The sequence below is a fragment of the Pyrus communis genome, chromosome 4 (assembly GCF_963583255.1).
Source record: "Pyrus communis chromosome 4, drPyrComm1.1, whole genome shotgun sequence".
In the NCBI taxonomy this organism is placed as follows: Eukaryota; Viridiplantae; Streptophyta; class Magnoliopsida; order Rosales; family Rosaceae; genus Pyrus; species Pyrus communis.
The window spans coordinates 10,216,815-10,326,277 of NC_084806.1; the positions used below are offsets into that span (position 1 = coordinate 10,216,815).

The 109,463-nt window shown below is 37.7% G+C and overlaps 11 protein-coding genes and 1 pseudogene across 15 annotated transcripts; 7 read left to right on the forward strand and 5 right to left on the reverse strand.

Annotated features, from left to right (window-relative positions):
* The first annotated feature begins 10,090 nt into the window (after positions 1 to 10,090).
* Positions 10,091 to 11,673, forward strand: LOC137732209 (protein MTL1-like). The gene has a single exon (XM_068471508.1). It carries the CDS (start codon positions 10,346 to 10,348, stop codon positions 11,588 to 11,590), a length of 1,245 nt encoding a protein of 414 aa, XP_068327609.1. The 5' UTR covers positions 10,091 to 10,345; the 3' UTR covers positions 11,591 to 11,673.
* Positions 11,674 to 22,170: 10,497 nt separating this feature from the next.
* On the forward strand, positions 22,171 to 23,693 carry LOC137732664 (3-ketoacyl-CoA synthase 7-like). The gene has a single exon (XM_068471963.1). It carries the CDS (start codon positions 22,171 to 22,173, stop codon positions 23,509 to 23,511), a length of 1,341 nt encoding a protein of 446 aa, XP_068328064.1. The 3' UTR covers positions 23,512 to 23,693.
* Positions 23,694 to 23,913: 220 nt separating this feature from the next.
* Positions 23,914 to 31,382, reverse strand: LOC137731485 (eukaryotic translation initiation factor 2 subunit gamma-like). Of its 2 annotated transcripts, none has more exons than XM_068470604.1 (9): positions 31,250 to 31,382; positions 30,491 to 30,670; positions 30,298 to 30,359; positions 29,412 to 29,524; positions 29,233 to 29,335; positions 28,622 to 28,849; positions 28,325 to 28,543; positions 27,793 to 28,053; positions 23,914 to 24,442 (listed from the first exon to the last, which is right to left on the reverse strand). In XM_068470604.1, the coding sequence occupies exons 2-9, from the start codon at positions 30,594 to 30,596 to the stop codon at positions 24,140 to 24,142; spliced, it is 1,395 nt and encodes a 464-aa protein (XP_068326705.1). In that variant the 5' UTR covers positions 30,597 to 30,670; positions 31,250 to 31,382; the 3' UTR covers positions 23,914 to 24,139. The 2 variants fall into 2 exon arrangements, with proteins under 2 accessions (XP_068326705.1, XP_068326706.1); XM_068470605.1 differs by having other exon boundaries at positions 30,491 to 30,749; positions 31,250 to 31,320.
* Positions 31,383 to 32,586: 1,204 nt separating this feature from the next.
* LOC137732030 (UDP-glucuronic acid decarboxylase 2-like) lies at positions 32,587 to 36,218 on the reverse strand. Its single transcript, XM_068471320.1, has 7 exons — positions 35,378 to 36,218; positions 34,532 to 34,679; positions 34,207 to 34,286; positions 33,971 to 34,054; positions 33,806 to 33,880; positions 33,061 to 33,153; positions 32,587 to 32,959 (listed from the first exon to the last, which is right to left on the reverse strand). The coding sequence occupies exons 1-7, from the start codon at positions 36,005 to 36,007 to the stop codon at positions 32,741 to 32,743; spliced, it is 1,329 nt and encodes a 442-aa protein (XP_068327421.1). The 5' UTR covers positions 36,008 to 36,218; the 3' UTR covers positions 32,587 to 32,740.
* A 1,413-nt stretch (positions 36,219 to 37,631) lies between these two features.
* LOC137732044 (protein pleiotropic regulatory locus 1-like) lies at positions 37,632 to 43,546 on the reverse strand. Of its 2 annotated transcripts, XR_011068299.1 has the most exons (18): positions 43,275 to 43,546; positions 43,116 to 43,140; positions 42,880 to 42,997; positions 42,653 to 42,722; positions 42,263 to 42,325; positions 41,592 to 41,673; positions 41,171 to 41,263; positions 40,900 to 40,963; positions 40,714 to 40,799; positions 40,520 to 40,621; positions 40,244 to 40,327; positions 39,954 to 40,014; positions 39,803 to 39,869; positions 39,607 to 39,684; positions 38,724 to 38,788; positions 38,424 to 38,501; positions 37,979 to 38,314; positions 37,632 to 37,857 (listed from the first exon to the last, which is right to left on the reverse strand). XR_011068299.1 is itself a non-coding variant. In XM_068471338.1 (17 exons), exons 1-17 carry the CDS (start codon positions 43,406 to 43,408, stop codon positions 38,142 to 38,144), a joined length of 1,443 nt encoding a protein of 480 aa, XP_068327439.1. In that variant the 5' UTR covers positions 43,409 to 43,546; the 3' UTR covers positions 37,897 to 38,141. The 2 variants fall into 2 exon arrangements, 1 of the variants encoding a protein (XP_068327439.1); XM_068471338.1 differs by lacking the exon at positions 37,632 to 37,857 and having other exon boundaries at positions 37,897 to 38,314.
* A 9,574-nt stretch (positions 43,547 to 53,120) lies between these two features.
* On the forward strand, positions 53,121 to 59,611 carry LOC137731509 (uncharacterized). The gene is made up of 13 exons (XM_068470629.1): positions 53,121 to 53,545; positions 53,873 to 54,056; positions 54,175 to 54,243; positions 54,335 to 54,433; positions 54,840 to 54,919; positions 55,010 to 55,817; positions 56,269 to 56,948; positions 57,332 to 57,416; positions 57,533 to 57,584; positions 57,698 to 57,747; positions 57,943 to 57,990; positions 58,089 to 58,276; positions 58,356 to 59,611. Exons 1-12 carry the CDS (start codon positions 53,337 to 53,339, stop codon positions 58,263 to 58,265), a joined length of 2,541 nt encoding a protein of 846 aa, XP_068326730.1. The 5' UTR covers positions 53,121 to 53,336; the 3' UTR covers positions 58,266 to 58,276; positions 58,356 to 59,611.
* Positions 59,612 to 63,813: 4,202 nt separating this feature from the next.
* On the forward strand, positions 63,814 to 68,533 carry LOC137730515 (ubiquitin-like-specific protease ESD4). Its single transcript, XM_068469506.1, has 9 exons — positions 63,814 to 65,014; positions 65,213 to 65,292; positions 65,374 to 65,467; positions 65,623 to 65,721; positions 66,373 to 66,465; positions 66,551 to 66,670; positions 67,511 to 67,614; positions 67,712 to 67,784; positions 68,063 to 68,533. The coding sequence occupies exons 1-9, from the start codon at positions 64,205 to 64,207 to the stop codon at positions 68,123 to 68,125; spliced, it is 1,536 nt and encodes a 511-aa protein (XP_068325607.1). The 5' UTR covers positions 63,814 to 64,204; the 3' UTR covers positions 68,126 to 68,533.
* Positions 68,534 to 68,898: 365 nt separating this feature from the next.
* Positions 68,899 to 76,098, reverse strand: LOC137730514 (kinesin-like protein KIN-13A). Of its 2 annotated transcripts, XM_068469504.1 has the most exons (14): positions 75,707 to 76,098; positions 75,314 to 75,586; positions 74,993 to 75,211; positions 73,538 to 73,723; positions 73,209 to 73,313; positions 73,007 to 73,084; positions 72,723 to 72,808; positions 72,109 to 72,267; positions 70,997 to 71,326; positions 70,608 to 70,826; positions 69,879 to 70,473; positions 69,720 to 69,785; positions 69,323 to 69,548; positions 68,899 to 69,205 (listed from the first exon to the last, which is right to left on the reverse strand). In XM_068469504.1, exons 2-13 carry the CDS (start codon positions 75,530 to 75,532, stop codon positions 69,366 to 69,368), a joined length of 2,445 nt encoding a protein of 814 aa, XP_068325605.1. In that variant the 5' UTR covers positions 75,533 to 75,586; positions 75,707 to 76,098; the 3' UTR covers positions 68,899 to 69,205; positions 69,323 to 69,365. The 2 variants fall into 2 exon arrangements, with proteins under 2 accessions (XP_068325605.1, XP_068325606.1); XM_068469505.1 differs by lacking the exons at positions 75,314 to 75,586; positions 75,707 to 76,098 and having other exon boundaries at positions 73,538 to 73,806; positions 74,993 to 75,132.
* Positions 76,099 to 80,672: 4,574 nt separating this feature from the next.
* On the forward strand, positions 80,673 to 82,234 carry LOC137731789 (universal stress protein PHOS32-like). The gene is made up of 4 exons (XM_068471008.1): positions 80,673 to 81,115; positions 81,224 to 81,318; positions 81,462 to 81,583; positions 81,779 to 82,234. Exons 1-4 carry the CDS (start codon positions 80,932 to 80,934, stop codon positions 81,861 to 81,863), a joined length of 486 nt encoding a protein of 161 aa, XP_068327109.1. The 5' UTR covers positions 80,673 to 80,931; the 3' UTR covers positions 81,864 to 82,234.
* An 876-nt stretch (positions 82,235 to 83,110) lies between these two features.
* On the reverse strand, positions 83,111 to 85,057 carry LOC137731788 (translationally-controlled tumor protein homolog; annotated as a pseudogene).
* A 5,927-nt stretch (positions 85,058 to 90,984) lies between these two features.
* LOC137732542 (condensin-2 complex subunit CAP-D3) lies at positions 90,985 to 96,832 on the forward strand. The gene is made up of 9 exons (XM_068471863.1): positions 90,985 to 92,604; positions 93,285 to 94,007; positions 94,077 to 94,571; positions 94,894 to 94,985; positions 95,099 to 95,186; positions 95,279 to 95,393; positions 95,494 to 95,620; positions 95,704 to 95,878; positions 96,110 to 96,832. The coding sequence occupies exons 1-9, from the start codon at positions 91,093 to 91,095 to the stop codon at positions 96,806 to 96,808; spliced, it is 4,026 nt and encodes a 1,341-aa protein (XP_068327964.1). The 5' UTR covers positions 90,985 to 91,092; the 3' UTR covers positions 96,809 to 96,832.
* Positions 96,833 to 97,595: 763 nt separating this feature from the next.
* On the forward strand, positions 97,596 to 100,756 carry LOC137731673 (chaperone protein dnaJ 49-like). 2 transcript variants are annotated; one of them, XR_011068281.1, is made up of 4 exons: positions 97,596 to 97,774; positions 97,870 to 99,108; positions 99,652 to 99,954; positions 100,607 to 100,756. XR_011068281.1 is itself a non-coding variant. In XM_068470854.1 (3 exons), the coding sequence occupies exon 2, from the start codon at positions 98,051 to 98,053 to the stop codon at positions 99,104 to 99,106; it is 1,056 nt and encodes a 351-aa protein (XP_068326955.1). In that variant the 5' UTR covers positions 97,596 to 97,774; positions 97,870 to 98,050; the 3' UTR covers positions 99,107 to 99,108; positions 99,652 to 100,048. The 2 variants fall into 2 exon arrangements, 1 of the variants encoding a protein (XP_068326955.1); XM_068470854.1 differs by lacking the exon at positions 100,607 to 100,756 and having other exon boundaries at positions 99,652 to 100,048.
* Positions 100,757 to 109,463: the final 8,707 nt, after the last annotated feature.

Consider the following 109,463-nt stretch of genomic DNA (forward strand, 5'->3'; position numbering starts at 1 on the left):
TTTTGGATTCTATGTCAATGACCTAAGAACTGGGAAGATGCTTTTCCCAGGGCCCCAGTGAAGGAGGCTTATACCCCTTTTACTGGAATGCTTCAAATGGTGTTTCTGGGATTGCAGTCTCACCAACTGCTCTGATGATTGCTAAGGCTCATTTCCAAATTTGGCATCAACATTTTGGATATCCTTCTAGTGGCATTTTAAGTTCTGTGGTGAATAAAAAGCATCTGCATGTAATTGGTTATGTTAATAAATTGTCTGTGTGCACAGCTTGTCAATTAGGCAAAGCTTCTTGACTACCATTTACAGCTTTTCCTTGTACATCCACTAAGCCACTTTAATTACTTCACACTGATGTATGGGGTCCTTCTTCCACATCCTCATGTACTGGATACAAGTTTTACATAATAATAGTGGATGACTTTACTAAATATAGTTGGCTTTATCCTCTATACTTCAAGTCTGATCTCTTCTCAACTCTCAAGACTTTTATCTTAAAGGTTTAAACTTTACTTGAGCTCAAAGTTCAATGTATAAGATCTAATTCAAGGGGTGAATTTCTGAATAAATCATTACAAAGCTTTCTTAATGATCAAGGTATCACCCATCAGTTGAGTTATCCTTACATTCCTGAGCAAAATGGGTGTGCAGAAAGGAAGCATCATCATGTTGTTGAAATGGGCCGAACCCTATTATCTCACAATGGTTTACCTGCAAAGTTTTGGATTGAAACTTTCCAAACTGCTATATAACTTATTAATCGATTACCTTCTCAGTATTCTGTGATCAGTCATTGGGAACTTCTATTTCATGCCTCTCCCAAGTATCATACCTTAAAAAATTTTGGGTGTGCTTGTTATCCATAGTTAAAACTGTATGCAAGTGACAAGTTGGATGCCAAGAGTAAACAGTGTGTACTTCTGGGTTATAGCTTGAATCACAATGGTTATAAATGCTTCGATCTTGTCATTAATAGGCACTCTTATCTAATCCTACTTCTTATTGGTCCATAGTTGGTGCTTTACAGTATCTCACATGGACACTACCTGATTTAGCCTTTGCTGTCAATCAAGTCTATCAACATATGCATTCTCCAAGAACTATTCATCTTCAGGCAGTCAAGCATATTTTGACATATTTCAAGGGCACTATTGATTTTGGTCTTTAGTTCACTAAAGGCACTTATGCAGATTCGGCAGGTTGTCCTGTGGATAGAACATCCACCGGTGGTTGTTGTGTTTTTCTAGGCCCTAATCTCATCTCTTGGAGTGCTAAGAAACAAGCAACAGTAGCTAGATCGTCAACCGAAGCAGAATATAGGTCTCTCGCTCAAACTGCTGTTGAAATAACCTGGGTGTGCAAAATTTTACAGGATATCTCTTTTCCTTTGTTAAAGACTCCTGCCATATACTGTGACAACAAAAGTGCAATTGCGCTTGCATTTAATCCTGTTTTCTATGCTAGGACAAAACATGTTGAAATTGATTATTACTACATCCGGGAGAATGGTTTACTTGGTCATATTGGTGTGTATCATGTTGCTTCAGCTCTTCAAATTGCTGATATTTTTACCAAGTCTTTAGTTGCTGATTGATTTGCAGATCTTACTCACAAGCTCTCAGTTCGGTTTCCTACCTTCAGCTTGAGGGGGTGTGTTAAGAGTACAACCTCTCACAACAACAATGTACCAAATTAGATGTTTACTTAGCTATTAAGCTTAGCATGGTTAGTGATTAGTTGTACATTATGCTTAGCTGGCACATATGGTTAGGATAGGATGTTTATGTATAAATACCTTGTGTAATGATCTGTTGATGTTAATGAAATCAAAATCTTATTTTACGCTCTCTCTACAATTTTCTCTTTATCTCTATAATTGAAATCTCTCTCTAGATTCTCAGTTTCTACATCATCGACATATAAACATATAACAACACCATAATCATTTGTGAATTTAGAGTATATGCATTTATCAGCACTGTTATGTCTAAATCCATATGATAAAATGACAAAATCAAACTTTTCATGCCATTATTTTGGTGCTTGCTTCAATCCATATAACAACTTTACTAATTTACAAACTTTCTTTTCATTCCAAGGGTGAACAAACCCTTCTAGTTGTTCCATGTAGACTTCTTCATCCTAATCACCATTTTAAAATGTTGTTTTCACATCCATTTAATGCACATGCAAATTATATAAAGATGCCAATGCAAACAATATTCTAATTGGTGTGAGCCTAGCTACTGGTGCATATATATCGAAATAGTCTATTCCATTTTTCTGCTTAAAACCTTTGGCAATCAGTCTAGCTTTAAATGTCTGAATAAACCCGTTTGTATTGTATTTTCTTCTAAATACCCACTTACAACCTATTGTTTTTGATCCTTGAGGCAAGTCTACTAAAACCCATGTCTGATTAGATATTAATGATTCAAATTCATCATCTATGAAGTCATTGCTTTGCTTGGACTTTTAGGATCATTCTCAACATTCAACAATATGAGTATTTTTTTAAGAACCTTTTTTCTATTTCCTTCGACTAAAAATACAATAGATTGAGACACAATAAAATCAGAGCCTAGAGTCTTTTCTTTTCTTACTCTTTGGTTTTTCCTTGGTTCATTAACAGTTTCAGACTGTTTTCTTTTCTCACCTTGAGAATGACTACTAGCCGGATTAGAGAAAAGTGTATGATCATTCTCTTTTCCAGACATTGAGTAGTCATTATAGAATTTATTTTCTATAAATTCGACATCTCTAGACTCAACTACTGTATTTGAGTCTAAATTAAGCAACCTATATGCCTTTGAATTTTCTGCATATCCTACAAGTATGCTTTTAATTCCTCTTGGACCTAACTTGGATCTCTTAGGGTCTAGTGCCGTGTAAAAGGCTACACAACCCCATACTCTCAAATATGACAAATTTGGTTTTCTTCCCTTCCAAATTTCATATGGTGACACATGTGTCTTCGTAGATGTAGTTCTATTGTGTATATGGCATGCAGTAAACAATGCTTCACCCCATAAATATTTTGGAGTATTAACATTAATCATCATAGAATTAATCATTTCAGTGAGTGTCCTATTTTTTCTTTCTGCCAAATCATTTTGTTGTGATGTATAGGGTGTAGTTCTTTGATGTATAACACCATACTCTTCACAAAAATTATCAAATTCATGTGAAAAATATTCACCACCTCTATCACTATGAAGGCATTTAATTTTCCTTCCTTTTTGGTTTTGAACTTCAGCTTTATAGCGCTTAAAACACTCAAAGGCTTCATCTTTATTAGACAATAAATAAACATAAGTGAACTTAGAACAATCATCTATAAATGTGATAAAATATCTTTTTCCTCCTCTTGTTAAAACACCATTAAATTCACATATGTCAGAATGTATTAAGTCTAATAAATTTGTATTTCTTTCAGCAATTGGAAAATGTTTCTTAGTCATTTTCGCTTGAATACATGTTTCACATTTATCATTGTAATCATCATTGCAATTAATTAAACCAAGTGTATGCATGCATTTTAAAGATCTAAAATTTACATGTGCTAAACGTAAATGTCATAAATGAGAGGAAAATTCAACAATATAAGCAGAAGAATTCACTTTATTATTAATACTCAATTTGAACATCCCATTACAAGAATACCCATTCCCAACAAACATTCCATTTTTTTGACATTATTAACTTATCCGACTCTAGAATAGTCTTTATACCGTTCTTACATAATAAATTTGCAGACACAAGATTTTTTTCTAATTTCTGGAACATGTAGTACTTTGAGCAACGTCAATTTCTTCCCAAAAGTAAATTGAAGTTCAAAGGTTCATTTTCCTAGAACTTTGGCGGAATTATGATTCCCCATTAAAACCTCTTGATTGGTCGTTGATGCTTCATATGTCTTGAATTGTGCTTTATTATTGCACACATGTATAATATCTCCTGAGTCGAGCCACCAATAGGAAGATTTTATTGCCGCTGCCATATTCAGTTCGGTAATCATGCCAATATGCATCATTGATACCATTGCAACTATGTTATCAATTCCAAAATTTTCCACTATGTTTGCACTATTGGTCTTATTGGCATATTCCTCACTTGCTTTTCTGTGTTTACAATCACAAATGTAATAGTCTTTCTTTCCACAATCGTAGCAGACACCATTGGCATTCTTTTGATTGTTGTTAGAATTGATCTTCTTAAACTTCCCTTTGTCAATTTTGACTTTGAAGTTCTTTTTGTATTTGTTTCCTTCAACAATGTGAACTTTGGAGGAATCTTGATTTGCAAAATTCCTATCACGATTTCGAGTTTCCTCTTCAATTTGAATACCCTTTTGCAAATCCTCCAAACTAATATCTTCCACCATGTATAGAAGTTTCTTTCTATAGTTATTCCATGTTTGAGGTAATTTTGCCATAATAGCCCCAACTATCATAGGATCCAGAATAACTATTTTAAGTTCACAAAGCTTTGAAACCAAGACCAATAATTCATGAACTTGGTCTAGGATGGGTTTGTTATCATGCTCATAATATTTGAACATTAAAAACTTATCCGTACCTCTTTTCTCCGTTGTGTACTTGTGCTCAAGTGCTTCCCAAATTTCCTTCGGAGATTGAATGTGTGCGTACATGTCATATAAGTGATCAGATAATGTGCCTAAGATGTATTCTCAACATACCAATTCATCTTCTTCATGCTTCTTTCGATCGGCAACTATTTTGTTCGAGTTTTTGTCACTTGATTCACGAATAGGCTCCAATTTCGGGTCCAACACATATATGACATTTAGAACAGTAAGCATGAAACGCATCTTGTCCTTCCATCGGGTGAAATTTGATGGAGCTTATAGACATCTTGATTGATAATCTTCAAAGTCATGTTATCAGACTTGTTCTCCATGATGAAAATAACACTTTAAGATTGTTGGAGTAAATGTAGAATTATGGTGAATAATCCGAAGGATGACTTTGAGGTACGACTTGAATCGTTTCCTTAAAGTGTTATATGCCCCCACTCAAATGAGTTTGCTAAAAGGTTCTTGGCAAATCACTTCCAAGATACAACAAAGTATGAAATATTCGATTAGCAAAACTAAATTGTATTCCCTTAGAAATAACTAGAAAGAAATTGTGATGGAGAGAAAAGAGAGCAAGGAATGTAGAAACAAATTTATGAAATTGTGTGTGAAACATTATGCCACAATAGGTATTTATAGGCATTAAAGCATCCGTTCATCGAGCCTTTTCATTTTAGTTGAATATATACAACCATTCTTAATAGTGTTGATCCAAAAGACATGTCTTCTATTTAATATTTTCAGAAAATAAATATTGACTAATTACATCTTTTAATTCTACTATTACAATTTGAGTAAGTATTATGTCTTTTAACCAAAAGTTGCAATCATTCAACAAAATATACAATCGCAAAAGGTTGAATAAAACACAACCCTTTGTAAGGTTGCTGTCCTTTTTGCCCACACATATGCTGCACAACGCAGCCAAATCATATATATATATATATATATATATATAATTTATATATTTATTATTGAAATCTCTAACAAAATGTCCTAGTTGTCATATTCTATCAAAACTCACGGGATATTTGAAAAATACGTGAATAGAGTCCGGTGTTTCTCACGGTGCGAAAATGTTATGATTAGACAACCCTACCATATATTGACGGAATATTAAAAAAATACAAGATGAAGCCGGTTCGGCAGTGTACAATGTGTACCCTCTCAAGCTTCTCGATAAATCATGTGATCATTGTCATGTGGGTTTGAGTGTACGTGGCTCAATGTATTCATATTTCATAACAAGGGCAAATGCATCATCTGTTTTTATGTGTCGGCAGTCACCGTGGCCTATGTGTACGTGGGAAATAAACTATGAAAAAGTCTAACTAAATTGCACTTGCACCAGACAATCACAGCGAAGAACCCTATGCCAGGTTTCCATCGATCCTACCGTTGCTACCAAAATGTTTTGTTAATTACTTTGCTAATTATAATAGGGTTCACATGATTCATTGCTTCGCAAGGAGGTACATTAACCGCCAACGTTTGTTAATCTAGTGTCATTCAAGCTTCACTTAGTTTAACAAACCTTAAGCTCAAAATTTATAAACGATAATTATCCAACGTGAATGCCACCGATTCTAATTAACCTTGTGGAACGAAGAATTCATAAAACAGAAAAGGTTGGGGCAGTAATGCAATGGCTAATTCAAACTACCATTTTTTTGAAAACTAAAAACAGGTTCTCAATTTTTTTTTTTTTTTAAATGAAAAATGAAAACAAAAACAAACCAAGTTTTGAAAGCTCGCGAAAGTAGCTAGATATCGTTAATGAAAAACGGTTATCAAATAGATTTTTGCTTAAAACAATTGAAAATAAAGAAGAGTGTTATTCGCACACTCATTTTTACCTCCTACACGCTCTTGTTAAATTTTGGTCATTAATCTTCTTCAGTTCATTCGATTAGATGACTAGAAATTAACAGAGATGTGTGAAAAATAAAAATAGATGCATAGATAGCACTACCCAAAATAAAAACGCAAAACTAAAAACGAAGTGGTTACCGAACGACTGCTAATTTTTTTATTAGACTAAAAACTTCAAATATAACAGATCTTTCAACCATACGTAAAAATATAAATCTGCAGACGCTTAAACTGTAAGCGTACGGTGATTTGTACTAAGAAACCCTATTATCAGTGACCACACGTAGTAAAAGCTCGGAAAGCTCAATGTCTGTTGACCGAACGCAGAAGGAACCCTAACTAATTAGATAGATATAAGACCGGTCGTGCATGGATTCACGTGTACAGGCGATGTCCAGCTACAGATATGAGATTAACACCGATCGAGCGAGGTGGGATCCATATTCCCATAACGTGAATAGTGGAGCGCGACTTACTGTCTCGAGCCCGACTAACAAAATTGATCAGCTGTACATGCTTATCTATGATTTGTCAACTTCACAATGGGGGGACCTCTAATTTAATGAATCTCCCTTGGTTGATATGTTTCCCACTTCCACCAGACGACGAAGTAATGTCTTGTATGATAGTTTAATTAATATTGAACGTATTACACGTCCTACTTTGATCGACGTTTGTGTCTTAACATGATATTTTTAGAGTCGGTTTGTTTGCAACGTGAAAATTTTAAACCACACGTAACAATATGTTATTAGTTTAAAGTAATTAATTTCTTTTTGTTAAAAGTTCTACGAAGAAGTCCAAATTAGAAAATTCACAAAATTAAAAACGATTATATTGAATTAATTTACTTCTAATTGCAGACAGAACAGTGTTGTTAGATTTTCTTTCTCCCACAGACCAAAAGATGCAGCTGTAAATCCCAGGAGGATTCTCGCCAGATCTTCTTTGTAAGGATCTTGGAAATCCTTCAATCACATTCGTTCATCGTACATCGCATGATCAGAAATTATTGTAAATTTTTTATTTAAAATTAAATATAAATAGTATCTGATAAAAACTGACCGTACGATATACGATAAACAGATATGATTAGAGGATCTCCGAAAACCTCATAAAAAGGAACAGGATCCTCTCTCCTGTAAATCGAAGTTAATGTCGGACTGAGTCTACTTGCAAATAATTGGATTTTATTAATAAAATAATTATGAATATTGACATCATACACAGTTTAGGTTACAAGTATTAAGTAAAGGTAATATTAGGAAATCTAAATTTGAAAACGAAATTTGCAAATTCATGTGTCACTAATAAGAATAAACAAATTTATCAATGTTTAAATAATAAATCAATCATTAATTTTCATGTCGTTTAGTTTTTGAAATTTTATTTCTAAATTTACTATCTCTATTGGAGGCAGATTGTCTGCCTTCCTGTTTGGGTGCCCTTCTCATCTCCTTCTGTTTGTGCGATCACGGTTAAACCACATCAACATTTTATATTCCTATTACTTTTTATCTTATTATTTTTATAAAAAAATTAATATAAAATATTAACGTGATTTAATAGCGGACAAACTGTCTTCCTCTACATTACTTATTCAGTAATAGCGCGGCGTGAGGGATAGGGAGTGGGACTGAGTGGGGAGTAGAAATGCAGGACACGTAGCATATAAAGCCTAAAGAAATATAAGCCGGCCCTGCTGGGCCAACATTAGCATACAAACCCTAGTGGCATTGTAGCGTTGCTACAAAAAGTGAGAGCAGTTGACGGAATCTATTGCAGAAGCTTTTCTTCTTCCAATTAATTGTTAAATTTACTATATTATATAAAAGGTAAATTAACCAAATTCATTAATACAAATAGTTCATCTTTAGTACAGTGTCTTTTTTTGTCAAAAAAGATTACTTTCATTAATTAAACACTAATACAAGAAATAGAAAGTTTAAAGACAATCCAAATACAAGCATAGCCTAAATGTAAATATAACAGAAAAAGATAATGATATAGAGATCAAATTAATTCTGAAACCAAATTTGTAAACCAACTGATGTGTCACTAATAAACAATAAACATTTTAATAAATACTTAACTAATAATTCAATCATCAACAACCACATCATTTGGTTTACAAAATTTGGTATCCTTAGCATTATTCTAACAGAAAAACTCAAAAAGAGTAAGCTCACAACAACAAAAACCCTAGATCTGGAAGAATGTAGACTCCACCACACCAGCTGGCCATCGCCAATCCACCACCTCCACCAAGAGGAAGAACTCATGAACAAACTGGATGAACAAAAAAAATGGAGGTGAGTGAGCCACCCGTGCAAAAACCGCTCTCATGATCCTACCAAATAGTGCTAAAAGTACTTTAACAACCACCCAACATCAAAGTGCACCGTCGAGGAGGGACGCAATGGGCGGATTAGCAGAGGTCGTTGGAGGACGGATGACGGGGAGAAACATTGGAGGAGAAAAGCGATATAGAAGCCCATATCTTAGGCAATCTCAAGGAGGTTGAGACAAGGCTCTCTAGAAAACTAGAAATTAAAGACCAAAAGAAAAGGATATGCAAAAGCCAAATAATGCAAAAAAAGGGGAGGAGATGAGGAAAAAGGGGAAGCAAAGAAACAAAGGGAAATGGTTCGGAAGGAAAAGGGAAAATCAATCATAAGAGAAGATGGGTGGGGAGAGGGAGGATGCAATCATGCAAGGAGGGAGGAGGGCTAGGAGTCTAGGAGACTTGAGGGGATGGAAGGCAAGCTAGCCGCATACCCCAGGGCCCAAGCCGAAACCAGGGGTCGACGCCCAAGGGGCTTTCAAAAAAAGGGTTTTTGGGAGAGGGAGAACGTACATGGCTCTAGAGAGGAAACACTAGTTCATTGTCTAATGAAGAAATTAAGAGATTTATTTTTGATAGTCCAGTTTATTAAATAATCCAAAATTTACACTATGTGTTAACATCCAATTCTTGGACTACTCAGTGGTCTCGAAATATTGAAAAAAATTTGAAAATTCACACTATATTTTATTACAATGGGAATATTGAAGTGGTTAACCTAATTTTTAGTAGTTTAATTTTTGCATAATAGAGCTTTGAAAGAGATCTAAATATAAATCAGTTCTAATTATCAAACAACACTATGCACGATAAAAAAAAATAAAAAACGTAAAATGGGAAGGTTTATAAAAAATCTTATGACTCCGGCATTTCAATTTTACTTTTTCAGTTATCTTATCATCATGCAATATTATTACGATCAAAACCGTTTACTTTTTAAACTATTAGGATTAAAGATAAAAATGAATCCGTGCAAAGTGCTGCAATCGTAGAGAGGTGGTTGAGCCTACGGATTGATTCTTTTCTTTCTTTTTTTTCTTTCTCTTCTCTTTTCTTCTATTTGAATGGTCACGGTTAAACATCTTATATTAATTTTTTATAAAAAAAAAAATGTAAAAGGAGAAGATGAAAGAGAATGAAAAAAAAAAAAAAAAAAGAGAAAATCCTAATCCTAAGCGTACAGGGTCTTCTATAGATTCTTCGGCTTGGGCCGTCCGCAAAAATATTCAAGTGTTGGTGTCTTTTTACACACTTTTTAAGTCAGTATTCCACGTGCTCCTGGGGGTCTCTCTCTCTCTCTCTCTCTCTCTCTAGTGCCATGATTATTGATATATTATTTTCTCCCACTCAATTACACCTCCTGACCGTCTCTGCTTTACCCTTTTCTCTGTTTTGTTTGCTTCCACCCCCCATTTCTCCATCCAGCACAGAAAACCAGAAAAACAAAAACAGTACCCCTACCCATTGTGTAGAAAGATCAAACCCACCTCCCCATAACGAAAAGATTTGATCTTGGCAAACAGATTTTGAAAGGTATGAATGCTGTAGCTGATCAAGATCAAGACATGGGAGATGGAATGCAGTGCAGTGACCATCCGTTCAGAAGCAACCCAGGTGGGATCTGCGCTTTCTGCCTCCAGGAGAAGCTCGGCAAGCTTGTTTCTTCCGCCTCCCTTCTCCCCATCCACGCTTCTGCAACCTCTTCTTCTTCCTCCCCTCCTTTTAGATCTGACATCATCAATGCCGCCAATGGAGCTGCTGCTGGTCCGTCCACCCTCTCCGTCCACCCAACTTCTTCGTCATCGGCAAAACCCAGAAGCATTGGTAGTAATTCCCGCCACGACGATGAGTTTTACAACACGAGGAGGGCCAGGATTTCTTTTCTTTTGGCTAAGAAAAAGAAGAAAGTGAGTAATGGTACTGCTACTACTGGTAACGGTGGTGCTACTGTTGCATCTTCCGATCGGAAAGCTGCTAACATGGTGTTTAATCGAAGCAAGTCTACCACCACCCCGCGGCGGAGCCACCATTTCCTGGATGGTTCAGAGGATTTTAGTCCAAGGAAGAGAGGCGGGTTCTGGTCGTTTCTGTATCACTCATCCACCAAGAAGTCGTCGCACGCTCTGAACAAGAAGGCAATGGAGAAGTCCAGCTTCAGAGACAACTCCAACTCCAAGATCTCTTCCTCCTCTTCCTTCACGTCGGTGCAAAAGGACTCCAAATGCTTGGGTTCTTCTTCTCTGAGGAATAAAAGCGAACACCTGGCGGTCGACGCGGACGACGACAGCAACAGCAGCCAAGCCACCGCCGCCTCCGCCTCTTCCTTCGAGCGGAAGGTCTCGAGATCCAGATCCGTCGGCTGCGGAAGCCGAAGCTTCTCCGGCGACTTCTTCGAGCGGATCTCAACTGGGTTCGGCGACTGCACTCTCAGAAGAGTGGAGTCGCAGAGAGAAGGCAAGCCCAAAGCCGTGCACCGCGGCGGCGAACACAACCACTGCATGAAAGAGCGAGTAAAATGCGGCGGGATTTTCAGTGGGTTCATGATGACGTCCTCGTCTTCGTCGTCGTCGTCGTCGTCTTACTGGGTTTCGTCCTCCACCGAAGGGCCGCTCGTCCACGTCCGAAGCCGGAGCTGGGGGTGGGCGTTTGCGAGTCCGATGAGAGCATTCAGCAAACCTTCTTCGAAAGATGGGAAGAGGGAGATAATTAGACAAGCTTCAGATAAGAACACAGCTCCAAGCTTGAATGCGATTCCTTCCTTGCTATCAGTCAGAAGTTGATTATCATCATCAACATAATACACATCAAACTCTGTTAATTAATTACTTAATTTACTACTTATTTATTATTAATTACTCTATTAGCAGCTCCCTGTGTTTATTTTGGCTTAATTTGTTGGCTGGTTGGTTGATTGCCATTCCATTAGTAATGCAACACGTTGTCTTGATCTTACATCGTTTCATTTTTCTTTGTAGACATTATTTTGTCACATAAGCAATATTGTGCAATATTATGCGAGGCAGTCAGGACTCAGTTAGTTAAAAGTATTCACCCATGAACGCAGAAGTTTTACTTCGAATTGTATTTTAATATTCAATATTGTGCAAGGAGCTTGGAGCTCCATCACTAAAATATATCACTCTTACATTTGGAGATTTTACGTTACTATTGTGTTAAGAGTTCGTAACTCAGTTAGTTGAAACTATTTACTACTGCTTTCGAAGGTCTGTGTGGCCTGTTTTACACCAATCTTTTGGCAAGGGACTTGTAACACGTGTTTGATTGTACGTCTGAGGCCATGTGGTCGAATCTTTCCTTCTTAATAATCCAATAGGAAAGTAATTTTCAGGCTCTCATTTTTTTTCTGACACTACTCTCTTCTTCTCAACTTTTAATGAACAAGTCAAACAAGAATTACAGGGTGTAAAAATTACAATTCAATTCAATTTATTCTTTCTATAATAAGGAAGATGAATGTTGAAGGAATTGATTCCATGAGGAAAATATGGGTGAGTGTTGCACCATAGTGAAGTGATGGAGGCCAGAGAGCAAATGCAGATGTTTTTTTTTTTTTTTTTTGTTTAAACAAACGATATTATATACACTAATAAAGATGAGAGAGTGAACTAGTAATAATATAGTTAAATTTATCTTTGACGAGAATAGAATTTAATATATCTCATTTACAATTAAAAAGAAATATCATTAAACTGTAGTATTAAATGATAAAGCAAATGGAGATGTTGACCGTCTTTTTTATGTAATTTGGACTGTTAAGTTATGGCAAATGAAAGAGTTAAAAAAAGTGTTGCATGTGTTGTGAGCTTCAGATGTCACATGCACACACATGTTTGATTGGGGTTTGGAGGAGCTGTAAGGTCTAAATAGATGGATACGTACAAATATCGGAGTGGCCCATTTTAGAGAATCCCCAGCACTATTTGGATTTTGGACTTACACTCCAATTATTTAATTTCCTTTATTTATGATGATCCTTTGACAATTACTATAATATACTTTTAATGGTCCCCACTTCCAGCTTTTTTTTTTATTTTTCAGAGTTTTCAAAGATAGACATTGGAAGTGTACTATAGTTTAGTAGTATTAATTTTCACTACTAAATGAGAGTTTTAGATTTGATTTTTACTAAAGATGAATTTGAATTATATTATTGCTAGCTAATTATGAGGTTACCCCCATCCTTTTTTTTAATGTAGATAATATTGTTTGTTAAAAAAAATATATAGATTGAAAATAATATGGGAGAATGATAGAAGTTTAGAAAGCGCAAGTTTTTTTCAGTTGGCTAATTTTAGATGGTAAATAATAATGCGTTTTGTGGATGTAAATTTTTGTCGTCTTCTCATCTGACGAAAATGCACCTGCAAAATAATAATACTTAAGATCGAGGCCAAGAGCCTCATGTGCCCATGATGAATTGGAGGGCTTTGGCAGAAGAATCTCCAATGCCAAATTAGAATTTGAGAGAGAAAATGTTTAGGGAATTTTAGAAAGAGAATGAACTCGCATTTTAGTAGGAGAATGAGGCTATTTATAGAGGTGAAGCCGGACCCTATTTGGAGAATAGGGTCCTGCCATATATGCTGGGAATATGAGTATAATTGCAAGATTAATCTCCACCAAAAGTTAGTTGGGGCTGTGCCACAAAAGCACTTTATTCCCTTACCATTTCTATTTGTACAACCACTCTCAAATAGTGATAATGCTTACTACTCTATTTATTATTGTTAGATAAGTTTAAATTTTGAGATATATGTATTTGTGTTTATTCACTACATACATCTCAAAATTTAAATTCTTATTAACTGTTATAAACAAAGTAGTAAGCATTAACACTTAAGTGTTGTTAGCAAAAATATTTTCGAAAGTAAGACATGTATTTCAGCCAATTCAACTAAACCCATCTCGAGGAATTGTATGGCATCACCTCTTATCTAATATTTAATTAATGTATTGAAAGATTGAACGTTATTATTTTGACAAGGAACATACTGAAAAGTAAGATGCGGATACCAAAAAGAAAAGATCTTTCCGTTTTCCCCTTTCTGGGGAAAAGAATAAATCTGAAAATTGGATGAGAGATGGACAAAGAGACTTGGATGAGTTTTTCAACATGATCAGAAGGACTTGGATGACTTTTTCAATATGATAGATGATGAATTGGTACGACACATGCTATTGTACAATTGAAGATAATTTTATTTTAAATGTCGATCAAATTAAAAAATAATATGTGGCATCTCATTCTGTGTTTTAATCACGTTAAAAAAACTTCAAACAATTCTGAAATTGCAAAAAGACATGAGGAAGCTGTTTTATGCAGGGTATTGTATGTGATTGAATCGTACATAAGCTAGAAAAGCAAGGAGGATGATTCTCTCCCTTTCTAATCTCTCCTACTTGAATGTTTATAATTAAGTCATATCAACATCTTAAATTGATTTTTTTTTATAAAGACAACAAGAGGATAGGAGGGAAAGAAATGAGAATATGATGAGAGAGAATCATCTTTCTAAAAGTAGAAGAAGATTAGTATACTGTATATATGTGGATCCGACCCATCATGTGTTTGTACTTTTAAGTTTTTAACCCATATGCCCATGGGCTTATGTTTCCATTTACGCAGTACCCGCAACCCATATAGCTGTATGTAATGGAAAGTCCAAAAATAAGGTGATACCTCTTCGACTCGACAGGAGAATGATTTTTAGAGAACGCAATTGTGATGATATTTCGAACTAATCAAATATTAAAAAGCTGCAACATTCTATAATATGTGAATAGTTTAAGATACAATCCACCTTAATAGCATTCTATTTTAAACTAATTTTGATTCATAAGGACTTTTGAATAATGCACCAAAATCTCATATTTTACTGAAGGATAACTTCTAGACATTAGTTTTCTCCTTTAGCACATTCTTATTTATCTTCGTCTTTTAATTATCTTTTAAATTAACTAGTGCAAAAATGAATTCCCATAACTAAGCTCCATGTTTAATTGCAAATATTATGGGTTCACTGGATTAAACAGAATTCAAGGTTACTCCACCTTTTACTTTACATGACCTGAATTCGGGATCAAAGCTTCCATGTCCCCAAGCTGGCTATGTAACAATAGCTTATTTCGACAGCAGCTTATTTTGGGGCTCTAGGCAGCAGCTTATTTCGACTACCCTCAGGGCCGGCCTGAACTCCGAGTTCAGACTCCTCATTCTTCATCGTTTTCGCAACCCGTTCTTCCACCATAATGCTCATGGACCCTCTTCTACCAAATCCAGCTGACACCAACCCATGTGATTGATGCCACCTGCTCCAGCTTCCACCACCAACACTGACAGTTGGATCGCGAGGAGGAAAGGCTTAGTTTTGGAGAGGAAGGAAGCAGCCATTCGATCAGAATTTGGAGAGAGAGAAGCCAATCAGAGAACAGGAGAAGGGAAAGTGGAAGAACTCATTTGGATGTGCTTTTAAAATGATTGAAAGCATTTTGGTGAAAATGTTTTTGAAACCAATTTTTAGTAAAAATACAAGTAAATTATGGAAAAACACTTAAATTGATTCCTATAAGATAAGGAGCACATAACTAGTGCTTCTTACAGAAAGAATTTAAGTACTTTCGAAATCAAAAAATATTTTCTCTAAAAACGTTTTCGATCATTTTAAAACTACATCCAAATAAGCACAAAGTCTTTCTCTTCTACTTCCTTTCCCTTGTTCGCTTCATCAGCTCTCTTTGTGGTGGCAGAGGGGTTTCTGTACGTTATATAGGGAGGGTAAATAAAGTGACTCAATGGGCCGGGTGCATTCAGCCGTTGACCATTGTGCTAACCTGTTACCTCTTGTAATTTTTAATTTTCTTTTTTATTGTGTGGTGTAACCTAAATTTCCTATATTTCATTCAAAAGGGTACAAAGGTGAATGCATGATGGAAATGTATGCATATCATACGCAATCTTAAAAATATATGTATCTTACACATAAATATGTATTTTTCACGATTAATTCATGAGGTTTTCATACAGTTTCAACAAATACTTAAAGATACACGTGTTATTTTCTGTATTTTACTAACTGTAACTTCCTATGCATGTTAATTTGTAACTTGTGAGACACTTAACAAATGCACATTCAACGGATGTTGCTAGCAGAAAAAAAGGGTAAACAACAGTTCAATTGTTGGGAGTAAATAAAACAATTGTACCTCATATTACACAACAATGAGTTCTCAAACTCAACCGATCTTTGTGTTTCAGATGAGAGATAACCCCAATATGATAATTGGAGCACATAATGGGATTGTTGTTCCACAATGTGATAAATTTGAGGACCAGAGCTCATCAAATTTTTAAAGGGAAATTTTGGTTCCGTCCCTAATTAATCTAGTTGTTAGAATGAAATTCCGTAATTATTTGTTTAAATAGTTTGATCAAGGCTCCTAGCATTATTTAAGGGATTTAACTCATGCATTTATGCATTCAATATCCCACAAATCATGAAATTTAAACAAATCCAAATAATATTGTTACAAATATAACATTTACTTAAAAATCAATAATAGAGTAATAATAGGGTGGTGGTTTTTTGGCGTTTGTTCCTAGGCTTAATGAGAGTCTAATAGGGTGGTGGTTGACAGAGTTTGCTTCAAGAATGGTGGATCGCCACCATGAGACTCATCGCACCCACCATGCGGTTTTCACAATTTCCAGGCCAATTTTCGTTGGTTTTTTAGTGGAAATGGAAGAGGGTATGATGCTAGATCGATTCCAAGGGGTGAGTAGCTTTAATTCGTTGGAAAAATCATCATGAAAGGCATCGGGAATGATGGGTTCCGCGGGGTCGGATCGCGGGTCGAAGGGGGTCTAGTTTGGCATGTTCCTCCTTCTCTCTCCTTTCCCTCCTTTCCCCCCTTCTGATTGGTCCATCCTTTTCCTTTCCTTTCATGTTCTCCTTTCCTGATTAGGCAATCCCTTCCCCCATCTCTCTTTTCTTCCTCCTCTCATTCGTCTCTCTCTTTCCTTCCTCTTCTCCACTCTTCATCACAACCATCCACGTGGCTCAATTAAATTGCTCTAGAAAATCTAGAGCCTTCTAAAGTGAAGGTTAAATTTACTAAAATACCCCCGATTTAAAACGTTAATAACTCATTCGTTAAAGCTCCAAATTGCGTTCCATTTATGCTCACGCGTTCGTAGTGACAAGCACTACGAGGATACGCTAAAAGAATGTTTCCTACATCTCCCAATACGGTAGTGAACGAAAGTCGACACCCTCGCCTTTAGAGGTATTTTCGTCAATTCATTCATTTAAAATTAATAAAAACATAAAATTAGGGACGGGTTGCCCCAATAAACACATATAATTAGAATGGGTACGTTCATAAAAAAAATATTGGTACAAATTAAATAAAAAATATGGGTACATATTAAAATTCAAAACTATGGGTACAAACTAAATTGAAAATATGGGTACATATTAAAATTCAAAATTATGTGTACAAATTAAAACTAAAAATATTGGTATAAATAACAAAGAGAATACAAATTATAAATAGAAATATATGAAAAAAATACTAAAAATATTATATTTGAAAATGATTAATAATTTTTTCATTTTTAAATTAACATATAATGACTTTAAATAATTTAATATTCAAATAATAACATGAAGAAAAGTCAAGGGACCTTGATCACAAATGAAAAAAGAATAATGTTTCAATTAATGAGAATGAGAACCTAATTTATCCTTAGGACACTTTGGATGCAGTCCCTAACTACCAATGTTCTTTGACTAAAACCTTCGTGGTTTTTAGTTTTTAATCGAAGTCCCTAACTGTAAGATCCCACATCACCCAGGGGAGTGATCCTTATATGTATATTCTCATTCTTACCTAGCACGAGGCCTTTTGGGAGCTCACTGGCTTCGGGTTCTATGGGAACTCCGAAGTTAAGCGAGTAGCGTGCGAAAGCATTCCCAGGATGGGTGACCCATCAGGAAGTTCTCATGTGAGTTCCCAGAAACAAAACCGTGAGGGCGTAGTCGGGGCCCAAAGCGAACAATATCGTGCTACGGTGGTGGAGCGGGCCCTGAAAATGGTCCTCACCCGGGCCGGGATGTGACAATTTGGTATAAGAGCCTAACCCTGACCGTGGTGTGCCGACAAAGACGTCAGGCCCCTAAGGGGGGTGGATTGTAAGATCCCACATCGCCCAGGGGAGTGATCCTTATATGTATATTCTCATCCCTGCCTAGCACAAGACCTTTTGGGAGCTCACTGACTTCAGGTTCCATGGGAACTCCGAAGTTAAGGGAGTAGCGCGCAAGAGCATTCCCAGGATGGGTGACCCATCGGGAAGTTCTCGTGTGAGTTCCTAGAAACAAAACCGTGAGGGCCTAGTCAGGGCCCAAAGCGGACAATATAGTGCTAGGTGGTGGAGCGGGCCCGGGAAGTGGTCCCCACCCGGGCCGGGATGTGACAATTTGGTATCAGAGCCTAACCCTGGCCGTGGTGTGCTGACAAGGACGTCAGGCCCCTAGGGGGGTGGATTGTAAGATCCCACATCGCCCAAGGGAGTGATCCTTATATGTATATTCCCATCCCTGCCTAGCACAAGGCCTTTTGGGAGCTCACTGGCTTTGGGTTCCATGGGAACTCCGAATTTAAGCGAGTAGTGCGAGAGCATTCCCAGGATGGGTGACCCATCGGGAAGTTCTCGTGTGAGTTCCCAGAAACAAAACCGTGAGGGCGTAGTCGGGACCCAAAGTGGACAATATCGTGTTACAGTGGTGGAGCGGGCCCGGGAAGTGGTCCCCCCCAGGCCGGGATGTGACATTGACATTAATGTAATAATGTATTTCTATGTAGGTTATTATATTTTTAAGTTAAAAATGAAATTTGTAGTTATTTATATTAATGAGACTTTAAATAAAACCCATAATTTATGAGATTAAAAATATTAATGATGAATTATACTCTCTAATATATTGTGTGTGTGTGTGTGTACACATGGGTACGTTCATCAAAACTAACCAAAAAATTGTTGTACAAAAACATGGGTACAATTTTAAAAAACACAAAAAAAAAAAAAAAAAGAAAAAGATATTAGGCTTATTAACATTATTAAATTTCTTCTATTAAACTTGACATGGATACATTCTCAAATAAACGAAATAGAATGTACCCATATAAGTATAAAAAAAATGGATTAGAAAAAAGATTGAATGAATTTTACATAAAAAATGATACATTTTTAACAATTTGGTATACTTAAGAATTGGTATATATAATGACACACCCCGACCGAGATCAGGGCGTGCTGGCCGCCACGCGGAGGTGACGTAACCATGTGCACGTGCGGAAGCTAATAAAATAGTAATATAAAAGTACGAATAATTAAAAACTAGCGTACAAAGTAATAAAAACAAGTGTTAGCGTAAGTGAGACACAAGTTCAGAGCACAAGCCTACAGCAGTCCAAAAGAAAATGATACGACAATAGTACACCCGAAGGTGACCCTACGCTGGTGAGCGTCTGTCAGAAATGCCGGGAAAGCCCTCTGGGAAACCACCGAACCTGCTAGACAACTAGAACCTGGAGAGGCGCAAAACAAAAGCGTGAGTGGGCAAAAACAAATCTTTTCGAAAACCATTTAGTAAAATACATTCTAACCCCTCGCCGTAAAACCTGTATACTTCCTAGAAAATAACATATGTACGTATGTATATAAATATGCCAAGCATGCTCAAGAATATGCCATGTCGGAACCTCATAATGAACTGCAAGTGCTCAGGTCTAAATCATATCAATAACATATAGTCTGGCAGCCGGAGTCACCTAACGTGACCTGTACGGCTGCATATAGAGCTCAAATCTCAATATCAATACTAAACCTGCCCACGAGTCGGAACCACCTAAAGTGGTCTGTACGACAGGCCTGGGTGTAAAACATATAAACGCTCTAGTGCTACGATCACGTGAAGGCTGTGCGAATAATCGCAGGTCACCTACGAGTTGGAACCACCTAATGTGGTCTGTACGACAGGACTGTGCACCTAACTTGGATCCAAGCTTAGCGTATGGTGCGGGAGGTGAACATCACGTGAAGGACTGTGCCCTACTCTGGGCAGGAGCACTAACACCGGGGGTGCAGGTTATGAGCTCTCTAAGCATCTCAAACCACTACTGAAAATAAACATGAATAACACTTACCTGGCACTTACCTGTGCGTCCACAGCACCCAATATGCATATGTATGTGTATGCAACTAATAATGCGACTAACGGTGCATAAACAGCGATAATATAATGCATGGCATAAAACAATTAACCCTTTCAATCAATTTCTGGAAAAATAAATGTATATAGGTATATACGGAAAACCAAAAGCCCACTCACTGGTAAGTGGAAGGGTCGTAGCCCCCCTGCCTCGAGTGACCACGTTCGTCCTCGGGATACGTATCACCTATATGCGAAACAACTACAAAAACGTTAATTTTAAAGCACATAATCAACTTCTCGTAATAACTTCTCACACATTGCTCAAATTGGACAAATGAATATACCAACGTGCTCTACACAACCTCAGGATCACACCCAAATTTTTAGAATAATTTTTCACCGCCGCATGCGCCCCCACGCGCCGGCCAAGGCACGGCCACACACGCCAGCCACGCGCAGGCACGTGCCTGGCACGCTGACGGCGTCAACTGACGCCGTAGGGAATATTCCGTCTCCTTCCCCGGCGAACCTCCGGCGCCGGAAAACTGGAAAATTTTCTAACTTCGATATCTCGTTCGTTTTTCACCCAAACTTGACAAAATTACTACCAAAATGAAGCTTAGACCTAGGAGAACACAATTATACCACTTTTATGGGTTAAAAACCACGAGATCTCACCTGTCCACACAATCCAACTCCGGCCAACTTTGAACACAGTGATCCCGACGTCCAATTCCTTCAAACGAACTACTCCGAGACTCCTTGGGACCCCACCAAGCTACCTACGAGCTTCAAATTTCCTAAAACGAGAGGAATTACGTTTGCATTAATAGTACCCCAAATCGGGCTTCGTGGAATCGACGTGAAAACGATGGTTTTCTTACCTGAAAATGGTACGACTGCACTCCTCCCAGCCTCATGAGCTCGAATATGGGTTTAGTTCCTTTGATCTGTGGGTGTTTAGTGTGCTTGTGTGCGTGTCCGTACGTTTTCGAAGGAAGAGGAAAGGAAAGGGAACTCGGGACAGTAGCAGGAAACAGAGGAAAGGTGGTGGAGTGTGGGGGTGTGTGTGTGGCCCAAAACATGCCAACACAACACAAGAACAACCAATAAACGTAAAGAAAACGAACTAGGGGCAAAATTGTCTTTTCACACGTACGTTAAAACGTTTTTGGGACGGGCTGTCACATATAAGATTAAAAAATTGAAAATTTTTCATAAAAACTTAATGGGTACAAACTTATTCTAATTTTATTGTTTATATTTTGGAAATGTTTGAATTGAAAATTAATTAGGAGTTTAATAAGGGTGTGAGTATTAAAACTCTAAATCAATTACTAACTTTTATTATAAAAATTATGTAACTTACATGTAATTCATTAATGTATTAATGTTAGAGACTTTGATCAAAAAACTTGAACATAAAACCTCGGATGCAAGGATTGATTGTCTTAATTAACCACATGCTATGGTTCAACTATTTTTCTTGTTCTTGATACATATGAATTTTCTTTGGAAAGAAATTGATTGTGTTCATGGACGGAGGCAGCATATGCCCGCTGATGGCAGCTATCCCCACTTAACTCTTTTTGTCATGAAAAATGCTCCAACTAAAATTATAAATTACCTATATACTGAGAGATGAAGTCTCAGTCCAAACACTCAACTCAAAATATCCTCTCACATTCTATACTCTTCCTATCCTCTCACCCTTCCGAGCCATGTAATTTTTTTCATCAGCTAAAGGTTTAGTTTTACCGTTCTAAACACCAGTTACTCAAAATTATGTTGTTGGAAAGATAAGTTAATAGCATTATATCAAAATTTTAATTTAATTTCATCAGTTGCGCCACAAAAGAATATTTATGGCTCCGTCCATGATTGTGTTATCCCAAAACAGCCGTCACTCTTTCTTGGAAAACAGGATTGGGATGACTCCAAGTTGGTTGAAGATACGGTTATTGTCTTAAGACCAAATGGACTCGACACTGCAGGTGCCCTACCTCTCCACGTTCCATCTTCCTATTACTTTTCCCACTGGACCTTCCATCTGCTTATCATGCACCAGCTGCTTATATGTGCCATGAAAATATCTCACTAAACTCTACCATCATCCATCATCCATGGCTAGGATCCAGGAATACGTTCATGTTTTCCCTGACCTCGTCGAACCCGCCACTGCGTGTTATACGATGGCGGCGATTGCAGGCCTTGTTCTCATGTATCTTCTCCGCAAGGGAGAGCCAAGAATTTATTTGGTAGACTTCAGCTGTTACCAGCCACCAAAATCTTGTAGGCTGCCGACGTCCATGTTCCTAGAGAAGGTCCTTCTGGACGGCACAGACCCTGAGAGCGCAGCATTCCAAATCAAGATCCTTGAGAAATCTGGGTTCAGCGAGGAGACTAGCATTCCTCCGTCTCTCACTTGCTTGCCTATCAAGAAATCACTCCAATTTGCGTTGGAAGAGGTCAAAGCAGTGATGTTTGGTGCAGTTTCAGACTTGTTCAACAAGCACAACATAAACCCTAGAGAAATTGATGTTCTGATTTCTAACAGCAGCTTGTTTTGTCCCACACCGTCTCTCAGCACTTTGATCATCAACAAGTTTGGAATGAGAAGCAACATCAGAAGCTTTCACTTATCCGGGATGGGATGCAGCGCCGGACTTATTGCAGTTGGACTAGCTAAGGACTTGCTGAGGGTTCACGAGAACTCATTGGCTTTGATTGTCAGCACTGAGGGATTGCATTTGAATTGGTACACCGGAAAAGTACGGTCCATGTTGCTGACTAATTGTTTGTTTCGGATAGGAGGAGCGGCCGTGTTGATGTCCAGTCGGAATCAAGACAAGGGCAGGGCAAAGTATGAGTTGCAGCACCTTGTGAGAACAAACAATGCACAAGATGATCGGTCTCATGCCTGTGTGTTTCAGGATATAGATCCCGAGAACAAACAGGGGATTTCGATATCGAAGGACATACTCCATGTTGCTGGAGACGCATTGAAGGCAAACATTGGTGCTCTGGGACCATTGGTTTTGCCACTTTCGGAGCAGTTTCGATATGGGGTTTCGATACTCAGCCGAAAGGTATGGAGTGGGAGGAGGAAGATTCACGTACCGGATTTTAAGAAAGCTTTCGAGCATTTCTGCATACATGCTGGGGGGAGAGCAGTTATACAAGGAATAGAGAAAAACCTGGAGCTGAGAAAAGAAGACGTGGAGGCCTCAAAGATGGCCCTGTACAGATATGGAAACACATCATCTTCTTCGATATGGTACGAGCTGAGTTACATAGAAGCGAAAGGAAAGATGAAGAAGGGCAATCGGGTGTGGCAAATTGGGTTCGGGAGCGGCTTCAAGTGTAACAGCGCAGTGTGGAAGTGTGTTTCCGATGTGGGAGCTGAGAGTACAAATGTGTGGAGAGAAATAATCCATTCATATCCCATGGAGGTTCCAAACTGAGAGAGTATATGCAACTTCAGTGTTTCAAGCTCAAAGGACCAAACACATGTATAATGTAATGTAATGTAAGGAGCCTGTAGCTCAATCGGCCAAAGGCATTCACCCTTGGCACCCGAGGTGCGTAATTCAATTTCCCCATTCCCCATGTTTCCTAACATGTTCCTGTATCTGAAATGTTCAACGAGCTAAAGATGCTCGAGACACGGGTTCAATGGCATCCAGATGACTCACTACAAACGTATATGCCCAGCAAACCCTAACTTGAAACCAAACCCTCCTAAAGATGCTGGCGATCGCCAAATTCTATAAGGGTTAAAAAACAAAAACTGCTTATAAATTTAAGAACGCAAAATCCTCTGGAAGAGTCAACGTAACTGTCTATCATTCCTTCATCTGTTGGAATGACTCGAGCCCAAAAGTCGAAGAATAAGAATGCAGATGAAAATGTAACTGTATCAAAAATCAAAGAAACAAAACAAAAACGACAATGATCCACCAATCGATGTTTTCTCTTCCATCTGACAAAAATGGTTCCCCATAATTTTCTGACTTTCCACATCTTGCGTATTCTTAAGCTGTCTTACTTGTTTTCTTGCTTTCTTCTGTCTTACCAATTTTCGGTGTCAACTCAAATTGGGCATGGTGGGACATCAAGGGTTGTTCCAGCTTGAATCTGACCCCAGCCAATAAGACGCCAATGCTTCTCAACACGTCGACTGAGCGCAATTTTCTCTCCTTTGCTCGTGCAAACTGGAGACGTGAGTTGCAACTTTGCCAAATCGTTCCTTACAGCAAGAACCCTAGCCCCTGTAGACATGGATCCTATATTCAACATGAGGATCTCGCCCTTGACCAGCTTTGAGACCTTTCCCTGCTTCTCAGACCCCTTTGTCCTGACCCCCAGAAGCCTTCTCAACAAGAAGAAGTTGACCTGTAAAATATACCACAATCTTCATCTACACCAAGGTTTTCAAGATTTGTCTAGTTCGCAATGAGAAAGAAGAAACAAAATAACTCAGAAAAATAAACATACTAAAAAGATGGATAAAGAATAAAGAAGAGAGTACAGTTCGAAGCCATGTCACATCCTCAAATGTAAAACAAAATGCACTGTCAACAACAAAAACACACAATTCATCCACGATTGTTTGTAAAAGGAGCACTTGTGCGTGTGCACACACACACACACACACAAAAAAGTTAGGCATTTTCTCTTTTTCCTTGAGGATTTGGGGTCAAAATCTTTCCCAAAACATTTAATTAAAGTCATGATCCTTTCCCTAAAATATATAGAATCTGCTGCATAAAATATAATGAGACATTCATTCAGCCATGACCCATTCACCCATTCATCCATAACCATTCATTCATTCATTCAGCCATCATTCACCACCTATCCATAATACACCACAACCCAATTTCAGCCACAATCACCCTTGTGCCGCAGCTTTGCAAGGAGAAAGGAGAGGATATCTTGGAGTCGTGTCTACCATTCAAGATTGTTGGATTGTTGGAACGTTTCTAGGTGTATTCAATCTTTGTTTTCAATGATTAATTTAAGTTTTCGTTGTTTAATTGCGAACATGAGGAGCTAAACTCGTTTTACCTAGAGTAGAATTCAAAGCCATGAACATATTTGCAATATGAATTGATTACTTCCAATTGTGATTTCATAAATCGTGAATGCAATTTACTTAACTGTTTGATTCAGAACTTATTCTTGTTTGTTGATTAAGGATGCATACTTAGTTTGCATGCATGAATTTGATGCTAGAATATATGAGAGTTTCACATAATCGTTACGAACTTATATTCACAAGTAGTGAAGATCGTTGGTCACGATCGTGTTAAGTTAAATTCCTGGCATGAGTATCACGATGTCATAGTTACGAATGCCTTGTCAATACTTATGATTTTCACAGAGCTTAATGATCTTTACTTGTGTCTCTATTATGCAGTTCATGTAGGGAACTTGGGAATAATAATTTGATTGCCGATGCGTTGTCCGTCCAATTCAATGACTTAAGGAAAATATGAGGGTTAATTAGTGATGAGACAGTTAATCTAGGGCATTGACGTTCATGGTTTATTGGAAAAGCAACTGGAAATCGATTTGCATGCAAGTGTGTCATGTGTGGAGGAGGATCCTCTAGCTAGCCAATCACCCATCAATTCACCTAAATTCGTATCAATTTACTTAAATCTGTTTGTTTAAGCTTTAAATTCGTCAAAAACCCAATCCCCTTTACTTTGTTGTGTCAAATTAGTTAGAATCTGTCCAAATTTGTGTTTTTGAGTGTTTTGAGTCAAAATCAATTCAATTTTCGTCCAAAGTAAGTCTTAGTGTCTGTTTTGAGTCTTTTTGATTGTTTTGTGCAGTTTTGAGTTTGATTAGCTTGTTTTGAGTCATATAAGTCTAGTTCAGAGTCTTAGAGTCTAGTTTTTTGTTTTTAAGTTTAGTTTTGTGTTTTTAAGTTAGTTTAGATTAGATTAGCAATCCCTCCTAATCCTCAGCCTAGAACGATCCCTACTTACATCTTTACTACAATTGTCAATAAAAGGGTTTAATTTGAGTGCTAGTTTATATCACATCAAATTTTTGGCGCCATTGTCGGGGAGATCGAGTGGTGACTGTGGCTAAGTGTTTACTCAAGAGTAGAGATGGCTAAAATCTATGTGAGTAGTGATTTTTAACATCTCATGTTGCATTGGAAATCCCTGAGGCAAATGTTGGAAGGTCTAGAGTGTGTTTTGTTTTGTTTGTTTTGTTTTGCTCGAGGACTAGCAAAAGCCAAGTGTGAGGGAATTTGATAGGAGCATATTTATACGACTTTGTTAGCCTATTTCCTTGCATTTACTTAGTTTCTATTTATTATAGTGATTTAAGTTATTTTCGTGTGTTTGTAGGTTCAAAGGGCTAAAGTAGCAAGAAAGTGCATTTTGGTGCATTTTAGAGCAATTTTGGGCTGGAATGGATAGCTTGTATATGGTGCAAGGTGGATGGACGAAATTGAAGTTCAAGAAAGGCTAAGAATATGCTAAAGAGATGGAGGAATTAATTCAAGACAAAGAAGATAGGAATCAGCTACAAAGAATGAAACAAGAGCCAAACTACCTTATTTTGACATAGTCAATCCTAATCCTTTTCCTACTTAATTTTCAGCTACCAAGGGGATTCCTAATTATATTAGGACACTTAATTACAAGATTCAAGAATGTTAATCCTTGTCAAAGTAGGATGCCGCACCAAATCTGCAAGGAATCCTTCCTTGCCGTGCAAGGAAGCACATTCCCTTTCCCTTTAGGAGCTGCTGCATATCCTTTCCCTTTATCCCTAGGATTCTGACATTTATTTCTCCTTTTCCTTGTGAATTTGGGATAAAAACCTGTTTACCAAATTAAGTTGGGCCTTGTTTTTCTTAAACCTATAAATAAAGGCCCTTGGTGCAGCCTTGAAGAGCCATTCACTACTATTCATACTTTCAGCCATTCTTTCATACAATTCATCACTCAAACCTTCACCCACACCTTGTGCCGCAACAAAAAAGAAGGAGAAGGACCCTCTAGCTAGCCAATCACCCATCAATTCACCCAAATTCGCATTCCTTTACTTAGTTTCTGCAATTTGCTTGTTTTTACTTTAAATTCGTCAAAAACCCAATCCCCTTTATTTTGTTGTCAAATTAGTTAGAATCTGTCCAAATTTGTGTTTTTTGAGTATTTTGAGTCAAAATCAATTCAATTTTCGTCCAAAGTAAGTCTTAGTGTCTAGTTTGAGTCTATTTGATTGTTTTGTGCTGTTTTAAGTCTTTTTAGTTTGTTTTGAGTCATATAAGTCTAGTTTAGAGTCCTAGAGTCTAGTTTTCTGTTTTTAAGTTTAGTTTTGTGTTTTCAAGTCAGTTTTAAGTAGATTAGCAATCCTCCTAATCCCCGGCCTAGAACGATCCCTACTTACAACTTTACTACAATTGTCAATAAGAGGGTTTAATTTGTGTGCTATTTTAAAACACATCAAATTTTTGGTGCCGTTGCCGGGGAATATTAAGAGAAAGAAGTGGCTGGGGAATATCACCTTAGGAACTAACTAACGCTAATGTAAAACAAAATGCACTGTCAACAACAAAAACACACAATTCCTCCACGATTGTTTGTAAAAGGAGCACTTGTGCGCGTGCACACACACACAAAAAAGTTAGGCATTTTCTTAGAAACAGCATCCCCTCAAGCTTTAACAGCTCAACCAATTAACATAATATAAAGTAACACAGCAGTATTGCTTACCTCAAGCTCAACAAATACTTCAGGGAGTGACCCAACTTCACCAAGAACTTGACCCACTAACCTATCAGCACGTGTCAAAGTGGGATCCATGGTTGTTCCAACACCAATAAGACCTCCTGGCACCGCAAATTGCAACTCATTTTGCTCAGCATACAATGAAACAATTCTAGAATATATTGGCGTGCACTTGATATTTCCGCTCTCGTCTTTAACAACAATCCCAGGACGAACCTCAATAAATTGGTTGACTTTCAAAACACCCTGCCACGACCACATTGTAAAATATGTTATTCATTAAGCATTTATGGAACTAACTACTTAAGAAACCTTCCCAAATTCCACAAATTATTAGATCCAAATCAAGAGCATGTGTTCACATTTTCACGACCCAAAACTTCTAACGTAGAATGACAAAGCAGGACTAAAATTAGAAAAATGAAAAAGGAAACCTCAAATAACATGAGCTAACACCAAATGGGAATAATCAAACATTGTCTACGCTTTCGACAAAATATGACATTAGAAGACATACCCTGAGGATACTTCCACCAGCCACTCCACCTCTAATCTCATCAACCTCGTACCCGGGTTTATTGACATCAAAAGAACGGATAACAATCATATTGGGAGGTGAGATAAAGTTCCTTTCTGGAATGGGGATCTTTTTTACAATGTATTCACACACAACGTCAATATTATACTTCAACTGAGCAGAAATTGGCACCACTGGTGCATTATCAGCTACAGTTCCCTGGTACACAAAATGCTTAACAATTAATGAACTGAAACCTATAAAACAGAAGGGAAAAAAAGCTCCAAAGGAACTTACCTGAATAAACTTCCTGATTGCCTCATGTTGGTTAATGGCCACATTCTCCTGAATGAGATCAACTTTATTCTGAAGAATAATAATATGTTGAAGACGCATAATTTCAACAGCAGCCAGATGCTCAGAAGTTTGTGGTTGGGGACAGCTTTCATTAGCAGCAATGAGAAGTAATGCTCCATCCATAATTGCGGCACCATTAAGCATAGTAGCCATAAGAATATCGTGACCCTATAAAAAAAGAATAACTTTTGAAGAAACATAACAAAATCAAATCAAGATAAACCACGAAATAATTTGGACAAGACATAGAATGTGAAATATGACAATCATTAATAGAGAAAATCTCTTACAACTAATAATGTTGCAAGAACCCATAGGAAAAATCTAACTTCAATGCTACTAAATAAAATGTCATCCATGGGTATAACAAACAAAAAATACGCTGAGACAATATATACATATATGATCATGACAAAGTATCAGACTATCAGAACCTTTTATCAAGCAAGGACGACCAGGTACACACCACCATTTATTCCCGACAATTTAGTGTAGTCATAAAAATTATGGCATATAGAAAATGGTACAAACAATACAACACAAAGCCTTACCGGGCAATCTACAAAAGATACATGTCTCAACAATTTCATCCTGCAGTTCTCAAATCCAGGAACATCACAGAGAGGAGCATCTTCCTTTCCACTTCCATATGCCCTAATAAAGAAATGAATATGCATTAACAAAAAGGGTCAAATGTGATAAAAGACAATTATATTAACTTGATGCCTACTTGTAAGCCATCGGTCGAGGGCAGCGCTCGTCTTCACATATGTATATCTTTGCATTGGCATATCCAAGCTTGATAGTAATGTTGCGCTCCAGCTCATTTTTAAAACGAACAGTCTGCATATCATTAATGTTTGATTTTTTATGTCTTAAAAATATAAACTTGCAATGGAATATCCAAGCTTAAATGTTCACAACACATAATTTGAGAAATATAGCTCAAACCAACAAACCAGTTATTGTACATGGTGCATGCAATGTTGGACCAATGTAATACACTATAGGCCCTTACCCAATAGCTTAAGGTTTTGGTATATAAAGTAACTTAGCAACAGTGAAATGAAAGAAGAATTGGAGCTCGGTCTATATCCACCGTTTACATAGCCAAAGACGCTATTAAATTTATTTTGATAGCAACCAAACTATCAAACCTATAAGGTAAGATTACATTTATCCCTCTTTCTCATAATTTACAGACTATCATCCTGGAGAATATAGTCCATACTATAAGACAGCTTCCATTTTCAATGCTCAGCTTAAGAGTAAACATACGTTCACCAAGAATAAAAGGTATATGATTCGTAGCCATCTGATACGATTAGCCACTTTTGTTAGTGAGCTGTAGAAATATGATAATGCTCAACAACCTAAATTCTCTTATTCCGGAAATATAACTCATTAGTATCCTAGAAAAATATTTCCTAATATATTTTTCCTTGGCAGTGGGTGTGCATTCGTAGCTCAAAGAGAACAAGCAGCCATAACTGGATACAACTTTTTTACACCCTCGTGAGTGGAAACACAAGCTTCCTTGTCTTTACAATATCCACACAGAAATAAACAGAAAAGATGCGAGCAGTATCAAATGCAAAACGGAAACACCTAATCACCTGAACACCAGAAATTGCTTTTACAACTGTTGACTTTCCATGAGCCACATGACCAATAGTACCTGAAAGGCAACTCGCATAAATCCAAGCAAGCACAAAATTAGGACCCGTACCAATGAACCAATGATGGTCGAATCAATAAAGAATGGCCATAATAATCCCAGAGCAGTCTGAACATCAGAATGAAGATTACCGATATTGATAGTGGCCTGACGAGATATAACTTCAGGCGAGAGTGGATGCAACTTTGTTACATCCAGTTTACTCAGGTCTTGCTCCATCAAACCTTTCCTCGACATTTTGACAGATACTTGAAAGTAAACAGCTAACAACCGGGTGGTATCAAAAGTGACGAAATCAAAACTGTGAAAGACTGCATCAATTACCCAAATTGTTGATTAACATTAAGACTCGGTTGAAAACGGACACTAGTACGCAAGCAATAGTATTTGCTGCAAAACCATAGAGGTATTTAGTGCAACACCACTTCAAATTTAATGAACAAGATTATGAATAAAATCCTATCAACAACGAAGACGAAAAGATAAATGAAAAATTAGACTAGAAACATTCATTTCAGAAGAAAATTCCATGTCCGCATCCTAAATTTCGACAAAAAGCATTTTCTATCAAATGACCAGTAAAACAACAAAAAAGAAGAATAAAACCCTAATTTCCACCGAAATTCATTGACGGCGGCCAACAGTAAAACCCAAGATGCCAAAACCCTAAAATCTCCAAAAAGTAAAAATGCTCCTCTTTTACACCAGACAAATAACAAATTGATAACAAAATACAGCAACTCAAACAATAACACACTCATATCAAACAGCTTGAAAATCTCACAAGAAAATATAAAATATAAAAAATTAAAAATTAAAAAATACAAATGAAATACCAGTGGCTGTAGAGAGAGAGAGAGAGAAAGAGAGAGAGAGATATTGGTACGGACCTGGACGATGCGATTAGGGCAAGACGACGAGAGTGAGCGAGGTTTTCTGTTGAGCAGTAGCGAGAAAGAGAGAGCAGGTTTAAGGGGAAATCGCTGCTACCTTCTAGGGATAGTGTTTCGCTGGATCTTTATGTTCGCAAATGCAAATGAGGGTGTTTTCGTAATTTGATGGTTAAACGAGCCACTGGTGTGGTGGTTCCTTTCTGTGTGGCTCAGGCCCAATATTTCATATACTTCTCCAAGTCTGTCCAAAAGCCCGACCGGAATTTTTTATTTTTTTTTTTGGTAAATAGATAATTATAAAGGCGATTAAACCAATCAAAAATTCACTAAAGCTACTTAAAAAAAAATGAGTGTATTCCTCTTCACTTGAAAGTGAGAGGTCTTAGATTCGAATCTCGTGGATGGGGAATTCGATATCAAATTAGGCTACTTATTGTGTGGCTTAGACGAACTCTCATTCCCTTAGTGTAAAAATATCGATATACTAAAAAAAAAAAAAAAAAAAAAAAAAAAAGAGGTTGTTTGGTATCTTCTTAGATTATTTTTTTTTTCTTTTTGAAACTAAAAAGTATTCAGTAATTTAGCTACATTCACCTTTTGTTTAAAGGAAAATGAAAAAGAAAACTCAATTTCTCACCCTAATAACTTTTATATAAAAAAAAATTGTTGTGTTTGACCATATTATATTATTTGTTGCTTAAACTCAACAATTTAATAGTAGCTTATTTTCGTTCGGGTATTCTTTTTGTACAACTTGAAGAAAAAGGGGTTTGAGCACTAGACTCGGGGAAAGAATAATTGATTTTAACCACTTGAGCAATTTTGTTTCGTTTGAGATGCAAAAGATAGAAAGCCAACAATTTTAAAGTGCAATGACAAGCTAATTTAATACTTAAAAAATCATGAATTAGATTGGTTAGGGGAAAGTAGTTGATCCCGTGGTCATTATTATTTCTTCCATCTCCTTTTCAAGACTTTCTCGGTTTATGGTTGCTCAACATTAAGAAAATAGACATTTCATTAATCAAGTCGTTTTCAAATAACAATCTATATTTTACTAGACATATATTAACAAATTTTAATAGCATGTTAGTGCGACGTAGAACGGGCACAAAGATAAGAGCACTTAATTAAAAGAACATAAAAGGAAATTGTTCAACATTAAACCATCTTTTTTCTATATAAGAAACAAGAAAGTCTAAATTAAAACGATAAGAGATTCAAACATGTTATATCTTTCAACAAATTAAGTAAAAAAGAAATACACTAAATTAACAAGACAAATATAGAATTAGCAAAAGACCAAAACTCTATAATATATAAAAACTGATCCCTATAAAGAGTAATTAACCAAGAAACACCAGGTACATATACATATAATTGATCAGAAACTCAATTTTTTTCTAACTTTATTTCCCACATCTATATCTTCTTTATTTTTTATCTTTTTTTTCCTCAAACATACGTAAAAAATCTCATGCAAAAACATTACATAGCGGAGCCCGCATCATTGCCCTTGGAGTCACCAAAAATACGCTGCCGAAAGTCGTTAACCATGAGCGGCAGCCCCTTGCGGAGGGACACGGTGGGCTCCCACCCCAGAAGCTCTTTCGCCTTCGAAATATCCGGCTTCCTCTTGTGTGGGTCGTCCTCTGTGTTGGGCCTGAACTCTATCTTTGCATTTGGATCTATTGTGTCTTGCACAACCTGCACATACAAGCGAGAGAGTAGGGGAGCGGGAATTCAAACTCGGGGCCTCGAGTTGTGAATTGTTTGTTTGTGCAGTTAATGGGGTTGATTGATTTTACCTGAGCAAGTTCTAGCATGGTGAATTCGCCAGGGTTGCCAAGGTTGAAAGGTCCCACATGATTTCCTTCCATCAGCCGCATTAGACCCTCGACCTAATTCCACAGAAGCAGTGCACAACAAATTGTTTAGTAAATTTCAGTTTACTTGTTTGAATCAATCAAGAGGAATAATTTATGCTTTATATTGCTACCATAAGCATTTTAAATTCTTACTCGACACTACATTGTTTTCTTACTATGTCCAAGAATGTTGCATTCAAACATTAGCCGTGCATAAATTACTATCCGAATATGGTGGTGGCCTCTATCATGAGAAAAGTAGAGTGTCCGACCATGTCACTTGACAGTTAACTTTCACAAAACTATAAGACCTTATGTGTTTTAATCTCATTTGACCTCACGCTACTCCCATTTAATTTAAGAGCTGTCCTAATCAAAGAACTCTACCAAACTTTTTCTCCTGTATCAAATCATAACTAAGAGAGGACACAAATATTCAAACAACTTTCACCTTAAAACACCATTGTGCTAATCTCATTTAGTTTAAGAGCTGTCCTAATCAGAGAACTCTACCGAAGTTTTTCCCCTGTATCAAATCATAACTAAGAGAGGACACAAATATTCAAACAACTTTCACCTTAAAACACCATTGACCTTAATGCTAATTTAGACAAAGACATGACTGGTGCAGTTAATAATTAGAAATTCATACTTAATTAGGAATAAAGGAGAAGAAATATAATACCAAGTCAGAAACGTATTGGAAACTTCTGGTTTGCTTGCCATCTCCATAAACTGTCAGTGGCTCCTTCCTTAATGCCTGTATATTCCATACACAACAAATTTGCAGGAAATATTATGATGTAGCAAGCCAGAGGAACCAAAAGAAAAAAACTACAAAATTTCTCACCTGAGCTACGAAATTGCTAACAACCCGGCCATCGTCGATGCACATACGCGGTCCATAAGTATTGAAAATCCGAGCAATCCTCACCTGCAACACATTCTATACATTAGAACCCTAACTGCAACTGTTATAATATTCGTCTCAAATTTTGAGTTTGATCCGGAATCATTTGAAACCGAGGCACGCATAATGTAAATGACAAGGAAAAGATTATTAGTATCGGAGAAAATTAAGGTGACCTCAATGCCAAGGCCTCTATGGTAGTCCATGGTCAGAGTCTCTGCTGTGCGTTTTCCCTCATCGTAGCAGCTCCTTACACCTGCCAAAGCCAACAAAACACTTGTATGAAATTATGTACTCATCACATTGTTGATTACATTTTACGGTGAAGTTTTTGTAAGAAACGCGATCGAGAAAATAGTATACATGTTTATTATTCATCTCGCTGTTGAAGCAAATGATCAGAAATGTGATTAGTAAAAGTGGTGAAGTTTGATATTCTCGCGCATAGTTTTGTCATGTTGGGGTCGAGGGGAGACATAAGAGAGTGGGGGAATGACTCACCGATGGGGTTGACATTGCCCCAGTAGGACTCGACCTGAGGGTGCTGCAAAGGGTCACCGTAAACCTCGCTGGTGCTTGTGAGCAAGAAGCGTGCGCCAACCCTTTTTGCCAGTCCAAGCATGTTCAGTGTTCCCACCACATTTGTCTTGTGCAGCCCCAACTCACACAACAAATTAAGGACCCCAAGCAATACCACATGCACACCATATATATCTTTTTTCCTTCAAAATATCTATGTGATTTTCGATGTAACTATAGTATCTACTATTACAAGTACTTGTTTTGCTACCAAAAAAAAAAAAAAATTTATATGTGAAAATATTAAACATGCACTCGATTTTTATGTCTAAATAATCAAATAAATTTTAGGTGTTTCTTTATTTGTGGTGTATTTCTTTTTGGTTACAAGGAATTAGATAAAAATACACTTTAGTGATAAAAAATTCCAACATTTAAAAATCATTTATTTTGATACATTTTCTTTACAAGGAAAAAATAAAAGAAGAGTGAAAGTAGAAAGATTATTTTAGAGTGTAAAGAAGAGTTATATTTTTCATACTAAATTTGAATATTCTTTTTCCTAACTCCATTTATACAAACAATACAATTGTCTATTTTAAGCTAGTCTACAAATAAAAAAATTTACGTGTAAACGATATCATAATATTATAGAGCTTGTTTAGAATTGCTTTAACTGTTTTTTTATTTAATTCCAAAAATATTTTCTCAAAAAACACTTTCAAACATTTCAAACAAACTCATAGCTATCCCAAATAAAGCATATAATTAATATCCAACATGCATATAAACACAAAAAAACAAAAATAGAAACCAGAGAAAGGATATAATTGTCTTGACCGGATTGAACTTGTAATGCACAGGGGATGCCGGGCAAGCGAGGTGGTAGATCTGGTCAACCTCCAGCAGAATCGGCTCGACGACGTCGTGTCGAATCAGCTCGAACTTCGGGTTCCCGAAGTGGTGCACCAAATTCTCCTTCCTCCCAGTGAAAAAATTATCGAGCACGATCACACTGTCCCCTCTCGCGATCAGACGGTCCACGAGGTGGCTCCCCACGAACCCGGCCCCACCCGTCACAACAATCCTCATGTTCTTCTTCTTCACCCCCAGCGGCACCTTTCCGCCCACATTCCGCGTCTCCAACAACACTCTCCGGGTCGGGTTGGCCGGCAGATCACTACCCTGCCCGGCAAAACTCGACCCGGATTCAAAACCTGAGTTCTGTGCGGACTGTAATTGTGGGTTCGGTACCGGGAAGGTGGTGAAGAAGAAAACGGCGATGGCGACGCCGATGAGGACGAAAATAAAGCGCTGTTCGCGGAGCACGTAGCGAATCGGGTTGGCGGAGGAAGTGTGATTGGTTTGCGGTTCGAGAACGGGTTGTGATAGGTCGTCATTTTGTTGATTGTGGTGGGTTCTCTGAACTAACGACGGATTATCGGAGCTTCTGGCCATAGTTTTCACTTGGGGTTCTGTCTAATTTTCCCTCAGATTTTTGATGGGGAAGTTTTTGGAGTGATGAAAAATTGAAAAGGGTGGGCAGAAGAGGAGGAGCATGGGGGGAGGGAGAGCCGGAGAGAAAGAGAGTGTGTGTGTGTGGGTGTGGGATTATGTGGGTGGGGAGAGGAGTTTTTTGGGTCGAAGTGGTCGGTACGTGGAGACATGCATGAAATTTGGCCGTATAATCGTTCTAAGGCGCGTGATTGGAGCGTGCATCTATATAGGTTTTGGCTTTTTGGGTAATAACGCGGTGTGGATTTACTTGCCTACTTTGCCACTAAACTAGATTGTAGTTTTTTAACTTTTGGTAAGGTAATAAGTAATGCTTTTTTTTTTAATTAGGTAAGTAATAAGTAATGAATAATGATAGGTAAGCATATAAAAATTACTTCTACTCATAAATATTTTCTCTAGAAAGTAATTTTACTGTAAATATTTAGCAACTTTTACGTAAAATTTAAGTTCATCTTCAAAAATCGTTTATGTAATTCATAAACTCTTATATGTTCTTCTGTCAAAATTATAAAAACAATTTTAATTATCGAAAGACATTTTTAGCCGTTTCAAAAATAGTACAAAACACACCACGTTTTCTTAAGAGAACGTTGGGATTATTTCACATCTAGACTCACTTTGGAGTTCATTTGTTCACACCAAAAAGAAGTTGCCAATGTAAATACGCTACAAATTATGTAATAATAAATTGGGTGTTTCTAATGTTATTCTTCTTAATTTTCTAACATCAGTAATTTTTATATAAGTGGTGAAATTTTTTATTTTTTAACACACATATTTCACCATTTGTATTATGACACGTAATATATCATCCCATGTTCCGCGCACACTGAAAAATCTCTTCAAAAATTCAAGCAATGATACAGACATGCCATCTAAATGCATTCACAAAGCACCACATGGCAAAAGATGGAAGTGCCAAGTGTGCCCTTCGGGACACGATCTAAGGCTAGTTTGTAGTCTACTCCAAATAAAGTGCTCTAAACCTAACATTCATTTTTATTCCCTCAAGGATAGGAAAGAATGTAGCGTTGCCACATGCACAAGCTCACTAAATATGAAAAACAACATGTTAAATTGGGGGAAGAAATTTGCATAAGTTGAGGTTAGGCTTGGCGAAGAAGCAAACGATATACATCTCAGTTAGTTAAGAGCAAGCGTGGAATTAGGATTTCTTTTTAAAGGTGGGCTAATATTTCTTCTTTCCTGCAAAGGTGTTTAAGTATGTTTCTTACTTTTCTTTTTAAGAAGAAAACTTCAATGCATTAGCCATGGAGGAGGTTGACTGGCTTCCATTTTCGGAGAATTTTGGGTAGTGGGGTGGCTAATTTCTTCTTGGTAGGCTGGGCTAATTCATGCAAAATGGTTAGGAGGTCTAGAAATTAGTATTATCTTCTTAATTTTCCAAACTTTTGGTCTAATTGTAGTTCCGTCATTGGTTAAGAGCATTAACCTCCATGCCAGAAGTCCCGAGTTCGATCATCCTTCCCTTACTGTTGCTTTAAGAATAAAAGGAGAGATCACTGAACTCAACCACAAGATGTATAAATTACAGAGTGCATTGGTTTTGGAAACCAAACAAACAACATTGCATCGCAAGCAATGGTCAATCCTGTTGGCTGTCGCTCAACATGTGAATCGTCTCCAAATTAAGGTTTTAATCTTGGCTCCAACGCAAATCTCGAGTAGCTTCGAGTTTTGCGGATGGACCACGTAGCTCTTTGTTTAGCCGTATTTCTCTTCTCGATGTTAAAATAGGTTTGTGCTCCGAACTCCCCTTCTCCATGAGGCTGTTGAATCTTTTGAGGTTAAAAGAACAGAATTCAAAAGTCCACAATAAATTGCATGATTTTCTAGTGCTCAAAAGAAAATCTCTGAAACTATCAGGGTGCATGTTAGAAATATATTCACCTATGAGCAATATAACGCATCAAAATTTGCCTAGTTTATCTCATAGCAACGAGCAGCACAACCACCGTAACACGCCCTCGCTAAACAATTAAATAGTCGATCACTTGTGAGATAAAATTAAGCACGTCACTGAACAGAGAGCAACTACAACGGAGGATCACCTCTAGAACCGTCGAATATCCTTAGGGGGCCTAAAGTTGAGAGGGTGAGTTTCTGGAGTGGCATTTTCATCTTGCCTCCACATCTTGATAGTCTTATCGGCTTCACAACTGACCAGCCTCGTACCGGTGACATCGTATGAAAGGGCATATATACCAGCTTCACTATCCAGCGAGCCTGGAATAAAAGCATATCTAGGGGTTAGCATCCCTTCTTGCTACAATCAACCGCAAAAGTGGGATAGAAGATATAAAATGATAACAGCGCATGAACAAAATAAACATACCGGGTTGTACAATTGTTTGGGATTGCTGAAAATTGTGGCCGCTCTTCCAATCCCAAAACCACATGCTCCCATTATCGCCTTCAATAAAAAACGGGGGAAAATTAGAATTACCAAGTCCCATGAGACGAAAATTGGAATAAAAGAAGTTTCGGGTCATTTATTTGACAAAAGAAAGACTATCCCAGATTGTCAAGGCCTTGTTAGGCACATAAATATATTCTCCGAACTGTGGGAAAAGAGAAAAGGAGAGCACACTAAAATCATCCCCTTAGTGTCCTTTAACATGTAAAGAATCCATACCTCCTGTGGCCAAAACCCCATCTTCGTTGACAGCCATTGCATTGATTATGGTTTTCTGCTGAGACCTGCCCAAATACAACCGATAATTTTTGGAACGTTATAATTAAAAATATCACTAGATATATTCATATTGATATAGTACACATTAATAAAATAAAATAAATACTCAATTCACGATACATTCAGTATGTCAGGAAAAGGTACCAAACTCTAAATATATGCAAGACAGAGCACATCCATGCAATTTCAAGGTGCTGCACTATAAATACTTTAATGCTAATAGCATGAGTATAAAGCTTGCCATGCATTGCTATAAGTATATGTAATTAAAGCCATGAGTTGGAATTATATAACACAACTTATCAACTGATGAGGAAACAAGTATACACATATCCAAGTAGTGACACAAACCACTGCAGCATATGCTTTATGTGGTTCAAAATTGTGCAATTAACGAACCATGTGTAAGTTTACAGTTTCAATGGATCCATCGCAAGCAATGTAATGTTAAACATTTCCTATTACCCTCCAGATCAGAAGTTTTGCATTGCATCTTGACTGATGTGATGGTGCCTGTGCGTTGAGCAGCCTAATTGACTTGCCAAGAAGGGAACGTGTGCGCCCCACAAAAAAGAACATAAAAAGGGGAGCACAATACCTTACAACACACAAACAGACACATTTGCCAACTAATTATCCATGACAAGTACGTTACCTAACTGGCCTTGAGCAGACAAACACGCAAATCATCAATCCTAATATTGATTACTTGTCATTCTTTGAACAAAGAATACATCACAAACATACAATAGGAAAGGAGAGCAAATGGCAAATCTATCATTCCAGGAATATATGCAGAGATTCAGTCTATTCAAACACTCACAGCATGTTGTGTAAAAATTCGCCTCTTGGGAGGTTGAACTTCTTAATGTTATCAGCTGATGCAGATGCAAAACAATGCCTGAAAAACCAAACTCAATTAGAAAGAGCAAAGCATATAATTTAAGGGCGCGTAATAACAAACACAACCGGACTAATTCACTACACATGAAATACAAAGTACATGTATTGGCACATACTCTCTAGGATGCTGGGCCATTGCACGCACAGACTTTTTATGGTGTGTCAGAGTTGACATTGTTTTTCCTGCAACAATGCAAACTGATTATTAAAAAAGAGGGAAGTACCAAAACTGAAATGAGTTTGAGCTACTTACAGAACATAAATTACCATATCTAAGGTCCCAAAATTTGATTGTTGTGTCGTGAGATCCAGTAACAACTTGTGGATCCTGCACACAGTAGACATGGTAACATAAGGAACATGGCCTATTTTAACAATAAAATGAGAAGTGGCTGGAAGAAAAAAAAAAAAACTCAAAGTTATTATGTTTAGCGCAAAAGTAGACATCGATAATACATAAGCTATTATGAATTGTTTGAATCTAAATTGTTGTCAGCTTGCATACTCCACAATATAGTCAGAACACCATAAAGAGAACAGAAAAGAGTTTTTCATACTGTTGGTCGAGTAAAAACGGAGCAAACTGTGTTGTCATGCCCCGACAATGCATGAACTTGCATCTTGCTTCGGATATCCCAAACCTGAAAGTTTTATTGCACCAAAACAAAGGTATTATTACCACAATACCAAAAAAAAAAAAAAAAAAACAAACGTATTATTACCACAATACCACTCTGATACAAATTACCACAATCCCTTTGCCCAGTCCCCAAGAGTGCTTCCTCCATTATATTATACAGGATTTGAATTTTACTAGGAAGATAATTACATACCCGGCATACAGAATCACGTCCCCCGGTAAGTAAAACATCAAGAGTCGGATGAAGAGCCAAGCAGTAAACGCCACTTAAATGACCATGATATGAACGGATAACCTATACAACAATTTATATGATGTAACAACCAGCATTATTTACAGAACACAGTTACAATAAAGATCTGAAAATTATTAAGCAAAAGTATTAACCTTATTCTGTTCAAGATCCCAGCATTTAACTAGTTTGTCATCTCCAGCAGAGAACATATAGGTATGCCTGCTGCTAACAGCAAGGCCTGCAAAAACCCAAGCACTTGTTGTTAACAACACCATTAACCACAGCATGGTTAACCAAAATCAAACATAACGAACAGCAATAATTCAAGAGAAATCAACCTCGTATTTGCTCAATGTGTCCTGTCACTGTCAGTTGTAGAGTTCCAGTTGCAACATCCCAAATCTGATCAACCAAAATCAGAACACAATCCAAAAGAACATAAACTAAACACTCAAACAATAAGAAAAAGAGAACACTAAATAAAAATTAAAAAAAAAAACAAATGGCAAGTGATGTAACTTCTAGAGAGAAGAAAACATAGAAGGAAAGTGGGGAAGGAAAACCACTCAGATAGACCAACTCAGACAAATGAAGCATAAAGTTACATACCTTGATAGTGCGGTCTGCTGAACCAGTGCAGAACCATCTATTACTTGGGTCAAAGGCAATAGATCGTACCCATCCCAAGTGGCCGCTAATAACCTGCATAATCAAATGAAACAACATGGCTTATAAGAAACATTATGCATAACCATTTCCTTTCTTTGGATAAGAGACATTATCATAACAGTAAATGTAAACAACTCAAGTTCAATCATACAAGAGGTGCAGGGCAATCTTATCCACTCATTAGCCAAGAAAGAGCTAAACAGAGGACAACAAAAATTGAAAGAAGCACCCGTATAACATAAACTCCCATGTCAGTTCCCATTCATTTCCATCTAATAAGAATCTCCACCCAGACAATATAATCCCAACCACTTTCCACACTGCACCTAACTGTCTATCATAAACAATGCATTATGCTTACTCTGTAAATCTTCCAAGGGGCATGCCAATCGGGACGTGGCCATCTGCTGGAAATTCTTTCCATCATGGCCGATGTTGAAAACCTATAGAAGAGAAAAGTAACAGTTAAAGCAAAAAATGGGATAAGTTTTCCCTAGTAGAATTATCAAGATTAGAAAAAAAATGCAACAAGATGGGATAGAGCATCATGCAGGTTGCAATTTTTAGAACATTCAGTCCCCCTATATATCCCATAAAAAGCCTAATAAAAACTTCAATCTAATAACATCATGAAAGCACAAAATATGATACATTTAACACAACTTCAACCCCACGTAATGCATGCAGATGAGGCAAAATGGTAAGGACAATCTTAAATTTCAAGTAGTGGAATAAAAAAACAGCAAAGAAAGAGAATTCAACAATATCAAAAGGAATTTATGACCAATGTAATACTTTACTCTTAAAAAATATCTAACTCTTTGAATATTTTAATAGGTCCTTTATGTTTCAAAAAGCATTCCTAACAAGTTATATGTTTCCTTACCAACCCTAAGCCAAAAATTCATAGTGCACTAATTAGATGAAATACTAAAAGCTCTCTAATATGGAATAAATTTGGAATAAAAACAAAACTGGAGCAGGCTGTACACATTGAATTTAAAGCAAATCAGAGGAGGACAAAACTCAAACCTGTGAGAAGACCCTGGAGCAGAAACAGCTACAGTGCCTCTGTCCGAATTACCAACAGTATTCCTGAAAATAAAGAAAATGATTAAAGAATTCAGTCAACAATTAAGGGCACCATGAGTACAAGAAATCAAAATAAAAAATTTGCATTCCAGCAACATTAGAACAAAAACTCTGTCAATTTTGACAATTCACTCATACAATTCTGTTCAATGATCCAAATATTTAGCCCAATCACTTTGAAAAAAAGAAGCTAATAATTGCAAACCATAGTCCGAGAATGAGGAAATATATATATATATGAAGAGGGATAAGTTGAAACATTGCAACACAGAGATATAAAATATACACAAAAACAACCATTAATACATCTGCAAGCAAGAAACTACTCACGGTGCCCTTGGTGCAGATGGACCGACAACCAAAGCGTTTTGAGCTCCTCCAGTCTGCATTTCCTTAGAATCTTCACGACACACATGGTATTAAACCAACAAAATAGTTTAGCAGGTTACAGTTGCAATATAGAATACCCAAAAGAGACTTAACTTCCCTAAAACAAGAAGCTAAATCTTCCCTACTTCTAACTGATTATTAGAATTTTCAATTAGAACAAATAATACCTGTGAGGGCAAGGGCATTGGAAGGCCCTTCAGAACCACTTCCCAGCGCACCAGACTCAGCCCGGCGAGGCGGTTTCTGGCTAGCCGTGGGTTGAATTCCTACATACTCCATGCTTATCTAATAATTCAAATCAAAATTTTCATTCAAATGCAACACTCTTCAAATCAATAACTTCAAAAAGCTTAAATTCACAAAAAAAAAATACTAACAATTTCAACTCGATAATTTCACTAACCTTGTGGCTTGTGCGAATTGTTTTACTGCCAAAAAAAAAAAAAAAAAAAAAAAGAGTAAGCAAGAATTAACGCACAAATTTTCAAACAAAAAAACCTACATTCAGCTCAATAATTTCACAAACCCTAAAAATTAGAGAAAGTAAAGGCAACGGCGGTACCTCTCGGGGTCGGGAGAGGGGAGCTCGCCTTGGGCCGGGGAGAAGAGATCGAGAGATCGTTTGAGGGATTTGAGACTGAGCTTCTTCAGCGACTGCGGCTCCACTGGTTCCATCTCCAATGTGGGCCCCGGCATGATGTTCTTCTTCTATATACTGAGAAGGATTTGGCGCCGATGACTTCTCGTTCCCAAAAGCCCTATATAAGTTGGAGGATGAGGGAAGCGAATAGAGACGACGACAGAGGAGAAAAGGCTAGTTCGATATACGGTGAGGTTTTTATACTTTGTTGGCCCGCGAAAGGCAGCCAGGCTATCTCCAAGTAGGTGTGGAATTGGTACCGTACCAAAACCCATGCGCCAATTATTACATCAAATTTTTGGTAGGACAAAATCTATTATCATTATCCTGCTAAATTTTTGGTATACTGAATTTCTGCATGCTAAATAGTTTGGTTGGCATAGTATAATAATGGTAATTATCACTTTATTTTGAGCCATTCTTTTTGGCCATTTTTTTTTTCCACCCCAATTCAAGGCCCAAACTTGTTTTGACCACTCTCTTTGGATTTCTAAAACTTTTTTATTTAATTATGAGAATTTTATAGAGATCCATTTAATAAACAAGAAGTAAATAGATGGAAGAATTGCTAAAAGAACCCAACATCCCTAAAAAAAATAGTACAAAGATTTCTAAAGTTCATCTCTACATTCTTTAAAATTGTACAAAAATCAACTTAATAGACAAAGTGAGGGAGAAAGACATCCCAATTTGATGAAGGAGAAAATGAGATGGACTGTGAAGAGAGAGAGTTGCCAGAACTGGAGCAACATAATTAAGTCGATGGCTAGATAAGTGAAAAGATGAAGAGTCGCAAGGCAAAAAGGCTTAGTTTTTTTATTGGAAAAGTAGAGGTTGGAGGGTGAGATGATTGAATAAATGACTAGAAAAAAAATATAAAGTGCATATATAATGATAATAATACTTATTTATATATATAAATGAATAAATAAATGATATAATATTAATAGTAGTGGTATGATACGGTATACCATTGGTAATGGTTTTGAATACCATTATCGTACTGAAAATGTATGATACGGTACAAATACCGTAGAAATTTTTTGGCACAACTTTGGTATGGTATGGTTGGTATGGTAATTTGGCAAAAAATTCCACCCCTATCTCCAACTATTGAGTTAAAATCTAAAATTTTTAATTTAGAAAATTCACTCCAATCCTTCTAGATTAAATTTTTATATTAAAGAATGAGTTTAAAATAATTTTTTTTGATAAATAACATTTAAAAAAATATGTAGACTATCCTAATTTAATTTTATGAAACATTTTAATTTAAAAATATTTATATTCCAACAAATATTAAAAAATCACTACACCGATACCATGAAACTCATGGAACACTATAAAAAAAAGTATGAAACACATAAAATAAATTTTTTTAGTTACTTTAGCCGTTAGATTTAAATTTTGACCGTTAAATCTTTTTTTACCGTTGAATTTGATTATATTAGATCTTAGCCGTTAGATTCAATAAATTTATCAATATAAAACTAAAACACCTATATGGTGAGCCAGCCCCTCTAACTTAGGGGAAATCCTGAACTAAATTTACTCCATGAATGAATTTTTGGTTAAAACTCATATTTGCCCTGGAGCAAGTTGAAGTAAGTTTAGAACGTAAAATTTGAATTTTAATCCAAATGTTGGAGTAGGTCTAAAAAGTTAAAAATTGAAATGCTATTTTCTCACTATTATTTATAAAATAAATATCTAATATGTTATTTTTCACCAAATATTAAGCCTAAAAAGAATTGAAATCTAATCGCCCAACAACGAAATTGCCCCCAACGATAATCTATTAGGAAATGAATGACTATCCAATGTTGTTATGTGATAATACATTTTTACAACCTATATCAATATCCAATCATCATGAGGTACTAGCTATTTACCCTTTTAATTTGAAAGGGTACCTACATTTTTTTCGTTTTAGAATTCCTTTTATTATTATTGTTGTTGTTGTTATTGTTATTGTTATTGTTCATTCCAAAATTTATTCTATCCTCATCTTTTATATCTTTTTTCTTAACGAATTCAACCTACTTAATGTCCATTCCTTTTATAACCCAATTAAGTTTAGGATTTGTGGTAACGGATCGCGCCCCAATCTATTATTATTATTATTATTATTATTATTATGTTGTAAACATAATTTGCTGAACAATTATAGAGGTCATAGAGAGAGGGGTGCGGCAATAGTAGAGAGAAAGAGAGAGATGTAATTGTGAGGTGTGTTCTATCCCACCCCATTGTGCCTTTATTTATAGTAGTAGGATAGGTAAAATCCTTACCCTTTTAGGATTACAACTTTTAATAGGTAATGAACTCCTAATAGGAATATAAAGAGATATTCCTATATTCACTAAGATTTACACAATAACATTCCTAATCTAATAGGACTGCAACACTCTCCATTGAGTATGTAAATACTCAAGTAAATGGCGCATCAAGTCTTCAGTGATGAAGCAAGTATAATTGATGAAGTCATCAGCACAATGGGCGAATGCGAGTCTCAAATTAATGGAAGAAAGCATAAAAAGGTAAAACTCACAAAACCTCGCTATGGTAAAACCCAAGATGGGAGAAAAACCCATAAACTAAGGAGAAAAGTGAGAAGTTATATTAAGTCAAAACTATACGTCTTCTGGACGCAAGTATAAGAGCTCACAAGGGTATGATCAGCCTAAGATGGGTGCCTCGTTAAAACCTAGTTAGGTAGTAAAAACCTAGTGGGAAAAATGCTCTTAATCATAGGAAAAAAGAGTACATTAAGATCAAGTTAGTATACTTCTGGATACTCCCCCTAAGTTTGACAGAATTTCCAAATGAGAACTACAAGCATTGCATATGATAGTTAGGCATATCAATTCCTCAGACAAGCTTCTGGAACGTTGACTTTGGCAGTGACGTCATGTAGAGGTCGGCAAGGTTGTCTGGAATCGGCTTGCATAACTTCAATCTCCTGATGCTTTGTTGATGTAGACGCAATATGTCTTGGCGTTGACTTCGTTGATGTATCATGGCTTGGTCAAGTTGATACATACGGCGTAATCTTTATGGATCATCGTTGGGACTCAACGATTGATGAAAACATCAAGTACTTAGAATATGCTCAACAAGAACTTATAACGATGTCTCACGTGTGGCTTAGTGAAGTAAGGTGAGTCTTGGAACGATTCAAAGATTTCACAACTAAGGTCATATAGTGGACCTCCAAGATATTGCGATATCCCTTGATGGTAAAGACATAACCATTTGAGGATTTGCCTTGTGCGGGTTTGATAAGTAACCAGCGTCAGCATAACAAACAAGGCAAACATCATTCTGAGGACCAGAGGGGTTGGATCCGCTCAAGATGCATTGGGATTTGCCCAAATTCGTAGTACCTTTAGGGTACATCTTTAATACTAATTAAGTAGTTACGTGTAAGCGCGGTGCTACATCTTTACCAATAGATCAACAACGAATAAGATGCCTTGTCTAATAAAACGAGCTAAGTACAATGAAGTGCAAAGTTGAACTTAGATATGAAATTTTGAATTCCATAACCTCTTTAAGGGGTCTCATTTGCATATAACGTATGGACGATCATAGGTATACTCCAAGATAACACATTCAGGGTGTAGTTCGATTGGTAGACCAAGTTACCATGAGAACAACGCTTGAACTTAAGGTCAAGGCATAAACAAGTTTTCCTAAGATCCTTCATCTCAAATTTCGTCTTCAGGTGCGAGGCAATTTTCTCAAGCTTTTTTAGAGTCTTAGTGAGATTCGTATTAACGACATATATTGTAACTCTAGAAATTCGGAATAAGACTTCATAGTTTAACACGCAAGGGCATTCATTTAATCCCTGACTGATCAAATAATCATTAGACGGGTATACCATATCCGCCGGATTATTTCAATCTATAAGTGAACGCCTTAAACAAGTTAAAAGGGTGTTCCGTGGTTTGGAACTATTTGAGCCAATCCATGTAATTCTTCGGGAATTTACATGTAAATCTCCGTATCTATATCCCAATGGAGAAAACACTAAAACACTAAACACATTTCATATAACTGCTATCAATCACAAGACATTTAAGAGAAATCTTGCACTGTAAGGCGTACATCATATCGCACTATTTCATTTATCTCATAACGCTTCCTTTCCCACTTGTAACACAACGGGGTTACCTTGGGCAGAGTAGGAACGATATGTCCAAAACACACTTTGGTAAGGAATTTGACCTGAATTGTGATTCGGTTGTCCAATCAGTTCTAAGTGACAACGGAACACGGTTCAATATCATCGTTTTTCATTTATGTCGGTAGCTGCCATATAAGTGAAAACATAATCAATGGTAATCTCATTTCAGTTCCATTATCTCATCCAAATTAATATATTGGACCAAGAGCTTCGTGTCTCGGGAGTAATCTAGATTAATCTTATGAGATGGAAATGATTGAGACAACGATCACGTATGGATTTATTTTGTGTCGTGATCTTCCTCTTCTAGGGAAGTGAATCCTATGAACCGAGTGATCTATCGTGCCTCAGGCCAAGACAGATTGATTCGTTATCCATTGGTGTACTGGACTATCTAACGGAGGCGTCCAAACCGTTTAACAAGGGCGACACCCCCTCCAAGGATGTTGACTTAACTTGTCAACATCCGTTAAGTACGTATATCCTTGCAAGCATGTTTACAGCTGGTATATGATCTCGTCACTTTAGCTAGATCAAAGGAATGTATCTGGAGTAGCATTCTAAAAGCTAGAATACATTGCACTTGCTTATCACACTTGTGCAATACGGGGATCAAGATGAGACATAGTGGGCAACGTCCACACAACTTCACGCCGTTATACAGGAATGTTAATGTTCTTATCTCCCCCTAACGACGGGAAGACTGTCTCATTAAAGTGACAATCTGTACATCATGAGTGGTAAAGATATCGCTTGCAAGGGCTCTAAGAGAATTAATGCGAAGGAGAATCATAATCGAAAAAGATTCATAACCTTCTGTGAGGACCCATGTTGGTACGTTGTGACGTCACAACTTGGCACATGGAATGCACACCTAAATGCGTAAATACGAAAAACGTCAGGTTCGTACACAGTAACCAATTGTAACATCAAAATAGGTTGGGTGGCAATAGGTCTCAAAGTGGACCAACATAGCTGCGTACAAAATTGCATAACCCTAGGTAGAAACTGAAAAACTTGGTATATTCACCAAGGTCTGGGCGATCATTTAAATTGCGCTTTATGATCACTTTGCGAGGATGTTTTAAGGTGAACATGGGAATTCGATGTCCAATTATAAACCAATAGACATGCAATACTTTATCGAAAACTGTCGATATAAACTCTCCAGCATTATCCAGTCTCCTGGACTTTAAGGGATAAGTAGGGTGGTGAACCCTTAATTGGCCAGAGGGTTTATCAGCAATGTGTGTGGACAAATATGTGAGCAGTTTATCGATTCATAAACCAAAACTATAAGTATTTATATGGTTCGCATTTTGGTTGGATTAGTCCACATATATTCCCTTGAATCCACTAGAAAATGGGGGTCATTTCGTATCTTTGTTAGGAATGATTTAGAAAATCAATTTGCTAAGCAGGCTTGGCAAATAGTGCTTGTAGGCACAAGATCCTTACTTCGGGTAAGGAGATACGTTAGAGCTTTATTATTCGACCTAAGTGTCCCAAATGGTCGTGCCAAAGCAAGTAAACTGCTCAATCACCAGGCTCTAGGCTGGCCACATGTGGCGTGTTCCCGGTCGAGAGATAGCCCATTGGCCCCAAAGCAAAGCTTCAAGCTCATTTTTGGAGGTGGTGCAAAGATATGCAACTTTATTTTCTTTAGTGGTTTCATTTATGATTGTTGTCATCTCGAATATCTTTAAAAACTCAACGACATTCTTTCGGAACGAAGAGAATATAAGGTCTTTAACATGGTAATTTAGTACTATTCATACAATGAGGAGCATGCCAATGCTCTTAATCAGGTTGGATAAACCTGAAGTCGTTGCTAGATATGTGATTTAGGTATAAAGTTAGTGTACGTAGTATCGCATTCATCCAGATAACTACATTTGCACCTAATCACGTGTTTAATTGAATTCGGTCACATGTATACAAGAAACATGATTCAATTAACTTGTATTCGAAGACAATATCAATCAGATTATCCATAACAAAAAACAAACACCAAACTTGAATCCAAGAACATGGAAAAATGTTCACAAAGTAAATGGTTTACTAATGGGATTTGGCCAACAAGGCCATCCATGTCAAAATTCTACTCTTCCAACAATGTTTGGTGTGGAACAAAATCAATCTCACATGTTGACTACGAGAATGGTACTCCTTAACAACATTGATAGGGCACGAACATGTGCATAACGAATTATCTATTCCATTAAGATGAAAGTAGATTCTGCAAGGTTAAGATTTGAAATATTATCCCTTATTCTTGAAGTTTTAGGTCTTAGGTGCCAAAGATCACGCTTCAGGCATGATGCCACACCTTGGTAGGCCTTGATTCTACCATATGTTGTAAAGACAAACTCGAAATTAAATCGTGAGAAAGACAGACCTGAACTTGGGTTCGATAGGCTTCAATCGAAGCTGAAGGGGTCTGTTTTGTAGGTCTCTACCAAAGCAGAGCAATACCGTTCGGTGCATACCTACCGAAGCATGACACCACCATTTAGTAGGCTTTGATCAAACTGGGTTAAGCTATTCGGTAGACTCCAGCCAAATTGAGTCTATAACATTCGATAAACTCTAGCCGAAGTTGGGTTTATACCTTTCTCACGTTTGTGGTAGTAATTAGATCTGAGAATTTGGTAAACTTCTATTTTCTATAATGTTGCTTTGAGAGCGAGTTAGAAACAATGAAGGACGAGAAAAGTATTCTCCAGTCAAAACTCGATCGGAGTTATAAACTTCAGAATTGTGCTCATTCATGGACGTAATCATGGTGTGCTTCAGGCAATGTCTTTCATGAATAGACAGTTCATATAAGCGAGCCAAAAAGCCATGGAATTCTCGTTCGGGAGGTACTTCTGCTTATAGTGCTTCGGGCATAAGTTTTCAAATGAAGATCATGGCGGAGGCTTATTTAGCTTTTCCATGCCATTGTTGGCTTCAATGGTTTCTCAGCTTCTTGACAGTCAAGTGGATATTCACGTCTTATACCTCATATAAAGTGGTTTCTATTAGAAGCATCCAAATAAGTGAAATCGAACTTGTTGCAGTTCGACAATCCACTGAATTGGAGGGAAAAAGATTATGATTGGTATTATATGAAATAAAATATCCATAAGCATCAAAGTTAGAACATTTGGGTTCTAAGACATGGTTTACATGAAAAACGTCGGGTTTTCATGGGTGTATTGTTTTATGAAAACTTCGAGTTTCAAAGGCACTAAATTTGAAACTACAGGTTTAGTTTAGTTTACGAACTTTTAGTTCATAAAAGAGAAGTTTATGCAAGAACACGGAATGCAATATACAACTAAGTGTAGTGGATTTGGGTTGCTTCAGGAACTCAAGTGTTAATGCTTCGGGACTACGAAATGGAGTCAACGGTTCAAAGAAAAGAAATAATTTATTGAATCGTTAATTGCCAAAAAGTGGACTTCAGGCCAATAATTTTGGATTAATTGTTAGATTAATGGAGTACTAGTCAATTTAATTAATTCAATAGATTGAGACCATTCATGGTCGATCGTAGAAGCAACAATAATTATAACATTTAAAATTATTTTAAAATGCCAAAAATTAGTATTGGGTTCGAAAAACCATAGCCCAACCACAGTGGGCATGGGTGCCGTGAGTAGGGCAAAGCCCTAAAGGACTTAATGGGCTCGGGTGGCTATAAGAAGTAGCCCAATGAGCGGCTTCAGGCCATGGGCCGATGGGTGGGAAGCCCAGCAACAAAGCTGCTGGCATTTTGGGTTAGGGCAGGTGCACGTAGCATGCCCAAAAGTTTGCGGAGGTGCGAGGAAACCTCAGCCGCATACGATTTTGGTTTGTAAGGACAAGCCCAACCATTTGGGCTAGCTTCTGGTGTCGTGGGCCGTGGCATGGGCAAGCCCATCAAGTTGCGGGCTATGCTGGAGTAGGCTTGAGTGGACCGGGGCTTCAGGCCCGTGTAGCATACAATCCAGGGCGAAGCCTGGTTGGGTCCGAGAGATGAAGCAAACCCACAGGGCTGCGCATATGGTCCAAGGACATCGAAACGATGTCGTCCCAAGGGTTTATCGCCACACGGATGGGCTTCAGGCTAGCACAGTGGTGCTGATGGTGGTGCCGCAAAAAAAAAATCCCAAATTTTGTTTTTTTTTTTCTTTTTCCGAATTCTAGGGTTAAAAACCCTAATTGCTTCTAAATTAATTTTGATACTTTGACTCACAAATTCCATGTAGCATAATTGGGTATTGCATGAACAAGTATATATATTGACAAAATATATGAACATATCTACGATATATATAATTGGAAGGAAAATATAAATATAGGAGGTTCATACATCATGAGGAATGTTTTCATGCTTCACGGTCGTTTGAAATATCTTAATTTATTTTAAAAGAACCTGATTGGAAGAAAACAACTGAGCCTTTGAATTTGTAGAAGATCCTTATCTGAAAGCCGAACTTGCATCTTCAATGTATTGTATCACGCTCAACAAAGCAAAATTAAATTGAATCAATAGCATGTAGATCAATTCAATAAATTAATAAATTAATCATAAAAAGAATGATTAAAACGTAATACTCCCCTGATTAAAGATCAAACTCTCTTTAGCGTAGCGTCAAGAGCGTGCTGATAACGTGTTATAGACATAATTTACTGAACAATTATGGAGGCTATAGAGAGAGGGGAGCAGCAATAGTAGAGAGAAAAAGAGAGATGTAATTGTGAGATGTGTCCTATCCCACCCCATTGTGCCTTTATTTATAGTGGTACTATAGGTAAAATCCTTACCCTTTTAGGATTACAACTCTTAATAGGTAATTAACTCCTAATAGGAATATAAAGAGATATTCATAGATTTACTAGGATTTACACAATCACATTTCTAATCTAATAGGAGTACAACATATTATAGATTTTAAAGTTATTATCTATCATTTTACGGAAAGATAAACTTATGATTGAAATTTTTTATTAAAAAGTGCACGCTGAGATAAATGATGAGAGATAATATTGGGATGGAGTTGGAGAAGAGTGTTTGTGATTTTTTTTCTTTTGGCCCGGATGGAGCAAATGATGAGATTGAGAGTGCGACGAGGAAACGGTGAAATTGTGAAGTTAATGAGGGAAGTGGAGGAGCTCGGACTCGAAATCAAGAAGGAGAAGACGAAAGAGAGATTGTGGGAAGAAATTCATTTTGATAGAAAATCAAAATTAATTTTGATAATAAATTACATACTGTTTTCATTATCGTACTTCTTAATCCACTGCACCAAATGTTTAATTAAACTAAAGTAGTTTAAATTAGTCTAATTTAGAGCTCGTTTGGATGTGCATTTAAAATGATTGAAAACACTTTTGGTGGAAATGTTTTTAAAACTAATATTTAGTAAAAATTTAAAGTGTTTCATGGAAAAACATTTTTTGTAAAAACGCTTTCAATCATTTTAAAAACACATTCAAATGAGTTATTAATTCTTAGGCTAATCCAATCCAAAATAATATCACCGCTAGAGTTTCTTGCTTCCCCAATGTTGTGGGTCCGGCGGGGGCTAGTGAGTAGTCGGGTCAAGCGGCTCCGACCCACGCCCATCAATTTCACATTTCTCGTGTACACCAAGTAACAACGGCAGCGAATCAACAATGTCCGTCCCTCTGATTCCTATCACCGTTCTCTCACTCCCATCCACACTCTCATAAGACTACGCAATCGGAAACAGTCTAGTGTTGCTGCGGCTCACTTGGACCGCCAATACCCCAGCAAGCGAGCGCGGTCGTACGGGCCGCGGATGAAAATGACGATTCAGCCCTCGCATCACTCCGACAACGACCGGACCAGCGGCGAGCTGCGCGCGCTGGATTGCAACCTCACCGCCCTCTGCGACCACATACAGATGGAGGGCTTCAATTCCGGCGCCTTCTCCGATATGGTCGTCCACGCCATGGGCTCAACCTACCAACTCCACCGCCTCATTCTCTCCCGCAGCCCATACTTCAGGTCCGTTATCCCAATTCGCCGAACTCCTTTTGTCAATTTACCAATGTGCCACTTCAATTTGGCCCCCTCACCGGCTTCATCCGCGTTGTTTGATTGTGTTTAATTGATAATTGTGGGGTTTTATTGTTAATTTGAATAGTTACGTGAATGTATGTATATATGGATAGTACCTAGCTTAGCATTTGCAGCATTGAGCTTGAGCTTGGCAATGTGGGATTTGATGAAGTCAGTTTTGTTTTCGATCATTCACGCGTAATTATGTATTGATTAGGTGCTTAGTAATCACCTTGTGCAATCTTCATTCGCTGGACTGTATGTGTCTGGCAGGAACATGCTTCATGGACCTTGGAAAGAAGCCGGTGCCCATGTTTTAACCTTACATATTGATGATAAGAATGTTAACGGAGAAGCGATCACAATGGCTTTGGCATATCTATATGGGCACCACCCCAAGCTGAGTGATAACAATGCATTTCATGTTTTGGCTGCCGCTTCATTTCTTGACCTTCAGGTATCATATTAACATATTGATGTCTTCTTTTACTTTACGGAACTGGTTTCTTTTCCAATCTAGAAGTTCTATCCTTTCATGTGCATTTAGATTACGTGTTGCTGCTCTTTTGATGCAGGATTTATGTGCAATATGCACAGACTTCATCATATCTGAATTATGGACTTCAAACTTCTTAGCCTATCAGGTTCGAAATGCTTGTGCAGCTTCTGTATGTATGTATGACCCACATGCTACCCATTTCTTTTGTAATTGAGAATGTCTTACTGTGCTTTTAGGTGTTCGCTGAGAGCCAAGATTATGGCATACATGGAGAACGAGTAAGAAATGCTTGCTGGGGCTACCTTTGTCAAAGTGGTTCCATGGAGTTGAAAGAGGTAAAAGATGGTGAACTTATTTTGTAGTAATCACTTATGGGGTTCACTAGATTTGCGCACATTTTCTTCCTCCTTCCCTTTTCCTTTGATATCATATATCTTAATAACATAAGAAAATATGAGAGAGAAGGACAAAACAGTGGTTGTCAAAGGAACATATTTGTTTTCTATGTAATACTAGCATGCTTAAACTTGCCCACAGTCTAGAAAAATATGGCTTAAGCTCTGTCCTTCTATTTAATTATGATAGCATAGCTCAGTTTTTTTCTCTCTCTTAGATCTATCTATTGTCAATGACTCAGTATGTTTAATTTTATAAGGATTAAGTATATTTTTAAGGTTTTTCAACTTTGTTAATGCAAACCTACTCTCTACATTTTCTAGTTCCTGACATGATCATGGACAGGTTCTTCCAAAACTTTCAGCTCAAACCCTGCTTGGATTGCTGACCTCTGATGAGCTCTGGGTACCCAGTGAAGAGAAACGGTAAGGAGCATTGACAGCTTCTATCTCGGTTTTATTAATCACAGCTTGAGTTCCTTTTGATGTTGTTCTTTCTTTTTCCCTTGTGGAAAGGTTTGAGCTGGCGTTCTATACATTCCTTGCAAAAGGTGCTCAAAGCAAACAGAAAGACTATGATCATGGAAGTTCCAGTTCTGAGGCCGGAACGGATACTCCATCTGATTCTTCTAATGCAAAGGGAAAGAATCTTATTGATAGCTTCACTAATAAAAGGTTGGAGTCTGAAGTCGGGCGCTTAACTCTAAAAGACGATGTAGAGGGACATAATACTGCTCGTAATCTTCTGATAGAGCTTGCAGACTGTGTGGTTGACTTCCAAACCGAAGTTTCAAATTCCAAACAGCAAGTCCAACAAGTTGCATACCCTCAGTCCAATTTGGAGCCAGGATGCAACTGCAATTCACTGTTGGAAATAGATGTGATGAGAACCTCATGTTATGCTAAAATGCCAGTTGCTGTTGGAGCAAGTAGACTGGGGGCAAATGGAGTGGCTATGGAAGGGCCATCTGATGAAGGATCATGCTATCACTTAAATAACAATAGTTGGTTTGCCAGGGACCAGTCAAGGCAATGCTCTTCAATGAACTCTTCCACTAGTGAGCTCATGCCAAATGATTGGGGAAGATGTGGCATGCCTCCTCTTTCATGGGGTGGCAGGGTTGTAGGGAGAAGACAGCTTAAAGGTTATGCTAAAGGGAACTTTGGGGTTGGTGGGGAGAAATATGATGCATTTGTTAATATATTTGAAGGCGGATCTCTTTTATACTGTAACATGTCTTTTGAGGCACTTTTGAATGTACGAAAGCAACTTGAGGAACTGGCGTTCCCCTGCAAAGCTGTAAATGATGGTCTTTGGCTGCAGGTCTCTTTCTCTTTACTGTTTTCTTTTTAATTTCATAATTATAGCTACTTTACTTAACCCTTTGGTTGTGGCACACAAACAAGGTGCTATCAAGTTTTTATAGCAATTTTGATTGCTATGCATTTTCTGTCTTCCCTGCTATCCATATTAACTGGTATAGTTAACCATTTGAATTTGATTTCATAAACCACAGTGCTGATAAATTGATTCAGTCTAAGAAACTATGTTTATAGGCCCTGGCAGACTCACTGCAAGGGCTCTCAGCCACCTCCCACCATGTGAATGTTGGGCATCTCTTTCTCCTATATACACATTGTAGCCCTGCTGTTATGCTTTTGAAGAGATGAATTTATGTATTTGTTTGTATGTTTAAATAACAATTACATCACAAAGAAAACTTATCTGTTTATTTATTTACTAACTCAAGTCTTTGGGTATCAAAATCATATAGATGCTTTTAAGCCAGAGAGTCGAAGAAGTTGGTGTGGATACGTGCAAAAGTTGCTGTCTTCCAAGTATAGCATGCAGTTGCAGACAGCAATTTTCATTCTCACAAGGAGTTACAACTGGATACTGCATGCAAGAGCATAATCAGAATAATTCTCCTGATGTATATGTTGCTGAGTCTGCTCCAGGTGAAGGAAATGGCCTCTTTAGGCCTGTACGCGTGCATGTCAGGGGTCCGATTGATGGACTTGCTGGTATTGGACGTGGAACTACATTTGTCCCAGCAACTGCCTGGCCCCCAACTCGGTTTGTCTTTTCCCGTGTGCCATTTGGCATGGGCAACAGAAATTGCCAGCAGTCTGTTGCCAATGATGATTCAGAGGCCAGAACTGACCAGAATGGGGACCTGTCTGGAGATGGATTGACAGCTTTAGTTGGGCTAAGCCAAGGAGGGAACAATGTGGCTAATGCTCATGGGGAGCAAACAGAGAGAGGCTATGAGATGGATATGCAAAGCAGAATGGCCGGGACGTCCATGTCAGTGCCAAGTACTAGTGGTGTACCTGTTCAGATGGTAGAGTCGTCGGACCATGCACTTGGGATTGAGTGGGATAATGCAAACAGTTCTTCCATCTCATTGGATATGAAAACACCTTTAAGTCACTTCCCTCCATTCCGCTTTGGGTATGTCAGTATGTGTCCACCTGTGCTTCAGATTATGAACTCTCTTTTGGAAACTAAGAATCCAAAATTCTTACTGGGATGCTGTACATCGATCTACTAGCTCAGAAGTCTACTTTACAATATTACAAATTGATTACCGAATTTCTATAAGTACCTTTGCACATCTATTTATGCAATTCCTTTCTGCTTGGGACTGGATTTGTTGTGAGAGAGATTGGTTGTGATAGAATCTGGTCAAGTTCAAATGACATTAACAATATAATAACATGGGTCTAATGATTGGGCATCATGCTCAATTGTCTATCCTACTAATTACGAGTAACCTCTTTTTTTCTTGTCTCTATTTTACTATTTCATTTATGCTTTCAATCCTGGTTCTACAGGGTGCAATTTGAGGATGTGCACAGGCTCAGTGATGGCCAAGTGAAGCACTCTCCAGAAGTCTTTTATGCGGGTTCTTTGTGGAAGGTGTTTGAGTATAAACTTATTGTTCTTTTCAATATAAGATTTATATGTGGTGATGCTTTTCCGATTTCCGTTTTCCATGCTCTCAGACAGATTGGATTTTCTGTTCCAATTTATAGGTTAGCGTTCAGGCTTTTAATGATGAAGATCCTCAAGGACGTCGCACACTTGGTATTGTTCCAGGCTAAATGATATATACCTTGGAAACATGTTGTTTTACTTTCCTGATTTTTATTTCAAATTTGTTGCTTAAGCTGAATGCATATCATATATTTGTTATTCAGGATTATTTATTCACCGACGTAAGGCAGAGATTACTGATTCGTTTAGAAAGGTTAGCCAGCCTTCCCTTGATTGTTTTATAGCATGATTGGATCATTTTAGTTATGGAGAAGAGTGCTTCTTCTTATCTTCACATTTCAAGGATCACCCTTTTTCACTATGTTTTGCCGACTAGTATGTTTTTCTCACATTTGTGACTCATAATAGAAGTTGTGAATTGATACTTTATGGTGCATGACCAAAACAGGTGCAGATGTATGTTGATTCTCGCGAAAAGGTTACAGCCCGCTATCAGGTAACATTCCAAAGTGAACAAATGTCAGCTTAGCCCATTTTCATGTTATGCCAGAGTCTGGTATACTGATTCCGTTACTTCATACATTTATGATGTAGTTAATCTGCCCATCGAAGAGGGAAGTTATGGTTTTTGGGAGTTTTAAGCAAACAGGCACACTTTTACCAAAAGCTCCCAAGGGCTGGGGATGGCGAACGGCTCTGCTATTTAATGAGCTTGCTGATCTTCTCCAAAACGGGGCTCTAAGAGTGGCTGCTGTTGTGCAGCTTGTATGAATTAAACAAAGGTAGTTTCAGTGGTAAATTCATCCAGAACGTAATAATAACCATCCTCCTTGCTGATACATATATTTTCTTATTTTGCAGATAAAAGCCACAACCGAATAATTTGGCTTTCGACGTACGAAGGGCGATAATTGGACCTTATGATTTTTGTATTTATGGATTGTTGCAAAGAAACATTGTATTGAGGGAAAGAAAAAGGGAAATGTTTTTTACACCATTTTTCTCCATTTGCGTTCTCTGTTTGCTTTTGTCCGTTGATTTTTCTTTATTCGATCTAACGGTCAGAAACAAGCCTTGGGTGTGCTTTGGAGAAAAAGTTGTGTTAAAATCATATGTCCCAGAAAAATTGTCTTTGTATTATTTTTCGAATGTTTGAGTAAGCAATGTGTGGTGTTGCCCTAACTGGACTGTTCATTTTTTTTTTTTTTTTTTGTCAAATATCCCTTCCTCAACTTTTACTGAGAGGGAAATATATTAACAATAAAGAAACAAAACACAGGCGCCCAAAAACACACTATGAGCAAAAGAAAAAACAGGACCCTTAAAACACGCAAAACAAAACCCAAAGAAAGCTTTTGGGCCTAATACAAACACACCACACAAAAGAAGAAACCCGCCGAAACTCCCCAACGAGTCGAAGCCATCTCCGCCACAAGGACCTGCCATCACACCATCTCAAGTCCCAGAGTTGAGGAAGAAGAAAACCGCTCCATCCTCCACGAACCACCAAAACGATCGCAGCCATAGAACAAAGGAAGCCCGCGGGAAGAGAGATCCCACAAACGACAGCGCCAACAAGGGCGAACAATGGGAGGAACCTACAAGGGCCAAGGGTGGTGGTGCAAACACCCGAGCCAAAGCTCTACACACCCTCCCATGGAACAACAACGAATTGCGGTGAAAACTGGCGGAATCGAAATTAGGATTCGTGGAAAGAAAATGGAGGCAAGTGAAGATGATAGTATTTGGTAAGGGACCGAATGAGATGGATGAAACAGGTGAACGAGAGTTGAGGCTCGGGATGATGAAAACAAAGGCAAAACAGTTACCAGGAAGATGAGATCGTGGGAAGATTTGGGAGGAAACGGGGCTGGGTTTATTACAAAAAACAGACAAAGAAAGAAAAAGAAGAAGACAAAGGGAAGTCAAGGGAATGCCACCGGCCTTGCCATGGCAAGAGCCGGTGGCTACGTAGAAAAACGGAAACGAAGTCACTAACACCGTCGGTAAAGGCTCTCACTAGAGCAAACGGGGCTGTATTTTATATGCTGAATTACGGATGAGCATTTGATTTCCGAGCCTTGGGCTTCTTGAGCAGCGAAGATTCCCAATCTTTACGTTCTTCGATGCAAAAGGATACAAGTGAGTTAAGTAGCATTCTTTTCTTTAGTTGAGCTATCTTTAATGGAAACTCTCAAAAGATATATGTCTAATTTATAAATGATGGCTATGTTGGCACTGAAAAATAAGCGCATCTTTAACGGAGTTGGCAAAAGTTTTAGTTAAAAGGTGTCCTTTGCTAACTCATTTAACATTTTTATACTATTTTGAAAGGGAATTGTTATTAGCACTTCAAAAATCTCATTCTACACTTCAAACTTTCTATATTTGGAAAGAAAAATACATCGCTTGTGAGGAGTGTAGAATAAAATTTTTGGAGTGCCAATAACACTTCCCTTTTAAAATATTAATATCGTAACTTTATCTTGTTAGGTCTAGATTTATTTTGAAACTTTATCAAACAATATTTATTAATAAAATATATTGCAGGTGCAATTTGCTAACCAAAAAAAGTAGCAACTGACCTTTTATTTTAGTTAGTTGCTAATGCTTCCATATGCTAATTGGGTTGTTACTTTATAAGAAATGCGTTTTTCTTACGTAGCATGGCAAATTTAACTTGCTACCTCCCTTGAAGATGCTCGAACATCTTTAAATTTTCTTTCCCCAATAGAGATGTTAGATTTTTATATCTTTTGTTCAAGTGCGATCCATACATATATAAAATATATTATTTTTGGTGGGCCTCAGACCGAAGAAAGATAAATAAGTTGCTTTTGAAGTGGTAACAAGTATTTAAAAAATCAAATGAAGCATTTGACATTGTTGTCTAATCTGACGCACGGTTGGAGATACATTTGATGTAAAAAAGTAACATTAAAGTCTCCAGTGTAGAAGTGAAGTCTCGATTAGAGATGTTCTTAATGATACATTTATATTCAACTACTAGATGTGTATTTAAACCTATGGCCTATAGCGATCAAGCAACATTCAAATTGATTTCTCACTTTTTTTGTGTTCTTTCACGTGAAGGAATTGAGTAAGTCTTCAATAATCGAAGACTCTGGAATATTCGGTAATTTAACTTCATGTCAATTAAATTGACATGCAAAAAAGAATAATATTTTTTTAATTTAATCGTGGCCGTTCATTTTTTGTATTACTCCGTAATCTAATTGTAAGGAACCATTGTTGTCCTTACCTACAGAGAACATTTTGTTTAATCAAACAAACTTTATTTGTAAGTGTTTACTTTTCTCTAATGGGCATCGCAACAATCTATATATAAAAAGTTAGAAAGCAAACAAAGGTGAATCATTCATAATCTAAAAATTATCTCTCTCTCTCTAAGATTTTAAAATAAAACTATGGGAAATTTTATTTGAACCTACATAACCTTTTTTTACACCTAATTTAAATTTTAAATGTTAATTGTTTTTTTTTATTTTTATCATATTGTATAATTACCATCAAATACAATATAAAATTAATACTAAAACTTAAATTTATCAATAAATCCACATCCTATAATTAAACCCACCATCTGACACACCCCGACCGAGATCAGGGCGTGCTGGCCGTCACACGAAGGTGACGTAACCATGTGCACGTGCGGAAGCTAATAAGATAGTAGTATAAAGAGTACGAATAATTAAAAACTAGCATACAAAGTACTAAGACAAGGGCTAGTGTAAGTGAGATACAAATCCAGAGCAAGACTACAGCAGTCCAAAAGAAAAGTTGCGACATAAGTACACCCGAAGGTGACCCTACGCTGGTGAGTATCTGTCAGAGAAGCCGGAAGAACCCTCTGGGAGACCACCGAAACTGCTAAGCAACTAGAACCTGGAGGGGCGCAAAACAAAAGCGTGAGTGGGCAAAAACAAAGCTCTTTGAAAACCATTTAGCAAAATACATTCTAACCCCTCGCCGTAAAACCTGTATACTTCCCAGAAAATAAACATATACGTATGTATAAATATGCCAAACATGCTCAAGGGTATGCCAATCATGCTCAAGATATGCCATGTCGAAACCTCGTGATGAAATGTAAGTACTCAGGTATAAAGCATGTCAATAACATGTAATCTGGCAGCCGGAGTCACCTAACGTGACCTGTACGGCTGCATATAGAGCTCAAATCTCGAAATCAATAACTGAACCTACCCACGAGTCGGAACCACCTAAAGTGGTCTGTACGACAGGCCTGGGTGTAATATATATGTACGCTCTAGTGCTACGATCACGTGAAGACTGTGCGAATAATCGCGGGTCACCTACGAGTCGGAACCACCTAAAGTGGTCTGTACGACAGGACTGTGCACCTAACTTGGATCCAAGCTGAGCGTGTGGTGCGGGAGGTGAACATCACGTGAAGGACTGTGCCCTACTCTGGGCGGGAGCACTAACACCGGGGGTGCAGGTTATGAGCTCTCTAAGCATCTCAAACCACTACTGAAACGTAGATGTACCGCTGATGGACGATTGCTCGGATCTCCAAGGCTCATTCTGTCTATGTTGTTCTTAGTTTTGGTTGGGGTTTGCTACCATCTTATTTAACCAAGAAAAAACTTTTCCATAGTTAATTCATACACATTTCTTCAAGTATGCATGTTATATACTTATGATAAATCAAGTCATAATTAGTATGAAACTAATTATTCTCTTAATTAATTAATTCTTTAGCGGTTAAGATTAGGATTACTGGTTTTTTTTTAAACACTAAGAAAGTAAAAACCAGAGTAGTTAATGTCACATCCCGGCCCGGGGTGGATCACTTCCCGGGCCCTCTCTACCACCGTAGCACGATATTGTCCGCTTTGGGCTTACCATTCCCTCACGGTTTTGTTTTTGGGAACTCACGAGCAACTTCCCAGTGGGTCACCCATCATAGGATTACTCTAGCCCCATTCTCGCTTAACTTCGGAGTTCCTACAGAACCCGAAGCCAATGAGCTCCCAAAAGGTCTCGTGCTAGGTAGAGATGAGAATATACATATAAGGATCACTCCCCTAGACGATGTGGGATGTCACAATCCACCCCCCTTAGGGGCTTGACGTCCTCGTCGGCACATCACGACCAGGGTTAGGCTCTGATACCAATTGTCACATCCCGGCCCGGGGCGGATCACTTACCGGGCCCGCTCCATCACCGTAGCACGATATTGTCCGCTTTGGGCTTACCATTCGCTCACGGTTTTGTTTTTGGGAACTCACGAGCAACTTCCCAGTGGGTCACCCATCATGGGATTGCTCTCGCGCGCTACTCGCTTAACTTCAGAGTTCCAACGGAACCCGAAGCCAGTGAGCTCCCAAAAGGCCTTGTGCTAGGTAGAGATTGAAAATATACATATAAGGATCACTCTCCTGGACGATGTGGGATGTCACAGTTAAGCATCTCTAAAAGAGATATCAAATGTTAAACATAAAATTAAATTTGACAGTCTATGCGACACCTTGACATCTTTTAAAGTTTTGCTCTGTATCAGATATGTCAAATTAAACTATTATTTATTGTATTAAACTATTATAATAAATGTTTTAAAACAAAAAAAAAACAAAAAATAAAATTCTAAACATTTAATAATCAATTAAAAAAAGATTTGAAACTACTGTCAATTAAGACAGTGAGGATTACCAAATTATGTCATGCCATGTCAAATTTGGCATTTTGGTTGAAAAATATTGTTGCTGTCTTATTCGACTGTTAGTACTAATTTGAACATTTTGACATTTCTCTTAGAGATGCTCTAAAACTTTCTGTATAGGGATGAATTGTCTTCTTTTTTAACGTAGAATAAAGTAGAGTAGATTAACAATGAATATCAATGTCACTTAGTACTACGGTCTAGTAGTATTTTTCTTCACTTGTGAGTGAGATGTCTTAGATTTAGTTCTCGCCAATGACGAATTTGAATCATATTATTACTAGTTTATTGTAGTGTTAAGCATACCCCTCCTTTTTAGTTTAAATAAACTCATTTTAATATAAATAATATCTTTTATTAAAAAAAAAAAAACGTAAAATATCGATTGCGCTCAAATAAGAGAAAAAATAAAAGAAAATTAATGAAAAGAGTTTATGATAAGAACAAAATAAAGGGTAAAATGATAGTACCAGGATTGACTTTTTAGTGTAAAAATGTAATTTTTCGTTAAAATGAACAGTACCGTGAGCTTTTCGTTAAAATTCTAAAAAAAAACAAACCTTATTTATTATTTTTTTCTTCTTTTTTCTTCTCTTCCAACGAACCGCGAAAGCCGAAGCGTTTGTTAAACCCGCATCAATGCAGATCCCAACTCAATTTGCATCAAAATTAAAATTAGTCTCCAACTAAATTCAAATATTCAAATAAAAAAATTGGTCTCCCCACTTCCGTTCAAGTGAACACTCAGTCTTGTCTCCACTGATTCTCTGGTGCGTTTCTAGGGTTTTGTTCCCTTCAAATCTCCAATAAAGACATTGTCTTCCCCCTTTTCCCCTGTTCCTTCTCTTCGCAGCTTACCCAAAACCCTAATTTTGGATTCGATTGCGTCACAGTTAGGGTTTAAGATTCGCCAGCTGATTGTTTCCCTAACATGGTTTTCGTCAGATGAGGTGTGAATTTATGGGATGTGAATTTCTAGCGTTTTTGAGCTCCGGGTCTGTCAATGGGAGCGCTAACCAGCAATCGTAAGCGAGGGGACGAGTGTTTGAGCTTCAATTGTGCGCACCCATCTCTGAATTTGCCGAATTTTCAAAGCTCGAAGCGACACAGATTGTCTCATATGAATCAGAGCCCGAGCCGACTCATTATCTCGTCTAAAAGCCCCGGTTCAAGGCTCTCTCGGTACCCCGATATAAAGCCGCCGTTGCCTAGAGTTCACGCCCCTTGCAGAACACAAAAATTCGGGTCCTTTCGCGATTCGAGTTCGAAATCCAGAGGGGTTCCTGAGGAGCGGTCGTGTGACATAATGGGCAATATACTGAGTTACCATTTGGACAAGGCAAAGAGCGATGCCTTCGGTGCATTTCGGTATTCAAGCAAGGACAAGGAGGTGATTGAATTGGATAAGAAAGTTGAAGATGACCGGGTTTCTGAGGATTCGAGCATAGAAGAAGTTGTGGCTATAAAGAAAGATGACCAAGAAGGGCCTTCTGTGGTCGATTATGGGCAGGATTTGGATACGAAGATGGTTGATTGTGGAACTCAGGTTACCCATCCATCGGCTTCTTCAGTGGTTCCAGACTTGCCCACAACTACGAACGCCCCTTTCAAAGTGGACAGTGCAGGGAAGATGTTGGACTCACTGTCGCTGAATCATGATGCAGGTGTGCCAAGTAAGGCAGCATACAAGCTGTTGATTGAGAGTGTAGAGAGGCGAACTCCGAAATTGAAACATTTGGATTCCCAGATTGACTTCCATTGGAAGAAACGGTCTATGCTTGAATCGCTGCGTCCACAGAAGAAACCCGAGGAAGTGAGTTTTTTTATCGTTTTGCATTAACTTTCTACCTGTTGTAAGCTATAAAATATCGTTTTCATTTCTTTGGTTATCTGGGTAGTTTGAAGTTGTTACAGATTCTGAAGTTAAAAAGCTTGTATCAACCTGTAAGTAATGATTGGGAACGAATTATGTGCTCGAGAGTCTTAATATGCTATTCCCATTTCTTTTTAGGTTGTGCCCGTTGAACCATTTGTCCCTCTTAGAAAGGAGGAAGTGGCCCAGATTGAGCAAGCATTTTCGTCCTCCAACCGGTAGGGATTTATGCATATACATTGGTTCATTTTGAAATTGGTGTATGGTAAACTATAACAGTGTTGGCGTTCCTTCAACAGGAGGAGGGTCTTGGTAACTCATGAGAACTCGAACATAGAGATAACAGGTGAACTTCTGCAGTGCCTTAGACCACGCGCATGGTTGAATGATGAGGTATTATTAGGTTACGTGTTTACATTTTTTTTATAGCAATGACAAAAATTAGTTTCATCATTAGATATTGTTTTTAATGGTTGATGGGGGGCTTACACGGGTTTACCAAACTGGTAATTTATTTTCTTGATAACGTGCACTTTCTTCCTTTTCAGGTCATAAACGTCTACATTGAATTGCTGAAAGAGAGGGAGAAGAGAGAACCGCAAAAGTTCTTAAAATGTCATTTCTTCAACACATTTTTCTACAAAAAGGTTTGCAATTTGCATGTATTCTTTCTTCTTCTATCTTTTACTCATGGTTCTCGGCACATATTCGTATATGCATATTCTGTTTAGTTCTCTTTTTTTTTAGTCAGAAGAGTTTGGGAAATATTTGTTGATATCATTAGTTTGTTGTCTAGATAAGCGCGTACTGTTATGAGTTATATAAATTCTTGTCACTCCTTGATTTATGAAACTTCCATGAGACAATTTATGTTTGGTGAAGTAGAAAATGTTAATAATTTATAAAGCTCTAATTCCAGTTTATTTCAATTGGTCTCATGGTGGTAGAGTTTCATCGATCTTTAGGACAAGTCTCGTCTGAGTTGTGGCTGAGCTAAAAAATTTGATTTGAAGTTCAGGATAAATCAGCCTGATATAAGCCTGACCCGATATGCCCCGGTCGTTTCTCTCATTGTTTACGTATATTACATTTTAATCAACTTTAGGCCTGAAGATTGGGCTGGTTGAGAGCTCAGTCATGTGCTCATTAGGCTAACCGCAGGCAAGGCCTGTCAGCTCAGCCCATTCACACTCCTAGACTCCTAGTAATAATTTGCGTAGATTGGGTACCATATTGCTGTCCAATTTAAGATATTGATTTGTTTTATATGCTCTTATTTATTGAAATTCATTGTGCAGTTGATAAGTGGGAAAGGTGGCTATGATTATAAATCTGTCAGAAGGTGGACTACCCAAAGAAAGCTGGGATACAGCCTCATTGATTGCGACAAAGTAACTTCATTCAAACCTTTTGCCCTGGACTATATGCTCAATTCTACTGAAATTACATTTATTTCATAAGTGGTTTTCTTCTCAGATATTTGTTCCCATCCACAAAGAAATACATTGGTGCTTGGCAGTTATTAACAAGGTGGATCAGAAGTTACAGTATCTTGATTCACTCAAAGGAAGGGATACCCAAGTGATGAGAATATTGGTACGTTTTGTTGTCATCTTTTGTTTGGCTATTGATAAAAATATTGATGCATGGTGCTTGCCCTCGTCAACATATGTTTGATTTTATTTTTTTGTGGTAAGCGGGTGTGGGACATTTACATTTTTTTATAAAACTAAAAGTTTTGCCATTAGTCGGTATGTTATAATTTTCTGCTACTCTTTACTGAACCATCTATATGAATTGTCTGGGTTTTAAAAGTGTATAAAATCATCTTGTCAGCCTTGCCAGAACTTGGGAAGAATTTCCCTCCCTGCATTCTTGATGTGTTATGCAATATGCACATAAAATTATTGAATCCAAAGCCATTCTCTACTCATAAACATTTTTGTCGTCATGCTGTCTGAGCAACCATTTCATCAATCATCTACCATAAATTAACTCTTCATTTTAAAAAATGTTAATTGGTGGCAAGTCATATTTAAAATAATTGTCTAGAAGTTTGAAGGCCAAAAAGTAGTGCAGACCGTACACTTCTCATTTCTTACATAGTCGAACTTAATGATTTCCCAACCAACCCTTTGAACACTATGGCTACCAGGCCGTCTTGCCTGTCAGAACTTTGATTTTAACCTCATAGTTAGAAGCTCCAATGGATTGACTATATTCCCTTTGTTCATTTAGCTGATCAATCTGATACTATTGTTTATTTGCCTCATTTTGACGGACAAAAGAAAGCCAGGAGATACTAGGGTCACCTGTTAGTTTATTCATCTTTTTCCTTTTCTCGATTCTTATGGCAGGCCCTCAAAATGGTAGGAAAAGTAGCAAGTTCATTCAATCAATTGAGCTGCAGCTAACGTTCACTTTGTATGTTGGCAGGCTAAGTACTACGTTGATGAAGTGAAGGACAAGAGTGGAAAGGATATCGATTTGAGTTCTTGGGAATTAGAATATGTTGACAGCCTTCCTGAGCAGGAGAATGGGTAGGCTAACGTGTGCATGTCTTGACACTTGCTGCAAATAATTTTTATTTTCTTTTGCGAACTCTTTATAATCAATTGTTCTGATCAATTATAATAGGTATGACTGCGGCGTTTTCATGGTTAAATATGCTGACTTTTATAGCAGGGATGTTGGGCTCTGTTTCAAACAGGTAAAGCGCATAGAGATGCTTCTGTTGCTAATTCATATTTATTTGACTGCACATGCATTCAAACCATTAGAATGGGAAATCATAGCCAATAATTCTAGGGGGGAAATCTCGGTACTGGCTCCTCCTGTTTTATTGCTCTTTCCTCTCCTAGTAGTATGCCATAGAATGATGAGCTGTTGCATAGATTTCCATGAAGAACTTGCACTACCAACCATTTCTCGTTGTGCTGAACAACTTTTAATTAGTATGATTCAACCCTGTTTTTATTGTCAATGCAGAAACACATGCCATATTTTCGATTGAGAACAGCGAAGGAGATCCTAAATTTGAGAGCAGACTGATTGTGTCTACGAAGCTAGCTTTTGACATGCTGTAGTACCAATTAAGAGAGCGATTAGCAACTAATAGATGTCATCAGGAAGTAGGTGTGCCAATCAATGTGTACATTTTATTCATATAACGTTAATGCCAGTCACGTGCCAGCTTCGTATTTTTTGAATGATTTGAGAGTTGTCTGGGCGAGGTGAGTCCTGTAAGTCGAGGCTTATCAGAGCACGATGCAGAGAGTTTCAGAAGCTTTCGGTATAACCTGAACACAAGTCCTAGACTGCAAGTTTCCTTTTGGTCCTTGTATCTTAGCCATTTGCCTTTTGTCTGTGATTTAAGTTGGTTTAACAATTGTAAGACAAGTTTCCTAAGGAATATCAAAGTTTCATCTCTCCGGGCCAATATTTTGGCAGTAGACTATATCTACTATTTGCCCCTTGTGTATTTGGCTTTAATACTTATACATATCTCGACGGTCAGATGACAATTGTATTAAATATATATTTGCCTTTTCCAAGATTTAGAAATACTCACAAGGCAAGGCACCTTCGAGTGGGACTCGACCCCCCTCGTGAGGGTCCATCAGCAGTGATCGAAATCTCCTCAGGTGGTTAAAACTGTAGGACCACCAAAAGTAAACGTTCTTAATCATTTAAGCTCTGAGTCGTTTGCAAAACTCTTTTGACATGTCCACATTTTGGCTACTTTGATTTAGTGTGTGAGATCTATATCGGAATTGCATGCTTACTCAATGAAAAACAAAAACGAAATAAGATGATAGTGAGGATGGAGTAATGAACATTCTATTTTCATTTTTTCTTTACTAGAAAATATTACATTGTGCAATCAAATCTCCAGACAACATTACACAACGGCCACAACCCACCATTACACAGCGGCCGAAATCCACAACCCATTGAAACTTGGCAAGAACACATCAACCGACTTACCAAAGAATTACAAATGAGAACACAAATTACTGGCAGATAGACACGAACTCTCCCCATTCCCGTGATTCGAGCCACAAGTCTGGATGTGAACAGTCAGGAGTCTGCAATGCCTCAGATCTTCTCCCACAGGCTCCTTCTTTGTAACTGTACCGGGACAATAACATGACAGTTAACAAGGACGGAGTTTACTATGAATCCTTTCCACCAGAGGCGCGGTTAAAAAATGAAAATGAACATATATGAGAGTTCGGATTACAATACAAGATATAGTGCCACCATTAGCGCAGCGAACAGAGTGCCTGCCTTAACGAGGTACTCTCTTCCGACTTAGTATTTCCTGTTCTTTTAGTCTATGCTGGAATCTTGCAAGGCGGGCTTGAAGGCTAACCAGACCGGCTGCCTTGCGGGAAAGAGCAAAGCTCAACTGGGTCACATAGTTGTCTATGAGGCTGCCCGGTTGGTCCACTTCTGCCAACAGTTTCATTTCCTGGCAACCAAACACGGATGAGCACCATGTGAAAAGATGAAAGAAAGTCATTCAAAATTCATATACATACAAAATCAAACAATACTTATAACAGAGAGTTTGGATATTATGTACGACTGAAAATAGCAAATTAAAATATCTTTAAAAGGAAAAGACGAAATTTTCACTTACTTCGCGAACAATTTCCATTGTATCCTCAATTTCTTTTCTATGGGCAGCAATTAGGGCCTCTTCTTCCTAGAACAGTCCAAAGAGATCAAAAGATTAGCTAAAGGTGCAGGAGACTTGAAAAAGAACTACCCAATTAAATGACACACCACGAGTACCAACCATGAGAATAGCATTGATATTCCCATCAGGAAGTTCAGGCTCAGATTGTCTGGACCCAGCATTGCTTGTGTTATAGGTTCCTGTACTTTGCTGCTTAGAGCTTGTAGTGGAAAGATCCGAGCCACCTCTTTTCACCCAGTTACCCAACCTTTCTGATTTTTCATCCTTGGTTACTTTCCTACGAGGTGGTGATGCCTTTTGTACTTTCTCTTCTGTATCAACCAAGTTTTGGGAATAATAGGGCATCTTCTGACTGTAATTATCACTGTAAGAATTATTCATTTCAAATCTCTCCCTGTCCATTGAAGCAGAAGCCATCCGACTTTCTTCCCGGACATTGATGGGATTACTTGATGATGACTTTGCAGGCTCCTTGTCAAACTCTGGAGTAGGAGGGATATATGAGACACTTTCTTTCTCCATGGCTCTTCTACCTGTATCAGCTACTTTAACTTCTTGATGTTGCTCACGGACATTCTCTACCTCAGCAGAAACCAGTGTAGAAGATGCTGATGAAACATCCTTATTAGCTGGTGGTAATGAATTTATGGCTTGATCCTTTCTAGCATTGCCACCTTTTGAAAGACTTTTCACCCTGTTCGTTTAAAATTAATCTTTTAGTTTTTTTTGAAAACTTAAATTAATCCTTTAGTTTGAAACATAAGTGTAATCATTAAGCACTAGCAAAGTAATTAAGGTTAATTAAGTTGAAAATAGAATTAGGCATACCGATCTGCATATCTCAAAGTATTAAGTGTATGCTCGCATGACCCTGCATTTGGAGAAATGCAAGATATCATAACAGTCCTCGAATTTCCAACAAAGGAGTCACGGAGCACTTCCGTGAGTTTGCTTCCACGGAAAGGTATATGGATCTGGTCATTGTCCAGGGCACGAATGCACTCCTTTAGTGCCAAAAGGCTCTTGTTAATTTCTGCTCCTTCAATTCTGCAATAACCCATTTTAATTCAAGAAAATGCAGTTGTCAGTAAATCATCATGCCAGTATAAGACTTGCATTACAATGAATGCGAAAAATAATGGTTAATTTCTATAGCCTAAGAAGCATTATCCTGATGGAAGAGGTACAGCCCAAAACAAGATAAAGCAGAAGATTACCTTGTTTGTCGGTCATTATCAGTGGTGTCCGCACCTCTTTCACTACCAGCAAGATCAATAAAAGAGATCTTTCCCACGACCTTCCCACTTCTAGATTCATTTACATCAATGTTTCGCCTGGAATCTTTTACCTCACTGTGCTTTTTAACTACAAGTTGTAAAATAGCATGAGACCTAGAAGACTCCTCATTAGCACCAGTCGACCCAGTACTTCTAGCAGCATTCCCCCTCTCAATAAATTCTTTAACAATTTGTACATCTGAAACTTCAAATTCTTGAAGTCCAACAATGCAAACTTGTTGTCGTCCATCTTCTCTCATACATATTTTCCTATTACAAAGAAATGAAGTCATTCATGTCATAATGTAGTTATATAATTACACCACCAAGAACCAAAATTCACATCTACAATAAACATGTACAATATTATGTATATCTAAAAGGCATGCAAAGAAATGTGTTGCATATAAAAGAAGAAGATGCTCAATGCATGTCAAACCCAGAATTGCACAAATCATCCATAGAATCTGACTTGTGGGGTTGTCTGGTGTCGGCAGTTTTTTGGAACATTTGGTTGGAGCGTAACAAAAGATTTTTTGAGGATTATTCTGGTGTGGGGGTAGCAGATCTATGGGGAAGAGTAAGATATTGGGCAGCCCTCTGGGCTTCAGTTTCGAATGATTTTAAGAATTACTCTCTTTCTCACATACTGTGGGATATGTTAGCAGCCGTAAAGTGATTTTGATTGAGGTTTTGCTACTTGTAATCAGATCCTCTTGAGAGATTTTCTTGTTTTGTTCTTGGTGGATTTCTTATCCACTTCTGTCTAATTCCACTTTTCTATTTTAATAAAATGTTATAGTTTCTTCTCAAAAAAAAATCCATAGAATCTGACTTGCACCCAGTCTTATACTCATCTAGACAATTATAGTGCACTAACAAAGCCTATTCCCCAAGGTATCTACAAGCCTATACCTCCTCTAAAGAGGAGATCTCGAGTTCAAATGTAGTAGCAATTTAAACTTAAAAATTAAAAAGAAACAAATGAAACAGTGAACTTAAATATGTTCATAACATTAAAATAAAAGAACCAATGAAGCAAAGAGATATACTTCCTATCACTGAGAAGATCAAAGAGCTTTCCGCCATAAATCTCAAAATAGCTAAGCCACAATTTGAATCTCTGGTTACGGTAAACTGGCTGATGTAACAATCTGACGAGGTCTTCTGCCGCTCTGATAGGTAACGGTTGCATTGTGAATGTCTTACCACTACCTATAATTCAAATCTCATTAGTACTTTAATAATGCAGACATTTAGCTTTGTTGAAAAGGATCACATAGCAACAAGTAAAGCCATTAATATAACGTCTCAGATCTAAACTCCAGTTTCCTTGCTCCTTTTTCTTTTATTGTTCCTTTACTAAACAAAATGAGTAGAGCTAACAAGCATGAACGCCTGAATTTTGTCCAAAGGTAACTTTGTGAAAGTATATAAAGCTAAAGGAAGGAGGACCAACTTAGCACTCAAACTCAGTCTAGGAAGGAATTTAATATGCTTTTAGAATTATAATTATTTAAGTACATATCACAAGGTCAGTATAATTAATAACTCTACCAATGAAAAGACACTGCATTTTGATGACTTGTCTAATACACATACGGACAAAGAATAAAGTATAAACTGATAATCACGTATTGTACTAAGGGAAGACCATATGAACCACCTACCTGTTTGACCATATGCAAAACATGTAGCCTTTGTTCGCTCAAAAATTATGGGAATAATTGGTTCTACAGTAGCCCGATATACCTATTCCAGAAAGAATATAAAATCATCAAACTTTTTCTATCCAACTGAGAATATTAGGTCAACATATGCAGTAGCACACAAGGACCATGCCCAATATACCTACAGTAGCACACAAGGACCATGCCCAAACATTAAAGGAATATTAGGTCAACATATGCAGTCTACATAAAAAATTTCAGTCTACCGATTAACAGTTACCTCATCATTTGAAACTTGCTCGTTCAGTACAGCATCAAAACAAAATTCATGCTTCTCCACGTATGCAGTCAAGTCCACCTATCATATGAGAACAAAAAGTAAAACCCAAAGAAAATATGTGAGGAAAGAGACTTCAATCCCAAAACAAAATTCACCTAAAAGTTAAGTAGCATCTGGTGCCTCGTGAATGATGAGAACAAACCTTTAGTTTGGGTTCATGGACTGTCAAATAAGCATTGTCATACACGGTTACAATATCCTCCTCCTTCCGTGAAAGCTCCTTCTTGTTCAAAGGTCTTTTGCGTACCTAATATAACCATTAGAACACAAATCTTTCAAAATTTCCATGAAAAGTAATACACATGTCATCCATCATATGCCTCCAAATCACACAACACGAGAAGACGCCAAAAACGATATATGAAACAAAGCATTCACACATTATAAGGAACCAAGTCATCAAAAATTTGATATAACCACACGTCCAACAACGCACAAGCACAACACTCAGCTGCCAATTGAACCACATACCACAACTTTAATCTTAGCCACATTATTTTCCTTTGTGCTCTCCTTTTCACTCTGGGCAAATGGAATTGATGGATCTGGATCAGGTAGCACTCTTTGCTGCCTATTACTTGTCAAATTCAACTCATCCTCAAATGCTTTACCACCAGGCATAAATGGTGATGGCTCAAAGGGTTCAGAGATGACATGCTGCACATGTTAACAATACTGCACTTTATTAACAAAGAAAGGAACGGAAATGGTGATGGCTCAAAGGGTTCAGAGATGACATGCTGCACATGTAAACGATACCGCACTTTATTAACAAAGAAAGAAACAGAACAAGAAACAACAGAAATTATAGTCCTTTTCTTCCTATGGCCCTATAGCTGTAATCTTTGAGCACAACATTTCCAACATAAGTTAGACACTTTATTAAGAAACAGAACAAGAAACAACAGAAATTATAGTCCCTTTCTTCCTATGGCCCTATAGCTGTAATCTTTGAGCACAACATTTCCAACATAAGTTAGACACTTTATTAACAAAGAAAGAAACAGAACAAGAAACAACAGAAATTATAGTCCTTTTCTTCCTATGGCCCTATAGCTGTAATCTTTGAGCACAACATTTCCAACATAAGTTAGATTTAACTCCTCACGCTTCCTAGTTTCCAACAAAGGTACAAATTGCTTTTCTGCAGCTATAAAATATCTCAAATCTAAAACACGAACTAAAAACCGATAGGTAAAGGAAACAAAAATGGGACCATGCGAACCATAGAATCAAATATTGGCCATCTGCAGCATAGACGTTAGACTCAAATGACATATTTGGGTCAAAATATAAAACTTTTCTCCAATGCCTCAAAACCCAAATATAGGGTTTTTGCCAAATCCAAACACAAATTTAGGTTTCAATTCATATAACACAAATTCATACGGTGGGGTAGAAATATAACATAAAATGAAAAAATTTCCTTGTCGAATCCAAAATTTAGACTCAAACCCCGAATTTGAGTTTTAGCATTTGGGTATCCCATCAAATTTTACAAGTAATGAATTTCGAGGAATTCCATCAACCCACCCAGAATTGTCAATAAAAGCTTTTAGCTCATAAAAATTGGGCCATAAGTTCAGACCAAATAATGGTGTTACAACTTGATATTCCAAAGCGTGCAACCAGTCAGAATTCCAGCAGATATCACTAAATTATAACATGGCGCGTCATAAGGAAACTTCAAACAACATCACTCAGTGTCACAGATTAGTTATCTATATCATCCTTGGACAATATCTCCGGGGTGGGGAGGGGAAGGAGGGGGAGGGGGGTGGGTTGGGGTGGGATTGTGGGAGGCATGACAGCTAATAATGTACTGTTTTTTTTTTCTTTTGTTAAGAATTTTACAGAACCAATTTATGTAGAACTTTCATGCTAAGTTAAAGGCACAATATTCACAAATTATTTAATAAACTATACCTCGGACAGAAGCTCTGTATCATCCATAGCATGAAGATCCAACAACCCAGCTCCGAAATCACCCCTGAACTCTGGAGAATATAAACCATCTAATGCAGCCCCTCCCGAAGAATGGGCAGTAGGCGTGTACGGCTCAGAACCAGACTCCCCATTGAAATTAAGATTTCGCATTAATTTGAAAAGCCTCTGTTTCTCTTCGGCAGATTGAGCTCCATAACCCTAAGGCAATATCAAACATTTATACGTCAGTCATCATGAAATTCTACAGGTAAAGATAGCGCAATCTTTTTGGCGATGGCTACAAATACAAGTTAACAATACCTGCATGAGGAGATTGGGGAGAAGACGATTGTCAATGCCCGTGGCAGCTGGTGAGGCCAGATGCTGCAACCCGGCGGACTGGAGCCACCGGGCCATGACCGCGTCACCAGCATCGCCTGCCAGGCCTGCATTGTGCAGAGGCCCCGCGGCAGCGCCAGTGACATGGTCGTACAGAGCGGTTGCCGCCGCGGCATTGCTCTGCTGCATCTGGCCACCCATGTGGCGCTGCGACCGTCTTTGAGGAGCCAATTTTCAAGATCTATATACCAACAACTGCTCCACAAAGAACACACCACACAAATGTGTTTATATAAACACGTAAAACGGAAAAAGCACAAGAATTTCAACCGATTTAAAGCACGATGATCTGCATGGAACTATAAATATACTCACGGGGAGGAGAAAACTCGAATTCGAAGCGGGACATGAAAGTAAAACCAAAGGAAATGCGATTTCGAACCCTCAGAATCTGCAATTCGATCCAATCCGACCGCAGAAATTCCACACTGAGCAATGCAGAAAATCAATTAATTTCTCACATTCGCAATCAGACGAACCGAACCGGATAAAATCAACGGAACCAGGATCTGCGGCTTCTCAATTGATCATAAGAATTGAAATTGCGATCAGATCCGCGAGCTAAATGGGAGAAAGCAAAACCCTAATTTTAATTGCAAAGAGGGAGGGAGGGTTTGTTAGAATTTGGTTTCGGAGCAATGGGGTTGATGATGGTGAGGAGCTCCACGGAAGAGAGAGAAAGTTTTGTACGCCTTGCTTGGATTATAAAATAATTTTTCTAACGACAACAGGAGAGAGAAAGTCGGACTCTGAGAGAGAGAGAGAGAGAGAGAGAGAGAGAGGAGAACGATGCCGTTAATTCTCATTTTTGGTGGATTATAATTTTCCAAATGATTTTTATCACGTTGGATCTGAAAATTAAATTTTACCTCCAAATTAACTTGGTACTTAAAATAGAAAATTAATTAATTAGGTCTCTAAAAATGAGTTTGCAAATCAATTTGATCTCTAAAATGAGTTTGCAAATCAATTTGATATATCCAATTATGTTGCCACCTAGATTAATAATCATATAAAACGATTTAAAAATAAAAACGAAACACTAAAAGAAAAAGAAAAAATCATGACTCATCCAACCTACGGTCTAATCGTATTCATCTTCATTAGTAACTGAGAGGTCTTAGTTCGATTCTCACTAAAGAAAAATTCGAACGAAATCATTATGACAAGCCCAATACGAAACTTAACCCACTCCCCCATCCATGTATACAACATCGTATGTATTTTAAAAAAAAAAAAAATTGTGTTCCTCTTCGCTAGATTATACATATATTTTCTCACTATCTTTAGCATAGAAAAATAAATTGTTATCAAAAATTGTTTTTTTTTTTTTGGTAAAATAAAAATTTGTTTATATCCAAAATTCCAAATCATGTGCGTACTTTCTTCTGTGCAGAGCTAAAGTGGAAAAGAAAGACTCTGCGGAAAAAGGGATGGAAAGACTTTGCGGCCAACAATATCACCGGCTTTGTATGAATTTAAAAAAATAATAATTTAAAACATTATGTGTGTGGTCCCCTGTCTTTTTCTTATTTGGCGAAGTGAATGTAATTCAATTTCTTTTTTGTACTAAATCTAACTCAATATGTAATTATGTATTGCTAGCCAGAATTTTTTATTTAAAATTTAGGGATGTATTATCCACACATTTCTTTTTACTTCATACACATATTCTTAATTTGCAGTCGTCGTATCAACTGAATTAAAGAAAATCAAATAACAAAAATTAATAAAAGATGTGTGAGAAATAAAAAGAGTTGTGTGAATAGCACATTCTATTTTTTATTGTCCATAATTACACCCGAAGGGTAGCTTTAGCCATTTGGTGGTGACACGTAACTTGCATGATTAATTATGGGTTTCTACAATCATTCATACACGTAGTGACAAAGAGGATGATGACAGCAAATATTATACATAAAAACGAACGCTGTACTTTTCTTGGTGGACTTTTTTGAGATAAACATTAAATATAATTACGAAAAGACCTTGCTTTTCTATGCGCGTTCAATCTGAACATGAATTCAACATAAAATTAGTGAGTCACTTTTCCACGCAAATCTAAAGCATGCACCATCTCTTCTTTTCTCTTTCGTGTATTTAGTAGGGATGGTTTTCTCACTCTATTAAGAGATCTTTTGTGATTGGAGGCAGATTGTTTGCTCCTTTGTTTAAAGATGGGAAAGGAATGACACCCAAATAGAAGGGCAGACAATCTACCTCTTTTGTGATTATAGTTGTAGATGCTCTCTGACTTTGTTGATGATGGTTTTTTGTAGCGGTTGTGGTTTGTGCACTTGGCAGAAAATTATGAAGAAGAAGTTCAATATTTTGAGGTGACTCATATATGGCTTCTTTGACAACGATGCATTAGACGGTGTTATGATCTTTTCCTTGTGGTGCATTTACGTTAATTCTCCAACTTGTAAAGTTTAGTTCTTGTGAGTGTTTTTTTTTTTTTTTTAAATCCTATGGGGCTATAAGAAATTATATTGTATTTCTAATTATTTTGTAATTGTGGAGTGGCGATATCAATTTTAGAAGTAGGGTGTGGATTCCAATTTTGGGAGAGAAAAGAAACTGGAAGCAAATTTTTCAGTAGTCAAAGAATCAGTATCAGTCCTATTCTGATTTCTTAAACATTTTAGTTACCAATTCTCAATGAGAATAAGGACATATAAGGAGATGCGGAACACAATAAGATTAATACATAATCAAAAAATGGATAATGTTAGGTAGAATAAATTTGTAAACTAAATAATATGTCATCAACAGAAATAAAGCATGTTTATCAACGCTTAAGTAATAATCAAATCATCAACTTCGATGTCATTCAGTCATCTGCTTTACATAATTTAGTTACCGAATTTAGTTTTTACTCGTATAAATATCATGAAACATACTTTTGGCTCTCTATATATAATTAGGAAAACTAATGAAAATGACTTGAAAACTTGAAGTTTTAACGATAAAGACAAAATAAAGAGTAAAGTGAATAGTACCAAGATTGACTTTTTAGTGTAAAAATATGGTTTTTCGTTAAAGTAAACAGTAGCAGGAGCTTTTCATTAAAATTTCCTATTTAATTATCATAGAAATGATTTAATATCTAATAATCTAATCCATTAATTAATTAATTTAAGTTTTGTGGTAAATTGGATCCACAGTCATATGCTGGTGGATCTCCAACTTGAAGAACCCCGAACTTCCAAATCGGTTCCCTAAACCCATCACCCTTGTGGTACACTTCTCTTTTGGCAAAAAAGCTTGCTTTAATTTGAAGCATGTGATTAGGTTGAGATCCAGTGGAGTTTTTAATTTGAATTAAAGTTTAATCAAATATTAATTAATTTCCACACCCAATTAGCTCTCCCACCATCTTTCCTTTTGGTGGTCAAATTTCATAATATTGGCTCCGGTGGACCCCTTTCTAATACGACAATAGGGAGGAAGGTGGTGTTATATATAAATAAATAGTTCAACTACATTATAGGTAAATTAAGTGTTGTGAATAAAAAGCAAGCTATCATAACTTCATAAGCAAACACACTTTTTTTTTTTGAGCAAACGAATTAGGTGTGCATTCATGAATTATGATTAAACATAAAGTCAGATGATAGGGGACGGGATGACAAGAATCAAACTTTTATTGTAAATGCGAAAATACAAGTACTTTATTGGGTAAACGAATTAGGTGTGCATTCATGAATTATGATTAAACATAAAGTCAGATGATAGGGGACGGGATGACAAGAATCAAACTTTTATTGTAAATGCGGAAATACAAGTACTTTATTAAATTCTTGTTGTAAATGTAGGGTTGTAAATGCTCCATCATTGCAATTAATAATAAACTTTCAATTTATGAATTCTCAAGATTATAAAACAAAGTTAGAGTTTTAATAAAAAAATAAAATCATCTATTTCACCATTACCAACACTATTGTCGTCGCTGCCACCACCATCAAAACATTCTCCACTCCCTCACCATCATCAACCACTGCCACCATTTTTGACACCGACATCACTCTTGGCACCACTTGTACATTTGCCGCCACCACCACCACCGTCACCATATTATCCACCTTCATTACCCCAACCACCATGTCCATCACCACATTCACTGTATCACCTACGCAGCCACCATCATCACCACCACCACCTCCCGTCATCATGGCCACCACCACCACTTTTACCATCTCTGCCACCATTGGAGCCACCTGCCGCCATTACCAACAACACTACTCCCTCCACCCTTGCCCTCTATTGTCACCACTACTACCACTACTCTAACTATCATTGCTACTAACACCACTTTCGTCATAACGACCATCCATACCACTACCATTACTACCAAACATAAATTCATATATATATTTTTTACATTTGGTATCAGACTTGTTTGTGGTGTTTACATTCTCAAAAATCATTTTTGGATTAAACTACCAAATACATCCTCAAATTATAAACAATTTACATCCTATTTGTCATTTTCATTTTACAAAACAATTTTAAAAAAATGTTCTGTAAAACGTAGACGGCTCTTAGTTTGCCAGAATGAAAACCAAGTGGACAGAGGGTTTCACTTTTTCTCTATTTTCCCATAGGTCAGAAAATCATTTCCCAAACATTAAAAAGACAACAATTTTTCATTGAAAAATGTTAAGAAGACTCTCAAAAGTGAAATTCTCCATGGACTCTCTGCTACCTTTTATTTTTTGCACAATATTCAATTATTTTGGCATGAGAATTAACATTAAAACTGTAAAGTGACAAGAAGTCCATGAAAAAACTCACTTTAAGAGAGTATGCTTAGTATTTCTCTGTTTCACTTCCAAGTTCATTTTTACACAAACAAAATCCACCGTGTCCAAGAGTTTGAACTTCCTCCTTCATGGGTTTGATATGTTGCAGGTTTCATTGAGTATCTAAAATGCGGTTGAAAGATCATAAATACTTAATTATGTTCCAAAATTTAAAAATTCGACTTCTGCCAACACTTTTGATTCGAAGTTTTGAGGTGCTACGTACACATAAAGCTGAGCATAAAAACACTTTCAGATAGTCGAACTTAAGATCTCAACTACAGTGGTAAGTGTTCTTAATCACTTGAGCCATAAACCTCTCGTTTGAATTTTTGGATCGGTTTAATTGGTGTGAACGTGAACGGAGTTGGGCAAAGATAACCAACGTCTACACTTGGGCCAAGACAGCCACTCAGTTGGACCTCAAACCATCTCAAAAGCCGGACAGTCGTAGATCCGAGCCTAATGGGGCGCAACGAACGACATCCAAGCAGTTGCCAAAAATGTAGGCATGTATTAGAGTATCAGCACTTGACTGCGGTGCATACGGCCAGGGTTACGCACCACCAAGCTACTATCCACTGCATCCCTTACCACCACAAGCACACACTCCCAATAAATTAACCTCAAACACCACCTTCTAAATTCACATCAATTACTTAATCTTCTTTTTCGTCGTCGTCGTCGTTGTCTTCTTCTTCTTGTTATTGGTGATTAATTAGCAAAACTAAAATTATGGCGGAGGGTGGTAACAAGAAGCCGTTGATGCTAGTCGCAGTGGACGACAGTGATCATAGCTTTTACGCGTTGGAGTGGACTTTGGATCATTTATTTGCTCAGGGCACCAACCATCCTTTCAAGCTCGTCATTGTTCATGCTAGGGCTTCTCCTTCATCCGCACTCGGCGTCGCCGGATTCGGTAATCAATCAGACTAATCTAAATTAATTAATCACTTTATTCTGATTCATTAGTTTGTGAGGATTTTTTTTTTTTTTTTTTTTTTTAAATTTTCTGATTGAAATGCAGGTTCTGGGGAGTTTATAACTTCCTTGGAGTCGGATATGAAGAAAATATCTAGTAAGACCGTGCAGAAGGCCAAGGACTTTTGTACCAGTAAAAAGGTAATTGAAGCGTTGTAAATAGTAAATACCGTTCATAAGTATCACTTGATTAAGAGCTATAAATGATACATCGATTGTCATATGATACGATCAACTAATAATATGATTTATCGAGTCAATGAGGTTAATTAGTAAGTTTGCAGGTGGAAAATGTGGAAGTGGAGGTAATGGAAGGCGATCCAAGAAATGTTATGTGCGACGCTGTGGATAAACATCATGCCTCCCTTTTGGTTCTTGGCAGTCACGGTTATGGACTCGTAAAGAGGTCCGTTTCTCCATTTCTCAGTTCTCATGCTTTGTATAAGTGGAAATGTTATGATCAATCGTATAAATCGAGTTCACGAAATTAGAATGATCATAACTAACTCACGTGCGTATGTGCGATTAATCTAAACACTTGTCTCGTATAAAAAATGCATTAGATAATAATCCGTGATACAGTTCAAATACGTATTTGCAGGGCGGTTCTGGGAAGTGTAAGCGACTATTGTGCCCATCACGCAAGGTGCTCCGTGATGATTGTGAAGAAACCTGCCACTCGTTAAGCCATTTCTTTCAACGTTACATATAAATAAGTAAAGCTATTCGGCTCTAAGAATAGTGATAGGCCATATTATTTGGACTTTAATTTTCAGGGTAATCGAATGATGAATTGCAGTTCGTTTTGTAACCATCTATTGTTGGATTATATTGCATAATATTGCGCGATATCTCGCATTGCGGATGAATTTTTGCAACATAACGTGAAAATTCTTTTTCTTGCCCAAACCGACGAAAATCCTTATGTCCTCTCCCTCTCCCGATACCAGACGCCAAGCCTCACTCCTCACATACACAGCGGCGGCGCCTCCTCTCCTTCCTTCCTCCATGCCTCTTTCCTTGGCGCCTCCGTGCTGGGTAGGGGCGGCAGTTTAGACCGAACCTGTAACCCGATACAACCCACTAATTAGAATTAATATTTAATGGAATGCTTAACAAGTCAGATTGGTAACGGATGAACTTGTCAATTACCATTAATTAATTAACGGGTCATTTTGAATTTACCCCACAAACACGTGTCAGTTTTGAGTTTATTTAGATTTGTGTTGATATTTGTTATTCCTCCAGGCCTCCATGCCAGGTCCTCATGGATTTTTCAATCATTTTTTCTTACCTCCTCCTGTTGTGTATGTACATGTGTGATGTGCTGCTGGGTTGTTTGCGTTGTTGAAAATATGTCAGATTTTGCTAACAAATGGGCCAAAGAAGGTTGGGCAAGGAGAGATGAGCAAAACAAGTCCGGAAATGGAATTGGATTCTACATGAAATTCTTGAACTTGAATTACATAAATTTTGGTTTCCTTATTATTCATGAATGTGAAATTTTTGTTAATTAAATGTGTTTTTAGTGGAAGAATAGATATTTTTATTCACTATTATTCTCACAGCTATAAAGCATTGTGCGAGAATTTTAGCTAAGTACACACAATAAAGATGCATACCACTAAACAAACAACACATCGATCATCATCCATGAGAGTCGACATAAAATCTCTGATTTCCTAATAGAGACGAACACGACTCAACCGTAGTGCTAGAGTTTCTCACTCCAAAAGTCAGATGGCATATTTGTAAACAAGGAAAAACAAGGCTCTGTACAAACTGAATGCCTGGTATAGTTATGAAACATCCTTCTACTTGACAAATATATTTAGATTTCTTTGTGAAATTGGAAGAGGAAAAAACGACTTGCATCAGGTTCTATTACCAATTCCAACTATTTTCACAACTGTTTGCAGACAAACGAAAGTAATTGATTTCAAACACAATATTATTATTTCTCAACCAAAATTTAGAACCAAACAAATTAGAAATCAACGTCGAAATACCATTAAAACCAAGATAGAAGGCATATAAAACCAAGTCAACAAACGCGTGGAGCTTACTATGCCAATTGCTTAGCACTTGATCTCCTTCAAACCATGAGCAACGTAGATAAATGTTGGGTCGGTCGCACCCTCATTGTAGTAGGCAAAGACCAAACCGCCATCATCATGCATGCTTTCCCCAACAAAGCTGCAAAAGAGCATCCGGTTCAATACTGCTATCTTTCAAGTAACAGATTATAGTTCAACTGATGCAATACTTTTGCAACATTAGATTATAAATACAGGATGGAATCAACAAAACTTACAATTGGAGGTCGCTGAGCTTCCCAAGCAGAAACTTGGTTGCTGCCTCAATGTTCTTCTTAAATACCTCTTGGCTCCCCCCCCCCCCCCCTTTCTTCCAACTTGGGTGTCAACAGTTTGATGCACCTCTTCACCCATGTGACAAACTGCTTCTTGTCATATGGAGGTTGCTCCTGCAAGCGTCAGACAATAACAATCAACTTCTACTCGTAAAGAACCTTGGAGAGCAACAGTACAGTGAGCACCACATACCTGAAGTCTAAATGTGTCGACAATGTCAACAACCTTGACGGCTTGATCATCAACACCTTCATCCTCACCGCCACCTTCAGCAGAGGGATTTGCACCAATGTCTACATCAACAGCTCCTTGAACAACCCACTGCAAACAAAAAATCATTCAAACAAATTACAGCTAATCAACTATGCAATTCATAACAATCAACATATTAGCCTTTTACAAGAATAAACCCATAACTGCAATGATCAATAACCACCACCTTGACTACACCCCGCAGGGAAAAAAGATTAATACTGACCAGGCAACGGACTACCCAACTATATATTATACTTTCATATTACATTGCGAACACAGCTAAATCTCTCTAACGAATGGTTAAACTTATAATAAAACTATAAAGATAGCTCAACAAGTGGGGGACCAAAAAAACCAAAGAATCGACCAACTCACCTATCCGTCAACTTCCCAAAGCACTCCATTGTGAATTTCCTTGTATGGAAACGAGTCCGAGAGAAGCTCATCACCTATAATAAACGCATGAATCTGGTCACCAACTTGATAAAAGAAATTCAACTAAATATATATGTTGAAGAAAACAAGAACATCGTATAACAAAAAAAAAAAAAAAAAAAAAAAAAAAAAAAAGCAGATCCAGCAGAACATCATAAACAAATCTATAAACTTTACTAAGTACAACTGTTCAAGTAGTTTACACAATTAAGTTAAAAAATTGCATAGATATTTTCAATCCGAATATTTACAAATTACACGGACTACGCCAACAACATATCAAAATTATAAATTTGTAAGTCTAACATAAAATTCAAAAGCTTCAAACAATATAATTAATATGCAAAAGTACCCAGTACCAAATTACATAAAAATAAATACAGAAAGAGTTAGAAAACTATAAAATCGCCGAGCAATATAAATTCGATATTTTCTTAATCATTATGATCCAGTAGCTTCATAAATTATAAACATGCAACAGCACCCAGAAACAAATTACATAAAATAGATACACAAAATACCACCAAACATCCAATTTCGTATTTTTTTTCATAAGATCAGTCCCGACGAATCGAAACCCTACTTTTGGAACCGAAAAAAGAAAAAGAAACCCTAATTTAAGCATACGCGGAAGATTGGGGAGAAATTTTTTACCAGTAAGGAGATTTTGGCAGACCACCATGATTGAGCTCTCGGATCGCCCCATCAAGTTTACGGCGGAGTTTGAGAGGAGGGCAGAAACCGACGCGGCAACGATAGCAAGAGAGTTTCTAAAAGCCACTGGTAACTATTATATATACAAGGCGAGGGTTTGGGAAGAGCACAGCAAGAGGCTACGCAACTACGAGAATGCACTTGATTTTCTGTAAAATTACTTGTAAGCCCTTTTTGATGTTCGTTTCCAAATCCGAGTAGAACGAGGTTTCTGGATCGTCGGAGCGGACTAACTCTTAATTTGGGCCTAAATAGGCCTGTTGAAATTTGTATTGGGCCCAATTAATTCAAGTTTAATTCGGATAGGTTTTTTAGCCAAAATAGTCTATGAGATTTACATAACTCATCACTTTGATTCCTGAGATTTGAAATCAATAAAAGTGGTCCTTAAGTTTATCCACCATCAATCATTTTAGTCATTCCTTGAAAAATCTCCATTAAATAAGGAGAAAATGACAAAAGACCCTCAATTTTTGTCAAATCATTGTGGCCTATTGTTTATTAAATTAAGGGTATTTTTGGCATTTGGTCCCTATTTAACATAATTTTTCAAGAAATGACCAAAATGATTGATGATGGACAAACTCAGGAACCACTTCTATTGATATCAAATCTCAGGGACTAAAGTGATGAGTTATGAAATCTCAATGACTAGGTTAAAAAGTCATTTGGATATAGTGGTGTTGTCCACATACTTATTTTTACTTTTTACACCTCTCATTTTCGACTGTTGGATTAAATAAATTAAAGACAATCAGTGAAAAAAAATTAACAGAAGTGTGTGGGAGATAAAAAGGAGTGTCTGGATAGCAGTACATTAGGATATTGTCTACTAATTTGAACGTTTATCAATAAACATGGTTTGTCAACCATTTTCTTAAAATATCATCTATGTCTTTATATTTCTTATTTGTATCCTTAATTGCACTAAATTGATCATAACCTTTCAAAATATTTCAAATACCTATCCAATCTTAAATGGTGATTTCAAATCGGTCCTAACATTTACATAATAAGGGGGCGTTACGCCCTTGTTGGAGTTGATGCAGCCTCAAATACTCGACCGCTCCAATATTAGGATTTACTTAACATCCCACGCAAATTGTATGTGTGCAATTTTGAGTTTGGTCGTGTCAAAATGGTCACATATCTTCCTTTTGCCGTTTGAGGTTATTCGAGCTCATTCAATTGCGCCTTTGATGAAACTAGTATCAACAACGAAAACTTAGCGCAATGATATTTTTAATGTTTTTACCACCAAATTTATTTCCTTTTCCAGCTGCCCAAGACAAATAAGAAAATTGCATTATATGACTTTAATTGTCACACAAATTTCAAAAGGATGGAAATAAAGCCAATAGAGTGTTTCAGTATTGACTGACAGACGTCAGCTGTTAAGCAAATAATATCTTTCAACATTTAATATTATCACTCTAATAACAATTGTGTGGAACGCACTACGTCATTGTAACGCTCATATGTAATTTTTTAAATAAAAAATCAATGTATTTCGTCGAGTGTATCGAAGATTAAATCTCAACCGTCAGATTATCATTGGCCCACTCACCATCCATGCAACTCAAAAATGTTCAAACATGTCTAAAACCACACCAAGCCTACACATCCAAACATCAACCAACCAATCACCATCCAACATATCGGAAACCCCTCCACGTGTCAACCGGATGTTTCACCGTGTCAATCACCCCCATAGACTCGACCACAGCAAATCAAATCCTCTTTTAACCTCCACTGATACACTTGCCACTCTGATGAGACGAGTTACCGTACGTAGACGCTGGAGAAAACCCAAATCGGTTTAATTTTTGCTCCCTTCAGAGTTTTTCCCACCTCTGCTTTTTCTGCTCCTCTTTACATTCTCTCTCTCTCTCTCTCTCTCTCTCTCTCTCTCTCTCTCTCTCTCTCTCTCAGAGCGCAAATGGATTCTCCAACATCGTCCGTTTTGTCGTCGCCCTCAGCCGTGAAATGCTCCATCTGCATGGAGGGCGTCTCCGACGACTGTGGCCGCACTGTCGTCAAGCTTCAGTGCTCTGACTTGTTTCACCTCGGTTAGCTGATTTTCACACCCTTTTTTTCTTCGCATGCATGCGCGTTTTTAATCGAACTGAGTTTGAAGAATTAATCAATGAACAAAAAGAAACCGCGATGTGTAGAAAGAGTAAAAAAGCGTACAAAAATCACTTTCCTTAATTTGATATCCTGCAATTCATAAAAAAGACTCTCTGTGTTGTTTGAATAAGGATCAGGAGAACACTGGAGGATTTCGAAAAATCGGGTTGTCTGAAATTTGTCTTGTGACTCTGTGTGCCTAGGCTGTTCGACGAACTAACTGTTTTAACAGCATTGATGTAAATCATAGAACTTAAAGTAGTTTAAATTGAGTCAATTAGAAATTATAAGATTTAACGTTTTTCTTGGTGGAGCTATAGATTGCATTGGTTCTGCATTCAACGTAAAGGGAATCATGGAATGCCCTATCTGCGGCGAGATTGAGGATGGCGTATGGAGGTACTTTATATCTGGTAGCCCTGACCGTGAGCTCAACGTATCTGAGGACGAGATGGATTATGAGAACGGTCCTATGGAGTTCTTTGACATGGTAAAAGCAATGACAACATTTTTCAATTTCTCTTTTTTTTTTGTCAAATCAAACAAGCTTCGCGGAAGGTCGTTTGATTTTTAGTGAAGCACGAGTATGGCCAATATAAAACACAATGTGCATAACAAGATGCAATAACTATGCGCGTGGTTTATAGATCTGTAAACGGATAAAACCATTTTATGTTGTTAGACTGTAAAATTCATCCATTTTTTAGTTCGTAAGTACGTTTGTGACTGTTTCAGGGGTTACAGGGAACTATGTTACGCCGTTTTTATCATGGTGAATGGTAAGCATTGTTTCTACTGTGCAAGTTCCTTACATTCCTTCCGCTGCATTTTTGTGTTAGATATTGCTCTTGTACGACCTTAAGTGTCACCGGAATATACAAAATCGTTATGTTTTACTGACATGTGAAAATTGTGTATATTCGTGTTGTTTAGGCTGTTTATTTAATAGGTCAGATTGATATGTTAAATTAACTCTTGTCCCGTTACTTCAGTAAGCGGTTGCTAATATTCTTTCCTTTTGATAGCAATGTTCAAATTGATGAATCGATTCTTCTCTAGAGATTAGAGATAATTTCCGTTTGCTCTTTGAGCGGAAACAGAATTACCGGAAAAAAAGTTAACTTGTGCAGAAAACGTCAATTGTCCTAGGATTTGAACGATCATGAAACTCACATATATTTCCAGGCAGTTCATTGAACTTCACATCATGATTGGTGCCTCTTTTTGTCTTATATCTGTATGTTTCAAAACTTGCAGGGAAATGGGATGGTTACCGCCTACCCATCGCAGTAAGTTCATCTTCTTTCTTTTTTTTTTCACCTTAAATTCAAATTACCAGTTGATGTAAAACTAGTTTCATGACAGGCTCAGAACCACATTTCGGAGGGAATTTGCTTGCCCCCTATTCGGCCTTTCCTGGCTATCCTTATACCAACAATCAATGGAATGGCCCTCCCGTACCCAGCGAGGTATTGCCTTCGAATCCTTCCCGGATTGACTGGAGACCCGAACCTTTACTTTGTGATAGCTATACCAATTTGTTTCCAACGGGCAGCTATACTGGTGGTGCTAATTGGTCTTCAGTTCCCTCCGCAACCTTGAGTTCTGGGGTTGATTTTACCGGCATGCCAAATGCACCATTTGTTCCTCAAATTGCTGACTGCGGGTAAGCTTTTGATAAATTTAAAGCCCCCCAAATCATTTTGAAAGATGGATTTGTTCGATGTTTTTCATTTTTCTTAAATAGCGTACTGAATCTTTAATCGCATGCGCCTTTTCTGTGTAGCATGTGTGTTCAAACCAGTTATGAATCTCCATTTGGTCTTGCTTATCAAGGAAGCAATGATCCACTTCCTCCCAACTTCCAAATGATGCAGCAGTCGCCAACCAATTTCCCTTCACAAGCAGCGCAAGCTTCCATGGGAAGATCAAATGACGCGGCTTCACTTGGAAGTTGGGCAGGGCAGCCTGGCTTGATGGAAGTTGGAGTGTCCGTGCAACCTAGCTTGATGGACTGGCATCGGGCAGGGCAGCCAGCACCTTCACTTGAACAGGCTGCAGACTCCAATTCATTTCTCGTCAACATGAACTCTGGCCTGTCGGAATCAGCAACCAACGGCCATCGCCTTGTCCAGGAAGGAAACGAGGTCCAACCTTTCCATCTTTTTCCAGAAGACGCGGGTCCTCTGACTTATTTTTTCCCTGAAGTGAATCAATAAGCCGATATCGGAGCAGAAAATGCCTGAGTTGCTACCCCGTCAAAAATTTATTACCGCAGCTGCATTGCCTCTTTCTATGAGAAGCATAAACTTCAATGATGAACTGCAAAACTATAGATATAGTTTATGAAGTTGTTATTTCATGCTTGTTTTATGCAAGCAACCAAAGTGAAAACAGTATATGTTGAAATATCTCTCAAAATCTCTAACTTCAACTCCAAGTCGTCCATTTGTTTTTTTGGATACGAGCGATATCGAAGGACGGCTAAACAAAAGATAGAACTTCGGATCCTTCCACCATGTGCCCCGGATTCGCCATGTTTATCCTATAACTAGCCTTCTAATTTTTCCTAATCACGAGCCCAAACGAGTACTAATTGTTGGACGTTGGACCATGATCCAACGGTTAATAGGTCTACACAGTTAATTTAAAGAATGCTTGGAATATAAATAATTAAGATTAGGATTTAGTTAATAGCTATAGCTCGTATTGCAAGTAAAGTTAATATATTCCAGATTTCCTCGGAGAATAAGGGCTCCTAATTCTATCCTATTCGTAATGAGATTTGGTTTATCAATTATCCTTGGATTGCAAGGAATCCTAATGACATTATTATGGGAAGATTCATTAGGGTTAAGTTCATATAAATACAAGGCTAAGGTCCCTGCTGACAACACATAGAAAACTCATATGAACGCCCCATTAGTTATGAGTATAAAGGAGTGTTGAGTGTGCATAAGACTTTGGTCTACTAACACATTATTCCGCAGGATTCCAATACGATTTCCCCCTAAGAAGAAGTCCATGGTTGAGCCTATTCCGCATGGTTCTATCAAAGACTGTTCATCTTTCCTACATGCCATGTAGACTTCCAGTACTTTATCAATTGAGCATAATTTATGGATTATTTTAGGTTAGTGTCTTTAGTTGTTTATGAAATATATAAAGTTTAACACTAATCGCCATTTAAGAGGGTAAAAACATCATTTTCTTTAGGCTATTTTGCGGCCCTACTAGTATTTTGTTAATGAAAACATGTATTGACACACTTTGGATTATGAAGAATTGGCTTATCGATTTTGCATTATCCTTTAGCTAGTCATTTTAACTAGAGAAATGAACTAGACAAAATGCTATATCAGTCAATCATTGTTATCATCGTTATTACAAAACCTTACATGAGATTTTCACCTCAAACGACTCCTTGAAGGCTATAAATACATATAAGGACCGCATCAATATTCCTTTTTTTAATTTTGATATGTTTGTTGGATGGATAACTATCGGTCAAAACTACTTTGAAGTTAGCTTTTTATGTTGAATCCACCATTTAACAGGGCTACTGGCCTTGGTTCTCTTTCTTGGGCGGCTTAATAACTTTGCCTCAAATAATTGCCAAGCTATTGTAGATGATGAGATTTGACTATAGTTAAAAAAATTAGGTCTTATGTTTGAATCTCGTTAATGGTAAATTCGATATCAAATTTAGTTTTTCATTGTGTGGCTTGCCGAACTCTGCCTGCCTGTCCATAAGTAAAACTATCGTTGGACTAAAAAAAAAAATATAGTAATTAGCTAAAATGACTTGATGGTGCAAATTTACAATGTCTTGCAAGTTTAGGGGTAAATAAGATAAAAAAAAACGTTCGGTTTCAGTTTTATATTTTCCCGAGAAAAATGAAGACCCAATTAAGCGGGAAACCCAAAATTTGAAAATCAGGTCCAACCAGGGAGAAAGGGGTTTCATTCAGCCACCAATTTTCACGGAGACCTCCAGATCAAAGCAGGCATGGAGGAAACCATAACCCGAATAGTCACGGAGCTCGAAGAACTCCGCCACTCCGACAATCCCTCCGACCCCCAAATCCAACCCATATCCGATTCCACCATCTCCGATCTCCAAACCCTCTTAGACATTGCCCTCTCCGACGATGACCCAGAACTCATGGACCGCCTCCACGACAAGCTCTCTTCCAAGTCCATCTCTCTGTCCAATCTCGTCCGTCCTATCGCCTCCGCCATGGATTTGGGCCGTGCCCATCTCGCTCTATCGGCTTCCAATGTCTACCTCTCTCTTCTCCTCTCTCCCAATTCCCCCGTCTGCACTCTCTTCACTCCCATGGCCTTTCTCTCTCTCCTCCAGTCAATTCGCCGGTCGCTCAAGCATCGTCCTGCCGGTCAACCGAGCCATGGGTCCTACGTTGCCGGTAATAAGAAGAGAAAGGGCCGGGCCATAAATCAGGGTTCGAAGAATTGTGCCAAGAATGCTATTGATGAGGATTGTGAAGGCGAAGAGAGGGAATTTGAAATTCGGGTCTTGTTTACTGTTCTTGAAAGGTTAGAACTTGTAATTGGTTTGATTCATTTGGACCGGTTTCCAGATAGTTTGAAGTCTTTGGTTCAAACTGTGGCTGAAATTCCAGTAATGGGGCTCGAAGTCTGCGGTAATTCAGGTAGCTATAACAAACTAACCGATTTGTGCTCACGGATTTTGCTTAAAGTGTTCATACCTGAGCATGGCGACCAAGCTAACATTGCAGCCGAGGTGTTGAAGTCATTGTCTCCAATGATTCTTCAGTATAAGTTGCAGGTTCGGTTTTTTGCGTTGGGGTTTGTGACGAATCAGATGATGAGTGTGGCTAAAACACTTGAAGGTGTCAAGAAAGCAGTAGTGAATTTTCCAAGGTATTTGGTACAGAAGTCGCCGGAGAAGTCAGAGCCTCGGTCTTTGGCTGTGGAGTCTATAATGGAGGTTGTAAGAGTTATGGAGTTTGAGGACCAAATTGGATTTGTGGATTATGTAGTGAAGATGACTCAAGGTAAGGCGAGCTTGAGGCTCTTGGCGGTTGACCTTATTCTGGCACTAGTGACATCATTGAGAGATACATTGGGATTGAATTCGGAAAGTGAAGTGATTGATTCATTGGGGTTCAAATGCTTGGAGGCTTTGATTCAACGCTGTTCGGATGCAACTGCTGGAATTCGAGGTCGTGCTTTATCAAACTTGTCACATCTGGTGGGCTTGTTGTCAAGTGATGAGAGGGGACGTCATGTGCTGAAACAAGTTATGGGGCTTGGCAATGCAAGTGACCAGAGGCCTGACAGTTGGGTAAATGAAATTTTGATGAAGAGGTGCATGGATGAGAAGGCAGGTGTGAGGAAGGCTGCACTTCTTTTGATTACCAAGTTGATAGCCATTCTAGGCAGTGGCTTTGATGGAGCCTTGCTCAAGACAATGGGAATGGCTTGTTCTGATCCACTTGTTAGCATACGCAAGACGGCAATTTCAGCTCTTTCAGTGGTAAGTTTCCCATTGTTCTTCATCAACCAAATGTTTTGGTTATGGTTTCTAATTGGTTTATATATTTTGTGTAGTTAGTTAATGTTCGAAATTATGAGCATATTACTGGCTTGGAATGCTTTGTTTAGCTTCCCAAGTCCCATAAACCATTAAAAAAATGTATACTTTTGGGAACTTATCTTGAGTTTATCAAAAGGATTGCCATGTTAACTTCCTACCAGCCCCAGGACCACAATTTCTAACTCACAATGGTTCTCTTAGTATATAAACTTTCAGAAATCCGAATTTTTATTTGACAGAAAAGTCTCAATTAAATTTCTGTCAACTGCTTTGTAGAAGCACATCTGTATTTGCTGACAATTTTTTACAAGTCGTTATAATATTCTTTTAGTGTACACTTTTGGCTGATGGGTAAGCTAAACAAATGACATTTTATTGGTTTCAATGAGATACATATCTTCTGAACTAAAGATCAAATCAGATAGATAATGAGAAATATGCTTCATTAAGTTTCTCTTCGTGGAAATTATTTGGCTTGAAAAACCATATGGATGCCTGCCTTAGAGTTAGTGCATATGCTCGTGATCACTTTACGTGTTCTTTTTTACTTGTACATGTAATGGACTTATTTTTGTGCAACTCCTGATATTATTTGTTGGACCTCTGCATTGACCTCTTAGGCCTTCAGAACATTCCTAGATGAAAGGGTGGCAACTGAGTGGCTACATTCTGTTCCACGTTTAATAGCTGATAATGAGTCTAGCATTCAAGAAGAATGTGAGAACTTGTTTCTAGAGCTGGTATTAGAACGGGTATCTACTGTTGATTCGGTTAATTCACTTCATGATGAATCTGTAGCAAAAGGCACAGAAATGGATGTTGATTCGGTGTTTCCTGAAGGTGTTTTGTGTATATTGAAAGAGATTTGCAATGGAGAGGTGACACCTTGGGTGAAGAAAATTTGCACAAACCTGGGAAAGAAGAAACTGATGAAGCCCAAATTTGCTGTTTCACTTCAAAATATCATACGAACATCTGAGTCTCTCTGGCTCAGTCAATCCTTGCCAATAGAGAAATGGACAGCCCCACCTGGTTCTTGGTTTCTTTTATCAGAGGTGTCAGCATACCTTGCAAAAGCAGTGGACTGGGAGTTTCTTCATCATCATTGGCAGCTCTTTGACAACTATGGAGTGGGAGGAGAGGTTCAAAGGCCTACGGCTCAAGGATATGCACATGAAGAGGAAGAGGGTATTGATTCCAATTCCGTTGCTTGGGCGGGGGATCGTGTTTTTCTCCTGCAGACAATTTCTAATGTTTCTGTTGAGCTGCCCTCTGAACTTGCAGCAGACTTAGCTCACAACATGCTTAAAAGAATTCATGAGTTCAACATGCATTCAACAGAGGTAATATCTGCTGGTGTGAGCATATTGTTAAAATGTGCTCCTTTATTTAGTTGCTTTATGTAATGACAGGTTAATGCTCATGTAAAAGCACTTAGAACATTGTGCAAGCGGAAGGCTTCAAACCCAGAGGAGGCTGATGCTCTTGTTGAGAAATGGGTGGACAGGCTCATCACAGAGGCTTCTACGATTTTAGAAAAGTATATTTCGGGTGATTCAGATGCAGTCAGAAAAGCTGACTTCTTTACGCCACCTAGAAGTGAGACTAGAAAGGGCAAGAGAGTATTGGCCATGTCCGGGTCATTGTCAAAAGCAGTCACAGCAGTTTACACCATTGGGTCTGTAGTTATCATTTACCCATCTGCTGATATGACCACTGTCATTCCACTACTGTACACTATCATCACTTCCGGAAATCCTGATCCAAAAGTTAATAAATTAACCGGGCCTGAAGTCTCTCTAAAGCAGACAGCCCCTTCGTTATACATTCAAGCATGGCTGACTTTGGGGAAGATCTGCCTTGCAGATGGAAAAATTGCAAAGAGTTATATTCCGCTGTTTGTGCAGGTATGTTCATTGACTTTGCATTTTTTTCTGTTGTACATTCTTTAAATGCTTTTTGGAAAGAGCTCATGGACACGTGGCCATGAAAAAATGCTTCAGATTTCTAGGGTACCTAAAACCTAGAAACTGTTTTGCTAACAATTGTGCTCACCTGCAGCATACCAGTTTTACACCCTTATCAATTATTCTCACATACATATACTCATATATATGTATATTAGTCATATCTGCGTGTGTCAGCAGTTTCAAAATTGTTCATTCTTAAATTCTTTGCTTCTTGTGTCTATATAAGTAATTGAGTTCCAAACCTCACAACATTTTATAGGAACTTCAAAAGAGTGATTGTGCTGCACTCCGCAACAATCTGATAGTGGTGATGGCAGATTTTTGTGTTCGCTACACTGCTTTAGTTGATAGGTAAGACCTGTGAAACTGTACCTTAAAAAACTTGAGTAATATCTTTGACATTTACCTTTGAAACTTTATTGTTTGCTTTATAAGTTTCTCAATAGTTTTTCTTGAATCAACAGTTATATACCAAAGATCACAAAGTGTCTCCGTGATCCATGCGAACTTGTAAGAAGGCAGACATTTATACTTCTCTCGAGATTATTGCAGGTATATGTTGGTTCTGCGTCTTACATTTCCATTTTGATTGAAATCTAAGCATATAACTAATTCCGTGTTTTATTCTGTGCTGGCATATTCAGAGGGATTACGTGAAGTGGAGAGGTGTTATGTTCCTCAGATTTCTCTTGTCAATTGTTGATGAGTCAGAAAAGATAAGGCAGCTTTCCAGTTTTCTGTTTAACAATATTCTGAAAGGTTAAAAGGCTTTCTCTCACTAATCAAATTTCCAGTTGTGAAATTGCGGATGTGTTTGTCAATGAGATTTGACCATTCTGTATGATTTTTTGTCTTTCAGTGAAGGCACCTCTTCTAGGATATAACAGTTTTGTAGAAGCAATATTTGTTCTGAATGATTGCCATGCCCACAATGGACACAGTAATGCTCAAGTATCACGAGCAGAGAGCCGACTTTTTTCCATCAGGTAAGGTGTGTCTATCATCAATTGAAAGTATGAAACTATGAAAATGAGATTATCTTAAATATAGTCCATGTTATTGTCCCCAGGGGGAATGATGAAAATTCGAGGTCTAAAAGAATGCAGATCTATGTTACTTTGCTAAAACAAATGGCTCCAGAGCACTTATTGGCTACCTTTGCAAAGTTATGCGCAGAGATTCTCGCTGCAGCATCCGACGGTATGCTCAATGCAGATGATGTTACCGGACAATCTGTTCTGAAGGTATTTGCTGCCTCACATGTTCAAAAACTTCTTTCATATTTCTCCGTTTGTCTGGAATATGTATAACTGTAATACGTTATACTGACACATTTGTGTATGTAATGGAACTTATACATTCTGTGTCCTTCCAGCTTAACCTTTTGACTCTTTTTATTGAGTTTCTTAGTAACATATTTCTAGATTTCTGATTGATCTCCTTTTTTATACGTGCTTTCTTAATTTTGAGAGCAGGATGCTTTCCAAATTCTTGCCTGCAAAGAGATCCGAATCCCATCCAACCGCGGATCATCAACTGACACTGGAGAAATGGACGAAGATGGTGGTGATAACAGTGGGGCATCTGCTAAGGGAAGGATAACTCAAGCAGTCAAAAAGGGGCTCATCCAAAACACAGTACCCATCTTTATAGAGCTGAAACGGCTACTGGAAAGCAAAAACAGCCCCCTCATCGGCTCTCTCATGGAATGCCTCCGAATCATTCTCAAGGATTACAAAAATGAGATCGAAGACATATTAGTCGCTGACAAGCAGCTCCAGAAGGAGCTCGTATATGATATGCAGAAGTACGAAGCATCAAAGGCCAAAACAACAGCTGCAGAGGCTGTTGCCATCAGCAAAAAAGCAATCAGCTTCAACTCCCCCGGCATGTCTAAGATTGCTAGCGTGAGACATGCACAAAACCAGTTCAGTAGCAAAATGCAAGGCGACACACAACTGGCTTCTGCAATGGCAGATGCTGCTGCTGAAGCCACCGCACGGTCAGTGCTGAAGGAAGTGAACAGGGGGCTGCAGTCGCCCCCTCTTAGCGTGCTGAGCGTGCCTAAACTCAAGACATGCGAAGGAGGACGCAGCGCTCGCAGTGACCGGCCCTTAGATGTGTTAGAATCTGTGAGGAGAAGGCAGAATTTTGACTTTGATGAAGTGAACTAAATTAGGACACCAGCCCATGAAATAAAAGGCTGCTAAAGTTGATGTTTTACGTTTTTTTATTTTTTTTGGTCTTTGTACTTCAATGTAAATATAAACAAGATTGATTCAATTAAAAAGTTGGATTATGAATAAATCCTAATCAACGTAAAATCAGTTTTTTTATCCCACTTGCGAATTGCTTCCGGTTGATTGCTTCCGTTTGTTTGAATTCTCTTTCTAGTTTCTCATCTTCTCGACGTGCAAGTTCTATTGCCATTCTCCTTTTATTCTAAACGACGGGTCAACTATTATAACTTCGTCTATTCCATTCTTAAATCAGCAACTACCGTTGCACCAACAACACTCTATTTCTCCCTCAATCTCCAACCTATTCCTCCATCTCTAAAACCAACCAAATCCTGGTTTGGGAGGAAATTCACCTCAACTCCAATTTTTCACCTTCAATTATATAAAGGATTCAAGATAAGTTTTTTAAAAGTGTGAAATTGAGAAATTTCAAATTAGAGTGTTTGATTGTTGAATTAGAAGTCTGAATTTACCTAATTAAGGATCAGAATTCTTTCGAGAGAGAAATAATTTTTTATATTACCGGATTTTAGAATCTGAAAATTTTAATTCGATATCAATGTACAATTTGTTTGAACCGAAAATTTCGACTCACTTCGATTTTTGGAAGACCCTAGACCTAGTCAAAAAAAGAAAAAAGGTGAAGACCCTATTTAACCCAACCCTGGATTTTGGCCGAAAAAAAAAAAAAAGAAAAAGAAAAGAGGAAGACCTAATTCAAGTCCTTCTGCACCATGTACCTACGTGGCGTGGTCTGATTGGACGGATGAGCATTCATGGTGGCAATCAAATGAGACTCGCTGTTGAGCCACTGCTCTGCTGTTCGTGTCCCAAACTCGAAACCTTGTCTCTCACACGAATTCAAGCACTCACCTTTCGAGGTTTCGATCCATTTATCAGGTAATTTTTTCATCAATTAAAACCCTAATTTTGTTTCAATCTCTGTATATGTATGTCTGCATCAGAATCTAATCTGCATTATTCCCTTTATTTAGGACGAATTGAATTCACGGACTGGATAATCGGAACCGAAAGCCCCATTTGTGGATTCGAATTGAGATTGGAATTTGCCCAATTCGAGCGCTGGTTTGTCCATGCTGGCATTTATTGTTCTTGTTATCGAGTTTTGGGAATTGGGTTTTGTTGAATTGCTGAATTAGCAGTAGGTTTTTGACAATGGAAGGTAATAAGGATGAGGCTTTGAGGTGTGTTCGGATCGCCGAAGAAGCAATTGCTTCCGGCAACAAAGGGCGTGCCTTTAAATTTATTAAGATTGCACAACGGCTTAATCAGAATTTGCAAGTTGATGAACTTTTGGCTGCGTGTGAGGCAATTAATTCGGGGTCTTCCGCGTCTTCTGTTGATGAGAAGGGTGCTGGTGAGATTAGGAATGAGCCGGGTGTGGAGAAATTGGGCCGCGGTTTGAATGGGGAAGTTAGTTATACCGAAGAGCATGTTCAGTTGGTTAGGAAGATTAAGAGAAACAAAGACTATTACGAAATTCTTGGCGTGGAGAAGACTTGCTCGGTCGAGGACATTAGGAAGGCTTATAGGAAGTTGTCATTGAAAGTTCATCCTGATAAGAACAAGGCTCCCGGTTCAGAAGAAGCGTTTAAGATAGTAAGCAAGGCTTTCAAGTGTTTGAGTGATGGGGATTCAAGGAGGCAGTATGATCAGACTGGATTGGTTGATGAATTTGAGTACAACCAGCAGCACAATAATACGAGGAGAAGGAGGAGGAGAGGTGGGAATGACTTTTTTGACGATGATTTTGACCCCGATGACATATTCAGGGCGTTCTTTGGTCGATCAGACATGTTTCGGTCAAGTCATGTTTATAGGACTAGTAGAACAGCTGGTCATCAGAGGGAGGAGTCTCAGGGAGGGGGACCTAACATCATGCTTCTTCTTCAAATATTACCTTTCTTGGTAATTTTGTTGTTGGCATATCTGCCCTTTTCAGAGCCCGTCTACTCTTTGCAGAAGATTTATAACTACCAGATTCCCAAGACGACAGAGAAATATGGAGTGGAATTTTTTGTTAAATCGCAAGCATTTGATGAGAGTTATCCCATTGGAAGTGCTGGTCGAGTTAACATTGAGAGCAGTGTTATCAAGGATTACAAAAATGTGCTTGCACACTACTGTCGGGTTGAGCTTCAAAGACGCCACTGGAGTAAGAATCTGCCTACTCCTCACTGCGACAAACTAAATAAGATTGGAGTAGCATGAAGGTAAGTTGTGATATTTTCTCAAAAAAAGAGATCTGTAACTTTTACTTGTTCGTTGTGTCAAATGGTGCCAATGTTTTCTGTTCATTGTGTCCTTGATAAAAACGTGTCTTCCACTTTCCTAACCTTAGGTTTTCCTAACCTATTGTATGAATTGCATGATCCTGCAAGGGAGTTTAACGTTGCTCTTTCCTCTTGGTGCTATGTGTGTTTTCAGCACAAATTCATATTCAGCACAAGTTACTGACCCCTACTTATTTCTCAGCAACTGTAAAGTTGTCAAATTTAAGTCCTTTGAAGCATAAGTTGTGGACAATACCTAAGTTGCAGGGCCAAACACGAAAAGCAGTTTTCCGTGTGTGAGTACTCTTTGAGTGCTTTCATTTTAGTGTAGAACTGTATATGCTTCCCAGCCTTGTTTCTACCCCTGGCCAAAAAAGTTAATTTGAATCCAAGTGTCCTGTTTCTTTGTTGGTTGGTAATTTGGTATCATATTTCAAGTTAACCATTTTAACGACATTCTGTATTTGATTTTTTATCAAGCAGAGGCTATATGGCTGAAGTGGATGTTGAGTGCCACTATGTTGAGCCTAGACTTCAAAGTTCAGAGGGTTGATATTGTAAATGCTCCGGTTGACTTCTTTGAAAGTAACCAAGGATTGCTTATCCTCTCCAATATGACTTGCTGGCCATACAGCTGTTCAGGAATGACGTCCAGGAAAGTGGTAGCGAGGGTTTTCAGCACCCTAATGGCATATCATTTGGCTAGAAATAATAGTGTACACAACTCTTGAAATTACCTGGAAGGTCAATACTAGTTACGAAAGTTTATGAAAAGTTGAGCAAGAGGTTTGTGATTGTGATTATTTTCGCTTTATAACACTACATTTTCCATGTATTCTTTCTATCAGACTATGCGGTTGCTGTTTACAGTTTTGTTTTATTTGGTTCAGATACTAAGCATGTCTATATGCAAGTAGCGAGCCGTGCAGCTTAAGCATCAGCCCTTATCGTTCGTTATTTGTTGTTTCGAAGAATTTATCTCGTTTCTTAGCTGACTGTTAAGCATATCTTGTCCTTGACCAATGCATATAGTATGGAGGAAACTATGTTGCTTTGATTTAGCTCTATTGTCTTATGTCAGTGTCTTGATTTTCAATAGAGTTGTTAGAGAACAGTTTAATCCTCAGTGTCGCAGACTCCCAGCTCCATGTACCTCATAGACGAGTCCTTGTCCTCCGAGGATACATGTGATGTATATCGCTAGAGTCTGCTTGCCTCGGAGTCGTTCAGGGTATCAAAACAGAAGGGCACTGGTGTCCTATGGATGAGTTAAAGAACATCTCTAATGGGAATATAGGATATCTTTACAGTTTTAGTTTTGAATGAAAATGCATGGTTGCTCCTGTTCATTCCAACTTCATGAGATGTTCAATATCACAAATTGAGATACCTTCCTAACTGACTTCTTTTACTGTGCTCGGGTCATCCGTCTAAGCAGGGGCGGACGCACGTTAGGGCAAGAATGGGCAGCTTCCCGTTCGGAGGCCGAAGTTCGACCATTCATTCGATTAAGGGTCTTTGGGTCTGAATTCCGTTCACATGCCTTTGTAATGTTTATATGATACATTTCTAATCTTTCACATATAACATTTTGTCAGCTGTTCATTATTAACTTGATATCAATCCCTTGGCACTTGAAAATTTGTTTCTCAAATATGTCATCGACACAACCCAAAAGGAGAAGTGGGCCATGAGGAGTGAGAGGTGGCATTGCTGGGTGGCTGTTCTCTGTGTGTTTTTTTTTTTTAAGTTAAAAAAAAAAGTTTTATGATTAAGCCATGTGTCGTCGTTTGGTTAAATAAGTGGATTCACTTGTGTGTCACATCAGCACTCTAACAAAAAAAATTGACATAAAATTAAGGGAAGGACCAGAATAATTTGTAAAGCCATTTTTCAAGGCCAAATTGATGAATTTCCTATTTCATAGACTATTTAATTGGAATGGTCAATTTTAGAGACCAACCGTAGTAAAACTCACTTAACTATAGTTGGGTTTTTATCACAAATGGTCATTGAAATTGAAAATCAATAAATGTAGTCCTTGAAAATAAGTGTTGCAAATCAATGTGGTCATTCCTTCAAAATTATGTTAAAAATTCAATTAAGTGCTGATGTGGTACATAAATGAGTCTCATAAGTCTTTTTTTCTCATAAATGGTCTTTGAAATTGACCCGTGACATCAAAATAGTCCTTGAAATTGAACTACGACATTAAAATGGTCCATGAAATTGAAAATCGATCAATATAGTCCCTCAAGTAAGTGTCCCAAATCAATGTAGTCATTCCGTCACAATTCTATCAAAAATTCTATTATGTGCTTGACACGCCCCAACCTTGATATTTTCACATACCAGGGTAGGCACGTGTTGGCCAACACCCGAGGGTGACAAATCCATTTTGAACATGCTTACCAATAAAAGATATGTAATTAGCAAGATTAAGAATAATATGAAAGTAGGATTGTGTTCATAGCATTTTGAACATGCTTACCAAAGTAGGATCGTGTTCAGAGCATACAACTAACTAAGAATAATATGAAAGAATTACTAAGAAAAGATACGAACAAGGGAATGAGACTTGTACCACGAAGACTCTAAGATACCTATGTTGAAATGTCCTGATGTCGGGATCATGTGCCTCAATCTTAACTCTTGAGGGGGGGCAAAACCAGAAAAGGTGAGTGAACCAAAGTTTATAATAATAATACTAGTAATAGGAAAACCATTTTCTTTGTGAACATACTAACCCCCTGTTTTGAAAACATATATAATACTACATATAGGTTTTATAAAAACCCTAGCATGCCACGCAAAACCTTCGTAAAACATGTACATGTAAAACCATGCTCAATAATGCTGAAAACATCGCCCGAAGGCAAATCCATAAATCTCATAAGTGAAGTACTCAACTAGGGGTATCATAGTCGCTCGAAGGCGGTACATGTCCATCACCCGAAGGTGAAGCTGTATACCTTGTCCATCACCCAAAGGTGCAGCGGAATAACCTGTCCATCACCCGCAGGTGAAGCTGAATCAAATAGCATAACATCCACACCAACACTAGTAGTGGCTAGTGAAGCTGTCCGACACTGCTTTCGACGGTGAAGCTGTGGGTATATAATATATCATATCTCACTCCTCCATCATTTGTGTCCTATGGCCATAGACATAATACTTGTGGTGTGCAGATGTGCCGTATGATAACCCACTAGGTAAGCACAAAAAACATATCTCAAAATCCCACGTCTAATCTGGAGCTCGAAAGCTCAAAGTCTAATCTTATAAATCATAGAAACTTTCTAGCTCAATTCATCAATATAAATCTAATGAATCCATATCCGTAAATCCATCATATAAATCATAATCGAAATCCATAGAAATCCATATACCCAAATCCAATAATTCATATCTGCTCGTAAAAACATAATTTTCAATAAATCATAATATTTCGTAAAGCAACTTAATTAAATCATGAATTCTATATAAACCATAATTATAGAAATCCATAAAACATAATATAAAACATATTAAACGCATGAAATATGAAATGCATGCTAGGCTAAGATTTTATAAAAATATATAAGTTATGAAGGGGTCCACTCACTGATTTTATTGCCCGAGAACCGCTCGAACTAGCGAGGATGATGTCACTTCCCTGCAACGCGCCTAAACACAATTAGGGAATTTTTAGTAAAACTATACTAAAATGTTATAATTTGGGAAAACGGATGGCAGATTCGGATTCGGCACGTTGAGGAACCTCGGGTTTTTCCTCCACACGCCACTGCGCGTGGCGGTTGGCCGCCTCGACTCGCTGAAAAATCCAACAACTCCAAAAATTCCCAAATTTTACATGAATGAAGATCTAGATGAGAGAAACAACTTTCATACTTGAGGCCAAGGCCAATTTGGTCGGAAAAATCCCTAATTTCACTAAAACCCTTCGAAACCCTAAATTTGGGTGTGCTTTAATTTGACTCCTCTGGTGCTCCGCTGCCTCTATGGTTGGTTGGGGTTTGTTCATGGGTTCAAGGAGAGTCTAATGGTGGTAAAGATTGATAGAAATCGTTTCACAAATGGTGATTCAAGGTCGACCCACCCAAACCCATCGGTGGGTTTTCTCACCACATTGGGGCTAAATTTTGTCGGGTTTGGTTAGAATTAGGTGATGGCGTGTTGTGATGAGGTTTGGTGGTGATGGAAGGTTGAAGAAAGTCGGAAAATTGGGCGGAAAACCATCGGGAAACTTCAAGGAGATCGGGTCATCATGCGGGTTAAGAGGAACCTGACCGATTTCCTCTATCTCTTTTTCCTTCATTTCCCTTCTTGCTCTCTTTCTTCCCATTGATCACTCACTCGTCTCTCTTCACCAGATTGGGCAGCGCCCATCCTCCTTCCTCTCCTTTATCTTTATCTCCATCGCCCATCTTTTCTTCCCTTTAATCTAGACCACACACATGGCTTTCCAGATTTTGCTCCAAAAATCTAGAGTATTCCAGAAAATAATAAATTTACAATTTTGCTCTCGACTTCATTCGTTAATAACTCTTTCGTTATAACTCCAAATTAAAAAAATTACACAAGTTTAATTAAATTTAAAAAAAAATTACAAATACGTTTAATAATTTAATAGTTAATAAAAAGTTATGAACCCAAAAACCCAGTCCTGCAATCACCTCCGATCTCAGTCCACATTTCTCTACCTCCTTTGTTGTCTATTCTCTAAAAAAAAAATCTCAATACACTAATCTTTACACGCTTCGACATCTTTCACCGAATTGAACCTAGATTGCGATCACCTTTGGTGAGGGTCAATTTCATTGTGCAACCTAGATCAACACACTTTGACACTCTATTCGTTGTAGGTCCAACGATAAGAAAAAAATTATATTGTGCAAAAAGACATTTAGCAACTATGTTAATTAAATATTAAATCTACATCAGCACATAACAAATTTTTTTACAGAATTGTGACGGAATGATCATATTGATTTGTGACACCTATTTTCAAGGACAACATTCATCGATTTTCAATTTTAGTGACCATGGTGTGGGTCAATTTCAGGGACCATCTTAATGATATGAGTCAATTTCAAGAACTATTTGTGATTTAAAAAAAAAACCCATAAATCTTGTGGGATCCATTTATATGCCACATCAACACTTAACGAAATTTTTAACAGCATTGTGACGGAATAACCATATTAATTTACGACACCTATTTTCAAGGATTACATTTATTGATTTTCAATTTCAAAAACCATCTAGATGATGACGATAATTTTCAGGAACCATTTGTAATAAAAACCTATTATAATTTAGTTCAAAGAAGGAATGATCTTTTGCTTCTTTCCCCACCAATTTTGAATTTCGTATCACGTTCCACTTCACTTTCTTCAGGATCTCAGATTCACAAAGATCCCCATTTCTTCACTACTTAATTTATTGATATATTAAAAACTAATGAACTTAAAAAGAAAATCATCAATCTTGAGCCCAATGCATTCAAAACTAAAAGAGATGAGATCAAACGGAGCGTCCACGAACACGCGTGAGAGAAAGAACAATTGAGGTAATTTCTTTCCACCATTTATCACCTTTGAACACAATTTTTTAGCCGAACGATTGAACAAATCCAATAAAAATCAAGAACCAAAATTAAAAGGGAGTTTAAAACGTAAAAATGAATGTACAGAAATCATTTCCTTCAACACGTAAGTACAAGTCGCAAAGAGAAGCTTAAAACAAAGGACGAAAAGTAAAGTACGGAGCTAAAGACGGCACCACGGGCAATCCCCGGTCGAGAACGAGGAGACGAAGGAGCCGCTATTGGGACAGGAATTGAATGATGATCACGAGGAGAATAATGAGGAGAAGGAGTAGACCCAACTGGCTCAAAAACGCGCTGAAGGCTTCGATTATGGCCTCCACTTGTTCACCTACATAGGACGGCACCACGATCAACGCCACGACCACCACCGCTAGTAGAATCCCGTGGGGGGCAGTTCCGGCGTGCCTCTGCTGATGTATCATTTTTGTGTGTTGTGTTTTTTTTTTTGGTAAGACTTGTGTGTTTTGGTTGGGCGGGTTGGAGGGATTAAAATAGGGTGGCTGTGACGCGTTTGGCTAAGATTGTGACTTGTGAAGTGGTTTTCTAAGGAGTGATTGGGGACTGAGAAAGTTGATGTGGATGGAATGTGTTATTATATGTTTGCTATTTGGGTGACTCTTGGATGTAAATTTGAATTTTTTTTTTATTTGAGTTGATGATGATGATAGATTGGAAAATGGAACTTTCTTTTTGTCTTTGGTTATAAAAAGAAAAGAAAGGGACTGAATTAGGTTAGTAATTTTGTTTTGCTCCGGTGATTTGTTTGTGTCGCTTATGTATGTGGCCTTGTTATCGATGGCTTTATGTCAGATACCTGTGTTAGGATTGTCGTGTCTGCCGTCTTTGTGACAGTTTACCCGAGGCTCATGTTCGTGGTGGTCTATTGTGTAAACGTATAGGGGTTTAAAATTATTTGTATCTTGTGCAAACTATCTCTAGATCAAGAAATTCGTCATTGGAGAAATTGTACCCATATGGCACCTCGTATTTGGTTGTTCATAGTAATTAACACACTCTATCGCTTCTGTCAAAAAATAAAAAAGAAAAGAAAAGAAAAGAAAATGACTGAATTATTATTTTGGCTACTGTAATTTCAGTTTTCACGATTTGGAAATTACAAAATGATAATTGTAGCAATTCAAGGACAATAACTCGTATTTTATTTTAAAAAAAATTATCACAAATGGGCACATAAAAGGTGTTATCTACATGTAAATGTTTATCTTATCCTCACGCATGTTCTAATTTTATCGGAAATTAATTTATTGTTCTTAAATTACAATATTAGTAAGCAGCATGCAGCACGAAAATGATATGGATAAAAGTGAAACACCGCCCAAAATAAAGTGACCAAAACCATAATTTAGCAAAATAGAAATATCAAATAAAAGAGGCATATGGTGCGCAACAAGAAAATTACGTTCCTTTCCAATTTTCCAACAAATGTTAAGGGACATATTTGTTTCTTGTCAATTGGTAATTAAGATACATGGCTTTATACTACTTTTTTATGTGGTAAGAAATTCTCAGAAAATGTAATGGATTGTAATTCGATTTTATTCGCCTGACCGGGTAACCGGATGGCGAGTCCCTGTATGGAATTGCGGTTTTAGACTACTTTTTTGTGTGGTAAGAAATTCTCAGAAAATGTAATATTTGATTTTATTCGCCTAATCGAGTAACCGAGTGACGAATCCGCGTACAAAATTGTGAATTGCACAGAAGAAGGTTCGCACTGTTTAGGACCAGACTAGGAAGGTATCTGCAGAATGCAGGTCGCAGCCATTACCACAAATGTAGGAGTCACGTTCAAACGAAAGAGCTGGGAATTGGGAAGTGAATGTGGGAATCAAAAGCGTCAAACATTGGGATTTCAAGGGACTGCTAAGTGGAGCTTCACATCTTGGACTCATTTGAGATAGTTTCTCCGGGAGACCTCTAAAGCAGTAAGGTCGAGTTTGTTCAAATTCGACATTCATGTCACACAAATTGACAAGATTGTGCTTTGTGCAATGGAGACAAAATTTATCAATCCATTCCCATAGAAGTAGAAGTAGAACATTCGGGGTTCTATTAGACATGTGTTGGCTTAAATTTTCATGAAAAACTTCGAGTTTTCATGGGTGTAATGTTTTAAGAAAACATCGGGTTTTCAAAGCATATTTTTCAAAAACTTTGGGTTCGAAAAATATATGAACTTCAGGTTCATGGGTTCCTGCAAGGAAATGCAATATATACATAAAAGTATGCAATAGATAAATGCATGTAGGTCTTTAGGGCCTACAACAATAATTTTATGAATTGATGATTTTCCTTTATTGAGCTTCGGGCCAATAAAGAGTGATGGACAAAAAGTAATAAAACTCAATAATCCTTAACTTGTGAGGTCTTGTTCGACGATCTACTTAAGACGTCGAACTGCTTGTGGAACCCACGTAAGGGTGTAAGTGGGGAATGCAATGAGCTGCTCCTGGACCTTTTTCAAGTATTGCGGCATCCTTGGATTTTTCGTCGTGTGCTCTCTTAAGGCTTGGTTGGTGGTCAGCTGAGAATCTAAATGGATTGCAAGCTTCTTCGCTGTTAAGTCTGTCGCTAGCCAGGGGGTTGCTGGTTAAAACCTCGTGTTCTGCTTCGTCATTAAATGCTTTGAAGCCTAGAGTGTCCTATGCTTAGTCGGCGCGGCTGGGAGTTGCAGAGCATGAGTCCGCATGATGGGGAGCCATAGAGCATGATTTGGCGCGACAAGGAGCCGTAGTGCATGATTGGCACAACTAGGAGCCGTGGTGTAAGATTGAGGGTGGTCGGGAACCGCAGAGCAGGTAGGCGTGGCTATGAGGATTTTGCCCTGCACATTTAGGGTTTGTATGCGCATCAAAAGTTTACCAAAAATTGGTGGAAATTGAGGTATTTATAGGATGAGGTGACCGACCATAGTGCTAGAGTTTTGCCCAACACATGGCGGCATCTTATTGACCAAGGTGTGTCATCCATTGGATGAATGAGGAAGAAAATTCCCAAGATATTAATTATGAGGTAATATCTTGGGATAATGGTGGAAGTATCCTTGATTGGTTATAAGGAGGATTCCTTACTTTATGTAGTTGATCTTCAATTAGGAATGTAAAAAAGATAGGATTTGGTGATTAATCATATCTTTAATGTCTTTGACTTTTCCATGCCATGAGCAGGGAAACTTTGAATAGCCGTAGTCCCTTGCTTGAACTTCCAATGATGCTGAGCTGCACGTGGGAGTATTCGTGTGTCTACCCATTTATTGAGGACAATCTTGTCTTCTTCGGGATAAAATCCACATGTCGTTTTTTGAATTTTTGAGATTTTTTTGGCTCCACAATAGTCACGGGTTGGTGTTCATGAGCCGAGCAAAGAAGATGCAGCGGGCTGCTGCAGGCGGGCCTAATAGTTATTATTATTATTATTTTTAAATTATAGCTATTGCGGGCGGAGGTACCAGACCTAGTTTTGGGCTCAGGTCGACCAGAATGACATCCTAGTGCGTGCCAAGTGAGTTCACTGATAAAGGAGACTGGTGCTGCCGCTACATGTGCCCGTGTGTTTTTTTTGTTTTTTTTTTTTGTTTGACTTTTGTGTTTTGGTTTGGTGGGCTGGAGGATTAAACTAGGGTGGATGACGAGTTCGGCTGAGGGTGTGAAGTGCTTTTCTAAGAAGTGATTGGAGAATGAGAAAGTTGATGTGGATGGCATGTGTTATTATATGTTTGTTATTTGGCCGACTCTTGGATCTACGTTTGAGTTTTTTAATGGATTGATGATGATGATGATGATGATGATGATGATGATGATGATGATGGAACCTTCTTGTTGTCTTTTTTTTTTTTAGTCGATTTTTTCTTTTGGTTATAAAAAGAAAAGAACCAAATTATAATATTAGTCTTTTGGTTAGACAAAGAAAAAGACCGAATTATCATTTTGGTTAATGTAGTTTTAGTTTTCACGATTTTAAAATTACAAAATGATAATTATTGTAATTCAGGACAATAACTTGCATTTTTTTTTTCACAAAATTATCATAGGTGGGCACATATTTGTTGTATACATGTAAAAGTTTATCTTATCCTGACGCATGCTCTAGTTTTATCAGAAATTAATTTATTGTCTTTAAATTGTAATATAGTAAGCAGCATGTATCACCAAAATTATATGAATAAAAGTCAAACTTCGCCCAAACTAAAGAGACTAAAACCATAATCTAGCAAAAAGGGAAAATATCAAATAAAAGAGCATATGGTACGCAAGAAGAAAAATACATTCGATTCCAAATTTTCAATAAATGTTAAGTGACATATTTGTTTCTGGTAAATTATTAATTAAGTGACATGGTTTCTCAGAAAAAGTAATGCATGAACTTGTTACTTCCAGACTAAGAAGGTACCTGCAGAACGCAGGCTGCAGCCATTACCACAAATGTCGGCGTCAAGTTCAAACGAAATAGCTGGGAATTGGGATGTGAACGTGGCAATCAGAAGCATCAAACTGTGGGCTTTGCAAGGTTGTACCGTTGGTCGTAATCGGTATTTTTTTATATACGAGCGAAACTTATGGTTGGGGAATCGAACATGAGAATTAACATCAAATTAAAAGGGCATATTTTTATTTAACTGAGCTGTTAACTAATTATTCAACCAAACCCAAACATGTAATATCTG

Excerpts from the sequence above, each read along its gene's own strand:
- LOC137731485 (XM_068470604.1), bottom strand. The coding sequence starts at position 30,596 with ATGTCGAGGAAAGGTTTGATGGAGCAAGACCTGAGTAAACTGGATGTA. Across the intron at positions 30,360-30,490 it reads TCAGGCCACTATCAATATCG|GTACTATTGGTCATGTGGCT; the intron begins GTAATCTTCATT and ends GTTGCCTTTCAG. Across the intron at positions 28,544-28,621 it reads CAATCAGGAAGTTTATTCAG|GGAACTGTAGCTGATAATGC; the intron begins GTAAGTTCCTTT and ends TTTGTGTACCAG.
- LOC137730514 (XM_068469504.1), bottom strand. The coding sequence starts at position 75,532 with ATGGGTGGCCAGATGCAGCAGAGCAATGCCGCGGCGGCAACCGCTCTG. Across the intron at positions 73,724-74,992 it reads ATACAGAGCTTCTGTCCGAG|CATGTCATCTCTGAACCCTT; the intron begins GTATAGTTTATT and ends TAACATGTGCAG. Across the intron at positions 69,786-69,878 it reads ATATCAATGCTATTCTCATG|GAAGAAGAGGCCCTAATTGC; the intron begins GTTGGTACTCGT and ends GGACTGTTCTAG.
- LOC137732209 (XM_068471508.1), top strand. The coding sequence starts at position 10,346 with ATGAATGCTGTAGCTGATCAAGATCAAGACATGGGAGATGGAATGCAG.
- LOC137731789 (XM_068471008.1), top strand. The coding sequence starts at position 80,932 with ATGGCGGAGGGTGGTAACAAGAAGCCGTTGATGCTAGTCGCAGTGGAC. Across the intron at positions 81,116-81,223 it reads ACTCGGCGTCGCCGGATTCG|GTTCTGGGGAGTTTATAACT; the intron begins GTAATCAATCAG and ends ATTGAAATGCAG. Across the intron at positions 81,584-81,778 it reads GGTTATGGACTCGTAAAGAG|GGCGGTTCTGGGAAGTGTAA; the intron begins GTCCGTTTCTCC and ends ACGTATTTGCAG.
- LOC137731673 (XM_068470854.1), top strand. The coding sequence starts at position 98,051 with ATGGAAGGTAATAAGGATGAGGCTTTGAGGTGTGTTCGGATCGCCGAA.
- LOC137732030 (XM_068471320.1), bottom strand. The coding sequence starts at position 36,007 with ATGGCCAGAAGCTCCGATAATCCGTCGTTAGTTCAGAGAACCCACCAC. Across the intron at positions 34,055-34,206 it reads ATAGAGGCCTTGGCATTGAG|GTGAGGATTGCTCGGATTTT; the intron begins GTCACCTTAATT and ends AATGTGTTGCAG. Across the intron at positions 32,960-33,060 it reads CCATGCTAGAACTTGCTCAG|GTTGTGCAAGACACAATAGA; the intron begins GTAAAATCAATC and ends TTGTATGTGCAG.
- LOC137732664 (XM_068471963.1), top strand. The coding sequence starts at position 22,171 with ATGGCTAGGATCCAGGAATACGTTCATGTTTTCCCTGACCTCGTCGAA.
- LOC137731509 (XM_068470629.1), top strand. The coding sequence starts at position 53,337 with ATGAAAATGACGATTCAGCCCTCGCATCACTCCGACAACGACCGGACC. Across the intron at positions 54,920-55,009 it reads GTACCCAGTGAAGAGAAACG|GTTTGAGCTGGCGTTCTATA; the intron begins GTAAGGAGCATT and ends CCTTGTGGAAAG. Across the intron at positions 56,949-57,331 it reads TTCCCTCCATTCCGCTTTGG|GGTGCAATTTGAGGATGTGC; the intron begins GTATGTCAGTAT and ends CTGGTTCTACAG.
- LOC137732542 (XM_068471863.1), top strand. The coding sequence starts at position 91,093 with ATGGAGGAAACCATAACCCGAATAGTCACGGAGCTCGAAGAACTCCGC. Across the intron at positions 92,605-93,284 it reads CAATTTCAGCTCTTTCAGTG|GCCTTCAGAACATTCCTAGA; the intron begins GTAAGTTTCCCA and ends TTGACCTCTTAG. Across the intron at positions 95,621-95,703 it reads AGCCGACTTTTTTCCATCAG|GGGGAATGATGAAAATTCGA; the intron begins GTAAGGTGTGTC and ends TATTGTCCCCAG.
- LOC137730515 (XM_068469506.1), top strand. The coding sequence starts at position 64,205 with ATGGGAGCGCTAACCAGCAATCGTAAGCGAGGGGACGAGTGTTTGAGC. Across the intron at positions 66,466-66,550 it reads GCCTCATTGATTGCGACAAA|ATATTTGTTCCCATCCACAA; the intron begins GTAACTTCATTC and ends TTTTCTTCTCAG. Across the intron at positions 66,671-67,510 it reads CCCAAGTGATGAGAATATTG|GCTAAGTACTACGTTGATGA; the intron begins GTACGTTTTGTT and ends GTATGTTGGCAG.
- LOC137732044 (XM_068471338.1), bottom strand. The coding sequence starts at position 43,408 with ATGCCGGGGCCCACATTGGAGATGGAACCAGTGGAGCCGCAGTCGCTG. Across the intron at positions 42,326-42,652 it reads CCATCTGCACCAAGGGCACC|GAATACTGTTGGTAATTCGG; the intron begins GTGAGTAGTTTC and ends CTTTATTTTCAG. Across the intron at positions 40,800-40,899 it reads ACACATTGAGCAAATACGAG|GCCTTGCTGTTAGCAGCAGG; the intron begins GTTGATTTCTCT and ends GGGTTTTTGCAG.